This window comes from Nannobrachium achirus, assembly GCF_963921795.1.
Source record: "Nannobrachium achirus genome assembly, chromosome: 5".
Lineage (NCBI taxonomy): Eukaryota > Metazoa > Chordata > Actinopteri > Myctophiformes > Myctophidae > Nannobrachium > Nannobrachium achirus.
The window spans coordinates 14422621-14566799 of NC_137814.1; the positions used below are offsets into that span (position 1 = coordinate 14422621).

The following is a 144179-nucleotide window of genomic DNA, read 5'->3' on the forward strand; positions in this document are numbered from 1 at the left end:
GGTTGTGGAGATATGAGCAGGGCAAAAGTGTGACGGACTCACTGACTCACTCACTCACTCACTCACTCACAGACAGCCGGTGGAGGTTTTGGTAGTAAATGCGACCTACGGTCGCAATAATTGTGATGGAGGATTCAAGAGTGATTTTGAACATTGGAACATTATGAATTAAGTTTGCATTTTGCCTTGTAATCAAAACATTGCACAGGTCAGACAAAGAAATGCACCATATACGGTAAATAAACAAATAAATTACTGACTTTACGAATAACAGAAAATAGATTTGTGCCATGCTGTAAGCTTGTAGATCAGCTATTTCTGCTTTCTTTATTTGAAAATGAAAAATGTTTCAACGTTGAAACGGTTATGACGATTATGTAATAATTGCGACATGCCTACTACTGTAATAAATTGATCATTACTAAGTAACCAACCTTCTGACCTGTCGGCAGACATGTTTTGTTTGTTCGTTGCTGTCATGTGGACCGTCTCAGAGACACCTTGCATGAATATAGGAATAAGGTCAAAGAGATGAGGGGAGGGGGGAGAGGAGACGTAGAAAGAGAACAGAGTTAGATAAAGATAAGAGGAGGAGAGGGAGACAGGGGGATGAGAGAAATGGATATACACAAATGAGGCAAAGCGACAGAGAGAGAGAGAGAGAGAGAGAGAGAGAGAGAGAGAGAGAGAGAGAGAGATGAATAGAAGCCAACAGTCTAAACAGGGAGAAATAGAGCGCAGCACATCAATCATCATGATGATTATTATGGCAGTTGTCATGGCAACCACCCTCCCGCCCCCCGCCCTCCGTTGTGTCCTCCTCTCTCTCTCTCTCTCTCTCTCTCTCTCTCTCTCTCTCTCCCTCTCCCAGTGTCTCTCCATCTCAGTTCAATTCAAATGTGCTTTTAATGACATGAAATGGGGGCTACAACAACACATGGTGAAGTTAATTGTGGACTAATATTATTTTGACGATGCAGTGATACTATAACACCACGCAGGTCCCATAATTACATATTGGTAAAAACCCTGTACATTCACATTCATTGTCCCTCTCCGTCGAATGCCTGGATCAATTCTGACTGCCTGGCTTTGGCGAGCTGCTTTATCCAGCAAAAGCTGCATCGCGTTGTTGTGAGCTTGTAGATCGGCTATCTCCCCCCCCCCCCCCCCATCCCCCCCATAATAACGACGCTGGGGTAAGAATAAGAACAGAAGTGACATTTTAAGAGTTTTAAGCATATAAACCATCCTCCTCTGACTCACCTCACTGCTTTTCACCAGTCTAGCGTGGGGTGGGTCAGAGTAGATGACAAAGTACAGCATCTTGCAATGGGCCTGGTGTACAAGATATACACCACTAAGATACCCATGTACCAGACAAATTACTTCCAAAACGTCAAGGATGTCCACAATTATAACACCAGAGGCAGCGCCACAGATCATGTTCAACCCAGATTCGGCATTGTAAATACCTTTTATTTTGCTTTTTGTTCTGATGATATCTACTGCATAGTACTGTGTTCTATGATATCTGTCCATGTCATTCAATGTTATATGAGTTAAAGAGAAGGATGCAATGGAAATAAGCCTCTTCTTACCTGAGTTTCCTTTTAGTCGACCTGGTACAGTACAGTGAACTGTACTGTCATGAAACTACCTTTCCCTATGCAAACTTCTAATAAATACTTGAATCAATCGATCAATCAATCAATTAATCAATCAATCAATCAATCAATCGATCAATCAATCAATCAATCAATCAATCAATCAATCAACCAATCAATCAATCAATCAATCAATCAATCAATCAATCGATTATTGTAATAATATTGTTGTTGGTAATTATTTTGGCAACAATGCATTTCATATCATCCCATGCCAATTCAACAGCGCTAAACACAACCCATCTATCTACTGTATCTGTCCTTCATTCATTCATTCTCTCTCTCTCTCTCTCTCTCTCTCTCTCTCTCTCTCTCTCTCTCTCTCTCTCTGTCTGTCTATGTCTCTAACTCTGTCTTCTTCTTTGTGTCATCGTGCATTCTAATTGGACGTTAGTACAGAGACCATACATGCAGCAGTGATTAAACTTCCTGTGCGTAATAAACAAGGCCATGGTTTCTATGAGAGAGATAGAGAGAGAGAGAGAGAGAGAGAGAGAGAGAGAGAGAGAGAGAGAGAGAGAGAGAGAGAAGGGAAGGGGAGGGAGGTAGAGGGAGGAGTAAGGTAGAGGGAGAAAGAGTTAAAGATTAAAGTGAAAGTGAACGCCAGATGGACATACAGTCACATACTGTACAAGCAGAGAGTCAGTCAGACAGACAGACAGACAGACAGACAGACAGACAGACAGACAGACAGACAGACAGACAGACAGACAGACAGACAGACAGACAGACATTGCAGTATTGATACTTTTACTTGAGTATAAAATGTGAGTAAATTTTCCACCACTGCTATTATCCAGTCACAGTGCACCACCGGTTCTCAAAGTCGGGTCTGGGTACCAGTACCACCAGGGGTCAAAAATGGACACTTACAAGTATGTAGCTCTGAGAGCATATACAAATGGGGACCCTCACAACTCACAAGTCCATTTAGTTCCATTTGTACACTCTACGGGTTAAATTAACACTGTGGATTTTACAGTTGCAGATTGGGGGTCACAAATATACCGTAATAACCCCACTGTACATTTGAGAGCAGTTACAGATCCGTTAATGGTCCACTTGGACCCGGCGTTACGAACCGGTGCAGTGCAGTACAAGTACTGTGCTGCATGAGAATCATCACGTTAAGTAGGCATGTTTTATTCATAGCAGCCTGCCAATCACATTGTTTGATGGGGGTGGTGCATGCGGCAGCATGCATGCATGCTGCATGTGGAGACGTGGAGAGAGGGGACATGGATTCTATTAGATTTTTTTTAAAGAAAAGAAAAGTACGTGACAACAGTAGCGAAAATAGTCGATCTAAAAGCGCATAACGCATCGCAGTGCTACACTCGTGTGAGCTTGTAGATCGTCTATTTCCACAATGTCTGCCTCTTTCTTATGCAATATTTGACAATTTGGCCAATTTGGTATTATGAAAACGTGGGCGGTCGCAAAGCAGCCTGAGAATCTACCTTTAAATGTCCTTGTGGGTGAGCGTCAGTGTTTCCATGTCCATTATAATAAGCGATATTATAAGCAACTATTTATAATCTGATTGGCCGAAAGGTACAACTCCTCTGTGATTTTTAGATTTTACAGTCTATGCCTCAGCGTGAGGTCACCCCAAGTGATGCTTTCAGGTGCTCGTAGACCACATAGTGAATGCTGACGGCTGGAATTACTTTCACAAAGTTGGGGACCAGGCCCCTGTAGAGCCCTGTGGGACCCTCTGTCCGAATGATGCTCTTGAAAAGCCCTGTCATGGTAACCTGACGGCTGCTTCTGCCCACTGTAGCCTGTGCTTGCATGCGCACCATAGCCAGGGGATAGCTGGCCAGCTGACCGCAAGTACAGGACACAGTGCCACAGGTGAGCAAGCCAAACACACCAGGATTCCTGCTGTTGGCGCCATGCCGCTGCAAATAAGAATTTCTCAGCGTCTCGTACACTGCCAGGTCGATGCCTGCGTAAGGGACGATTCCCAGCATGTTGGGGACGTTGCCCTTGTAGAAAGCGCCGACGCCTTCCCTTCTGAAGATTTGCTTTGTACAGTCCAAGATAGATACCACGGTACTGGCCGGTCTTTCCAAGGGCGAGCCGGGTTTTCAGGACCTCCATGGGGTAGATGGAGCTCTGGGCAAACAATCCCGCCAGAGAGCCCGAGACAAAGCGGTCAACGATGTTCAGAGTCTTCGCGTCACCGCCAATCAGGCGTTTGATCTACTCATAAGCCATGAACTTGAGCGATGACTCGGGCGTGATTTTGGCGACATTAATCCCGTTCCCTCTCCACAAGGAACGGATCCCGCCTTCTTGGATCATTTGGGTGAATCCGCTCACGAAACACATGTTGCTGGCTGATCCGTGAACCTGCATCTGGACTTTCAGCCGGTCCATTGGGGCGGTGCAGATCCTAGACACAGCTCCGGCGCCGCCGCCTGCGACCAGATGTCTCCACAACGTCCCTTTCTCCTCAGTCTTAGTCTCATCAGGCGCCGCCAGGTTCTCACCCGCATCCACATCACAGCCTGTAGAGTGCTTCCGGTACGGGATGATCTAAGGGACCCTCTCGGCCCTGTCCTCTGTGGAGCACCTGCTCCAATCACCCCAGCGGATTGTCATCCTTCCATCGTCATCCATGCTTTTAAGGGCCTTCTCTGCGTGCTGTTCAGAAATGTGCACGTCGAGATCTCCGAGAGACCCCACCAACACCTCAGAACTGATGGGGCCTTTGTTCCTTTTATCCTGACTTTTCACAACAAGCTTCAGGTCTCTTTTATGATCTTGTAAATAGTTGACAAGATCCTCTGCGTCCAGTGGTCCATGTTGTAGGTCCTTCTCTTCCCTCTTTGAGGATTTCATTATCCGCCATTGCTGGTAGGCAGTGAGTTCCTGGGAAGGCAGGCATATGCTCAGCTTGAAAAAGGACCTCAGTCCCAATGGTAGTCCGTTGGATTCAAAATATTCGACTTTAATCGGGTCTGATTTGGGGACAGGCGCGTAAATGTATACACCCAGCATGTTGAACTCTCTGGCTGGGGGACTGTACCTACTCCTACAATATACATTACATATGGAGATGTTGTTTTGGAGCTACTTGTGGGTTGTGTGACCCCTAGGTTTCTGCCATCAATGCAAACCGTCGTTGTTAGGCTTTATGCCCACATGGGGATCCCAGACGTGCCTGGCTTTGCCCAAATCATGCCTGATGTCACAATCTTCATAGCTGACTGATCACATTGTCACACTCATGTCACTATGACTCAGTCATAGCCATATAAGGAGTTCCCAATGCAGTTACTCCCAAATATGGAGTGTGTTGTCTAACCTCTATGCATAAGGCACAAACAAATCACTCAGCTCCACAAAATGGGGCATGTTCATACGGGTATATGGGTATATATTGATGACATCAGCGATCTCCATATATGGGCAAAAGGGGCATGAAAGATACAGAGATTCGGTTGTCCAGAGCCACAGGTCCGACCGCTAAGCCCAGATATGGTCACGTACGTGCATGTGCTTACTGTATACAGCTTCAAATTCGGCATGTGGCATGCGGCATACAGCATGCGCTCAAGGGTTTGGATATCCTTTTGTCCAGAACGGCAGCTCTAACTAATATGCCCGTATATGGGCATTCACACCGATGACATCAGGGATCTCCATACATGGGCTTTAAAGGTACAAGGACTGACAAATACAGAGATCTCCATGTATGTCCATAATAGTTAGACAGACAGAAAAATACATCTCCATGTATTGTATGTATGTATGTATGGGCACAAAAGGGACACAGACAGACAGGTACAATTGGTACTGCCCCTATAGCCCCCGATACTATGACTCGTGTGCGTGCGTGCATGTGTCACTCAGTCTGCAATCAACTCCATCTCTAACTCAATAGGCCTAAACTGTATGTGTTTTTACTTGAATAAATCAACATTAATGTGACCAAACATTCCAACCAAAAACAGTACATTACTGTCCCACGGGAAGATGTAGAGAAGCCATATTACGTCTGACAGTTGAACAATCTGCATGAGCTTATCATCCTCTCGTCGGTTCATTTATCAATCATCTTATCCAGGTCAAACAAAGGCTGGGTATGTGATAATGATCAATACGTGTGGCGATAAGTCTGTGAACCAGAGGCGTAATTTCAGGAAGAAATAGGGGCTTCTAGTCCTAAAATAGCACAAATATTGATTCTACAAGCCCAAACAAACAGCGAAATATAGTTGTTCTCAACACGTCACCAAGCGATCAAGAGATCAACTATTTTCACTAGGCTATTTGTTTTGGGGCAAAAAGAGGAAATGTTTGAACAATTTGACTATAATGACATTCCCAGAATAGGGATGCCACATGGGAATTGGTTAATAAATTAATGGTTGCATAAAATAACAATCGTATCTAAATTATAAATGAAATATCAGATTGATCTGTAAAGAAAAACTATTCAGAGTTGCGGACAATATGCATAAAATAACAGAATTTGAGGTTAAATGTGAACACTAAAGGCTCATTCAAGGTGAAGAGCAGTTCACTGCGGTGTAGTTTTCTAAAGTCAGAAAACTACAACCTTACATCATTAGCCGTGGTGAAGAGCGCTTCACCGCAAACCCCGACACATCTCCCTGCTTTTACTTTCACCCCATCACCTAAAAAAGTGAGGAGCCTTCACCCTAGTATGAATGAGCCTTAAAGGAGTAGTTCACCCTCAACATGACTTTTTTCCCTGTTACACACACACACACACACCACTGAGACTTGAGTTCAATAATATTTTGTGTTTTTTGTCACATTCCTAAGACAAAAAAAAAAATGTTTACAAGAAATGTACCCCACCCCCATTGATTCCGGATGGGGATGGGGACCCAAATGCATTCGGGTCCCGATCCGGAATCAATTGGTTTAGATTTACTAAAATCACATTTTTGTCTTAGGAATGCAAAAAATATTATTGAACTCAAGTCTCTGGCATGTGTAATCAATAGAAACAAAGTCATTTGGGGGGGTGAACTACTCCTTTAAGGGGGTGGCAGTTGTCAACCCCTGATGCCCCAAATGACGCCCCAGAGTCCGCCAACATCAAATGCACCTCACGCTGCGAGGCGTTGTGAGCTTGTAGATCGCCTATTTCCGTTTTATACGTTTGACGGTTCCAGTGGTTAAATATCTGAAAACACAAATGGACATGAATCCAAAATACACAGATGATTGTGCTGTCAAAAGATGAAACTATGGAATCGATTAACAGGTTGTGGGGGTCCCTGCTTCAAATCTTTCTCAACTAAGGGGTCCTTGGACTGAAAACGTTGAAAACCCCTGAAATAGGCATACTATAATAAATGTGTGCAGTATATAGGCTACATTGCTAATTAGGAAAAAAAAGGCATGGCCAATAAGAATTAGGCACGTTTGTGGAGAGGCGTTATTAATCTCTCTCTACAATCTAAATCCTTTCTATGCCTCTTTCTCTATCTCATCAGACCTCTGTCTGTCTGTCTGTCTGTCTGTCTGTCTGTCTGTCTGTCTGTCTGTCTGTCTGTCTGTCTGTCTGTCTATTTTCTGGGTCTATGCTCTGACACAATCACACTTCAGCTCCTATCAACTCCTTTGATGCTTCACTGCATTCCTGGAATGGACACGCATTCATGCACACACACACACACACACACACACACACACACACACACACACACACACACACACACACACACACACACACACACACACACACACACACACAGACAGGCATCAAAATATAGGCCTACTTAAACTACCAAAAGTAAATGTACTCATTGTGCACAATTTCCCATTCGTCCACAAGATTCAAAACATCTTTTGAAAATACAGTAGCAGATCTTCAAGCTCACAACTTGTTATGATTTAGTTATGATTTGTAATGACAATCAAAATCTCCGAAGTACTCTGAGATGTAGTGAAGTAGAAGTAAAAAATATAAAACATTGCACATGCGCGTGCACACACACACACGCACACGCACACGCACGCACACACACACACACACACACACACACACACACACACACACACACACACACACACACACACACACACACACACACACACACACACACACACACACACACCCCGCTGGCTGGATTTGACCAAATGTAATACTAGGTATAGTACATTTCTTTTTTTCTTTTCTTTTTTTCGGTCTACGGTCTACAGTCTTCAGTATGGTGTTAATAGTGTTGTTTATATTAATTTAAAACAAATTACTTGTATTTTAAAAAGGATGCTTAACATTGGTACCAGATATGGATGACTAGAGATAATGTGCATCTATAATAATGGCCACGTGAGCATCATTTACCTTTATCATACAAGGATGAAGGTTTTTGTCTCTCCCTCTTTCCCTCTCTGTCTCTCTGTTGTCGGGGTCCTCCATATATGGGCATGTGACGTCATTCACAACATTATCCGTTGCCTAACAATGCCGATTTGCGCTTTAAGCAAGGATCTCCATAATGGGCATCTCCTATATTATACGTGTACTGTAGGAAATATAAGTGTACTGCATAACCTCCATGACTCACAGCTCACACTCAAAGCCTCTGCTCCTCTTCTGTCATAGTCTTTCTCCACCATTCGAGCATCCATCTTCTCCTCCTATCCCCTCTCCTCCTCTTAAAGTGAGGTAGCCTACTAATAACAAACTAGCATACTGTTAGTTCACTCCAAGTCGATCCACATGAATACCTACTCGCGCAATCACTACCAGAGCTCCTCCAATGAGGGCTCACCGCCACCCAGCATGAGCAAAGTTGCCATAAGGATGAAGGAGAAGAAGAGAAAGAAAGCGTATGAACTGACACTGACCCAAGAAGAACTGATGGACTCTTCAATGTTCAAGAGGTTCCTGAACAGTGTCGACAACATACTGGAGAATCTTGAGGACGTGGACTTTACCAACGCAGCTGAGGATGACGACATCCCCCGAGAACTGTTGTTGGGAAAAGACCAGCTGGGCGAGCTGGGCAGCGAGTCAGCCGAGATCAAGGCCATGGGAGTCTCCTGCAAGATCTCGCCGGACAAACTGGTGAAGCTGCTGAACGTTCTGGAGAGGAACATCCAGGATGGATCCAAACTCTCCACCTCGATGAACCCCGAACAAGATGGAGAAGACGAGGAGAGGCTGCGGAGCGATCTGGTCATGGAAAGAGTCACAAAGTCGGCCGATGCTTGTCTGACTGCGCTCAACATCATGACCTCGGCACACATGCCCAAGGCCGTGTACATAGAAGACGTTATAGAGCGTGTGCTGCAGTACACCAAGTTTCACCTGCTAAACACACTGTATCCGCAGTATGACCCTGCGTACAAGGATGACCCTCACGGAGGTGGCGTATCGAGTTCCAGGGCGAGGCGAGCCAAGCGCTCTACACACACGCAACCTGAGATTGTCACGCTATACGACAAAGTGTGTGACATTATCAGCAACCTCTCTGAGCTGCTGGACATTCAGCTGCTCACCGACAACACAGTTCTCCAGGTTTCTTCTGTGGGAATCACTCCGTTCTTTGTGGAGAACGTCAGCGAGCTTCAGTTGTGTGCCATTAGACTGGTTACGGCGGTCTTCTCGCGCTATGACAAACATCGGCAGCTGATCCTGGAGGACATCTTTGTGTCTCTCGCTAGACTGCCCACCAGCAAACGGTCCCTCAGGAGCTACAGGTTGAACGGCTCGGACCAGGATGGAGAGCCAGTGTACATCCAGATGGTGACAGCTCTGGTGCTTCAGCTTATCCAGTGTGTTGTCCACTCACCCCGTGACAAGGAAGAGTATGACGGCGAGGTGGATCAGGATGTGTTGATTTCCAATTCCTATGAGATGGCCACTTGGACCGCTCAGAACTTTCTTTCAGTCTTCCTCAAGAAATATGGGAGCAAGCAGGGAGAGGAGGACTATCGGCCGCTGTTTGAGAACTTTCTCCAAGACCTGCTGTCAGCAGTAAACAGACCGGAGATGCCTGCTGCAGAGCTGCTTCTTGGTCTTCTCTGTAGAGTGTTGGTGCACCAGTTCACAAACAAGCAGACAGAATTGGCCCTGAGGGTGGCCTCTCTAGACTACTTGGGCACGGTGGCTGCCCATTTGAGGAAGGACGCCGTCACCAACAAGATAGACCAGAGCTCAATAGACCGCATCCTGGAGGACATCCCTGGTAACGATGAGGTAAAGAAGCTTCAGAAGGCCCTACTGGACTACTTAGATGACAATGCTGAGACAGATTTTTCACTGGTGTTTGCCAGAAAGTTCTACATCGCTCAGTGGTTTCAGGATGCCACCACAGAGAGGCCCACGAGGAGCCCAAACCAGAAGGACGAGGACTCATTGGATGGACCGCACCATGCCATGGACATAGAGGCCACTGGAGAGATCATGCAGCATGCTCAGGAGCACAAGAACTTCCTCCGCAATATCATTAAGGCCACGCCAGCTCAGTTCACCTCACTAGAAATGAACTCGGACACTGTGAAATATGACGACTGCTGTCTAATCGTGCGTTATTTAGCCTCCACAAGGCCATTTGCCCAGAGCTTTGATGTTTATTTGACACAGATTCTGCGAGTCCTTGGGGAGAACGCCATTGCTGTGAGGAGTAAAGCCGTGAAGTGTCTGTCTGAGGTGGTAGCCGTGGACCCCAGCATCCTAGCGAGGTCGGACATGCAGTGCGGTGTCCACAGTCGACTGATTGACTACTCCACCAGTGTGAGAGAGGCAACTGTAGATCTTCTGGGTCGCTTTGTGCTTAGCAGACCCCAACTCACAGAGCAGTACTACCCCATGCTCATAGAAAGAATACTGGATACCGGTGTCAGTGTTAGGAAGCGCGTGATCAAGATCCTGACAGATATCTGTCTGGAGCAGCCAACCTTCAGCAAGGTCACCGAGATATGTGTGAGGATGATCCACAGGGTTAGTGACGAGCAGGGCATCAAGAAACTGGTGAACGAGACATTCCAGAAGCTGTGGTTCACTCCAACGCCTGCCAATGACAAGGAGACCATAACCAGAAAGATCCTCAATATCACAGGCGTGGTTGCAGCCTGCACAGACACTGGCTATGACTGGTTTGAGCAGCTTCTTCAGAACCTGTTGAAGTCCGAAGAGGACTCATCTTCAACATTCGCCAACAAGGCTTGTGTTCAGCTAGTTGACAGTCTGGTGGAGGACATACTCAAACACGAAGAGTCTCTTTCAGAAAACAAGGGTGTAAACTCAACAAGACTGGTGGCGTGTATATCCACCTTGTACCTGTTCAGCAAAATCAGGGCCAAGCTCATGGTCAAACATGCCATGACCATGCAACCGTACCTGACTACCAAGTGCCACACTGCCAATGATGTAATGGTTATCTGTAATGTGGCAAAAATCTTGGAGCTGGTGGTTCCTCTGATGAAGCGCCCCAGTCGGACCTTCCTGGCTGCCGTAGAAGAAGACCTTATGAAGCTCATCATCACAAGTGGCATGATGGTGGTCGAGCACTGTGTAAGCTGTCTTGGAGCTGTTGTTAACAAGGTCACTCGCAACTACAAATTTGTCTTGGCTTGCTTCAATAAGTTCTATTCAGCGCTGAACAAATTGAAGCAGCAGCATCAGCAGGATCCTAACAGCACCACATTGGAAGGCAACAAGGGCTTCTTGCTGCGATCACTCTTCACTGTGGGTGCCCTGGGACGTCACTTTGACTTTGACCTTGAGGAGTTTAGAAGCCCTGACAAAGCAGAGTTTGTAATTAAAGAGAAAGTACTGGATCTGCTGCTTTACTTCACCAAACACGAGGATGAAGAAGTCAAGACCAAAGCCATTGTTGGCTTAGGCTTCCATGTGATCATGCATCCCAGCCAGATGTTTGTGCCTGAGGTGAAGGCCCTGTACAATGATATCCTTGCAGACAGCAGCGCCTCCATCAACCTCAAGATACAGATCCTCAAAAACCTCCAAACCTACTTGCAAGCGGAGGAAACACGGATGAAGGACACCGACAGGGAATGGAAGACGCTGTCAAAGAAGGAGAATTTGAAGGAGATGGGGGACATCTCGTCAGGGATGAGCAGCTCCATTATGCAGCTCTATCTTAAGCAGGTGCTGGAGACGTTATTCCACGTGCAGCCCAGCGTACGGCACTACGCTCTCAGCGTCATCACACTCACACTCAACCAAGGCCTCATTCACCCTGTACAGTGTGTCCCCTCTCTCATCGCATCGGGAACGGACCCAGAGCCCAGCATGAGGAACAAGGCAGACCAGCAGCTAGAGGAGATTGACAAGAAGTACAAAGGATTTATCCTTATGAAAGCAGTTGATGGGATGAAGTTGTCATTCCTAGTGCAGCAGGCCATCGTCGCCTCATCTCATAACACGATCATCAGGGGGTTCAGGCAGGATGAGACTCACACGGCGCTTTGCTCACACCTGTTCAGCATGGTTGGGAGGATTCGGCAACACCGGAGGGACTTCCTCAAATCCCTGCTCAAACTGTTTGATGACAGTAAGACGACATTGAACATGCTGCTGTTCATTGCAGACAACCTGGCATATTTCCCCTACCAGAGCGAGGAGGAACCTCTCTTCATCATGCACCACATAGACATCATCCTGTCAGTGTCTGGCAGCAACCTCCTGCAAACCTTCAAAGAGTTGCTGCTGAAGGAACCGGATCGCAAGGAGAAATATTTCAAGAAAGAGTGGAAGCATGGCTCAGATGAAGAGGAGGATGAGGAGAAGATGAACTGCGACTCGGCCAGGAGTGGCGAAGAGGAGGAGGACGGCGACAACGACGAAGATGTGGCACCGCGGCCCAAGAAGGTCAGAAAACTAATTTCAGAGACCTCAGACTCTGGGTCAGAGTCAGACCTGGAGGGTTTGGATGTGGAGGACATAGACAAGGTGATGAGTCGTCTCCCAGAGAACCCCACGGCACTCTGGTACTTTGCCAACTCTGTGCAGGGCATCCTCTTGTTGCTAGTTCTCAAACAGCACCTCAAGAACCAGTATGGATTCTCTGATAGTAAAATCCAGAAGTACTCGCCCACAGAGTCTGCCCAGGCGTATGACAAGCCGGTGAACAAGAAAACTCATGTTCACTACAACCCCGAGCAGGTCGTTGACTTCATGGCCAATGACATGGCTCATGCGACACTCACAGACGAAATCAAAAGACGCATAGTCCAACAGTTCCTGGATTTCAAAGTTCTGATGGAACACCTGGACCCAGACGAGGAGGACAAGGAAGGAGAAGCATCTGCCGGTGCTAATGTCAGAAACAAGGCCATCAAAGCCCTACAGGGAAGCCCAGGGCCAATGGCAGGACCCAGCCCACGGAACCAGGCGGGAACAATGATGACGATTACAGTGATGGGAGAGGGGAAAGGAACCCTGGGTCCCTGGAATGAGAGCAAACCTGGGTCCTCACAAAGATCAAGACGATCGGGAAAGTCCTCCAGCCTGGAACCTCAGGATTGCAAGATGCATACATTATCAGGTCAGCTAAAGAGACAGGCTCGCAAGTGAGCGGTAGTGTTGCCTTAGTGTATGGCACATTAGCATGCATGGACACTTGTGCAATGAAAACAATATCAGAGAGATAATTATGTTCACTGAAAGGTCTGTGCTGCAAGTGTGATGTGCCTGTTGACATCTGAGATCATAGAATGCCATTTTAAAACACTTAAACCCTCTGGCTCTGTACTTGGTACGCTCTATTTTCCCCTCTACAGCAATTATCTGACAAAAATCTACAAGCTTGTGTTGTGTTGTGAGCTTGCTTTGTATACATCATTTATTTTCATTCTCATTCACATCCCATCATTCTGAAGGGATGTATATCGCTGGTGCTGCCTCTCATATCTTGTCTTCCTCTGTCCCTCTGCCTCTCTCAGTCATCTTGTCTGCATGTTCACAGCTCTTCATCCCTCCTCTCCCCCTCAATTGGTCTATCGATGGGGATCTGACTGTGCACAAAACCTCTGGCCTTCCTTCTTTCTTCAACAGCTTCTGTTTTCACCTCCAGTCCTGACTGTGCAGTAGGCCTGGACTTTTTTGTTCTTCTTATAGAAAATAATCAACTGAAATCAACCAAATCAATTATTAACCACTTATAAGCGCTGCATTAAACGTTGTTATTGATTGATTGATTGATTGATTGAACACGTTATTAACACATTTGGTATGCGGTACATGTAGTACAGTCAAGGTTATGCTAAAAGGATAGCAAAAGCCCCAGGGGGCTTGTTTCTATTGTGGTCCTTTGTACTTCATCAGTGATACATATACATACAATACAACATAGGCCTATGTTGGAATAAAACTCAGTAGCATAATAATGTAGGCTACATTTACAGAGAAAGGAGGGGTTGGTGTTCAATACAATGGTGACACAAAGAAATGTGAAATAGCCAATCTACAAGCTCAAAATGTGTCATATTGACACACTGAGAGCTTGTAGATATGCAATTTTTTGATTAAAAAATAAAACAATCAAACATAATCGAGGCTAAAGTTTGAAATAATCTGGATAGTGATTTCAAGTCAAATATCTTGCCTCTCCCTTTACAACTCAACATTTCTCCTCTCTTTTCTCAGTCTCTCCTCTTCTCTGTTCTTGTTGTTTCAGTGTTCTATTATGCTGAGACTGACTCAGAGTCACAGTGCCCCCTGCTGTCTGTCAAGAGGCACTTGAGCAGGAGCTCTGAGACCGTCCACTTTGAGAATAAGGTCATTAGGTTATTAGGAGTTTGCATAGGAAATGTACAGTTTCATGACGGTACAGTTCACTGGTACAAGGTCTACTAAAAGGAGATCCTAGACAAGACAGCTTATTTCCACAGGAAACCATTTAAGTAGGCTATCTCATATAATATTGAATGACAGACTAATAGAACACAGTACTATGCAGTAGATATAGTCGGTAAAAAAAGAGAAAGAACAAAACAGTAAGTCTATACAAACAGTAAGTAAAGAAGGGGCAGGGGAGGGTTATAGGGCTGGGCTATGTTTGTTCTACCAGTTGCGAACGGCTGCTGCCTGCATAGACGGACTATGAAAAAATGGGCCCCCGGGCCCCAAAATGCAAAGGGCCCCCCTTCTTACGACCGCACAGCGACAAGTCCCAAAAAAGGAGCTCCTGAAATGTATAGAATAGTTATACCGTAACTATAACACACAATATTGTGTAGAAAACATAGTAGCCATTCTTGAAAACATTTTGGATGGGTTTATTTTCCCTCTCCTCTGCCCTAAAAACAGTGGTGCCAGGTTCAAAGTTAAACTATGCTGTGTGATAACATTCTTCATCATGCTTATGTTAGCTGCTAAAGCAACTTAAAAGAAAAAAATAAGAAAATCTAACAATACTTTATATAAAATTGGGTGCTGTCTTATTTATTTTAGATATATTATTAGGCCTATCTATATTTTAATAATACATTATTCATTATACTTCTTGCAAGAGTTTGGCCCCTATACATTTGATAGGGCTTTTTATGTTTATGCAAAGAATCAGCCAGGTAAGGCTAGTGGTAACACATACTTAAAGGACCTTACAGTCAAGTGTTACAGTATATGATGCTATGGTATGAATGAGGGGGCCCATTTAGATTACTCGGGGTAGATAACATAACAGTTATGTTATCTACCCCGGTTTATCTACTACCACTACATTGTTGTAATGCGTGGACATTAGAAAATGTAATGTTGTTGTTGTTTTGAAGTCTTATAGATAAACTGAGGAGCTAAACACTTACAGTATAATATGTATCATGGTGTTTTAGGAATATCTGGGGTTATTTTTGACATGAACGAATAAAATAGTGTCTGGCAAATAGCGCAACGTTAATAACAGGAACGCGGTCACACGGTGGCTCAAGCTGAGGGGCCCCCCTAGCTCAGGGGCCCCTGGGCCTGGGCCCATTGTGCCCGTTGGGTAATCCATCCCTGGCTGCCTGTAAAGTGGTTTTTCAGGGCGATTTTAAAGAGACCGCTAATCTGGGGACCCAGATTATCCTCAGTAAAACAAACCACCGCTGGTCCCCCCCCCCAAAAAATGTCGACGAGCGTATTTTGGGGTGATTCCGGTTACCTCCGTGACCCCAGGGGCCCTCAGAATTACTAGGGTCTGCCAAATCTTTGTGTGATTTTAACTTGAACCCTAGCATCTCTTTTCTAAGGAAGGGGGGGGGGGTGGTATTAGCCAATGTACAAGCTCACACAGAACAACACCTCGAGCTGCAAGGCTATTTTTGGCAACAGAGATACTGTCGAACTGTCCTTGAGACACTACTACCGATGAGCAGGTTGGTGCCTTGCATTGCATGGTTTCCTCCACCATCGGTGTGTGAGTGTGTGAATATAGGCCTAATGCACAATCACAAGCACCTTGGATAATGCAAGGCGCTATATGAATGCACCATTTATGATCTTCTCTGTTGACACAATTTACACAAAAAATCGTGTGTGCGGTGTACGTGCGCATTACATTGAAGGTCCCGGTTTTAGGGTGGTTCGCATCCTGGTTTGGGCCGGCTGAATAAATCCTTGTTTAGGAGAAACCAGAGTTGTCTAATCAGAGAGTTCTGCCACTGCGGGGTCAGAAACAGTGCTGGTCACGTGGTTCATTGTCACTTTACACCTCATAGACTTCAATGCATTCTGTAAACTTCCGGTTTGCGGTTAGTCACTATAGAGCATCGCAATAGAAGCCCCATCCCGTCTTCACTCTGGTGTCGGGAAGCGTTTTCCCCATTCATTTCTTCCATAGACATTTCATAAAGTATTTATTTAAACGTTTTTAAGCCTCGGACAAAGCCACCTCGGCTGGTGAGGAATCATGACACTATTATTATTTTTTTTGAATGCAACGATTAATTAGAAAGCTGAAAAAAGGGCAGGGTACAAGACTGTGTACATTATTTTCAAAATTGCGGAAACTACACTCCCAAAATGCATTGCGAATGACACTTGTTTCCTGAAATCACGCTCAGTTTAGTTATCCAGGCTAGCATATGACCTGACATGTAGTGATTGTCATCTCTGTGGATGCTCTTATCGTCATCTTTAACCTCTTACAGTGCCTATCCCGAACAAGTTCGGCTTTATTTCAATCCAATACAATATTTTATTTGCTATTTTACTTACCCCGAGCTGCTTGGAGCAACGTGGGTGGTCCTTGCTCGTCCAGCGCTAGCCAACGAGAGACGCTAGATGGTCCGACGATTTATTCCATTGAAAATGGTTTAAAATAAAGTTTAGAGCCCCCCAAAAAAAACTCAATATATACTGTCGGCGGCGCGACGTATTCCAGGGTGCCTATCCCGAACTAGTTCGGGATATTTAATAAAATGAATTATTTAATCGGAGGCCTCAACAAAGCCCCGGTCTAAATTTCCATCCATGGCCGGGACTTAGACTCGGCCATCCACGGGCCGTAGTCGCGCTAACGGCCGCATCGCGCCGCCCACTCCAATAATAAATCACATCTTTAGACAGGATTTTCTCCGGATTGGGTTCCCAGACCCAAAGAAAAAGTTTTTTGCGACTGAAATAGCTTTAGATCGGGCTTCTAAATGGGTTAGCATTTTGGCTACGTGTCAGCTAGCTTCCTCCTCTCGTCACCCATAGCATTGGCTGGAGTGAAATCCCAAGGCACTTGGGACAGTGTCGACGGAAGCTAGAGCGAAGGTCTATGGAGACATTTCTGGCACTCTAGCGCCCCTTGTGGCCGGCGGCACTGTATGAGTTAACACAGTGCATCATATTTGTAAAAGAAAGACACTCGCTCACGGAGTTCTGCTGAAGTGCAATAATCTGCCGGGCAGACAGGAGGCAGTAGCTATTTTCGCGGCAAACGCAAGATATACAAAAGAAGATCTCCACCAATCACAGACGTCGATTTCACCAGATGTACAGTTTTAGCAGTATGGGTAATGCAGTTCTTCTCCGTGCGATCTTTATTAAAACATGTTTTTACCAAAACTAGAGTGATTGCATACATACTCGGGGGTTCTACAGGAGCATATAGAACCATTTTACAACCACCAGCCTAGTCGTAAGTGTACATTGAATTGCTATGACTGTGTGGCTGATAATGAAAAACACTATGGTGAAAATGAATGGGGAATTTACTTCCGACACCTCACTGCGATGCTCTCGCCAGTATAGTAAGGGAAAGTTAGCTGAGAGTTAGACCAATCTGGGAACTAAATCTAAAATCAATATCTTTCTTCACAAATGTGTTCATAAAGGTGTCTACTATCACCTCTGAACTTTCTCAATCACAACTCCCTTGGGGAACTTTGTGGGAGCCAATCAAAGTTGGGGGTATCGGGATACCTGGGCCTGGGATTAAAGGGGATACAATGAAAAGAATAATGTAATTATGGTATTTTTGGGCTGCTGAATCCATTCCAACCACTAGTTTTCAGTTTAAATGACTCCTTGGCCATAAAATAGGCTTAATTGGCTAAGGCTTAGCCAATCATGTCATTCAAGTTCACCTGTGTCCTGTTAGTCCCTTTGTTTTAAACCCTTTTGAGTGTTCCTTGTCAGATTGTATCATGTTATCCTGGGTGTCATGATGTGTGCTTACCCGCCTGATCTTGAATAGTTTTCATGAATTCAAACCCTACTCCAACCATTTTTTTTATTTGTCTCGTGGCCTATTTTATGGCCAAGGAGTAATTTTTACTGATAACTAATGGTTGGATTGGATTCAGCAGCCCCCAAATACCCTAATTACACACCTCATATGCTCATATTGGCCATTTTCCCCCCCTTTAATCCCAGGCCCTCGGGATACCCTCAACTTTGATTGGCTCCCACAAAGTTCCCCAAGGAAGTTGTGATTGAGAAAGTTCAGAGGTGATAGTAGACTGTAGACACCTTCATGAACACATTTGTGAAGAAGAATATTGATTTAGATTTAACTCTCAGCTAACTTTCCCTACTTACAAGTAGAATAGATGTGTGCGTGGAAGACCTGGCCCCATGAAGTGAACAGGAGTGACGCCACTCTCTCTACAACACTCTGGGAGGAACCAGAGTTTAGACTGGGAGGAGCCGATCACGCCACTAGTAGTGATTGGTGGGGAGCTCATACACACTCGACTCGCGCACACACGTTTTTCATGATTGGTGGGGCGCACACAGAGTCTGTCCCACCATGCTTTATTCTTCACCAATGAGTAGATTTTCACTAGGAGCAACATTGTCAAGTGGTGTAACCTGTATTGGTCAATCATATAGAGGACACTGGAATAATTAAAAAGGATAAAATATAAGCCTCTATTGCAGTGTAATCACATTAAAAACTTAAGAGAACACCTTCGTTCACTAAAAGTGGATACATTATTAAATATGTATCATTTTGACAATTTCAGGCTCTGCAAAGATTGTGCACATATTTTCCAATGGCCTCATTTTTTTATCACTAACACGATACACAATGTTGCAATGATATATTTAAATATTTATACTATTACTTGTATTATAGATGTCATTTAATAATGAGACACAACTGTTTGGTTTTATTTGCATGTCCATGAGCTACTTCCACCTGTATGTAGCACTGATGAAGGCCTGCAAATAAACATTATTGAAATACACTCCAAAAACTTCCAAACAGAGTGCAGATTGTTTATTCTCTGTATGATACCAATCATGACACAGACCATGATTAATCATGATATTGACCAACCATGATGAATAACAATTAACATTCAATATCCATTTAGTTCCACACCTTTTGAATTACTGATAGCCTAGGTGAATTGATTTCTCTCTCTCTTTTTTTTCCTTTTTTGCTACAAACTGAACAACTGAACTCAATGTGTGGCAGGTGTTTATACAAATTAAATAATTACACTGTTTTCTTTATATATGTATCTACAATTTGATTTAATTACAATTTAGACCAAAATAAATCAATCATATTGCTGCATATTTGTGTAGATTACATGATGTATTACGTTTTCATTTCATTTAATAACTTGTAGACAATGATATGTAGTAGTAGATGACCGATTAGACTCAGTTGGTCATCTTTAAAATAGATTCCATAAAATACATGCTAATCTTCATTCATGTCGTCCTCATGTGACACCATTAAAAAGCAACCACTCTAGTCACTATAAAGCAGGGGTGGGCAACTATATTTTCACACTCACTCCAGAGGGCCACAATGCATATACTGTCAAAAATAGCAAAAATAGCCGATCTACAAGCTCAAAACGCGTCGCAGTGCGACACGTTTTGAGCTTGTAGATCTGCTATTTTTGAATTGGAATGCTGAATTATTTTTAGCTATTTTTGAATTTGGGATCCTGAAAAGTAACATTTTAACAAAGTAACATTCGTCGAAGGCTTAGTCTAATGTCTGCTAAATGTGTGGTTGAAAATTGCCATTCTGGTTTGTGATCAGTCACCAGTTCGCCTGTATCTCATCATAGAGTGATACTCACATAACTTAACCTTTTGGACATCATATCACCATAAACATATAATCATTAGCAGCAATAATAAACAAAACAAGCCCCTAACACATTTCATTATGATCACTTTTGATCAGGCATAATTCATATCCAATTATTATTATTGTTATTATTATTTAATATTGTACTACTACTACTACTACTACTACTACTACTACTACTACTACTAATAATAATAATACATCATAAAGCAAATTCAACTTTTCAACATATGACTTTTTAAAATAAGAAAGGTATCGACCAGTTTTAGTCATCAATGATAATGCATGGAAGCAGGAGTATGTGAAACTGTATGCATGCATGTCATAATCAAATACAGATGCCAGTTGATTGAAAGCGTTTTGTTTAAATTTAGTCCACAAATGGACCAAGTTTTCCACAATAGCAGTCATCTGTCATTGCAAGTTGAGATCAACTCCACCATCATACTGCTGTCAACTAGAGTGTGTTTACTGGGGTCAGAAAACCTTCTATTTATAGTAAAACGGATGACAAAACAACCATATAGTGTATGGCATCAGGTCACCAGATATGTCTGCTTAGGGGATTGTGAGTATTGATGTTAATTAAACAGAGTTTAAAATATTTTAGAAGAAAAACGACAGAGGAAACACTGTGCTGAGTGTGCTCTGACTGGGGAAGGGTGGTGTTTTGAGCGTATCACTTCAAAACGAGAGTACTTTTTTAATCTCAGATGTATTCATAACAAAAAGGCACATGTGTGCTATCTGGTCAGCTCTTTGTTGCATTTCAGAATATACACCCTGGTTTGTTATATCATGTTTTAATCGAGGAGAAAACACAAGTGGCACATTAAGCCACCTAGACAAGAGGAGCTGTGTGTATGTTGTCTCTATATGGTTCTCATGTGGTGTTTAAGTCCAGCCCCTTCCATGCGTTCTGCACCAGTCTGATAGACTTTACTGTAGAGAAGATTAACAAACAACTATCTGAGAAAACAATGGCAGAAGTCGCACCAGCTCCAGCCCCGGCCAAGGCCGCCAAGAAGAAAGCAGCTCCCCGACCCAAGAAGACCGGCCCCAGCGTCGCTGAGCTGGTTGTCAAGGCCGTGTCCGCCTCCAAGGAGCGGAGTGGTGTGTCCCTGGCTGCCGTCAAGAAAGCTCTGGCTGCCGGCGGCTACGATGTGGAGAAGAACAAGGCCCGCGTCAAGATCGCCGTCAAGAGCCTGGTCGCTAAAGGCACCCTGGTCCAGCTCAAAGGCACCGGCGCGTCTGGCTCTTTCAAGATGAACAAGAAGGCAGAAGCGGTGAAGGCGAAGAAGCCTGCTGCAAAGAAGGCGGTTAAAGCAAAGAAGCCCGCTGCCGCCAAGAAACCCGCAGCGGCCAAGAAGCCCAAGAAGGCGGCAGCAAAGAAGCCCGCCGCCGTCAAGAAATCACCCAAGAAAGCCAAGAAGCCCGCCGCCAAGAAAGTAGCAGCTAAAAGCCCAAAGAAGGCCGCCAAGAGCCCCAAGAAAGTGGCGAAGAAGCCCGCAGCAGCCAAGAAAGCTCCAGCCAAGAAGGTTGCCAAACCCAAGGCAGCAAAGAAGGCAGCCCCCAAAAAGAAGTAAACCATCTGTTCCATCTCTAATATACCCACAAAAGGCTCTTTTAAGAGCCAACCACTTCATTTTATAAGAGTATTCTCACTTTTATACCAGACTACATGTGAGCACTGGAATAACCAGTTTGTTTTAATAGACATGTGTTTTAATGGTCTAATGCCACTTAAATAGCCTAATTAATGACAAGAGTAGAAATATAATGGTAACATAATTATCTATGACAAAGTTAATAGATATTATTAGCAGTCTAACGTTGTCCTACATTTCGAATACGGCTAATTTCTCTAACTTTAGCCATCAAGCTTGCAAACCTCCCCTATGACCTTAATTTATTTACTGTAAATCACTGTCGATTCGCTATTGTGCTGTCCTCCTGACTACTAGTATGTTTGTTTTCAACATGACATTGATATGGAATTGTAACCTACTACAATGTACAGTTTAAGCATTTATTTTAGCAGACGCTCTTAATCCAGAGCGATTTAGCCTACAATAAGCAGGGTTGTTACTTATAGTTCAAAATCACATACATTATTGTAAATAGTAACCCTGGTCCACCTCTACATCGTGTGCAACATAGCACATTTCTCAAATAAACCAGACATGAAGTCATACTTAATTATTGATGAATTACTATACCTTTGTTTAGGTTGTGTGATAAAACGTTTAAAGTCTGAAAGAAATGTTATGGCCCAGAGGGTGTACCTACCTACGCAATACGCATGTTAACACCAAATTTACATTGACAAGAATATTAATAGGGAGATTTCAAAAGATAAATAGCAATTACAATATGATATAGATAGAGGATTTGACTAGCAATGTTACTATATTCTTAATCAGTGTTCCCAGAAATTTCTCATATTCGCCACTAGGGGCCAGGGGGCACTATAATCTATGAACAAGGGGGAGGTGCGTCCGTGTGTGGTGGGGGATGGGAGGGCGGGTATGGCACCACCCACACTGCGAGGTCTGCCTGTCCTCCCTTACGTCCTCAGAACACACATAAAACGGCATGGCTCAGATCTCTGGAATCATTCACTTCTGCATCTTCAACTGAACTAAAGCTGAAAAATGAGTGGGCGTGGAAAAGGCGGAAAGGGACTGGGAAAAGGAGGCGCCAAGCGTCATCGCAAGGTTCTTCGTGATAACATCCAGGGAATCACCAAGCCCGCTATCCGCCGTCTGGCTCGCCGTGGCGGTGTGAAGCGCATCTCCGGTCTGATCTACGAGGAGACCCGCGGTGTCCTCAAGGTCTTCCTGGAGAACGTGATCCGTGATGCCGTCACCTACACCGAGCACGCCAAGAGAAAGACTGTGACTGCCATGGATGTTGTCTATGCTCTGAAGAGACAGGGACGCACTCTGTACGGCTTCGGAGGTTAATAACGCTGACTTGATCTACCAACAACCCAAAGGCTCTTTTAAGAGCCGCCCACACGCTTTGTAACGAGTTCATTCCCAATTTTAAGCACGACAATAACCTCCAGACTTTTCGGGTGAATATATTACTCAATTTAGATCTTAAACAATACACTCACGGTAAAGCTGTACAATGTTGTCATTCAACCGCACCACAATTCACGTAGGAACAGGCATTTTTGCAGAAATGTTAATGTGCACGTCTATTTACACATCTTCCTGAATTAAACTTTGCTTTACCTCAAACAAATTTCAAGCAGCACATGACTTGCATTGGAGTGTCGCATAAAACAATCCTTGGTCTGTATAAGACAACCTGTCTTTACTTGTGGAATAAGTATTGGATTGTGATTTGAATATGAACGTGAAATAGCCTACATATGCACTGGGATGAACTGTATTGCAACTGGGTTTAAACAAGTGCTTGTGACTGCCATTATTAGTCTATGAACATGTAGAGGCGGGAAAACACACTCAGTCAGCTCCTTATCTTACTTTGGAATACTCAGCATACAGAGTTTATATTAGCCTACATTGTCCCAACTGAAGTTAACTGGAGTGATGGCAACACGGTAAATCGATTCGGCTTTCTTTGTATTTTAAGTAATAAGGCAAGGAATAGACACACACACACACACACACACACACACACACACTCACACTCACACTCACACTCACACTCACACTCACACTCACACTCACACACACACACACACACACACACACACACACACACACACACACCCTGCTGCCAGCAGCACCCAGTTCTCTATCGTGTGTACACATTATAATATTTCATTAACTATTTATTATATTATAATATTGGGAATAATGCCATTGTCTCAATGAATAGACACATTGATATATACCTTGGTTGGTCAAGAAAGCACTATACTATAGCTTGTTTCAATTGGGGTCCTTTGTGGACATCGTTTACAAATCTAAGCAATATAATAATAATAATAATAATAAAATACTTTAACGTTACAATTTACCCTAAGTGCATGTTTAGCCGCTCAAAATATTACAGGGACAATAGAGCGCACGAGCGGGAGAAATAATACAGAAACAAAGACACCTCCCTCTTTGTGGGAGGATCAGCCAATCATCTGCTGGGAGTCACACCACCACATTGGCATTGGCTGTGTATAAATAATGGTGTGACTGCGCTCTCTAACACATTCTTCTTCACTGCTAGTCGCTGATAGAATTCCTTCAAAATGCCCGAAGTTGCGAAGCCAGCGCCCAAGAAGGGCTCCAAGAAAGCCGTCTCCAAGACCGCCGCCAAGGGCGGCAAGAAGCGCAGAAAGTCCAGGAAGGAGAGCTACGCCATCTACGTGTACAAGGTGCTGAAGCAGGTCCACCCTGACACCGGTATCTCCTCCAAGGCCATGGGCATCATGAACTCCTTTGTCAACGACATCTTCGAGCGCATCGCCGGTGAAGCCTCTCGTCTGGCTCACTACAACAAACGCCGCACCATCTCATCCAGGGAGATCCAGACCGCCGTCCGCCTGCTGCTCCCCGGTGAGCTGGCCAAGCACGCCGTGTCTGAGGGCACCAAGGCTGTCACCAAGTACACCAGCTCCAAGTAAACTGCTCTGTCTGCTCTAAACACAACGGTCCTTTTAAGGACCACCCATATTTTCCAAGAAAGGGTTCCCTAAATGCCAATCACTAGTAGCCTAATAGTAAAATATCAGCTGTGTATATTGAACTGCGAATGAAATGCACAATTGTCATTTATGAGATCAGTGTTCCATATTTTAATTCCTTTGCTTTTTTTATTTTTAAATACGTTTTAGTCATTTTTAAGCATTTACATTAAATGAGAATAGGCATGTCAATAAATTAGAATTACAATATATACGTACAGAAAATATAAGGGCATTACTTTTCTTCTTTTTAAGTCCCCCTCCCTTTTTTTTTCAACATCTAAAAAAGCACATAAAGAAAAATAGAAACGTAATATAATAATTATTAATTCCGCTGGCCTCAGTTTAGAACTGTAATCCAATTATATATCAACATGTTAGGCTCCGTACACATGACGGCCGGGCTACACCAGAAAAACCCCGCCGTAAAACGGCCCAGAGCGCCCTAATAAAACTGATGGATTAGGTCTGATTCTGAAATGCTACATGAAAGGACATTCCCATCAGTACGGTTATTAGCTCATGAGACCTAATATGCACAGCAGTGCAGATGCACGCATGGTTATTTCGTTATCAATACAAGTTACAACATAAGTAGTTAGGGCAATTAGGAGAGACTCTTTGTTGAATTAGTGGGTGGCTCTTAAAAGAGCCTTTTGGGGGTTTGTTGAGACGAATTAAGTGGATTTATTTCTTGGCGGCTTTCTCGGTCTTCTTGGGGAGCAGGACAGCCTGGATGTTGGGCAGCACACCGCCCTGAGCGATGGTCACTCCACCCAGCAGTTTGTTGAGCTCCTCGTCGTTGCGGACGGCCAGCTGGAGGTGACGGGGGATGATACGAGTCTTCTTGTTGTCACGGGCAGCGTTTCCAGCCAACTCCAGGATCTCAGCGGTCAGGTACTCGAGGACAGCCGCCAGATAAACCGGGGCGCCGGCACCGACTCTCTGGGCATAGTTGCCTTTACGCAGCAGCCTGTGGACACGACCCACGGGGAACTGGAGCCCGGCACGGGATGAACGAGTCTTGGCCTTCGCCCTGGCCTTTCCGCCTGTCTTACTTTTTTTTTTTTTTTTTACTTTTTTAAATAAACTTTATTGAAAATTGGCAGTTTACAATTATTTAAGCATTTGCATTCATACATACAATTCAAAGTCATGTAAGTACATTATAATAAACATAGACAATGTAAGGGCATTACTTTCCGTTTTAAACCCCCCCCTTTTTCAGTCTCAAGTCCAAGTCTTTAGATACACAAATATAATAGAAAATAGAAATATAATAAATAGAAGGGAAAAAACAAATTACAAGGTCAAAAGGTGCCACGGTTTCAGTACGTTTTGTTTAGAGTCAAGAGTTCTTTGTCTCTTCAGCTCAGTGATTATCTGCTTGAAGACCATCTCTCCAGAGATGGCCTCCTGCTTAATAATCGTTGCACATCGTGTATTCCACAGTTTGTTCACTGTGGTACATACAACAGACCAATAGAAGTCCTGGTCCATGGGTGAAAGATTCTCGTCAAATACACCATACATTATCGCGTTATAACTCAATTTTATGGTGAAACCAATGCGGGCCATTCTCCCCCACACATACTGCGATCTGGAACAATCAACCAGTAGGTGCTCTATAGTTTCATCTTCGTCACAATTATCAAAAGGGCATTTAACTGTTGTTACAAAACAACTCCATTTGACAACTGCCCTAACGGCTAGTCGTCTTACAGACACGAGCCACATGACGTCTCTCTTTTTTTCAGACAAGTTTTTACTCCAAATATTTTTCAGACACACCTGCTTCTGGTTGTCGTCCAGATCTCTGTAGGGGAAAACGCCACCATACATGTCATCACATATAACTCCATAGATTTTCTTGCTCGACATTTCAGTCCAATCAATATTCATATGTGCAGAATTACACAATAAATCACCATACATTATTTTAAAATAAGGAAAAGAGCTCCTTGCTCGGCCCTTCTTTTTGGTCCAGCTTAAAGCCTCGCCAATCCATACTGCATTTCTTTTAAAGCCAGAAGCTACATTTTTACAAAAGGCAATTTTTAGTTTTAATCCCAGATCAACAGCTCCAAGACCTCCAAAACGCTTATTTTTATATAAAAGGTCTCTTTTGGTCACCTCCCTGGTGGTTCCCCAAATGAAGTTGACCAATAATTTATTTAACTTTTTAAGTGTCTGGTCCTTAGGAGGAAAAATGGTTGCGAGAAATAATAACTTTGATACAATACATGATTTTATAATTATAATCTTTGTTTTAAAGCGACATGATTTATTCTCCCATTTATCTAATTCGTCTTTTATCTCTTTGTCCTTGTTATCCCAATTTTTCCCATAACTGTCACTGCTGCTGAACTTGATACCCAGGACTTTCATTGTTTCACTGTCTTTTATATTTACTGTTGGCCGTGCCTCCCTTCTCCCAAACCAGACACCTTCTGTTTTGTCCTGATTCAGCTTAGAACCCGAAACCTCTTCATAAAGTGTCAAGTGCTCATTTATAACATCTAACTCATACTGGTTTTTAATTATGATGGTCACGTCGTCAGCGTAGGCCAGGACGACCACCCTCTCACCGCTACTGGTTTTTATCCCTGAGAGTCTTTTATCATTTTTAATTCGTTTTAATAAAGGGTTAATAGCTAAAATATAGAGAGCTGCCGATAGGGGGCACCCTTGCTTCACTCCCCTCTTAATTCCAAATGCCTCTGTTAAAACACCATTTACATTGACCTGAACCGTGGACTCTGCATATAGCAACTTGATCAAATTAATGAAATCCTGATTAAAACCATATACTTTTAAAACTTCCCACATATACTCTCTAGAAATGAAATCGAAGGCCTTTTTTTGGTCTAAACTCACAATGAAGAATTCTTCCTTTACTTCTCCACCAGTGATATCTCTCAAAATACCCAGATTATCCCACATGAGTCGTCCCTTAATAGCACATGTCTGTTCTTTTTCTATAATTTTTTCCAGGTCATTATTTAATCTATTGACCACTATCTTTGCCAATATTTTATAATCCACATTCATAAGTGTAACGTGTCTCCAGTTATCTAAATTATGCGCAGGCCCCTTTTTATATATAAGCGATATGACACCATGATAAAACGAAGGATGCATTTTGCCTGTCTTGATTCCATCGTTAAGAGCAGAAGTTAGCAGGTCAACTAGCTCCTCTGTGCATGAGAGAAATAGCTCATTAGGCAGGCCGTCTGGACCTGGACTCTTGCCTTTACGTAAATGTGAGATTGCTTCCCTCACCTCATTTTTGGTAATTTCACCACCTGCAGAAATAAGGCCAACTTCACTTAAATCGACAGAATCAAGAAATGCACGCAGTCTTGGCTCATTAATAGATATTTTCTGGTACATTGTTTCACATAGTTCTCTGATGGTTTCCCTTTTAGTTTTTTCATCCTCTATCAAAAGGCCGCCGTCATTAAGAATAGAACCAACATGTTTATTTTGCAAATTATTTTTGTGCAGACTAATTAAACTATTAACATTACTTGGACCATCGGAATCCCCCATTCCTGCCTGTAGGCGGAGGCAAAAAGAGACATCATTTAATTTAGCTAATTCAGCCTCCATTTCAATTAAGAGCTCTTCATCATCCTCACTTTTATCCGCTTTCGTCTTAAGGTTTACAAACTCAGCCATTAATACATTATATTTTTCATTTCGCTCCTGGTTTAATATCTTAGATTTATATTTAAAGAAATATCTTAAGCGCTCCTTCATTACTTCCCATAACTCCACATATGAGTTAGTTAGTACATTTAGACTTTTAGTAATTGTAATCTCCCCTTTTAGTTCCGCAAGTACATCATTATTTTTCAGGCAGCTAACGTTTAGTTTCCAAAACCCCTTCTTTTCAATCTGGCCAAGTCGTAACAACACTATTACAGCGAGATGATCAGAGTTAACCAAAACACGTGTTTTGTAAGTTACAGGAAAAATATTTGCATTAATATACACCCGGTCTATCCTCGTTTTGACATTTCTGTCAAATCGAGTATATCCCACGTCAGTCGGATGCAACATCCTAAATACATCTGACACACCACATAATTCACTCATCTTTTTCAACTCAACACCTTCTCTATTACGGACCCGGGCATCAAGAATAGTATCAGATATTCTGTCGTTAGCATCAGTATAAGCGTTAAAGTCTCCACATAATATCGTATGATAACCAACTGTTAATAACTCGTATAATCTTTTAAACATTCTTACTTTCGTTGCAGCATCTGGAGGCGTGTAAACGTTTATAATTCTAAGCTTTACATTTAAATAAAAACAGTCAACTAATAAAATTCTCCCTGGAATAATTTCTCTTGTCTTTATAATCTCAGCTTTACTTTTAAAGAATATACCAACCCCATCAGCCTTATCAAGCCCTATAGATATAATAGAAGTACCTTTTTCCCATATGTTAGTTACATCATCAATATCATCCCGAGTTGTAAGACGTAATTCTTGTGTACATATAATGTCATACAATGTAGTATGGAGAATATTCATCTTAGTCTTTCTGTTCTCTGCCGACTTGATTCCTCTCAAGTTACAGGTAACTACAGAGAGTGTAGACATTATAGAACAGTGTTAGTGTTAACCGCGCTTTCATCGCTGTTTATGCTTCTTCTCAACATTGGCCAGAGGCGACGTCTGTCGCTTCTGACCGTTAACACTCACATGATGCTCAGCTCCTTCTCCTCGAGTCCCGTCTGCAGCATCGGGGAGGAGCCCCTCTCCTCCGCCCGAAACAAGGCTACTGCCTGGGGTGCTGTCGCTCGGTTCACTCGGCTCCTCGCTTGCTGAGTCATAATCTGACTCCTCGCCCTTCTCCTCATCACGTTGCTCATCATCCTCAGCTCCCTTCTCCTCCTCGACGCCAGAAGAGTCGGACCAGGGAGGCAGGATGTTTTTCACAGCATCCTCCAGCTGTCTGACAGCCTCCTCCGTCTCCTCTGCGGCAGCTGCCTCTGGACAAGAGGGTGGCGGCGACTGCTGCTGCTGTCCCACCATCTGAAAGATCGCCCCTCCGGAGCGCGCTGCGGCTGCTCTCATGTTGGCGGCTGAGAAAGAACTTCTCCCACGGCCTCTCCCTCTGCCTGGCACCAGCTGCTGGCTCACCTTCGTCTCAGCTGTCGTCCCAGCTTCACCGCGCTCCCCTCTCTCCGCCTGTCTTACCTCGCCCGCTCATTCTGAAGGTTTATTTCTAGAGTATAAGCTCGAAGAAATGTGCTGGAGGAGAGGAATACGAGACCTTTTATAGCCTACGTTCGACTTTGTAACGCACACTTACTTTTTTTGTGAATGGTGGGACAGATCTATGTGCGCCCCACCAATCATAAAAACGAGTGTGTGCGCGGGCTGAGTGTGTTTGAGCTCCCCACCAATCACTACTAGTGGCGTGATCGGCTCCTCCCAGTTAAACTCTGGTCCTCCCAAACAAGGAGGTTCCTGACCACAGACCAATCAGAGAAAGACGGCGCCTCAGAGCCGCTGAAATAAAAAGAACGAGTTTGCGCTCATTTTTATCGCAACTTAGTTGTTCAAGCAGCTGATAGAAAATGGCCCGAACCAAGCAGACCGCCCGTAAATCCACCGGAGGCAAAGCCCCCAGGAAGCAGCTCGCCACCAAGGCAGCTCGTAAGAGCGCGCCGGCAACTGGTGGAGTGAAGAAGCCTCACCGTTACCGTCCCGGTACAGTGGCTCTGAGGGAGATCCGTCGCTACCAGAAATCCACCGAGCTGCTGATCCGCAAGCTGCCCTTCCAGCGCCTGGTGAGGGAGATCGCCCAGGACTTCAAGACCGACCTGCGCTTCCAGAGCTCCGCCGTCATGGCTCTGCAGGAGTCAGCCGAGGCTTATCTGGTCGGTCTGTTTGAAGACACCAACCTGTGCGCCATCCACGCCAAGAGGGTGACCATCATGCCCAAAGACATCCAGCTGGCCCGTCGTATCCGTGGAGAACGTGCATAAACCAATTTGTCATTGTCAGAACCCCAAAACCGCTCTTTTAAGAGCCACCAAATATATTATTTGAAGAGACTATTTCCTGCAAACGGTCTTTACATATGCCAATGAAAGACTGTTATTTAAACTGAAATAACTAGGCTTATTGCAACAACTGCAATAGCAATATATTTAACATGTTAGGTCCGGAGAAATTACACGCTGATGTAACTAATATGTAATATGTTCATACTCAGTAGGCTACTTTATGTCTTTGTTTTAAGAAATGGGCCGTAGTAGCTGTTTGTATAGCGACCGTATATATGAATTAAATAGAATATTGGCTTGGCAGACACTTCATGGACAACCGTTTGATTTAGGCTACCACACAAGCCCGGGAATCTGAGAACAAAAGGCTTTGTCACAGGCAATGAGCGGTTATTTGCACTTTTCAAAAAAAGGGAAGGGTGGGGGCGGGTTGAGATTTTCTAAAGCCGTTTCCCAAACACTGGGTCGGGACCCATTTCTCGGTGACGGACCAATCTATGCGTCACAACTGGAGTAAAAATATATGAAATATGTATCATTTTACTTTTAGAAATTAAAAACAAATATGGATTTGACAAATGTTCAAACAAATAAACACATCTAAAAGACTTTACAGTAAAAGCTGATGTAATGTCTTTCTGGAAGTGTATAATTACCCTTACATGTCCACTTTCAGAGTTAAACTAACGTCTGATTTGTGTTATAGCCATATACTGACTACTCTGTGTATATGTATTTATAGATTGTGAAAATAAAATGTAATTTCACAATTATGCCACTAGAGGTCACAGCCTGCTTATGGACACATTGGCTTATATGTTAATACATTCAAATCACATATAAAGGAGACCAGAGTTGAGATATTCACTCTGTTCTCTACCTAATAGAGTTGTTGAATAAAACCAACTTTTGGGTAACTAGATGACATGATTACTATCCCTATAATCTAGTAGTTACCGAAATGTAATAATAATGTGTAATAGTGTGTGTGTGTGTGTGTGTGTGTGTGTGTGTGTGTGTGTGTGTGTGTGTGTGTGTGTGTGTGTGTGTGTGTGTGTGTGTGTGTGTGCGTCTGTGACTGTGTGTGAAGTTTATTGTAAGTGTGTGAGTGTGTGTGTGTTATTTTGCAACCATCTGTGGTCAGTCAAAGCTCCGCCCCATGCCAGACTCATCAGAGACAAAAGGGTCACCTTCAGACCAAACCCACAACTTATTACAGAGAGGGAGGACAGATCTTTCCACAGCTACAGGAGGAGATACTAACCCTGACCACTAGAACCTAGTCAACTATACTGCTGTGGACTTTAACAGGAACCAGGACTCACAGTAAAAGTCAACTTCAGGGAACATTCAAGAGGAGGGGAGTGTTACCACCTCTGACTGGCACATTTTCTGCTTGTTTGTTTCTTCATCCGGAGACAAAATGGCTTCTCACGTGTCTTTTTCAGAAGAGGATTTTTTCTGTCCTGTGTGTCATGACATCTTCAAATATCCTGTTCTCCTGTCATGTAGCCACAGCTTCTGTCAAGCCTGTCTGGATGAATGGTGGTACGAGAATGAAATAGAGGATTGTCCAGTTTGTAAGACAATATCTACAACAGAATATCCACCCTGTAACCTGGCTCTGAAGAAGCTGTGTGAGGCCTTCATTGTGGAGAAACATCAGAGACCTTCAAAACGTCAGAGAACTTCACCAGGGTCTGAGGATCTATGCAGCCTGCATGCTAAGGAACTTAAGCTCTTCTGCCTGGAATGTCAACAGCCAGTGTGTGTTTTGTGTCTTAATTCAGAAAAACATAACAACCACATATTCAGACCCATCGATGAAGCTGCACCTGACCTCAAGAAGAAAGTCCTGAAATCACTGGATCCTTTACAGATCCAACTGAGTGTTCATGGTACAGTTAGGAATGGATGGGTGAAAACAGCTGAATACATTAAGGTCCAGACCCAAAACACAGAGAGGCAAATTAAGGAACAGTTTAAGCAGCTACATCACTTTCTGCAAGAGGAAGAGGACATCAGACTCATTGCACTGAGAGAGGAAGAGCAGCAGAAGAGTCAGATGATGAAAGAGAAAATTGAGGGTCTGGACAGAGAGATATCAACCCTTTCACACACAATCAGAGCCATAGAGGGGGAGCTGAGAGCTGACCACATCTCATTCCTACAGAACTACAAGACCACAATGGAAAGAGTCCACGTCACACAGGAGTACCCAGACTACCGAGAGCTGGATCCAGGAACACTGATAGACGTGGCCAAACACCTGGGCAACCTGACCTTCAGAGTCTGGGACAAGATGAAGGACACTGTCTCCTACACCCCTGTTATTCTGGACCCGAACACTGCCCATACAAACCACTTCCTGTCTGATGATCTGACCAGTGTGAGAGGTGAACTACTGGATATCTGGAGTGGACAGAGAGAGCAGCAGCTTCCAGACAACCCAGAAAGGTTTGGGTGCAATGACTACGTCCTGGGTTACGAGGGCTTTAACTCTGGGAGTCACAGCTGGGATGTTGAGGTCGGAGACAGTAGTCGTTGGAAAATGGGTGTTTTGCCAGAGTCTTTCCCGAGGAAGGGAAACAGGGGGGGTCAATACTGGAACCTAGCGTTATGGGGTGGTTCATACTCTGCAAACTCCTCAGTCTCACCTTACACGTCATATATCTCACTGAAGCAGAAACCCCAGAGGATCAGAGTCCAGCTGGACTGGAATGAAGGAAAGCTGTCATTCTCTGACCCCGACACTAACACACACATACACACCTTCACACACACCTTCACTGAAACACTCTTTATGTTCATGTCTACTATTACAACTGGGAAGATATTACCAGGGACGATCAATGTAACTCTGGGATGATGATGATGATGATGACTGTAGAACATAGACACATGTTAGGATGCCATAGTTTTTTGTTTTGTTTTTTTCCCCCCGGGTAGTGGATGGTGTTATTGCAGGATGTTGGCATGATATATTTTATTAAAACTAGTTATTTTGTATTTGTATAAAAAAGATTTCATACATAGATAGAATTAAAAATAAATTAACTGATAACTGCATTCAGTTATATGATTCCTAAAGAAATTGTCAACTGTACATGATGAATGCTTTAATTCAAATAAATATGCTAAACATATTTTCTGTGATCTGTTTCATATTTCATGACATCAGACAGGAGATTTTATGTGATGTTAGAGGTAAACATTACAGATGTGTGGTTTGTGGTTGAGGTAAACTACACATTAAATAACACATCCAAATGGTTTTCTCTAATCCTTCCTCAAACAGCTGGACTGAGATGTACAGACCTAAACTAATAATAATAATAATACCAATACATTTTATTTGCAACACACTTTATATTTGAAACAAATCTCAAAGTACTAACTTGCCATAAAAAGTCAAGAAAAGAGTGGCACTGGATATAAAAACATGCCAAGAGACCCCCTTCCCCCCAATTGTAAAAACACACAAAGGCATTGTCAGTAAGTCCATCTTGCCTTGTTAAAAGAAGGGGTTTAATCCCCTTTTAAAAGTGTCAAATCAACGGACCGTGGTGCCCTACGGCAGTGGTTCTCAACATTTTCAGGGTGTGACCCCCCAAAATAATCATATTTGAACTGGGGAATCCCCCACCCTGCATGGTTGCAACCTGCATGACAAGCATTTGGAATTGTAGTTGTTGGGGCATTACATTTGACTCAGTTCACAGATAAATATTATGACACAAGGTGTTGTGAGCTTGTAGATCTGCTATTTTCACAATTCTTGCCTCTTTCTTAAATTATATTATTTGATCATTTGGCTAATGTTAGGCCAGTTGTTATATATAGTTTGTTTAGGTTTAGGTTTTTAAAAGGTCTTAAAAGTCCTTAAATTGTGTGGGGGGTCGTGAACCACTGCTCCAAGGTGCATTCCCTGGGGGCAGCTGAGCAGAAAGCCTGGTCCCCCATGGAGCCGAGCTTCTCTCGGGGGTTTCACACAGTGTGTCGGCATTTCCAGAACGGAGGGAGCGGGTGGAGGGCGGTGTTTTGAGGAGTTCCTGTAGATAGGAGGGACAAGGGAGTATTGCTGTGGATGCACTCATGGGTATGGAGGAAAACTCTATCTAAAATGAGAAGTAAAATTTCCAAGCTGGAAAAAAAGCTTGGAAATGTTTAAAGCTGGTTTGCATAGAGAATACATTGAATTACCAAGCAAACCATTAGCTTGGCTTTTCGTAGTCTGAATGAGGCATTACATTGCCAAAGCAAGTGTCAAAAATACAATAAAAACAGTTGAAAAGGGGGAACATAATATATACAGTTGGAGGGGGTACAGCATTGTGTCATTTTATATATATAGGCCTACAGGGTATAAAGCTTTTGGAACAAATAGCAGCATTGTTTTTCCTCAATACAATTTACATAGAATAAGAAAAAATAAAGACTCAGATGTAAAAAGCATTTAGAAGTAGCTGCTCAGTTTCATACTGTACAGCAGATAGCGTGGTTGTGTTCCCGTCTCTAGCCTTCTTTATCTGTTCACAAATCTTGCTACTGCATTGATGTATTTCTCCCAGCAAGTACGGGAGTTTTTTCTTGTTGGTCATGTCAGAGAGTCCCATTCGCACAGATTAACCAAATAACGTGAAAAAAGCAGATCAAGCTTGTAGATCAGCTACTTTCTTGTATTATTTGTGTGTGTGTGTGTGTGTGTGTGTGTGTGTGTGTGTGTGTGTGTGTGTGTGTGTGTGTGTGTGTGTGTGTGTGGGGGGGGGGTGTCTCAGTTTTGTTAGATAAGAAGGGGGAGGGAGGGGTCACACAACCAGCAGATAGTAAGACAATGAGAACTCCCTGCTGAGCCACTATCCATAGTCCGAGAATGAGCCACTTCTGTGCAAAGCTCGTCTGAATCATTCATGACAAGTAAGTGTTTTGGTGTCAACATGTCTATCAGTGGCTTCTAAATCTAATCAACATGTCTAGCTGGCTTCTTAAAGGTTGTGGGCGTCTGCTAGCCCCGTAAACCTGCCTCTTCCTGCAATTCTGATTTGCTTGCTAGTGAGCAAATAGAATGTAGCTGCAGGAGGAGGCGGTTTACGAGGCTCTGGGGAATATTGAAACATAATGTTACTACCACCTCTTTCAGCGGGAATTTACTGGAATTCTTTTTGCACCACACTTCCCGTTAACAGCAGACATACAAGCTCACGTCGTGTCACAGATGCAACCGTTGTGAGCTTGTAGATCACACTCGGCTGCGGCGCCGGAAGCTCTGTGCAACTTCTGTGCAATGCACTATGGGATGTTGGAAAGTTGTGGATAAGTTGTGATAAACACAACATTTATTCTACTGTCATACGGTTGTTGGTTTACCTATGATCCTAAATGACTATTTCTGTGCATTTGAAAAGCAGCACAGGGTAAAATATTTACCTTGTGCTGTCCTTGCTTATTTTAAATCGCTCTGGATTAAGAACGTGTGTTAATTGCCTAAATTGTAAACATGTCTTCCGCGTGGATATGGTTACTAAGACACTCGGTTTTGATTAAATTAAACCTACACACCTGATGAAAGTTTTTTCACGTGAATTGATCTGTTCAAGTGTGCAACAGTAGGCTATATAAACTACAGTATAGTGTTTTGGAGTGACATTGTGTGAAGGACTAATACAGTGCATGTCTGATTTAAAAAAGTAACATGGGGGGCCTACTGGTCCAGGCACATACCTCTTAGCATTGCCACATACGTAGGCATGGATGCCTGGCGGTGTCACCGGTTCGATTCCTGATCCGGACGACCTTTGCCACGTGTCACTCCCCATCTCTACCCCATTTCCTGTCAGCAACTGTCCTATCAATAAAGGCATAAAAGCCCAAAAACAAATCTTAAAAAAAAAAAGTAACATGGGACAGCCTATAGATAAATGAAGCAAGCCTTGACGAGCTCTGTTTTTGTAGCGTGAGTACACCCCTAGTCATGATGTACAAGTTCACCCCCTGGGCATGACAGTCGTATGTATTTTTCTTTGATGGTGAATATGTTGTTGTTGCCTTGAATAGGATGGATCTACTGGTATTTTTTTTTCTCCGTGCCCTGTAACCTGTTCTGAACTGCTGTACTGTCTTTGGCACCTGAATTTCCAACTCAGCTGTGTGTGTGTGTGTGTGTGTGTGTGTGTGTGTGTGCGTGTGTGTGTGTGTGTGTGTGTGTGTGTGTGTGTGTGTGTGCGCGCGCGTGTGTAATTTGCAACAGGTCTCCCCCGCAAGCTCGAGTTGCAACAGGCCAGGGGAGTCCACCCCCTGCCAGACTTAGCAGAGACAATAAAAGGTTCAGCTTAAGACCAACTTCACAGTGAGGGAGAACAGAACAGACATGCGCAGGACAGACAGGTCTTTCCACAGCTACAGGAGGGAATACTGACCCAGAACCTACTGCTGACTCAGCTGACAGCTGAATGGACCAGGATTCACAGAGACAAAATGGCTTCAAAGGTGTCCTTTTCTAAAGAGGATTTTTCCTGTCCTGTGTGCCATGACATCTTTAAAGATCCTGTTCTCCTGGCATGTAGCCACAGTTTCTGTAAAGCCTGTCTGCAGGAATGGCAGACAGAGAAGAAATGTCCAGTTTGTGAGAAAATATCTTCTACAGATGATCCACCCTGTAACCTGGCTCTGAAGAACCTGTGTGAGGCCTTCGTTGTGGAGCGATATCAGAGAGCTTCAAAACGTCAGAGAACTTCATCAGGGTCTGACAAACTCTGCAGTCTGCACAATGAGGAACTCAAGCACTTCTGCCTGGAATGTCAACATCCAGTGTGCGTTGTGTGTCTTCACTCAGAAAAACACACCGACCACATGTCCAGAACCATCGATGACGTTGCAATGGATCACAAGAAGGAAGTCCATAAATCACTGAACACATTCCTGAGGAAACTGGAGGCTTTCAATGTATGTAAAGCAAACTGTGACCACGCAGTAGAATACATTAAGATCCAGACCCAGAACACAGAGAAGCAAATTAAGGAACAGTTCAAGAATCTGCATCACTTTTTACGAGAGGAAGAGGAGGCCAGAATCACTACACTGAGAGAGGAAGAGCAGCAGAAGAGTAAGACGATGAAAGAGAAGATTGAGGGGCTGGACAGAGAGATATCGACCCTTTCACTCACAATCAGAGTCATAGAGGAGGAGTTGAGAGCTGAGCACATCTCACCTTCATACAACTACAAGACCACAATGGAAAGTGTCCAGTTTGCACTGCGGGACCCACAGCTGGACCCAGGTGCACTGATAGATGTGGTCAAACACCTGGCAACCTGACCTTCACAGTCTGGTGCAAGATGCAGAACATTGTCTCCTATACTCCTGTCATTCTGGACCCCAACACTGCCCATCCAAGCCACACCCTGTCAGATGATCTGACCGGTGTGACAGGTGAACTACAGCGGCTACAAGCAGGAGAGAGACTGCAGCTTCCTGACAACCCAGAAAGGTTTAAGTCATGTGACTATGTGCTGGGTTATCAGGGCTTTAACTACAGCTACAGCTGGGATGTTGAGGTCGGGGACAGTAGAGAGTGGAGAATCGGAGTGTTGACTGAGTCTTTTCAGAGGAAGGGAGACAGCGGGGGCCAATACTGGAGCATAGCATTCTATGGTGGTACACACTCAGCAGGCTCCTCACACTCACCTTACACCTCATACCTCTCACTGAAGCAGAAACCCCAGAGGATCCGATTCCAGCTGGACTGGAATGAAGGAAAGCTGTCATTCTCTGACCCCGACACTAACACACACATACACACCTACACACACACTTTCACGGACAAACTCTTTCTATTCATTTCGAGTATTGATACTGTGAAGATATTACCATGGAAGATCAATGTATCTCTGACATGCGGGTATGATGATTACGAGGAGGATTATGATGATGAGGAGGATTATGACATGTAAAGCGCAGAAACCATGGAAATAGGATATCGTTGTTTTTTAAAGCAAGGTAGTGGATTTTCATTATACCATATGCAGATTGTGTTGGGATGACACATCCCACTCAAATTGGTTTGAATTCATGTTATATTTGGGGGGAAACACACAGTGAATTACAATCATTTTCAACATTTAGATAGTTTGCTTTTTGCAGTGTCACAACACAGTGATAAGAAGAGTCTGACTTTAACAGTGCATGTGGTTTATGGGCTGGATTTTAATGACTCAAATAGTGTCTACTTCTAACCTATTTCTACCCAGTTGTCCTATAAGATTAATATCGAATCACTACCATTTTGCATGGATATCAGAAGGTTATACTGAACCATTTAATTCATGTTGACATATCGGGAAAGTCCTGTTCTGGCGAAGCCCGAACTGGCGAAGTGGGGATTTGTCTCCTACCGTAGCGATCTGGCGAATCGATTGTCCACGACACTGCAAGCGGCGCGAAGGCCAGCGGACCTTGGTCCTGCTCTTCGCCCCCGAGCGCCGCAGGCGCGAGTGGCCGCGAAGAGCGGGCCAGGGCCGCGCGGCCGGCGGAGCGCCGCGCGAGTTACGAAGCCGTGGTGAATGCAATCGTTATATTTATGCCCAGGCCGTAAGGCCTGGGCAAGCGCACGATAAACGCCCTGTCCAGAAGACGTTCGCCAGATCGCTACGGTATCGGACATTTCCCCACTTCGCCAGTTCGGGCTTCGCCTAAAAGGTACGTGCCCGACATATCCCGTCAAGGTCAGGACCACAATGGAATTGTGTTATCCTTTCAGCATTGTTGTGTAATCATCCCATTGTACTGTTTGCAAACTATTAATAAAGTATTCAATGAATCAAAAAAACTAATTCAGCAATATGATTGGTTTATTGTCTCTGCCAGGCTGAAGGTGTGGCAGAGGTCTGATTTCTGATAAATGTATACATCTGTAAAATAAACCATAAGTGATGTAATGTTTAATTAAAATAAACATGTGCCTGACATCTTTTTGTGTGGTGCATCAAGACAAATAATAAATGTGTTCCATAGTTTATGACCTCACGTAGCGATTTCAATATTTGATTTGTTAAATATGTTTGTTTTGTGGAAATAAGGTGAGGTGAATAACTCATGGATCTCTATTAAATTCAAAGAGTTTTCTCAAATCCTTGCATTTGTCTCTGGACTGAGATGAACATCATGAACCTAAAATGAAGAGTGTCTGACAGAGAGACCCATATAGCAACGGGGTGCTTAACCACATTAACCCTAGTGGCCCCATTATTTTTGGGCACATGTTCAAAGAGTTTCAGACATTTTCCACATACGGTTAGGTTTAGCAAAAATAGCCAGGCCACATTGCTGACAAGCATTGTGATGTTACTCATTGCGAGCTTGTAGGTCAGCAATTGGCTATTTGGCATATAATGACAAAGTCTATAGGTCTTAAGTGGCTAATGTAAATCACACAGCAAAACTAATATTTCTCATAATAACACTTTCATGTAAACGTACACACGCGGCACTAAGGCACATCTGTTTTTACTGAGGTAGTCCAACAAGTAATTAACAAATGAAATGCCTGGGTGGGGATGTTGGGATTCTTTCAGTGCATTTCCACAACATTTATTTTTATTTTGGGGAAGGAGGCTTTTGGTTTTGTTGTAATTTAAGCACTAATAACAGTAGTAGTAATAATAATAATAATAATAATAATAATAATAAAAAGGAAATCTAAACTGAAGTAAGTCAAAACCAACAGCAAACCAATTAAATCTGCAAACGGAATGCTAAACTGTTTATTTCACCTCACTCACTTTTAGACATTCAGCTCCACCCTGTGAAAGGGAGAGGAGACATTATTCCATTGTGCTGAACTGTAAAAGATGCTTCACACCAAAAGCAGTAGATCGTCAGACAATGAAAACTCCCTGCTGGGATACTAGATACTCATAGTCCTGGAATGTGTGATTTCTTTACAAAGCTCTGAATCATTCATGACCACCCATCTTTACATAAGTGTTTTGGTGCAAATCTATAAATCTAATCAACAATTCTAGTATCAGTGACTTCTCAGAGTGGAGGTTGGGGGGGGGGGGGGGGGTCCTCCAGCTTTTTGGGCAGTAAAGTTCTGTTTAATCATTTGTATCAAATTACTTTGTTTTTTAAAGCATATTTTCTACCTCATATTACATAGTAAAATCCTCCCATTTGTAACCCTGAGGGAGTTAAACATTGTGGCCGGCATGGAATCCACCCATAAAAGTTATTTTCAGATTGGATTTTTGAAGGCCTCATATTGGAGATATATATAATATATATATATATATATATATATATATATATATATATATATATATATATGATTGAACTCAAGTCTCCATGGCGTGAGTAATCAATAGAGAAAAAAGTCATTTTGGGGTGAACTACTCCTTTAAGGTAGAGTCAAGTGTGTGAGGACTACCAGTCAAGAATAGTACTATAATCGCTCAAGACCAAATCCATAGGGGAAAAAAACGTGTTTCCGCCGATGGATTCTCAGATTGTCTGTCAGACAGACAGTATTTGCACAATTTCTCAACTCTCAGCAAACTACATCTCAATACACACTAGTGTTATGCGTACACTAAGTTCATACTGTATACTAAGGCTTTGTGTAAATCTTATTCAACCAATTCAATTTGTGTAAAGCATACTGTATGTGTTCAGAGAGAGTGTGTGTGTGTGTGTGTGTGTGTGTGTGTGTGTGTGTGTGTGTGTGTGTGTGTGTGTGTGTATGGGGGGGGGGGGGTCATTTGCAACTGTGGTCAGTCAAAGCTCCACCCCCTGCTAGACTCATGAGTGACAATAAAAGATTCAACTTCAGACCAAATCCTCCACAACTTTCCACAAGAGGGAACGGGAATACTGTTCCAGACCAGAACACTGAACCTGCTGCACTCAAACTGCTGCAGACTGTCAGCTGTGAACACCAACTTCAGGGAACATTCTAGAGCAGGGAGTGTTACCACCACTGACTGGCTGATTTTCTGCTTTAAGCAGAATGTTTTCTTTTACAGAAGAGTACTTTTTCTGTCCTGTGGGTGAATTTTTGACCAGTGAAGTGAATGGTGCAGCAGCAGCTCTCTCCAAACGGCAACACAAGAAGCTCCTGAAACACCAGAAATGGGAGGAAGAGAGAGAACTCAGAAAACAGAAGCGTAAGGAGAGGAAGCAGCAGCGCAGGGTGGACAGACAGACCCAGGGTGAAGAGGCAGGAGCAGCAGAATCCAGGAAGAGGTTCCGCAGGCCTCTGGAGACCATCTCTCTACGCCTGGTGGTCGACTGTGGCTTCGACAGCCTCATGCCACTCAAGGACATTCGAAAGCTTCAAAAACAGATCCAGCGGTGCTACGCAGAGAACCGGCGGGCCTCACACCCAGTTCAGTTCTATCTGACCAGCGTGGGCGGACAGTTGAAACAGTACATGGACGACAACGACAAAGGCTGGGTCAACTGGAAGGACATCAGTGTGAAGACAGAGCACTACCACCAGGTCCTGTCCAAGGAGCAGGTGGTCTACCTGACCTCTGACTCCCCCAACGTGCTGACCCAGCTGGACCAATCCAAAGCCTACGTTATAGGAGGCCTGGTAGACCACAACCACCACAAGGGTATAACCTTTGAGAAGGCCAAGGAGCTGGGCATCCAACACGCACAGCTTCCACTGAGCAGCTTTGTCAAGATGAACAGTCGTAAAGTGCTGACTGTGAATCATGTGTTCGAGATCATCCTCGCCTTCCTGGAGACAGGAGACTGGCAGGAGGCCTTCTTTACCGTGCTGCCTCAGAGGAAAGGAGCCACTCCGCTGGAGCAGGACAGCCAGCCCGCCATGGACAAGGACTCTGACAGTGACTCTGACACCGAGGCAGCCACCTCAGGACAAAGACTCTGACAGTGACTCTGACACAGCGGCAGCCCCCTCAGCCCGCACAGGACAAGGACAGGTGCACTGATAGATGTGGTCAAACACCTGGGCAGCCTGACCTTCAAAGTCTTGTGCATAATGCAGAACATTGTCTCCTACACTTCCGTCATTCTGGACCCCAACACTGCCCATCCAAACCACATCCTGTCAGATGATCTGACCGGTGTGACAGGGAAACTACGGCAGCTACAAGCAGGAGAGAGACTTAAACGCAGAAAGGTTTAAGTCATATGACTATGTGCTGGGTTATGAGGGCTGTTTGTGTTATCCTTTTAGCATCGTTGTGTAATCATACCACTGTACTGTTTGCAAACTGTTAATAAAGTATTCAATCAATCAAATTCAGCAACATGATTGCTTTATTGTCTCCGCCAGGCCGAAGGTGTGGACCCATCTTTATGCGTCATTTCAATATATGAAATACCGGTATGTATCATTTTACTTTTAGAAATTAAAAACAAATATGGATTTGACAAATGTTCAAACAAACAAACACAAACTGCTACAAACTGAACTCAAATTACACAAGATATGTGTGACAGATGCATGTTTAGGCTATATTAAACTGTTTCACATATCTATAATATAATATAAATGTAACTTAGACCAAAATAAACCAATCATATTGCTGAAGTGTTGTGTAGCGTGACATATTTAGTCTAGGATTTAAATATATATAATGAGTTGGGTGTCTTTAAAATGGAGTCCATAAAATACATGCTAATATTCATTTACGTCCTCATGTGACACTACAAAGAAAGCAAAAGTTCTAAATGTTGAAAATAATTGTAAGTTACTATGTTATTACTATCTTATCCATGCCAATAAACAAGAACATGTTCCAAAGTCACAAAACATCTTCACACTATTATCAATGGTAATGAATGGAACTTGGAAGGCGCCATTGTGCCAGTGAAAGTGTATGTCATAATCACATACAGATACCACAGTTGATTGAAAATGTGAACACATTTCGTTTGCTGTAGTTTGTCACAGTAAGATATGTGTCCACAAATCCATCTAGTGTTGCACAAACTGTCATCTGTCATTTGAAGTCGGGATCAACTCCACCATCATGCTGCCGTCAACTGGGGTGTGTTTACTGGGGTCAGAAAACCTTCTATTTATAGCAAAACATATGGCAAAACAATAGTATAGTTTATGTTATTGCGTCGCCAGGTATGTATGCTAATAGGATTGTGAGTATTGTTGTTAATTTAACATAGTTTGAAATATTTTAGAAGACAAATGACAGAGGAAACACTGTGCTCTGACTGTGGAAGGGTGAGGTTTTGAGCGTATCACTTAAAAACGAGAGCGTTTTTTTCATCGCAGGTTTATTGGAAACAAAAAGGCACATGTGTGCTAACTGGCCAGCTCTTTGTTTCATTTCATAACATGCACCGTCGTTTGTTATAACTTGTTTTAATCGAGGAGAAAACACAAGTGGCACATTAAGCCACCCAGACAAGAGGAGATGTGTGTATGTTGTCTCTATATGGTTCTCATGTGGTGTTTAAGTCCAGCCCCTTCAGAGCGTTCAGCAGCACCAGTCTGACAGACCTTGCATAAGGAAGGACGAACTACTATCCGAGAAAACAATGGCAGAAGTCGCACCAGCTCCAGCTCCGGCCAAGGCCGCCAAGAAGAAAGCAGCTCCCCGACCCAAGAAGACCGGCCCCAGCGTCGCTGAGCTGGTCGTCAAAGCCGTGTCCGCCTCCAAGGAGCGGAGCGGTGTGTCCCTGGCTGCCGTCAAGAAAGCTCTGGCTGCCGGCGGCTACGATGTGGAGAAGAACAAGGCCCGCGTCAAGATCGCCGTCAAGAGCCTGGTCGCTAAAGGCACCCTGGTCCAGCTCAAAGGCACCGGCGCGTCTGGCTCTTTCAAGATGAACAAGAAGGCAGAAGCGGTGAAGGCGAAGAAGCCTGCTGCAAAGAAGGCAGTTAAAGCAAAGAAGCCCGCTGCCGCCAAGAAACCCGCAGCGGCCAAGAAGCCCAAGAAGGCGGCAGCAAAGAAGCCCGCCGCCGCTAAGAAATCACCCAAGAAAGCGAAGAAGCCCGCCGCCAAGAAAGTAGCAGCTAAAAGCCCGAAGAAGGCCGCCAAGAGCCCCAAGAAAGTGGCTAAGAAGCCCGCAGCAGTCAAGAAAGTTCCAGCCAAGAAGGTTGCCAAACCCAAGGCAGCAAAGAAGGCAGCCCCCAAAAAGAAGTAAACCGTCTTGTCAATCTTTATACCCACAAAAGGCTCTTTTAAGAGCCAAACACTTCATTTTTATAAGAGTATCCTCGTGTATTTGTTCATGATATGCGAGTTACTGTCTGGAATAATAATATGCGAGTTACTGGAATAATAACCAGTCTTATAACGAGTAGAGATAATGTCAACATACAGTTAAGACTAAGTTTATGAAACTTTATGAACATGATCACCCCATAGTTACCACGCCTCCCCTATGACGTCATTTTGTTAATCCATAAATCACTGTTTGACATAACATTGATATCGAATAGTAAGTAGCCTGCTACCATTGTTAGATCAAAATCATATACGTAATTATAAATGGTAAACCCTGGTCCACCTCTACATCATGTGCAACACATGGCAAATGTCACATTGCTCAAATAAGCGAGACAAGAAGTCAGGATTAAAACGTAATTATTTATGTAATTATTGACTATATACCTCTATTTAGGTTTTGTCGTGACAATAAAACGTTTAAACTTGAGAGTCGAAAGAAATGATATGGCCCAGAGGGTGTGCTATGCATGTATTCAGTAACACCAAATGTACATTGACTAGAATATTAATAGGGGAGTTTAAAAACAATGAACAACAATCATGATATAGAGGACTTGACGAGCAATATTACTATATGGGGTGATGTGACCGAAATGAACAAAGGGGAGGTGCGTGTGTATGGCAACGCCCACATAGTGTGCCTGTCCTCCCTTACGTCCTCAGAACACACATAAAAGGGCATGGCTTACAGCTCTGGAATCATTCACTTCTGCATCTTCAACTGATCTGAAGCTTGAAAATGAGTGGGCGTGGCAAAGCCGGTGGATGCGTTCGGGATATGGTACGGAGTACGAAAGTACAAAGTGGAGATTAAGCTTGACGCCAACGGGAAACGCATGTCTCTGCCCAGCTCCATTTCACTGGGCCCCTACAACGGGCGTATGTTTTACCCGGGCCAGGAGACCAGGTGCTTCATCTGTAACAGCACCGCGCATCAGGTCCGGGAGTGCCAACAGGTCAAATGCTGGAAGTGCGGGTGTCTAGGACACAAGGCGAAGGGTTGTGAGAACGACGCGGAATGTAGTCTCTGTGGAGAGCGGGGACACTCTTACTTCCAATGTCCAAAGTCATACAGCAACAAGGCTAAAGAGCACCGAAAGGAACAAGCAGCAGAACAGCAGAGGCGTGTTGTGGAGCTACTGCGGAGCAGCAGGCTGGCGCCGCCCTCTTACTACAACTCCATGGGGCCGCCACCAGACGGAGCCAGCACCCCACAGTCGGCTGACAGTGGGCAGCAGAGCCGTACTCAGCTTGAACCCGGCGTTCCAACACCAACTCCAACGGAGGAGCGCGGTGAAGCTGGGATGACAGCTGAGACGGTGAGGCAGATGCGTGGCGAGGTGACGGTGAACCAGCAGCCGGTGTCCAGCAGAGGGAGAGGCCGTGGGAGAGGAACCTTCTCTGCCGCCAACATGAGGGAAGCAGCAGCAGCAGCAGCGAGTTCCGCTCTGATGGGGAGACAGCAGCAGCAACAGCAGCAGTCACCGCCCCCCTCTTGCCCAGAGGCCGCGGCAGCAGAGGAGACGGAGGAGGCAGTCAGACAGCTGGAGAAGGCTGTCAAAAACATCCTGCCTCCCTGGTCCGACTCCTCTGGCGTCGAGGAGGAGAAGGGAGCAGAGGCCAGTGAACAGCGTGATGAGGAGCAGGGCGAGGAGTCGGACGCCTACGACTCAGCAAGTGAGGAGCCGAGCGAGAAGAGCGAGCGGAGCGACAGCAGCTCAAGCAGCAGTATTGATTCTAGCGGAGGAGAGGGGCTCCCCTCCACTACTGCAGAAGGGACACAAGGAGACGGAGCTCACGTGAGTGCTAACAAGAAACGTTATACGTCGCCTCTGGCGAATGAAGAAAAGAAGCATAGGAAAAAATGAAAGTTTGATTAACATTCACACCTTTTCGTCATGGCCACAATCTCAATCGTTACATGTAACGTGAGAGGAATCAAATCTCTGGAGAACAGACAGTCCAAGATGAGCATTCTCCACAGCACAAGGTATGATATTATATGTGCACAAGAACTGAGGCTGACGACAAACAGTGATATTGCTGATGTAGCTGCTATGTGGAGAAAAGGCACTTCTATTATTTCTTTAGGTTTTGATAAAGCTGACGGAGTGGGTGTATTTTTTAAGAGTAAAGCGGAAATTATAAAGAAAAGAGAAATTATACCAGGCAGAATTTTACTAGTTGACTGTTTTTATTTAAATTTAAAAATGAGAATTATAAATGTGTATACTCCACCAGATGCGGCAACTAAAGTAAGGATGTTTAAAAAGTTGTATGAGCTGTTGACTGTTGGTTACTACACTATATTATGTGGTGACTTTAATGCGTACACTGAGGAATTAGACAGAATTTCTGCTGTGCACGTGAATCCCCGGGTCCGCAATAGAGAAGGAAATGAATTGAAAAAAATGTATGAGTTCTGTGGTGTCAGGGATGTTTTTAGAGTGTTGCATCCAACAGATGTGGGCTATACTCGTTTTGACAAAAATGTCAAGACGAGAATAGACCATATTTATATAAATGAAAATATTACTCCTTTAAATTATAAAACCTGTGTGTTGGTTAAGTCGGATCATCTGGCCGTAGTTGTCGTTTTAAAACTCGGCAAAACAGAAAAGAAGGGTTTTTGGAAGTTGAATGTGAGCTGCTTAAGAAATAATGATGTATTGACAGAACTAAAAAAAGAGATGGCTATTACCAGGTCGTTACATGTGTTAACTGAATCATACATTGAGTTATGGGAGGTTTTGAAAGAACGACTTCGTTTTTTCTTTAAATTTAAGTCTAAACTTTTAAATAAGGAGCAAAACGAAAAGTACAATGCTTTAATGGCTGAGTATGTGGATCTCCGAACGAAAGTAGATAAATCGGAGGCTGATATTGAGCTCTTAAGTGAAATGGAAACTCAATTGGCTAAATTAAACGATGTGTCTTATTGCCTCCGCCTACAGGCTGGTATGGGGGACACAGATTGCTCCAGTAATATACATAGTCTAATGAATATACACAAGAAGGATTTGGAAAATAAACATGTTGGTCCAATTCTAAATGACAATGGTCAATTAATTGAGGATGAAAAAATAAAAAGGGAAACCATTAGAGAACTCTGTAAAAAAATGTATGAGAAAATTACTATTAATGAGGCAGTTTTGCATAGCTTTCTCGACTCCATCGATCTGAGCGAGGTTGGCCTTAATTCAGCAGGTGGGGAAATAACTAAAAATGAGGTGAGGGAAGCTATCTCACAGTTAAATAAGGGCAAAGCGCCAGGCCCAGATGGCCTGTCTAGTGAGATTTATCTCTCTTGTGTAGAAGATTTGGTGGACCTGCTGACCTCGGCTTTTAATGATGGTGTCAAGTTGGGCAAAATGCATGATTCTTTTTATCATGGTGTTATATCCCTGATATATAAAAAAGGGTCCGAGAATAATTTGGATAATTGGAGGCATGTCACTCTGATGAACATCGATTATAAAATACTTGCTAAGATAATTGTAAATAGACTAAATAACGATTTGGAAAAACTCATTGAAAAAGAAAAAACATGTGCCATTAAGGGTAGATTTATGTGGGATAACCTGGGGATTCTAAGAGAAATTACTAGTGGTGAAGTGAAAGAGGAATTTTATGTTATAAGTTTAGATCAAAAGAAGGCTTTTGATTACATTTCAAGGGAGTATTTGTGGGAGGTTTTAAAAGCTTATGGTTTTAAAAAGGAATTTATCAATTTGATTAAAATGCTGTATTCAAAGTCCACAGTTCAGGTAAATGTTAATGGTGTCTTGACTGAAACTTTTGAAATTAAAAGAGGAGTAAAACAGGGTTGTCCGCTATCGGCAGCTCTCTATATTCTGGCAATTAACCCTTTATTAAAAAAGATAAAAAACGATAAAAGACTAACAGGTATTAAAACTAGTGGGGGTGAGCGCTTGGTTGTCCTGGCCTATGCCGACGACGTAATTGTAATTGTTAAAAATAAGAAAGAGTTAGATATAATTAACGAGCATCTATCACATTATGAAGAGGTCTCTGGATCAAAGTTAAACCTGGATAAAACGGAGGGTGTCTGGTTTGGGAGGAGTGAGGCACGGCCGAATATTAACATAAAGGATACAGATTCTATGACGATCCTGGGTGTTAAGTTCAGTGCCAGTGATTCCTATGGGAGAAATTGGGACGAAAAAGATAAAGAAATTAAGGAGGAATTAAACAAGTGGGAAAACAAATCCTGTTGTTATAGAACTAAGATTATTATTATTAAGTCATTTATTGTTTCTAAGGTGCTTTTCTTAGCAACAATTTTTCCTCCCAAGGACCAGACTCTGAAAAAAATTAATAAAACTTTGGTTAACTTTATTTGGGGAACCACCAGAGAGGTAACAAAAAGAGACCTGCTTTATAAAAGTAAAAAGAATGGGGGGCTGGGGGCTGTGGACTTTGGGCTCAAACTAAAAATTTCATTTTGTAAAAATGTTGCATCTGGCTTTAAAAGGAAAGCTCTGTGGATTGGAGAGGTTTTAAGTTGGTCCAAAAAGAAGGGTAGGGCAAGGAGCTCAGTACCTTATTATAAGTTAATGTATGGGGATTTATTATCCAACTCTGAACACCTGAACATTGACTGGGTCGAAATGTCCAGTAAACATATTTATTCTATTATCTGTGATGATCTGTATGGTGGCATCTTCCCCTATAAAGGTCTTGATGATGTGCAGAAACAGGTGTGCTTGAAAAATATATGGAGCAAAAAACTATCTGAAAAAAAGAGGGATGTAATGTGGCTTGTCTCTGTTAGGAGGCTAGCTGTTAGAGCGGTTGTAAAATGGAGCTGCTTTGTAACAACGGTGAAATGCCCAATTGGAAATTGTAATGACGATGAGTCAATAGAGCACCTGCTTGTAGACTGCCAGAGGTCAAGATATGTTTGGGGGAAGATGGCACACATCGGTTTTAAAATCAAGGTGACTTATAACGCTGTTATGTATGGTGTTTTTGAGGAAAAAATGTCTGCTATGGATCATGACTTCTATTGGTCTGTGATTTGCACTGTAGTAAACAAGTTGTGGAACACTAGATGTGCCATGGTGATTCACCAGGAAACCATATCTGGGGAAGTTGTGTTCAAGCAGATAAGAACTGAACTGAAAAGACAAAGAACACTGGACTCAAAACAAAACATACTAAAGCCATGGCACCTTTTGGCACTTTAAAAAAAAAAAAAAAAAAAAGTTATATTTTTCTACTTTTTTGTCTTGTATTTATAGGCCTTTTGGTTTCGATGTAAAAAAAAAAAAAAAAAAAAGGGGGTTGAAAAAAAAAGAGAAGTAATGCCCTTGTGTATAATGGTGTAATTACTGTATGATTGTTTTCATATGCCTTTTTACTGCTTAAAATGAATGTATTCATATGCCTGTTTGATTGCTTGAAATGATTGTAAAACCTGCAAAATTTTCAATAAAGTTTATTTAAAAAGCAAAGGCGGAAAGGGACTCGGAAAAGGAGGCGCCAAGCGTCATCGCAAGGTTCTTCGTGATAACATCCAGGGCATCACCAAGCCCGCCATCCGCCGTCTGGCTCGCCGTGGCGGTGTGAAGCGTATCTCCGGTCTGATCTACGAGGAGACCCGCGGTGTTCTCAAGGTGTTCCTGGAGAACGTGATCCGTGATGCCGTCACCTACACAGAGCACGCCAAGAGAAAGACCGTGACTGCCATGGATGTTGTCTATGCTCTGAAGAGGCAGGGACGCACTCTGTACGGCTTCGGAGGTTAATAATGCTGACTTGATCTACCAACAAACAACCCAAAGGCTCTTTTAAGAGCCACCCACACGTTATGTAATGAGTTAATTTCTGTTTTGTGCGGAAAACTGTAGGTGATTGTATACAAGTTCATATCCAAAACATTAATATACTGTACTGCTGAATCTTCACAATGTTGAAATGCAAGTGTGCGAACAATGTTGTTTACACACCATGACGCGTGACTAAAATGTAGCCTCGCAAACAATATTTGGTTTAAGACGTAACCTGTCTAACTTGCGGAATAAGTTGTGATTTGTATATAAACGTGAAGCAGTATATTACGCTCTGCGATGAACCATAGTGGGTTTTAACGAGCGCTTGTGACTCTGCCAATATTAGTCTATGAACATGTAGAGGCGGGAAAACGCACTCAGTCAGCTCATCATTATCTTACTTTGGAATACTCAGAATACAGAGTTTACATTACAATGTCCCAACTGAATTTAACTGAAGTGATGGCAACAGTTCGGCTTTCATTGTCTTGAAGTAATAAACGGGCCAGAAATGGAGAAAAATAGCACACACACACACACACACACACACACACACACACACACACACACACACACACACACACACACACACACACACACACACACACACACTGCTTCCCGCGCACCCGGTTCTTTATGTTGGCTTTGATACCCCAGAAAGAGCGGAATGACATTTACACATTAGCCTTTAATACTTATTAACTGTTTCTTTTATTATAGACTAATATTAGGAATAATGCCATTGTCTCAATGAATAGACAGATTGATATAGTCTATACCTTTTGTTATTCAAGAAAGCACTATGGCTTGTTTCCATTGGGGACCTTTATGGACATATGGACATAGTTTACAATATTATAATAATAATACAATACTTTCATGTTAAATATATACATTTACCCTAAGTGCATATTTAGCCGCTCAAAATATTACAGGGACAATAGAGCACACGAGCGGGGAAAATAATACAGAAACAAAGACACCTCCCTCTTTGTGGGAGGATCAGCCAATCACCTGCTGGGAGTCACACCACTACATTGGCATTGGCTGTGTATAAATAATGGTGTGACTGCGCTCTCTACATTCTTCACTGCTAGTCGCTGATAGAATACCTTCAAAATGCCCGAAGTTGCGAAGCCAGCGCCCAAGAAGGGCTCCAAGAAAGCCGTCTCCAAGACCGCCGCCAAGGGCGGCAAGAAGCGCAGAAAGTCCAGGAAGGAGAGCTACGCCATCTACGTGTACAAGGTGCTGAAGCAGGTCCACCCTGACACCGGTATCTCCTCCAAGGCCATGGGCATCATGAACTCCTTTGTCAACGACATCTTCGAGCGCATCGCCGGTGAAGCCTCTCGTCTGGCTCACTACAACAAACGCCGCACCATCTCATCCAGGGAGATCCAGACCGCCGTCCGCCTGCTGCTCCCCGGTGAGCTGGCCAAGCACGCCGTGTCTGAGGGCACCAAGGCTGTCACCAAGTACACCAGCTCCAAGTAAACTGCTCTGTCTGCTCTAAACACAACGGTCCTTTTAAGGACCACCCATATTTTCCAAGAAAGGGTTCCCTAAATGCTAATCAAATGCCTAGCCGCCTGTCTTTGACAGATCAGATCTTTTAGCGGCGTACACGCTAAGGATGGTTACATGTCTGACTGGAGAGCGTACCGCTATGGACCATTACATTTATTTAGTAACTGGGGTGACAAAGTCTCCAAGTATCAAAACACTATTAATAGTAAAATATCAGCTGTGTATATTGAACTGCGAAACGTGCGGATGAAATGCACAATTGTCATTTATGAGATCAGTGTTCCATATTTTAATTCCTTTGCTTTTTTATTTTTAAAGACTTTATTGAAAATGTGCAGTTTTAGTCATTTTTAAGCATTTACATTAAATGAGAATAGGCATGTCTATACGTACAGAAAATATAAGGGCATTACTTTTCTTAAGTCCCCCTCCCCTTTTTTTCCAACATCTAGCCTTTAGGTAGAAAGTACAAAGAAAAATAGAAACATAATAAATATAATAATTATTAATTCCTTTGCCCTGGCCTCAGTTTAGAACTGTGTAGATTAAAACGTTATTACAGTTTTATTAATCCAATGCTATCAACATGTTAGGCTCCGTACACATGACGGCCGGGCTACACCAGAAAAACCCCGCCGTAAAATGGCCCAGAGCGCCCTAATAAAACTGATGGATTAGGTCGGATTCTGAAATGTTACATGAAAGGATATTCCTATCACTACGTTTATTAGCTCATGAGACCTAATATGCACAACAGTGCAGATGCATGCACAGTAGGCTACTTTATGTCCTCTGTTTGTATAGCGACAGTAGGCCTATAAATGAATGACAGAATATTGGCTTGGCTTCTTGGACAACCGTTTGATTTAGGCTACCACACAAGCCCGGGAATCTGAGAACAAAAGGCTTTGTCACAGACAATGAGCGGTTATTTGCACTTTTCAAAAAAAGGGAAGGGTGGGGGAGATTTTCTAAAGCCGTTTCCCAAACACTGGGTCGGGACCCATTTCTGGGTCACGGATCAATCTTTTTGCGTCACAAATGGAGTAAGAATGTATGAAATATGTATCATTTTACTTTTAGAAATTAAAAACAAATATGGGTTTGACAAATGCTCAAACAAACACATCTAAAACATAAAAAAAGAGAAAACAGGTTAGATGTGTCAACAATTCCTACTCTTGAGTGGAGTAGAATATATGCATGAGGCATGTCTTAGCATGTAGGCATAGAGAGAACTCACTAAATAACAATATGGACCATGACCAGACTTTACAGTAAAAGCTGATGTAATGTCTTTCTGAAAGCGTATAATGACCTTACATGTCCACTTTCAGAGTTAAACTAACTTCTGGTTTTATTGTGTTGTTGTTATGGGGCCATATACTGACTATGCTCTGTTTATTTAATGCTATGTTATAACACTGTTACTTATTTATAGGTCTACTTTGTGAAAATAAAATGTGATTTCACAATTATACCACTAGAGGTCACCGCCTGCTTATGGACACCAATTGGCTTGTATGTTAATGCATTCAAATCACATAGTAGTTCATAAAATGTGTGAATGATTCAGAGCTTGAGTATCTATCACCTTGCCGATATTTAGAAACATCTAAAACGATATCTGATTTCATCTACTGATGTGTTATCTTACCTAATGTGTCTTTTTGTCTTTTTCTCTCTTTTGTGCAGTTTCTGTTTTTATTTCTGTATTGCACAGCTGCTCTAGTAGATAAGTTGTATTATGTTGTATTGTTCTCATTGAACCTTTAATCTGTCTAATTAATGATTCCAAATCAGCCCGATGGCTTATTCCTCTCCTTGCACAGTATTTTGTTGCCTTGATATGTATTGTTCTACTTTTTTATAACAATTTGATAATTAAACTAAACTATACAATGAGGGCCATACCTGACAAGAAAATTGCACACAGGAAAGTGGCAAAGGCCAATATTGTGACACACAGTGTGTGACGTGCAGAGATCACCTATGTTTGTACATTGTTGACATAATCTATGCCCAATCGGCCAACAAAGGGAGGCCATGTTGAAAGAATCTAGATCTACAACTACATCTAAACTTAATGAGCCAATTTGTGATCAGCATAAATAATTTGAATTCACTCAGACATTCAGCTCTGTCCTGCGGGGGAGGGAGGGGAGGGTGTTGAACTCATCAAGATGCTTCACACCAAAACCAGCAGATACTAGATATTCATAGTCCTGGAATGAAGCGCTTCTGTACAAACCAAGAGTAAGCGTTTTGGTGTAAATCAAATCAGCATACCAGTGGCTTCTCAAAGTTGAGGTGAGGGTTGAGGGGATTAAAAAAATGCCTATTTTAATCATTGTAATCAAAGTTTGTGATACCCACTTGTGCACAGTACATTCATCTGTGCTAATGTGTTGCATGTAACTCTGAGAGGGTTGAATTGTGGGAGATGTGATATATTTTCCAGGCATGTTCAGATTTGTAGGACTCATGCAAGTCTTTGAGTCAATGCGTGATTCATAGCAGAGAGTACAGTACACCAATCAATATCTGTCAAACTAATTAATGTAAAACCAGCAACTGAGCTAAAAGTCTGGTACAATAGTCTGTTATTAATGGCCCTGTTTTCACTGGCAGCCGCATACAGCCTGAATCAGATCTGTGTCACATTCAGATTGGAATCTGATTGCTTCCATGTGAACCAATTTTAAACCAATCGGATTCAAATTGGATGTGGCACAGATCTGATTCAGGCTGGATTTGGCTGCCAGTATAAATGGGGCCTAATAGCCTGAAAAATGCTTGGTGAGGAACACGGAAATGGGTTGAACCTCAACAAGAAGAAATGCTCCGAGTTGGAGCCACACCTTTCCTTTGAATTGACTATCAACGTGACATGTCCCTGTCAAGCCTGCTGCACACTGGGCTAAACATGGGGACCAAGGAAAATCTTCCTAGCTATGACAGTCTGTATGCATTATTGTTACTGTAAGTTGTCATTATGTCCAAATAGTTTTGTGAGGGTTAGACAACCTGTGTTTTTCGACTTACATTATTGAATAAAAATGTGCATGTAACCTGGCTTCCTGTACTGTATATTCATGCTGGCAAACAGAAACGCACCCACACATTTAACATTAGTGTGGTTGCTGCTATATGCAACACCCTGTTGTTACTAGTCCAGTTCAATACGTCCAAACATGAAAGGTTCGTTCAAATCTTCGGGGGATTGGGAAAACTATACATTTTTGGAAACTTCAGAGTATAACAAATAACCTCTCATTATTAAGCAAAATGTATACTTCATCATACAAACAACATCAATGTTAGGAGATCTACAAGCTGGCCCGGGCTGCCGGTGTGGTGGTGGTCCGGGCACCCCAGGCTACAACGCCAGCCTGACAGCGTGTCGCGTGTTTGAATCCCGTTCCCGACGACCTTGAATAAATAAATCCTGGAATTGCACTTGTGTGCCGGTGGCTCCCAATACATTTTCCTGTATCTTCTTCTTACAGTACATGATTGTGTGTTCATATAGAGGATTAGCATTCTAAGAAAAGAAAAAAACACACATATATATATATATATATATATATATATATATATATATATATATATATGTGTATTAGTATAATATTTCAAAAGATTTTGTGTAAAAAATGTAGACGGGGTAAAATCGCAGTGAAACAGCGTTTGAACCCTTTGACAGCCTGTGCCAAATTTTAGACAGAAGTGGGTTTCCGATCAGTAGTAGTCTATTTACCATTCATTTATTACAGCCTTTTTCTTTTTTTTTCACGGGTTTGTGTACTCAAGCCGTCATTTACCCAGTATTAACAACTGACTATTCAAACATCTTAGGAGTTATATACTATGGTTTCTTTCTTTCTTTCTTTCTTTCTTTCTTTCTTTCTTTCTTTCTTTCTTTCCTTCCTGATGCCCCTTGAAAAAAAATTATCAGTGTAGGCCCTGAACTGGCACTTCATTGTGTTCTCTTCAGTGGTATGTTTCTGTCAACGGGGCTTTTAGACATCAGTGGCTGCGTTTGAGATGCTAAATTCTTATTGGTTTATTGAATACTTTATTAACAGTTTGCAGAGAGCAGCTACAGGGAAGTACAATACAAGGTCTGCTAAAATGATTTTTCCAAGGAAGTTTATGGCTTGTTTCCATTGGGGTCCTGTGTACATACAGTATACAATACAACACTAAAACATTATGTGAAATGCCGTGGCCTGTCATAGCATCTCAATGAGGCCAATTCAATTAACAATGAAGCCAATGAAATGTGGTGTAGACGCGGACGCCAAACGGTCCGATCGGTCCCGTGGTACTCGAGATTATCTGTTCTAAAACAGGCAGACAGACGGACAGATGGACAGGCGGGCGGGAAGAAAACATTATCGGCTGTCCGGCCTGGTGTGGATGTGGATAATGAGAGATGTAGACCTATCTCTCAGAAAGTTCTGTAAGACTAGGCCAAAAAAAGATGTATTGCACATTCATGCTTAAGTTGTGTTAGAGCTGTTTGAAAAGTCTTGATTTATGTCACAAATGTAGGTTTAAAAATATTTTAAATAAACATCAAGGGTGGAAAAAAAAAACATAAAGGTCAGCCGTTGGTTACTTTGGGTGGGGTTTTCTCAGCTTTTCTAAGGGAAGTGCAGCTCATGGAAGTTAAACTAACCACAGTGTCAGGGTACATACAGTCACTTTGGTCCCTTCTCGTTGTCTATTCTAATTACACAAAGGTGTAAAAACCACCCTGCTTAAGTAAAGCACACATTTCACAAATAAATCAAGCCAACATGTTTACAGCAAACGTCTATCTTTCCAACCACAAATGCTTGCAAGTGTTGATGTTACGCGTGAGCGTAAGATACCATCCCAATTTTGGTCAAGCAAAAAATAAAAAATAAAAATGTGCTCTCCTCGGAGTGCAGAAGTCAATCATCGCCGATTGGAATGGAATATGACAAATCTGATATATCTTGATCACATGCTCCCAGAGATAATGAGTATCTATTTGTGGGAGTTTTGGACAAAACTAGCAGAAAATGGTGGAAGACTTATAGTGAGAATGCACATGCACAGTTTCACGCCGATCACTCCAGCGGTGCCTGAGATTAGCTGTTCATAGACAGATGGACAAACAAATGGCTGGACAGGAGTGCTAATAACATGATCTCCCGCCATCGGCCACCCGGCCTGGCAGATGTGTGGAACATTTGTTGGAAATAGCAGATCTACAAGCGTGTGGATCAGTTATTGTGGGAAAAGATCAGACCAAGTACAGAGCCAACGGTCAAGTCAAGACTAAATATTGACGGTTTAAATTAATATGTTGGATTCATGCTAATGTAACTTTCAGACCATCAACTTTTTAAACTTTAAAAGGTTGACAGTAACATATTAATAGAAAGGGTATGTGTTAGTTATTTTGTTGTGGTTTATATAATCTTTTTATCATTTCATATTGATGACCAACTGACCACCTGACCCGAAGGCACAGCTTGTGACTGTGTCCTGCTATGTCATGTACAGTACCCACAAGTTCTCTGTCTGGTAGAAATGAGGCCTTATCTGCTGCCATGGAGCCTGTAACTAAAACAATGAGAATTGTTTTGGGTTATAAGGCTCAGCCTGGTGTCATGCAGACACTGCAGGGAAGGACATCCCTTCAGGAACCTATGAACTGTTGAAACGTCATCCATTGACTGACCAAATGACCATACATAAACTCATGTCAAAACATAATTTGTCAGAGAGAGCACGAAACATTGAACCATTATTTCTGTACTGTACCTGTCTTGAATTCTCTCTCTCCATAATAAACATTCCATTCTCACTCCTGAACTCTCCTGTCTTATTTCTTTGTGATGGATTAATGTAACTCATAGGGGAATAAGAAGGTGTTGTTGTTTACAAATAATATATTTATCAGTATGTCAAACAAGTCCGATACGAGTAGGCCTATGCAATAAAAAAATAAAAAAAATCTATTACATTGGTTCTCAAAGTGGGGTCCAGGGACCCTCAGGGTTCCTTGAGGGGGATCCATATCGACTCAATGGAACCAAATAGAGCTATTACAGGTCCATTTGGTTCCATTTGTGTAAGAGAGTTATGGGGGTCCTTTGAAATGAAAAGGTGTGTGTGTGTGTGTGTGTGTGTGTGTGTGTGTGTGTGTGTGTGTGTGTGTGTGTGTGTGCGTGCGTGCGTGCGTGCGTGCGTGCGTGCGTGCGTGCGCGTGCGAGATGTGAGATGTGTAGATGAGAGCTAATTTTTAGAATACCATTAAGAAAATAAACCACTCCCAGATGAATACGTAATGACATGCAGAGACATCAGACAGTACATTACGTGTTCAGTCTTCAGTTCAGTGAAGGTCCAGTTCAGACTACAGACTGAGTGGAACTCAGCATCATGTCAGTGTGTATGTGACCTGACAGCAGTCAGTGTATTCATACAGATATGAAGCAAATAACCCTGGTGTGCCTTCTGATCTGGAGCTCAGGTATGTCTCTGTTTTAATGATTTGTTTACGTGAAATACTCAATAAGATAGACACCATGCTTCAAGTTACATTTGTTACTTTTTCTGGATGCTTTGACTGTGTGTGGCTATACATTTCTGAGAGAAAGATGTGTGTTTCTAAAGGGGAAGAGGCAAAAAGGAGGATACAATTCACAAGCAGAATAAAAATGATTCAACATTAGTCTGTGCTTGAGGTGCTGCAAATGTACGGTTTGACAGTTTTTGTGAGAGGAAAGAAGCAACCAGGTCTATGAAAACAATCCAAAAGAAGTGACTTGGCCACGGCTATTTGAAAACCGACAACTACTTCAGTAGATCTGCAATTTAAAAAATAAATACAAAATATAGCTGCAAGCAGCGATAAAGTGTCCAAGGCATAAAAAGCAGGAAAGCAAAAAGGCATCAAGGGAAAGCAAAGAAGAATATCAAAGAAAAACTAGAAGCAGTGTTCTTCCGAACAGGACTCCGGCAGGTCAGGTAGGTTTTTTTTTGGCCTACTATAATAGGCCAAAGTGAAAAGGGTGCCACGTGTTATTGGGCCTTTCACAGCAATCGGACGCTGCATGCGGGATTTGAAGCATTTTGCTAGTATGTGGCAGGGAGTTACTCCCAATCCAACCCTTGATGCTGAGTTTCAAGCAGGGAGGCACTGGGTCCCATTTTTTAGAATCTTTGGTATGACGCAACCCAGGTTTGAACCCGGATCTCCCAGTCTTAGGGCCGACACTCAAACCACTAGGCCACTGAGCTGGTACATGATATCATTGCAATCCTTGGAAATCACAACATAGGTGTAGACATGACAGTTTGTATTATAATGCTTGTTTCAGGATTTATGATGCATTATACATTATTTAGTAATGGCGGATATTCAAATACGCATCAAGGGGGGTTGGGGGACATTTTTAGGAAGGCTCCATATCAGACATTGTTCAAGGAACCAAACTGTAAAGCCTACCAAATGTCATGGTTTTATGCTTTTATAAACCCCAGGCGAGATTCGATCCAACGACCTTCTGCATGAAAGGCATATGCCCTGACCACTACACTAGGCAGCCACAGTATCTGTTAACCATGTTTGTTTAAAAAAGAAAGTCTATGTAGAATGAGTGCCTTGATTTTATTGATTTCTTTTTTATATTTTGGAGGCTTGGGGTGAAATCAATCTGAGTAAATGTAATCAGAGTATTTCTGACATTTTCGAGTGATCATATTTTCTTTTACTCAGAACAGAAAAAAAACGGACGATAGAGAAGGGCTCATTTTAAACATGAACGTGATCTGGAGTTAGATCGTGATCTGGAGTTAGATCAGACGTGTCAACATTAAAGAGTTTGACATATGCACATGCCATGGGCATCCAGGATGTTAACATCAACTCAACCCGACGTGGAGTTTGAACTGACAACCATCCGTATACCAGGCACAGGCACTGACCACTACACTGACCACTACACTACGGCAGTCACACATAATGGACCTGCCATTTTTCTAAAAAAAGAAAAGAAAAAAGAAAAGGTTTCATGTAAATCTACAGTAGTTGTGGGGCTCATTTTAAACATGAACGTGATCTGGAGTTAGATGAGACGTGTCAACATTAAAGAGTTTGACATATGCACATGCCATGGGCATCCAGGATGTTAACATCAACTCAACCCGATGTGGGGTTTGAACTAACAACCATCCGTGTACCAGGCACAGGCACTGACCACTACACTACGGCAGTCACACATAATGAACCTGTCATTTTTCTAAAAAAAGAAAAGAAAAAAGAAAAAGTTTCATGTAAATCTACAGTAGTTGTGGGGCTCAATAAAAAGTTTCATGTAAATCTACAGTAGTTGTGGGGCTCATTTTAAACATGAACGTGATCTGGAGTTAGATCAGACGTGTCAACATTAAAGAGTTTGACATATGCACATGCCATGGGCATCCAGGATGTTAACATCAACTCAACCCGATGTGGGGTTTGAACCGACAACCATCCGTGTACCAGGCACAGGCACTGACCACTACACTACGGCAGTCACACTTAATGGACCTGTCATTTTTGAAAAAAAAGAAAAGGAAAAAAGAAAAAGTTTCATGTAATGTACTTGACGCCTTCTTTCAAAATGATATAGCGCCCCCCTTTGGCCAATTGGGGTAAGATTGGTTTCAGTGATATTTGGACTAACCCTCTACAGTAGTTCATCATGAAAATTTTACTTTGCATGTATGTTTTAGAGGCAGAAGAATAATTTGCATAAAACTTGCAATATTCATTGAATTATTAAAAAAGCATGTTTACATTTTTAAAAAATCCGATCTGACAGATCTTTAGATATTGGTCCAAAGTTCATGTAAAAAAAGTTCCGTGCACGTGACGCGAAAGTTCCGGAATAAAAGCGGGTTTAAGTGTTTTACAAACTGCTCCAAATGGCGGAAAATCTAAGGGCGGAGCTTACTTAACAAAGACACAGATGTCTTCAGCTTGAGTCAAGGCACGCGTGTAAGCAAGTTGCATGTCTTCAAACGAAACGAGGCATGACTTATGCCCCTTTAAAGTTTGAGTTTTCAAACGCTTCGTATAGCGCCCCCCTTTGGCCAATTGGAGTAAGATTGCTTTCAGTGATATTTGGACTAACCCTCGACATATTTGCCAAATGCCATGAACGTGTCACTTTGCATGTATGATTTAGAGGCAGAAGAATAATTTGCATAAAACTGCAACATTGAGTGAATTATTACAAAAATAATGTTTCGCTTTAAAAGAAATCCGGCCGCTGTGCGATGACCGCATTGGTCCAAAGTTCAAAAAAAGTTTCGCGCACGTTACGCGAAAATCCCAGGAGGAGATAGATTTTGACTGTTTTTCATATAATTCAAAATTGTGGGAGAAGTAAAGGTCAGAGGTCAAAAGTCAGAGCGTAAAAGTTGTTCGGCATGAGGAGACGCATAAGTGTATACAGGTTTCATTGCTGTACCTGAAACAGGGCATGAGCTACACCAGTTCAAAGTTGGCATTTTTCAAAGGCTTCCTACAGCGCCACCCTTTGGCCGATTGTTGCGAGCTTCGCGTTTTAGCCGTTTGGCATAGTCCTCTGCCATACTGCCGAGTTTCATAAAAAGCGACTGCACGGTCTAGCCGCTAGAGAAAAAGTGGCGGAATAATAATAATAATAGTGATGAAGTCCAATAACAATGAGTGGCCAAGGCATTGCCACTTCGTGGCCTTGGCCACTAATAATCTAAAACATGATATATTTTTTGAATATTTTTGAAACATTTTAACAACACAAATCTTGTGTTGCAACTACTAATAATTATCACAGGCAACTTGACAAAAAAAAAAAAAAAAAACAGATCTGGCGCAGTTACAGTAGGTTATCGCCTCTCCACTCTGAGTATTAAATAATTAAGTAACAAAATATATTTTAGAAGAAACATGACAACATTAAATCATCATTATGGTCCAACATTGTGGTGAAGTCATTTGAAGTTGTATTGCTCCATAATGTTTCCAAAAGGGACACACCCAACATCAGCAGTCTACATACATCTCCCTGAAGACGCGACTACTGTCCACAATGGAACTGCAGGCAGAGGTGGGAAGAGTAACCAACATGTGTACCAATGTATTTGATATATTATACGAGTTGATTATTCATAGGCTATTATTCATACGATTTATTGTTCATTGTTTATTGATAGTGTCATGTTCTATTCAGAACTGAACTTTTGTTTGTGTTTTTGCGCCCTCTAGTGGACACTGATTTATTGGGTTTTCCTATCGGTTCAGTCATTCTCAAGTGAAACTCAGACCATGCGGTCACACAGAGCACTACTTAGCTACAGTAGTCCTTAACTCTTTATGTGTATGCCTTGGAAAGTATTGTCTGTGAGTATCATAATTGCAATCATTTCAAAGGTGTATTGTGCATTTTGTAACCACATGGTTATCTTTCTTTCCCCATTACTAATGTTGGTACTGAGCTGCTAGCCTCCTGAATTGTTTGTTGCTAAGCTAGCTAGCTTCCATTGCTCCTGTGTTCTTTGTTGTGATAGTCCTGTCACATTATCACAGATTCACTGTTGTTGGTCAACATTATTAGCTTCATTCAAGCTCTAGAGAAGCATTTTGGCTTTGTGTCAATTCATATGTGTTACAGTTCATGATAATTCAGGACAGTAATTCATTATCCTATATCATTGTAACTCATGTGTGGTTTGATAATTCATAATTGCATAAGTGCAGTATCATTTAAATAGGTTAAAAACAATTAAGAGGCTTACATGCTATTTACATTATATTTACAGTGCAGTCATTTCATGTCATTTAAAAGGGTGATTTACACTGGTACATGTATGTTTGCTTGTAGCCTTTTGTTCATGCTGTTTTATTTTATTGGATGTATGCCTTATACAGTCAGCATTCTTTAATTGGTGCTTCCTTTGTTTGTCATTGTATTTTGCAGTTTTACAAATTGGTTTGATACCTGGAATGGAGAAGAGTAAAACACCTTCAAACTTTATTCTGTCTCTGACCGTCTCTTCAAACCTACTGTTAGCTGTCTGTCTATTTGCGTCTCCTCCACACACATTGAGGACAGAACAGTAAAAAGACATCTTCACAGCGGGCACGCTACATCGAAAGAAAACAGGATACTGAAGCACTGCTCTGGTCTGCATCATTCCCCCACGACCACCCTCCAGAGACAATCACCATGTCAGCTAAAGGGGAACCAGCCAAGAAACAACCACCTCCCACAGGTGATGATAAAGACAGTGTCAGTTCGGGCTCAACCACAGCCAGTGGGAGGGCAGCCAAGGCCCGTGCTAAACTTGAGGTTGCTAAAGCACGTGCTGCCTTCCTTCAGCGAGATATTGAACTGAAGATGCAAGAGGCACAAGCATCGGCTGAAATGAAAGCCAAGGAAGCTGAAATGACAATCAGAGAGGCACACATAGCTGCTCAGTTTTCAGTACTACAGAGTGAGCGAGAGATAGCAGAAGCCTTAGCAGAGACTACTGTTCTGGAGGCTGCTGCGGACGCTGAAAATGGAGAGGGCGGTAAGATGGACATGGAAGACATAACTGAAACTGTCAAACAGCGTACTCAAGCTTATGTCGAACAACACACTCGGCGCCCACCTGGTGACTCAGAACCTTCCGAGGAGCCCCCACAGCTCGAACTGTTCACGCCATCACTACTGCCTCTCATTCATCCTAATGTAGACCCCCAATCAACAAGACAAGACTCAACGCAACAACACATCAACTTCACATCTGCTCATGACAGAGCTCATCGGCAGAGCTCGTCAACGCCTGCAGTTCACCACCAGGCTACCGCAATCAAAGTCCCCCCAGATGTAAAGCCGGTTACAGGACATCTCTCCTTTACACAGCACCCTATCCCTGATCCTCATGCCAATCACTCACCCTTAGGTGTTAAGCAGCAGCCTAGAAGCTCCATACAAACCCCAAATCATCTCTCATCCGCTCAGACCCCTCTCCCTAACTCACATGCTACCCATCACAGACCTATGGACGATAGGTCTGGCCTGAGTGACATTGCCAAGTACTTGGTACGCCGTGAACTTGTGAACACAGGGCTCATCAAGTTCACCGACCGCCCAGAAAACTATTGGGCGTGGAAGTCCTCATTCATTAATGCCACAGGAGGACTGGATTTATCAGCGAGCGAGGAGCTCGATCTTTTATCCAAGTGGCTGGGGAGTGAGTCTTCTGAACATGTCACGAGAATCCGTTCTGTGCATGTAAACGACCCTGCCGCCGGGCTGGAAATGGCCTGGGATCGCCTTGAAGAGTGTTATGGTGCCCCTGAAACAATTGAGAGGGCTCTCTTTGAGAGACTGGATAAGATGCCTAAAATCAATCAAAGGGACCCACAAAAACTCAGGGAACTGGGAGACTTATTGCAGGAGCTGGATTCTGCAAAAAATAGTGGCTACCTGACTGGACTTTCATGCCTCGACAGCGCCAGGGGCATCCAACCTATCGTTGAGAAGTTACCTTTCAACCTACAGGAGAAGTGGATGACTCAAGGCTCACAGTACAAGGAGATGCGCCACGTTCAGTTTCCACCATTTGGGTATTTCACGAACTTTGTATGCAGTGAAGCACGCAGAAGAAATGACCCAAGCTTCATCCTCCCAACAGCCTCTACGAGTCAGAGTCCAAGCTGCTCCTACAGGCCCATGACAGGCTCATCAGCACCATGTAGACCAGGGAATGTCAAAGCCCAGGTCTCCAATTTCAAGGCAGAGGTCGCAACCAACCACTCTGCTATTGATCCAAACAGACTGGAGCCCATAAACAGAGAATGTCCCATACACAAGAAGCCCCATCCTCTGAAAAAGTGTCGGGGTTTCCGTCTCATGTCAGATGAAGAGCGCATCACCTACCTCAGAGAGAATGGTGTCTGTTTCAGGTGTTGCGCCTCTACCACCCACATAGCAAAAGAGTGCAAAACAGAGGTGAAATGCAGGGAATGCAACAGCGACAGACATGTCGAAGCGCTGCATCCTGGACCACCGCCTTGGAACGCAGAAGGCCCTACAGAGAACGGCGGGGAGAGTGCTGGAGAGACCGATCCGCCAACAGTCAACTCGGCATGCACCAACGTCTGTAGCGGAGGCCAGAGCTCCTGGTCCTGTTCCAAAGTTTGCCTGACAAAGGTCTATCCAACAGGTCACCCAGAAAAGGCAGAAAAGGTCTACGTTATTCTGGATGACCAGAGCAATAGGTCGATGGCCAGGTCAGAATTCTTCAATCTTTTCAAACTCACCGGATCGGACTCTCCATACACCCTCCGCACGTGTTCTGGGGTTACGGAGACATCTGGGAGAAGTGCTACAGGGTTCACAGTAGAATCCTTGGATGGAACGACAAGGGTGATGCTCCCCACACTCATCGAGTGCAATCACATGCCAGACGACCGGTCTGTCATACCAACGCCGGAGTCCGCACAGCATCACACTCACCTAAAACCCATCGCACACAAAATACCACGCCTGGATCAAGAGGCCCAGATACTCCTCCTTCTGGGACGAGACATCCTCCAAGTACATAAAGTCCGAGAGCAACGCAACGGTCCTCACAGTGCTCCCTACGCCCAACGATTAGACCTGGGATGGGTCGTTATCGGCGACGTCAGCACGGGTTCAGCTCACAGGTCAGCAGTTGTTACCTCTTTCCACACTAATGTACAAGAACACGGATGTCCATCCTTCTCAACTCCATGCTCTAATCAACTTCAAGCCAAGGAGACGTTCAGTGCTAAAGAAACAGTCATGGTCAAGACGGCTGCAACCTTCAGCTCCACAGTGGACGGACAACAGGCAGACGCCTCATCGACCAGCACAGCTTCCAGCCAGGCATGCTGCACAACAGGCTTACCTGTCAACCCGGTCAGTAGCCACGTGGAACCATCGGTCACAACAGTCTGCAACACATCTGTACCACTGACCACTCAATCAGTTACCCCTCCAATTGGGACAGCCCATGTTCAACCTCTCTGTAGCCCCTTGCCACACTCTGCACCTGTCCCTCAAAATGACACAGAGTCATTCCTTGGACTACAGCCTGCAACTCCCACACCGCTTCTCAAGAAGTCAACATCAGTCCTGTCTAGGGCAAGCTCTACGGATGATGCATCGACACAGGGAAGATCTGCTGGTGTCGTCACACAGCCTTCTGATCATCTCTTCCACCCAACAGTCCCACCAACTGCGGACAAGTACCTCCTGCAGCCCTCCAGGAAGCTTGCCGACCAGCCAGAGTGCCTGTCTGTTGTTAGGACAGCATCTCCAACTCCCCATTCATTACACGGTGCGTCACACCTTCCTTATGAGGCCAAGGACACCCCCTTTCTCATGTCACCTGCTACGATCCCGACACACAGGGTTTATGGCCCCTTGCCCCCTCCAGGAACATTTGACGGAGGAGGTTTCCACCACCAGTGGTGGGGACAGGTACACCGTCTCGCCAACGTCTACTGGAACAGACTAACACGAGAGTACCTTCCTATGCCCTTCGCCCTGGTCAAACTGCCTGTCTCAGAGACACTGTCTAATCTCCCCATTCTTTATCACAGCAATGTTTTTTTTAATTGTTTGGTTAGTGGTATTTAGATAACAAATACCAGACGGGGAGTGTCATGTTCTATTCAGAACTGAACTTTTGTTTGTGTTTTTGCGCCCTCTAGTGGACACTGATTTATTGGGTTTTCCTATCGGTTCAGTCATTCTCAAGTGAAACTCAGACCATGCGGTCACACAGAGCACTACTTAGCTACAGTAGTCCTTAACTCTTTATGTGTATGCCTTGGAAAGTATTGTCTGTGAGTATCATAATTGCAATCATTTCAAAGGTGTATTGTGCATTTTGTAACCACATGGTTATCTTTCTTTCCCCATTACTAATGTTGGTACTGAGCTGCTAGCCTCCTGAATTGTTTGTTGCTAAGCTAGCTAGCTTCCATTGCTCCTGTGTTCTTTGTTGTGATAGTCCTGTCACATTATCACAGATTCACTGTTGTTGGTCAACATTATTAGCTTCATTCAAGCTCTAGAGAAGCATTTTGGCTTTGTGTCAATTCATATGTGTTACAGTTCATGATAATTCAGGACAGTAATTCATTATCCTATATCATTGTAACTCATGTGTGGTTTGATAATTCATAATTGCATAAGTGCAGTATCATTTAAATAGGTTAAAAACAATTAAGAGGCTTACATGCTATTTACATTATATTTACAGTGCAGTCATTTCATGTCATTTAAAAGGGTGATTTACACTGGTACATGTATGTTTGCTTGTAGCCTTTTGTTCATGCTGTTTTATTTTATTGGATGTATGCCTTATACAGTCAGCATTCTTTAATTGGTGCTTCCTTTGTTTGTCATTGTATTTTGCAGTTTTACAAATTGGTTTGATACCTGGAATGGAGAAGAGTAAAACACCTTCAAACTTTATTCTGTCTCTGACCGTCTCTTCAAACCTACTGTTAGCTGTCTGTCTATTTGCGTCTCCTCCACACACATTGAGGACAGAACAGATAGGTTCCTAGATCCTAGATGACTGTTTCTATGCATTTGATGTATTGGGTTGTCCTTATATTGTAAATTGCTCTGGATTAAGAGCATCTGATAATGCCTAAATTGTACATTGTTTAAATAATCGTAACATCATTGAAATATCTGAAATACACAGAGTGTGTGTGTGTGTGTGTGTGTGTGTGTGTGTGTGTGTGTGTGTGTGTGTGTGTGTGTGTGTGTGTGTGTGTGTGTGTGTGTGTGTGTGTGTGTGTGTGTGTGTGTGTGTGTGTGTGTGTGTGTGTGTGTGTGTGTGTAGGCGTGCATACTTCAGCCTGTGGTGTTCCTGCCATCAAACCAAACTTTCCTGAATGTCCCCGTGATGGACTCGGTATCGTCAACGGTGAGGAGGCTGTACCTCACTCCTGGCCATGGCAGGTCTCCCTGCAGGTAGGCTAAATATATACAACAGCATTACGGGGGAAAAAAAGAAGAAGAAGAAAAAAAAACATTTTGGTATAGGCCTACGAGTGAATCAATGATATTTTAAATCAAAATTTCCCATGGGTCAAACAAAAGTGGTCTGATGATCTGGGGTTTGTTGTCTGTTGGTTGATCCATTCCTGTTCAGAATTTGTCTCACCTCTTTCCACAACATTTTCAATAGTGGGCTCAATAAAAGCCCGGCTCAATAGGATCGATAAGGTGCTCATTATCAATAATAATTAACCAGCTCCATCCCGAGACATATACCGTATGAGTTATACACAGGATCTCAATTTTTAAGTCTAGTGCTTACTTGATCTTATCCTTTTAGTTGACCTTGTACCAGTTGCACCGAATCTGTACCTTTTTCTATGCAAACTTCTAATAAATTGTTGAATCAATCAAAACACTACAGTAGCTACATGAATTGTTGTGTTGCTAAAGAAACCTTAATGTGATTTCAGACCTACGCGGGCGTTCATGAATGTGGTGGATCACTGATCAACAAGGACTGGGTTGTGACTGCTGCCCACTGCAAGGTCAGGTACAGTAGACAATGTCTCCCTCTGAACTGAATATGATATTCTATATATCCACATACAGTACAGTAGCATTTACAAAACTAAGACCCAAGGGCAAGGACACACGTTTCTTGTGTGTGTGTGTGCGTGCGTGCGTGCACGCGCGTACATGTGTGCTTGCGCACTTGCGCATAATCAACAATGCATACATTCAAACAATTTCAACACACTGCACTGGAGGATCATCAAAGTATGTCAAGTAAATGTCATCTTTTCAGTAAATCTTACCGTGTAAACCTGGGCGAGCACAACCTCAATAGCAACTACAACATCCAGAGCATGATGATTGGAAAGGTTGGTGGTCTGTTTGACATGATGAATATAACACTTGTGTTACATTAAGTATACCTGCTCATAATATTGTCAACATTTCGTTTTTGGAGTATTTTTATTTTTTTTAATATGCCTGGCTCCAGATTGGAACGTTTGATTGAAGCCAAGGCATTCAATCAAATAAGCAACAACAAACTAAACAAACCAACGGTCAGATCATGGCGATGACTCACCATGCAACAAGTTGCAATTTGAAAACACTTGCAACCACTTTTAACCACCTGCAACGGGGCAACCTTTCACTGCAACTTTATGTAAGGGTTTTGTTGCATTTGTTGACAACACATTTAGAGTTTGTCATAGTCTTTTGAATAAAATGTAATTTAGTTTGAGTCATATTTTAGTCAACAGAGAAGGTTTAGTTTAAGTCTATTGAATCTACCAAATATCATATGATTTTAGTCGACTAAATCTACATTTGATTTTGTCAACAACAGATATTTTGTCAGGCCTTGGTGGATGGCTGATTTTACACGGTTGCATGCTGAAATTAGCCGCAGGCGTACAGTATGTAGATAAGCTATTTTCAGAGTGCAACCAAACATAAAATGACTTGTCTTTTAGTTCTACTGGATCTCTTCTCCACTAGTCCCTCCCTAACATTTTGGTAATACATTCATTTTTAGCGTTGTTTTAGTTTTTTTGTCTTTGTCAGTGTAAAAAGGTGGTCGCCAAACATTTTTTGTCGTAGTTTTCGTCTAAGACTGTTTGTGTAGACACTGGACAGGGCTCTAGATATCTGTGTATATTTATGTTTTTATGTTAGGTAACCAATAGTTTCCCTGATAGGTTTTCACTCACCCCAACTACAATGAACAAAACCACGATGACTACGACATCGCACTGATCAAGCTGCAAAGCCCCGCCCAGATGGACAAGCACGTGTCCCCGGTGTGTGTGGTCGACACTGGTGACCACATCCCTGCTGGCACCAAGTGTGTGGTCACTGGCTGGGGCTTGGGCTCCAATTGTGAGTTTGAACAACACAAAACGCACTCTTTTGCAACCACCAGCCACATTGACTGGCCTTCAATGCAAAAAAAAAAAAGTAATGGGCACTGAAGTGGCACAGTGGAAATCTTGCCCTCCACCGCAGAGGTTGTGGGTGCGAGGTTTGTCGTGTTCGGGGAGGGAAGCCAGACGGGGAGGTTCATTAGTCACTGCACCCTGCCTATTTCTACTGAATGGGGGCGGCACCTGTCAGCATGGAGTGTTGCTCAGGGAGGAGTTGGACAAAGGCTCTTTGTTGTCCCGGTGGGGACTCCTATCTGGCAGGTGAGCCAGTAGGATACAACAGTGACAACACACAGACATGGGTGTGGGGAGGAATTCATCGGTATAACGACCAAATTTGTGGTCATTAATTTAGACGTAAGGATTACCTAATGACAAATACCCCTGGGACCAATGGGCCTATGCAGTGAGGTCAGCATGTATGAATTTGCATTTATTTGAATCATAAGTGTTGCCCCCCCCCCCCAAACACACTTCCTTCAAACCACATTACATTACACTTTCCTTTCATCATTGTGTTACTGCTATTAGGTAAAACATAAAATAAACTAAACAAAAATACAGTAGGATGCACAATCAAGTGCCAAGTAAGTGGGCTACCGAACAAACTTCTGTAATAGAGCAGGCAACTTTCAACAATATTAGAATAGGATCAATCAAATAAGCTGGGCAGTTAGAAACGACTTCTTCAGAATATAACTTTAAAAAATATGCAAATCTTCAATGTGTCTTCAAACTAAAACCTTCATTTTGGTTTATACATATGTTTTTCCAGCTTTCCAGCCTGCCAATCTGCAACAGGCCTGTCTGCCCACCATCAGCCACAGCCAGTGTGAGAGCTACTGGCCCAGGGGAGCCATCACCATGCAGATGTTCTGCGCTGGAGCTGCTGGAACCAGCACCTGCCATGTGAGTAACACTGATTTCAACCATCACACCCGTAAACTAGTAAGTATTTAACAAATAAGTATTGGTAAATGCATATTTCAAATACTTACTTGAGGTCACATATCGGTGTGGTTAGCTTAAAAAAAGAGGAAACAAGAGATTGAGACATAACATATATTAGAGGGATAGTTTGCCCCTAAATCCTTATTTCTTATCAACACACCCAATGGAGACTTGAATTATTTTATATATTCATTTAAAGATTTCGTTGCATTCCTAAATTCCTACTTATATTATCCTATTATTAAAAAAAATCAAAAAAGAAAATCACTTTTAGACCAGTTATAACACGATTTCAGACAGATGTCAGATGTCTAAGACTACGGCTCACTGGGAAGTGACTAAATCACACCTGCTTGTTGTTTCAGGGCGACTCTGGCGGTCCCCTGGTGTGTATGAAGAATGGAGCCTGGACCCTGCATGGTTTGACCTCCTGGGGTCGTCGAGGCTGCCCTACCAACAGGCCTGGTGTGTACGCAGCCGTCACCAACCTGCGCGCCTGGATGGACCGCACCATAGCTAACAACTAAAGCAGGGGTGCAGAGGGCCATGCTTTTACACACTCACTCCAGAGGGCCACGTTGCATGTACTGTCGGGCAGAAAGCTCTTACTGTATCTCCTTATTTTAACTTATTTTCATAATTAGTGCCCCACTTTGTAATTTTATGTCACGCAAAAGTTGCAAAAATAGCCGATCTGCAAGCTCAAAACACGTTGCAGTGTTACACATTTTGACCTTGTAGATTTGCTCTTTTGGCTATTTTTTAAATTAGAATCCTGAATTTCTTTTTTGGTATTTTTTAAATTGGAATCCTTAAAAGTAAAAAAGAAATAATAATAATTTCAAATGCAATTACCGGTAGTTATACTTTAGGTAAATCTTATGAACTTAAATACAAATACATTGGACATAAAAAAAAGTCTAAAATACTAGTCATACGTATTTATACAGTAATACGTTATTAATACAGACTGAAGTAATTAAAGTGTACAGCTATCAATCCGAAGTGAAGGTGGGGGCCGCTAGTCCATGTATGAACTGTAAACAGCAGTTACCATGATTGACATCTACACAATCAATGCAAATGATTTGTGATTTGTCCTTGATGTGCACAACTGTGTCTGCAGTGATACATGCTTATTGCTTATTGCTTGAATGAATAAACCCTGGAATTGCAGTTGTGTAGTGGTTCCCTATCATTTTTCTTGCTTCGGGAATCACACAGCATTGTCATCCAGAATTGGGGTGCAGGCCAAAACAGTGCATTAACTTATGCTTTACATTGTGTCAAAACTGTAAAGACAGTCCAAAGTTCCTACAGATAAAGATGGGGTGGTAAAATGACATTTCCCTTTTAAACAATTGTTTTAAATCAGTTAGGAACACATGTCAGTGACAGATTTGGGCACCTATAGTGGTAAAGATGCAAGGTAAAGATGAAAGGCAAATAGGTAAAGGAGTAAATGCTAGACTTGTTGCCCAAAACCGTTAGCGGAGGCTATGCAAAATGCACTCTTGTTATCTTTAGTAAGAGTGTGTGTGTGTGTGTGTGTGTGTGTGTGTGTGTGTGTGTGTGTGTGTGTGTGTGTGTGTGTGTGTGTGTGTGTGTGTGTGTGTGTGTGTGTGTGTGTGTGTGTGTGTGTGTGTGTGTGTGTGTGTGTGTGTGTGTGTGTGTGTGTGGACAGACATACTGTAAATTTAACACAATCAAGAACGGCACTTTCCCTTTCCCTTTGGAGACAAATCAAATAGCCTAACCATAACATAAGATTGGCATGCACACATCGGCCCCTGGCCATCAGATTCAGAACATAATAGAATCCAGTTGGCCTATGGCAGCAGTTGGCACAGCGGCCAGCTGTCAAAACACTGAACACAATAGAATACAGCAGCAGTTGGTGTAGATTGAATATTTTCAAAAGGGCACGGCGGCCCATCAGAACACAATACATAAAATGCTATTACCTTAGGTGGAAAGTCTGTGGAAAGTAACTCCACGTCCTCCTCATCCGAGTCACAGACTCATCAACACTAGTATTTGCTTTGTACAGCAGATTCATTTGTATTTTTATTTGGGGCCAGCAAAGAAATCAGATATTAGTTTTCTGAGCCATGCTGTAAACTAAACAACCTGATGACAGCTTGGCGAAGAGAATCTTCATGCCCGGCGTGTGAAATTTAAACAGGAAACAGCAGGGTCTGTTTCCTGTGCTGTTTCCTGTTGGGGGGCGCTCTCCCTGCGCCAACTAACAGATCTAATTGGGCCATCACCCTCTTCCAAATGACTGTTTCTGGAGTGTCAACGGTCAACGGTCCTAGTGCCTGCCTCCTCATGTTTCCCCCCTGTGGCCTCGCGGCCCAAATACTGGTGTGCCTGTTGCTTCCTTTACGTTTTTTGATTGAAGAATTGATTGATTGAAGAATTTATTAGAAGTTTGCAATAGAAAAAAGTACAGTTTCATGACAGTACAAATCACTGGTACAAGGTCAACTAAAAGGAGATCCTAGAAAGCCGAGGCTTATTTCCACAGGAACCACACTTTAAGTATCTCATATAACATTGAAAGACAGACGGATAGAACATAGTACTTTATCTAGGATAATATCAGTTTCAAAAGCATAACATCAAATACAAAGGCAGAAAAAATAATAATAAAAAAGGAGGGGGGGGGGGGGCATGGGGGCTTAGTCTATTTACAAGTCACGGGTAGCAGCTGTCTGAAGGTGACTTTTCATACCAATTTTGAAGGAGGCTAGGGATTTGCTCTCCTTTAGGGCTTGAGGAAGGGCGTTCCACATGTTGATGGTGTAGCAGGAGAACGAGTTAGAGCCTTGTTTAGTGTTAAATCTACGTTGATGATGATTAGTGGAGCTGCCTCTGGTGTTGTGGTCGTGAACATCCTTGACCTTTAAGAAGTAGTTTGTCAGGTACATGGGAATCTTGGAGGTGTAGTGTATCTTGTACACCAGGCCCATTGCAAGATGCTGTACTCTGTCAGCTACTTTGAGCCATCCCACGCTTTCGTGGTGATGATCGGTAAGGTGGGTCAGAGGAGGGAGACCAAGCACAACCCTAATTAGTTTGTTTTGGGCTGTTTGAAGCTTTAACTTTAAGGCGGCTGGGGCGTCGCGATACCAGACAAGGACTCCGTAATCAATGAGGGGCCCAATAACAGCTCCTCCTAGTGTCTTTCGGGATTTAGTATTGATCAGCGGGGCAACCCTTTGCAAGAAGCGAATTCGTTGGTTGACTTTATTGATTACCTTGGTGGTCATTTTTTCACTGGATAGGTTAGCCTCCAGGATGCAACCCAGGTAGCAGATGTGATTTTTTCTCTCTATCACAGTGTCACCTACTTTAATTGTGAAGTTCTCAACTAGGCTAAGTTTCTGACTAGATCCAAAGAGGATACATTCAGTTTTCCCTACCCCTGAGCTATGCCCCCCGTGGGGCGGCATAGCTCAGGGGTAGAGAAACTGGTATTAGAGCACGAAGGGTATAAATCCCGAAGGGTTCCCAGTTCGAATCCGGGCTCCCCCTGAGTTAATGTCGAAGGGTCCTTGGGCAAGACTCTGAACCCCTAATTGCCTCCGGTGACTAGGTTGGTGCCTTGCATGGCTTCCTCTGCCACCGGTGTATGAATGTGTGTGTGAATGGGTGAATGTAATGCACAATCTATGTAAAGCGCTTTGGATTAAAAGCGCTATATAAATGCACCATTTACCATTTACCATTTACTTTATTGATTACCTTGGTGGTAATTTTTTCACTGGATAGGTTAGCGTTACGTCCTTGGACAATAGCCTCTTGTGAGCTGTTTACTGCATACATGGGGACATACTGTGTACATAGGGACTAAATCAAACTAGGAGTGTTTTGCACCGTTCAAAAAGAGAATTTATTTAAGCATTCATTCAACGTGTCACATCGAGATGCAAGAGCAGCCGCCCTCCCTGTCCCCCTATACACCACCTGCATAGTACTGAAGCACAGCTATGTTGACCACAATATATACGGTAAGTAACATTTCCTGAACCTTCTGCGGTGTGTGCGTGTGCGTGCGGTAACCTAATAACCGTGTGTGTGTGTGTGTGTGTGTGTGTGTGTGTACAGTGTGTGTGTGTGTGTGTGTGTGTGTGTGTGTGTGTGTTACGTTACGTTACGCCCCAGGCTAGGGGTCCCTAGGTGTAACATAACAAAAATGGACTCCCTCCTTCCCAGTCCCCAAACAGCCAGGCCACACAGGTTTGAAATCCCCAACTTAAGGATTTATTATAGATAAAAGCCATGATTAAGTTACAAGTTACCTCAGGGTGGGATCATAAAATCCTAGATACAAAAACCTCTTAATCTAATAACAAGGGGGTCACCCACCCCTACATACAGAACTATAACACAACACAATTCTAAAAGACAATAGGCTGGTGCTTGGAGGCTGGTGAGGAGAGAGACATCAGAGTGCTGGTGGCAGCCATCTTTATAGACACCACCTGGTTCGGGAGCCAATCACCTGCAGCATTCACCTGGTAGTCAACCACTCACATTCAGACACCATTCACACTGGCTGGCAACCACTCACTCAATCAGCACCACTCACACACACCAATGAGGGAAGAAAACACTATACAGGAAAAATATACACAATAATGACCCAGGGTCATTACACCTCCCCCCTTAAAAATCAAACATTTCAAAGAAATTTTGATTCCCAACTCCCAAGAATATAGCATCATAACACCTCCCCCCTTAAGATCAAACATTTTAAAATATGTTTTGCTTTCACAAAATCACAAAACTCAAGGACAAGCCAAATTCCCTCTTTTCTCAGGTTGATTTAGATCCACAAAAACCTCCCCCCTTAAAATCAAACATTTCTCCCCTAAGAAATTTTGATATTCACCAAAACTCAGAACCCACAATTTCAGATTCATATAACTCAGAAAATTCACAATTTCAGATTCACCGGCGGACTCAGAGAACTCAATTCTAGATTCACAAGACTCAAAAGAACTCAATTTCAGATTCACAAGACTCAAAAGAACAGGACTCAAAAGAACTCAATTTCAGATTCACAGACCTCACAAAACGTAACTCTGATTCAAATAACTCAAGACTCAATTCCACACAGTTATTTCTTTCCTAACTCACTCAGCAAACCCCCTCACTCCTAGCGTCTCCACAGAGACCTCTTCCTCTGTCTCCACTGAGACCCTTCCTCCTAATGTCTAATGACCTCACTCAGCCGACCCCCTCACTCCTAGCATCTCCACTGAGACCTCACTCCACTTCCTGAACTGTATGAAAATCACAAAAATCATTATCACTGAAGAAACACTCAAAAACTACTAAAGTACACACTTAATCTGAATTGAAAACGTACATAAACACAATAGACAGTTTAACAAATCCATACATTTCTGGTTGACAAAATATTCTTAATACTTATTCACACACACTTAGTCCAAATTCAAGAATTGTTTTTTTTTTTTTTTTGCAGGGTGGCACTAGTGAAGCCATCATAGGGACAGTGTTCTTGTTCTCTAGGGCCCCTGCAGTTACTGGGGACCAGGGTGGCCTTACAGCCTTGAGGTTTGTACCCCATTACATCTCACCTCTTACTCCCCACTTTTCACCTCCATTACTGAAGTCAGAAACCCAGTTATAGACTAATATGGCAGGCTCTATGGGAGCAAAAATGAGGCAGAGCACTTGCATCATGGCAGGACTGAGCTGGAACCCAGCTTCCCCACATCCCCCTGCAGTGACCATGGCCCACAAACACACACTTCCACCCCAGCTTCTCCACCCCCCTTAAATTCAATGCTTATTCAAGATTCAGTTTACCAATCACAACAATTTCACTAGAATATAACTATACAACTGTCAACCAGAAATAATGGACTTACCAAACTTACCAAAACAAAGTTTTAGACGAGCCCCCATGTTACGTTAAGTTACGCCCCAGGCTAGGGGTCCCTAGGTGTAACGTAACAAAAATGGACTCCCTCCTTCCCAGTCCCCAAACAGCCAGGCCACACAGGTTTGAAATCCCCAACTTAAGGATTTATTATAGATAAAAGCCATGATTAAGTTTCAAGTTACCTCAGGGTGGGATCATAAAATCCTAGATACAAAAACCTCTTAATCTAATAACAAGGGGGTCACCCACCCCTACATACAGAACTATAACACAACACAATTCTAAAAGACAATAGGCTGGTGCTTGGAGGCTGGTGAGGAGAGAGACATCAGAGTGCTGGTGGCAGCCATCTTTATAGACACCACCTGGTTCGGGAGCCAATCACCTGCAGCATTCACCTGGTAGTCAACCACTCACATTCAGACACCATTCACACTGGCTGGCAACCACTCACTCAATCAGCACCACTCACACACACCAATGAGGGAAGAAAACACTATACAGGAAAAATATACACAATAATGACCCAGGGTCATTACAGTGTGTGTGTGTGTGTGGCGGTGTGCATGTGTGTGTGTGTATGCACGCGCGGTAACCTAATAACTAGCCTACTATAAGCGCACACTTCTTAATATTATGTTCTTGTGTTTCCTATCTGTTCACAGGCCCCAGCAGCCACTTCTAGAGCCAGCAGATATTGTAGTAGGCCTACTTTCAAACTTAACCTTGCTTCACCAGACTTTCCACCTCAGAAGAAAGCCTGGTATTTGTTCTAAAACTAGCCGTGTGCACGATCAGGTTTAGAAAATAGTAATAAAAACAGTGGTTCTGTTGGTTGTTTCCGGTTAGTGTTGCCCACATAATGTGAATCACTACAAATACTACGAATGTTATTTAAGTAAGATTAAGTAGGTTTTACTTTTGTCATCCTACTCACCTTAGTTATTCCGTCCCATGTAGAGAAGTGACCATATTAGAAGTGATAAATGGTGCAGTTATATACTCCTTTATCCTCTGCGCTTTACAGAGATTGTACATTCACACAGACATTCATATACACCGATGGCGGAGGAAACCATGCAAGGCACCAACCTGCTCACCGGGAGCAACTAGGGGTTCAGTCTTGCTCAAGGACTCTTCAACACTAACTCTGGGGGAGCCCGGGATGGAACTGGGAACTCTTCTGGAAAGATCTGTGTTCTAAGACAGCAACTCTACCCCTGAGCCACTGAAGTGGGATGAACCTTCGACCACAGTCTGGAAGAGGCAGATTCAGGTTGCTGAAGTAGGGAGTGACTGGTGACAAAAGTAACAGGGGTCAAATGTAACACACTCAATAACTCTAATCAAAAACAAGCTAGAGGAATGAGACTTCTTCTGCCCATGCTTAGCAGGGTACTCTCTTAGATGTAGTTTAGGTGTAGATCCTGATATTTTCAACATGGACTCCTTTGTTGGCCATTACCATATCACTAAATCTAATCAACATGTCTATCAGTGGCTTCTCAAAGTGGAGGTGGGAGTTGAAGGGGTCTACAATGTTTATTTTATTGGCCTAATTGTAATCCAAAAGTATCTCGACCAACCCACAATACACATTATTATTACTACATGTTGGTAACTAGATTATAGGAATAATCACGTCATCTAGTTACCCAAACGGTGTTTTTATTCAACAACCTTACAAGACATCATTTGGGAGAGAATGTCTCTCAACTCTGGTCTAGGCTGATATGATTAAAAGCTTTTTTCCTTTACAAACTAGTGTTTTCCATAAGCAGGCTGTGACCTCTAGTGGTATAATAGTGAAATTACATTTCATTTTCACAATCTGAAAATAGGTCTAAATAAGTAACAGTATTATAATATAATTAAATAAACAGAGTATAATCAGCATATGGCACCATAACATACTCAAAGTCCTCACGTATGTTATATATAGTGAGTTCTCTCTATGCCTACATGCTAAGACATGCCTGATGCATACATTTTACTCCACTCAGAGTAGGAATTGATGACACATCTAACCTGTTTCTTTAGAACGTCTGAACCTGCCCACGCCCAGGGCCGGATCTAGGCATAGGCAAGGGGGGGCAATGCCCCCCTAAATGCCCTGTCTGCCCCACCAAACATGATGGCATGCAAAAACCTAAAAATTCAAAAATATTAAACTATTTGCAATGTTATGCTACGACTAGGTAGATGGATAGATAAACTGATAAGATGTTCGAGAGAGAGAGATAGATAGGTGTAAGACCTGCTGTTTGTATTGTGTGTTATAGATATAAGTGTGCCAAAATGCTTAGTTTTCTGTGCATTTCGGGTGTTTTCGCACATGGGCTTCGCGGCATGGGCTGGGGGTCACCCCCCTATCATTTCTTCCTGCCCCACCTAGTGCTAAAGGCTAGATCCGGCCCTGGCCACGCCCATCCTTTTTCTTTTTTTTTAACTGCAAATAACTGCCCACTGCCTGTGACAAAGCCTTTTTTGTCCTCAGATTGTGTTGGTTGGTAGCCTAATTCAAACGGTCGTCCATGAAGTGTCTGCCAAGCCAATCTTCTATTGTATTAATTTACATATCCGTTCATTCAACAGCTACTGGCATACCGGTAGATATTTACTAGATAGAACAAATAGGATATAGGCTATCAAGTACTTTAATATTAGTATGAGTGCTTGACATTAAGGATATGTGCAGACACTTAACATGAATACAATTCTATTGGGTGTTGTTGCGAATGGCATATTTTAGTTTATATCAAACAATTATTGAATTACTTTAGTGCCTACCAGGCCTCGGAATTTTGACATTTTAGGGGCAAGGCCACTTGGCCTTTGGTGTTGTCCATTTTTGAGGACACAAACGCCACATGCCAGGGCAGGAAGGCCATGAAATAAAACAAGATGTTAGTCCATTGAAATAATTTGTTGAATTTAAGGGTTAGGGATGATAACCTAATCTGCAGTGAAATAGATAAATTATTGCGACCGTAGGTCGCATTTACTACCAAAACCTCCACGGGCTGTCTGTGCGTCAGTCAGTCAGTCAGTCAGTCAGTGAGTCAGTCACACTTTTGCCCTGCTCATATCTCCACAACCGTTGCCCCCATCCATGCCAAATTTTGCACACACACTCCTTGACTGCCAAACTACAACCTCCAAGGACCCCCGGAGCCCCAGGGACCCCCAGGTCCCTGGGGGACCCCCAGATGTAAAAAATGACCAAATGTGCAAAAATGACCAAATGACCACCCCAACGGGGCTGCTCACGGGGAATTCCCGGGGACCACCGACTCCTGGTGCTCCAGAACGGATGCAAAAGTGGTGGCGCCCCCAGTGGAGGACCCCCTGCCACTGCAGCGCACATAAAATGCCGTAACTCGGGCTAGGAGCGTCCGGGAGAGCCGGGGCCGGTACCTATTCGTCCGCCAAGGCAACGCGGAGACCCCACCCCTCATTTCTCACATGGCCCTATTCTAGCGCCACCTTCAGGCCGATTTTTAAAACACATTTTTGGACACTGCTCCTACAGTTTTTGCCCTAAAATCACGAATATCACTACACAGCATGTCTACACTCATGTCATCAACATGGATCAGGAAGATTTGGGAAAAACAAATTTTTGCCCTATTTGTGGAGATAAGCCACCTACGGTCGCTTATCTCCCGATTAGGGAGTCTTACTGGTGGTATTTACAATCTAATCCATGCTCAGCCCTGCACCCATCAAAGTCACTGGATTGGTTTAAAGATGGGACTCACATAGACAAGAAAGACACACAGGAGAAAGTGGTAGAGTCAGCTGGGGCATTAAAAGAGCCGTTTTGGGGTTCTGACAATGACAAATTGGTTTAAGCACGTTCTCCACGGATGCGACGGGCCAGCTGGATGTCTTTGGGCATGATGGTCACCCTCTTGGCGTGGATGGCGCACAGGTTGGTGTCTTCAAACAGACCGACCAGATATTATGGGGAGTATAGCCCTGCTTCATCATACAAGACTGTTGCACAAAACTGATGACAATAGCAGATCTACAAGCACACAGCGCCTTGCATTGCGAGGTGTTGTGTGCTTGTAGATCAGCTATTTTCACTATTTGGAATATTTTTAAAGTGATAAATACAAACGGTTTTGGACATGGTTTTCACCCGACAACAATGATTTGATAGTAATCTTTTGTACACAACGGCACAGGTCTTGCATGGCCTTCTGGATCAATGGGACACATGACCTGACATGACCTGTCCTGAAGGGGAATGCACACAACAACCTATCTGAAAATTAAACTTTAACATGTTCAATTGTAGAGCCACGTGAGAAACCTCAAATAATGTGGAAAATTTTTTCAATAATTCTACTATATTCAGAAATGTATACGTACATGTGTGCCTATGATCATTCACTATTCATGCAGGTCAGTCTTACACACACATGGCAGAACAGTTAATAAGAGTCAGCAGCAGTGGTCTACGTTGTGTGTAAAGAAGCAACACTTTCTAACGGTTCTCACCTAGACTTCTCTTTTTGAGTGTTGCTTGTGTTCTTAGTCTGCGTAACAAACAAAATGTCTACCGGAATGCTTTTCTGTTGCACACTTTAGAAAATATAGCTGATTGTGTCAACACACAATTCACACGACCACACACTCAAGTGGCGGAACATCTTTAGCAAAGCAACACAACAGAAAAAAACTACACAACAATGTGCGCATACACAAGGTTTAACAATATTCATCAACACCCGTCCACACTTCCACACAGGGGAAGGTACAAGGACACAAACAATGCAGGTGCAGTGTTTGGTTACATTCACAAAATCATAGCACATGTCTCCATGATACAACAAGAATGCCACTCAGTATTCCATAAGCATCAGCAAGCATCTGCCATAGCAGAGACATCACAACACTTTGCCAGCCCTTCTGCTTTGCCTCTGGACATCCCAAGCTATCAAAATGCTCCAACAACCAGTTGGTGGGCATGTCCCATGCAGGCTGGACCACCACTAAAATCTGCACCTACAACATTTCACTGCACCTACATACATTAGAACGCACAGACGCATCGAGCAGTAGGAGAGCCCATGCACCAGGAGGACATATACACTCAAAGATGGATGCACAACGGTGGATTCTAAACCTCAACCTCTGCGGTGGTGGGGCAGCCATTTCACCACTGTGCTAACCGAGTTGCTACACCCACCCTTCATGTGATCAGCCTGCGATGTTTGTCTTCTATCACATCAGTCGACGTTTATGACATTATTGGACAACATTTCGGCCCGATCAGAGCAACAGTGGCTTTTAACTGGTACCGAACACAGTGGTGTTGACTGCATGGGTTCTGTTTCCCAAACAGTTGTGTCTGGAGCCATTTGTGGGTCGTGGACACGTTTTATGGGTGCCTTTATTGTACATTTTCAAAACACATTCCCAAAAAAGCAACCGTTTTCATGGATTAAAAAACGAATTTCTGTTTCAGTAATTACATGGAGACATCAAATCAAAATAAAATACATTTCATAAATTATAAAACATATCCACAGATCTACAAGCTCACTGCGGGTACTGTATATTGTACAGGCATTTGGGAAGAAGGAGAGTCTGTACGGCTCCTTATACATTTTCGGGGGGAGAGTGAGCCTTTGGTTTAAGGTGCTCACCCTGTCCTGCAGGTCACCATAGAGTGGATGGGAGGGGTTGACCAGGATGGCCTTTATGCCACCTCCCCAGCACACTGCCTGAAGCAGAATGCTGATGGCTACAACTGACTGGCAGGGCAGGGTAGGGCTTCCCGAACATCAACAAGGCCACGGAGATGATGGTAATCTTCTGTAATGTGTGAAGAAGCAACACGTTCTAGTGGTTCGCGCCTTTACTTCCCTATTTAGTTTTTTTTGTGTTCTTGATCTGCTTCCCTGATGCAATTATACATACATTTATTTATTTTATTATTATTTGTGATTGCTTGAAAACAGGTGTTTTTTATCTTATTTTTTCAAAACACTTCATACAATTCACACAACCACAAGTGTGTGTGTGTGTGTGTGTGTGTGTGTGTGTGTGTGTGTGTGTGTGTGTGTGTGTGTGTGTGTGTGTGTGTGTGTGTGTGTGCGCACACGCACACGCATACACACACGTACGCATGTGTGCGCATGCGTACGTGTATGTGATGAGTTGATGTCAGCTTCTAGCTTCCAGACCATCATTGCGACTGAAGGTCGCAGTATACCATGATATATGTTGCAGCTTGTCTGTCCTTTAGTCCTTCATTCAGTACAGGAAGTGATGTCACGTGACATCACCTCATCAAAGAACAAATGGATACCCTGGGTATCCATACTGTGTCAGTCAGTCAGTCAGTCAGTACACATTTGACAGTCAATGGGTTGGTTCCCTTGTCACTGTGACATCACAGGTGACATCACCTATATGTAAAAGTCCATATTATGGGTATCCCTTTTATGCCCATATATGAAGATCCCTGATGTCATTTATAAATATATATCAATGGCCAGATGGCAAAGGCATGGCCCATATATGTGTGGCTGGTTCAGATAGGGATCTCCATGTATGGGCATACGATATATTGTAGCCTATGTATATGGACAGTAAGACTCCCTTATCTCCACAAATAGGGCAAAAATGTGTTTTTCCAAAATCTTCCTGATCCATGTTGATGAGTGTAGACATACTGTGTAGTGATTTTCGTGATTTTAGGGCAAAATCTGTAGGAGCAGTGTCCAAAAATGTGTTTGGACACATATTATCTATCTATAAATGCGAGAAGTCTCTGCTTGTGTGTTTGTAATCCGCGTATCTCGAGAACCGTTCGTCCCACCGGCTTCAGATTCGGCACGCGCGTTCCCCGCCGCGGCACGGAGTGCAGTGCCGGGCCTCGACCCGACCCGACGCGCGGTTTTCCCTAACCGGCGCGAAACGTTCGGAATCTCCTTATGCGGAAATCGGCGCAAAATCGGCGCAAGCGCTGACTCATTGTGACATCACTGCAGTGCCGGGCGCAAGCGCTGAGTCATTGTGACATCACTGCAGGCAGATACAGGGTCCTAGCCTCGACCCGACAGACTGAGATCTCCATATATGGGCATATGGGCAGATACAGAGATCTCCATATATGGGCAATACAGATAGAGTATATGGGCATAAAAGGGACACAGACAGATACAGAGATCTCCATATAATGGGGTTTGCATTAAAGGGTGGGGCATTCATTCCCTATTTACATCGTTCCCGAGTTGGCCAGGTGGCAAACTCCATATATGGGCATAAATGGGCACAGGCAAACAGATGGTCAAACCAGGTCCTACAGAGATCTCCATATATGGGCAGAAAATGGACGTAGACAGACATATCTCTCCATATATGGGCATAAATGGACACACGCAAACAGATGGTCAAAACGGATCCTATGACAACAGGTATAATGGGGTTTGCATTAAAGGGCGGGGCATTCATTCCCTATTTACATTGTTCCCGAGTTGGCCAGGTCGCCGACTAGACGCTCTGCCGCCCGAAGGGCGGCCGAGCTTCTAGTTATCAATAATAAAGGATAAAATAACATAAAAGGTCCATATATGGAGATTCCCTATCAAACCCAGGCCCTAACTTGCCAAGGCCCTGCTTAGCTTTACTATTTAACATACGTTTTATGCCCATATGGAGATCCCTGTCCCAACATCATCAATTAAGGACATGGGAATGCCCATATTTGGTAATGTCCATATACAGTATGGGCATGTTCTGACATACATTTTTTGACTATCATGCAGGGGTCCCCATATATGGGTAACTGGTCCGATATACATCACAAGCCAGATGGCCAAGAATTTATGTCTCCCCGAGGTGTCTTACTAGTTAAATAAATAAACCACTCCCTGGTGAATACGTAATCAGAGCTGATATGTCAAAACTACAGAGATACAAGACTAGTAAGAGGCCTCAGGGAGACAAGCGACCTCGCCCTAAAGGGTGAGGTCGCGCCACAGTGATGTGGACATCAGCGACGTTGGTGTAGCGGTTAGTGCATATGCCCTTCATGTGGAAGTTGAGTGGTTCAAACCCTGCCTAAGCCGACGTCAGCAAGGGGGAGAAGACGACAGCCACCTCATGGCCTCCCCTAAGTAACAAGAAATCTTGTGAAATAAAATGTCGTCAACCAATCATCAAGGACGATGATACACGAAAGAAGAAGAAGGGATGTGGACACATCAGGGATCTCCATATATGGGCATGAAAGGGATTTGTTCCCCTGGCATCACAGGGATCTCTCTAACAGGGCATCATTAATATTGATGACATCAGGGAACTACATATATGGGCATAGAAGGGATTGTGTTAGTGTGACATGACAGTGAAGCCAGAGCGTGATGTCAGAGCGGCAAATAGTAGTAGTAGTATTGAGTATGTTGCTTGTGTTTGACATGGCGGTGAGATAGGCCTACTTGTAGCACTGACTAGCATTGCATTATGGACACTTTTGTTTGGGCACTATTGTAGTTGTGCTTGAATTGCTTTTTTTGTTCAAGCTGGCTGTTTCAAGTTGAGCATTGACAGTTTTCTTTGATATACCTTGCTCTTTTTTATTCTTTTCATACTTCTCTGTAACTTTGCAAATATCCTTATAGGACTACTGCTGTGCTGCCTCTGGGCGACTGATTTTCCCCCTTGGAATAATACAGGTATCCAGTAGTGTGATATGGATTTTTGAAGTGTGGGTACGCTAAATTCATGATGTCACGTGAACGTCACATGCTCGCGCACATGCACGCGCATGTGTGTGCGCTGCTTGCTAGTTGCTAGTTGAAACACTGTATTCAATTGTAGGAGTACTAGAGGTTCGCGGGCCTACGGCCCGCTCACATCTAGAGTCCACGCCCGCTTCTTTACTAAAAAAAAGTAAAAAAAAAAATAGTTCCGCCACAATAGTTCCCCCCCCGAAAATTTTGTTTTTATTTATTATTATTTTTTTATTACTTTTTTTTAAACTTTTTTGTTTTTTTTTCCTTTTTAAAAAAAAAAATATTTTCTTTTTTTTGTTGAAAAAAACAGTTTTTTAGTAAAGAAGCGGGCGTGGACTCTAGATGTGAGCGATCCGAAGGGCCGCGAACCTCTAGTAATGAATAATTGAGGACTGCTGTGCTGCCTTTCTCCATGCCGTTGTAAAGTTTCACTTTCGGTTTAGAGCCACAGGGACCGTAAGCCTCTCTCTCTCTCTCTCTCTCTCTCTCTCTCTCTCTCTCTCTCTCTCTCTCTCTCTCTCTCTCTCTCTCTCTCTCTCTCTCTCTCTCTCTCTCTCTCTCTCGCGTTGTAAAGTTTCACTTTTTGTTTAGACCCACGGACTGTAAAGCCTCTCTCTCTCTCTCTCTCTCTCTCTCTCTCTCTCTCTCTCTCTCTCTCTCTCTCTGTGTTGACTTTTGTGTGGCGCTGGTGTGACGTGAGGGTGCGTGAGGACGTCGGCACGTTTGCCACGTGATCTTCCTAGCCAATTGGAGTGCTGCATTTGGTCGTGTCTGAGTCACTGACACACTGACAAAAACCACTGGCTGCAGTTCTTAAATGTAGGTATAGATTGTTATGCAAAGTTTATACAGTGTAACTGAGGACGTAGGTGAGGCCTGCTTGCCCGTATTATTATATGCAAATAAGCCAGGTAGGGGGAATGAAGCGTGGACACATCTTGACGGCGTGCATGCACGCGCATGCATGTGGGGGGCGCGTGCATGTGGGGGGGGGGCTGGGGGGCGCGTGCGTGCAGCTTGAAAATAATGGGGACGTCGTACCTCTGCGCTCCTACGGCATCTCACCCCTGCAGGTATCTATCTAAACCTATACATTTGTATTCATAAATAAAATAAAATTAATTAAAAACAATATATCCATTAAAATAAATAAATAAAGTGTTAGTAGTAGTGAAAATTCGTCACTAGTTCGGGACCAGGCAAACTTCTAATTTCTCTTTTGAGTCTCGAGTTCTATATAAGTAATCCCTGCACACCCACTGTGTGTCCAGAAAAAAGCCTAGACACCATCGTCCAGTTTGCTGATAACACAGCATTGGTGGTTACATTTTTAATTATGACTTAATTATCACAGGGCACGTCTTCCCGAACATCGACAAGACCACAGAGCTGATCGTAATCTTCTGTAATGTGTGAAGAAGCACAACACGTTCTGGTGGTTCACATCTTGACTTCCCTTTGTGTGTGTTCTTACTCTGCTTGCTACTGTGTATCAGCATATCTATAATGATGACATTATACCTTTTTTCATTTATTGTCTCCACCAGCCGAAGGCTGAGGGAGAGTATGTTTTCCCCTCCGTCCGTCCGTCCGTCCGTCCGTCCGTGCGTCCGTCCGTGCGTGCGTCCTCGCAGTTTGTGAACAGCTAATCTCAGTCACCGTTGGCCCGATCGCTGCCAAACTGAGCACACACACTCCCTGGATGCCAATCTAGAACCTCTGCCCCACATTTTTCAAATCAGCCTCATGGTGGCGCTATAACAGGCCGATTTGTGTGGCCTGGTTGTTACCAGCTAATCTCCGGCGCCGTTGGCCCGATCGCTGCCAAACTGAGCACACACACTCCCTGGATGCTAATTCAGAACCTCTGCCCCACATTTTTAAAATCAGCCTCATGGTGGCACTATAACAGGCCGATTTGTGTGGCCTGGTGGAGACCTGTGCTCGGAAGAGCACTGCTTCTAGTTGAATTATGATTTTTATGGCTTGAGTACATTTATTTATTTCTAAACACTATGCACAGTTCACACTACCACACAATCAGAACACATCAGATCTCAAGCAGATTTATTTTTAAATATTGATAATGACATATTGTAGATTGATACATTGTAAAGAAAAGCAGTCACATTTAGAAATGTAGACATTGTTGTTCTCAATAACCTGTGTGTGTGTGTGTGTGTGTGTGTGTGTGTGTGTGTGTGTGTGTGTGTGTGTGTGTGTGTGTGTGTGTGTGTGTGCGTGTGTGTGTGTGTGTGTGTCAGTGTGTGTGTGTGTGTGTGTGTGTGTGTGCGTGCATGCGTGCATGCATGCGTGCGTATATGTGCGTGGTTGAAAATAAACCACTCCCTGATGAATACATAATGAGAGCTGTCAGAACTACAGAGATATAAGGCTCTAAGTGTTGTTCAGTGTTGGTCCAGTTCAGACTACAGACCACAGATATGAGAATCATATCAGTGTGTCTGTGTTGACAGCTACAGGCATTATGAACAAAATAACCCTTGTGCTCCTTCTGCTGTGGACCTCAGGTAAAGTATGACTCTGTTTTAACTGTAGGCCTATCCTTGTTGGGCACCATTACATTTACAATTGGGGCATGTATGTTCTTACCTTGCTCATTGTAAGACACTGTACTTAAAGGAGTAGTTCACAAAACAAAACAAAAAATACATGTTTTCTATAAATGACATACCCCATGCAGCCTTGAATTCACTGTTTTATTGTTATATATTTTTTAAATTAATTATTATACATTTTCTACACCTTGACCAGCGAAGTCAACTGTTTTAGTCAGGAATGTGACTAAAACAAACTATCTATGAAGGCTTCATTGGGTAATTGATACGAAAATAAGTATTCTTTGGAGTAAACTATATATACACTCCTTAAATCTTCAACATATTTCAAATACAAATATGGACTAGGACATACAGTATGAAAGCTTTTCATCGCTCCAATTATTATTATAATTTTTTTTTAATACAATTCCACCCCAGGGCTTTGTATTTTTATAATTTGGTCATATTTTCTTGCAATGTGAGGGTGATATAATTAGTAATAATAAAAATAATAGATACCATAATTAGCCTATGTTTGAGGTCCATTCATTGTAGTTTACAGGTTGGTTATCATCCTGACTGTAATGAGTGTTAACAATACCGTTTGACTTTTCAAACAGTGGGAAGATATATTCTTGCTCTTGACTCACATATTTTGTCAAATTTGTTGTAAAGAATTTAGCCTCGGGATTGACAAAGTGTAAGCTTCACAACATCCAATGTCAGCGTTTGGTCCAAAACATGTCATTTTAGGTTTTGACCAATTTAGTACTAGCTTTAACTGGCACTCTCGCATCTTTTCAAAAGGCACAACTCAGGCATCAACAGTCCACCAGGCACAGCATTCCCCTGAAGATGTAATTACTGTCCACAATGGTACCACGGGCATATGTGAGTACAGCAGCAAACTGTATAGGCTACTCAAGTGTTTCATCTTTTACATGATTTTGATGTAGTTGTTGTTTTATCATTTCAGATCTAAACATATAAAATTATTTAAAAAAAATAGTTAGTTTCCTATATAAAATAACAAAATATATAGCTATTTATTCATGTATTCAAATACGGCCTAAACAATATCACCTTGAATAAGACGATAATTAATGAAATCTTTACAAAATAACACAATTGGGGTAAAAGAGTAAAAGTACAACATGTCCATCACAACTACACTTGATTGAGAGTGAAAAGACTCAGGCTAAAGCATATTATGCACAGGTCCGCATCAATATGCCGACGGGCCGTTATGCCGACACTAAAACAAATTTTAGTTACCCCGATTATTTTTTAAATACCGGTACATACATGTGTTGGCACATGTTGGGCAGAATGGGCACATACATATTTTATTTGAAGTTTGGCACCATGCATTTTAAATTGATTTTGCATGAAGAATAAAGCATTCTAAATATACGCAAGATTTGCACCATGGTTGGAGGTGGCGTATTTTCCGACATATTTCCCACATTAATCCCCAACAAAAGAAAACATTGCTGAATCTGACCCCTAACTTGGGAATTGTCCTAAATGCCGCTAACATCAAAAGATGGGCGTAATTTGGCCGTAAAGTGCTTGTTGAATCGGGCCCAAAATGAGATTTTGGAATGTAAAAAGCATTCTAAGAGGCTGAGGACACAGGCAATAAGGCACAATGAAGCAGCAGTGTTTTGAGAGTCGAATTAGGTAGAAATGTCAATTTGACCAAACAAGTGACATAGGCAATTATGCGATGTGTGTGCATCCCATGTGCACATAATGTTTTTCAGCTTGTGGTTTTCCTGCCATCAAACCAAAAGTCCCTGGATGTCTCCGTGGTGGACTCGGTATCATCAACGGTGAGGAGGCTAAACCTCACTCCTGGCCCTGGCAGGTCTCCATGCAGGTACATTATTATACAGTATACATTTTGTGAGTATTGTGTGTGTGCGTGCGTGCATGACCTGCATTCATGTGTGCATTGGGTGCGTGCAAATAGGTGGATGAATGTAAACTTTGTGAAGCTACAGTATATGTTGTGCCATTTCATAAATTACAGAGAATCTAAGTTCGATAACTCCTACTGTTTCTAATGAAACTTTAATGTGATTTCAGACCTACGGGGGCCATCATTTCTGTGGTGGATCACTGATCAGCAAGGACTGGGTTGTGACTGCTGCCCACTGCGAGGTCAGGTACAGTAGACAAGGTCTCCCTCTGAACTGAATATTACATTCTATCCATATATTATGCACATAGAATAGAGTAGCATTTCCAAAATTAAGACCTGAGGCAAGGAAAATACACACGCACACCGCACACACACACACACACACACACACACACACACACACACACACACACACACACACACACACACACACACACACACACACACACACACACACACACACACACACACTCTGAGACCTGAGGCAAGAAAAATGCACAGGCACACACATGCCTGCAGTATAAGTATAATCAATAATAGATACATTCATACAATTTCAACATGCTAGAAGAACAAAATAAGAACAACATGGATGGATAGGCCTACAAAACCCCATGAAACCTAGGTGTTTTCTTTACAGACATGCTCCAGTCCTTGTGAGGGTCTTAACAGTATTTTCAGTAAATCTCTCACCATCTTTTCAGCAAATCTAACCGTGTAATCCTGGGCCAGCACAACCTCAAGCACAAAGATAACATCCAGAATATGAGAATTGGAAAGGTTGGTGATCTGTTTTATATGGCATATAATAAGTGTATACACACATTTCTTTTGTCACATTTGTTATCATGGTCCTCTCCATTACTTGCTCATAATCTTTCAATTGTTTTATTCTTGAACATTTGAACCATGTTCATTTAATCAACAAGCAAACAACACATTAAACAAATGTAATTTAATTTACGCGATAGGTCATCAATCACCCCAACTACAACCCCCAAACCTTTGACAATGACATCGCACTGATCAAGCTGGAAAGCCCTGCCCAGATGAACAGGCATGTGTCCCCTGTGTGTTTGTCTGAGACTTGGGACAACATCGTTGCTGGCACCAAGTGTGTGGCCACTGGCTGGGGCAGGACCCGCTACAAACGTGAGTGCATGACAAAAGACACTCTTTCCATCCAGCATCCACAACACAGTGAGAGGACTAGTTCACCAGCTAATAGGCCGGATATAGGCTCCGGACACAGACAGACACCCTCTTTTAGACAGCTTCAACTAGATCAGGCACATAAAGTGACTCCTGGCGGCAGTGGCGTGCACAGACATTTTGAGGAGGGGGTGCTCATGTAAAAAAAAGGCACTTTGTGCGGTGTGTGGAACCACCGACCGCATTAGTAGTGTGGGATTTATTACATGCACATCGTGTCTGATGCAGATGTTTAATACTATTCAACAGGTTGTTTCTGCTAATTTAACAATTCAATACAACATAAATAGTGTACTAGGTTTCTATTCTTATGTAGGCTACCTTTACTCAAGTTTGAAATACCACCTTGAACTGTGCATGTTTTTATCGCCATAAGAAGCAGAATTACAAAGTGCACTTTCAAAAGGGGCACTTGCTTGTCCAGAGGGCAAAAGGGCAGGTGCTCTAGCACCACCTAGAGTCTATCTGTGCACGTCCCTGCCTGGTGGCAGATGCCCAGCCACCACTTAAACTGCCTTTTTTCATTTTATTTTTATTTTTTTAACACTGGGAAATAAAGTTGTCAAGAATTTGACAAGCTGACACGGGCCTGACAGCTGTGTGATTTTCCTCTTTCATTTTATTTTACAATACAATCTTTTCATAGCATAAATACCACAATAAAGCTATGATTGAGTAAAAAGAAAAATGTAATTCCAAGTCATAGTCATAGGTGTCTATCAGATCAAAGGTCAAACTTAACCTTTGTGTCTTCTTCCAGCTCCTCGGAGTCCTGACAATCTCCATCAAGTGTGTCTGCCCGCCACCAGCTACAGGATGTGCAAGAGAGAGTATAGGGGCAAAATCACCAGCAATATGTTCTGTGCTGGAGTTGGTGGAGCTGACACCTGCAATGTGAGTAACAAAGTGAAAAAGGCTTCCGGCGCCAACGTCACTTGTGAATATCAGGGGTCCTTGACACGAGTAAAGCGACCGCGTGTTTCCCGGTGAACCTGTGCGCAACGGCGGGGGCCGATGGGCGAGGAGGGTCGCGAGCTTATGAGAAACAACTAAAATAAGACCTTAAAACCTGGCGAAAAAAGTTGCGTGCATTATCACAAGCTGACTTTAAATTAAATCATTCAATGGAAAACATTAAATTAACTTCTGAAAAGCCTACCGGGCCCTAAATCCTGGCGAAAACAGTTGCGTGCATTAGCGCAAGATTAGATGAGGATAAAGGAAATCGTTAAATGGAAAACATTAAATTAACTTCTGAAAAGCTTCTAAGCCTACACTACCCTACTTGTAAAACTAGTGGAATCGTGATCTTGCCTCACGTGAATAATTGTGGTTGTAAACAATAACACATCAATATAAATCCTTAGTCTAGTAGTGGGAAGAAGAGGTTATCATCATGGCCGCAAATAACTTTTAAATATCTTGCAATTGGTGACGAGTCTCTTACAAAATCGGCAAGAGTTCCTCTCAATACATAAAACGATATAACCTCTCCACCATCGGCAATAGTCAGTGGTGTGTGTTCCCCACACTCCCGCACCCCCACCGTTGCGCTCGGGTTCACCGGGAAATACGCGGTCGCGTCCTTGACAAGTGTTTGTGGCCTGGAAATTAGCTTTGCAGAGTGGACACAGTGTCAGCTGCACGCTGGCTGAGGAGTGTTGGTCAAGTAAGTGGTTAACAACATACAATAATTGCTTGTTGTTTCAGGGCGACTCTGGTGGTCCCCTGGTGTATAAGAAGAATGGAGCCTGGACCCTGGATGGTATTACTTCCTGGGGTGCTGCAGGCTGCAACACCTACTACAAGCCTGGTGTTTACACCTCCATCCCCCACGTGCGCCCCTGGATGGAGCGGACCATGGCTAATAACTAAACTGTAACAGTCAGTTGACAACACAATCAATAAGGCATAGCAGAGGCCAAATCGGCAATACATTTTTTCCCATGAGATTTACACAAATATTCATAAAACCTTTGATTCTGTGGAAAAAATAAATGAAATAAAAGATGTATTACATTTAATAAACACCCTTTAGCTTTTTTTGTTTAGTTTTTTCTCACAGAATCAAAGTTTGCTTATTGTCATGATTCACCAGGATCCTGGATGGCTTCTAGCCTTAACATAGTTTATACATATTTGTGTAAATCTCTCAGGTAAAAATGAATGACAAATGTTTTAGTGGCACTAGAAAACCATGCCACTGCTATGCCCAATGATACAGCCTAATGCAAATGTCTGGGTGTACGTGTCCTTGATGTGCTACTCATTTACACTGATAAATGCTTATATTGCTTTTTGCTTGAATAAATACATATTTGAATTGCATTCAAAAAGAATCATGTGTTCATCATAGAGAGGATTAGCCCCATCTGTGAGCTTCCCTTTTAATGTTTCTCTGGGACTCACACAGCACATGTTTCATGTTCAAGCAATAACAATCATCTTTCCATAGATGTCTATAGTCAGGGGGGGTCCCTGCTAGGACTGTATAGGGCAAAGCGTGTCATCCTGTCACTCGCCAAGGTACAAGGCAGAACATGTGCAGTCAAAGCAATGACTGGCCAATCACAGTGCGTCCTCGCCGGACATGCTTGCAGAGACTCTTGGGTAATGAAGTCAAAGACATTGTCTACCAATGACTACCATGTTATTTGTGTCCAAAAAGGCCATTGATACCCCAAACTGCATAGCATTTCTAAAATGTTTATGAAGTAGTGACAATTGCAGATCTATAAGGTCATTGCTATTTGCACTAGTCCAGGCAAACGTCTAATTTATCTTTTGGGTCTCAAGCTCTAAAGCAGGGTTCCCCAATTAGTTTTCCCCAAGGTCCGAATCATGTCTAGGGTGCCAAGCCGAGGGCCACAACATTGCAGGGGACGACGATGGCGTTCCCGCTACTCCAGCGACAGTTCAGATATCGTCGTTGTCGGGTGAAAATCTTGTATGTCCAAAACCGTTCGTTATGGATTTATCATTTTAAAAATGATTTAAACTAGTGAAAACAGCCGATCTACAAGCACACAACGCCTCGCACCGCGAGTAGTTGTGTGCTTGTAGATCTGCTGTTTTCACTACTTTTCTGAGACGGCCTTGAATGATGAAGCAGGGCTTTACTTTGCGAAAGAACGTACAAATTTGGAGATACAAGGTTTCCACCCGACAACGACGATATATTAGTGTTGTTGCTGCTCTTATACCACCATTATCACTGGGGTTGGTGGGGGCCTGACAGTATTGGGCCGCCTATTGGGGAACCCTGCTCTAAAGTATAGGCTAATCCCTGCACACCCACTACTGTGTGTCCAGAAACAGCTCGGACACTATGGTCCAGTTGATGATGCTGATGATGACACAGCATCAACATTCTAATGATGTCATCACAGGGCAGGTCTTCCCGAACATCGACAAGTCCACAGAGCTGATATTAATCGTCTGTAATGTGTGAAGAAGCAACGCGTTCTAGTAGTTCACTCCTCAACTTCCCGTGTGCGTGTGTGTTTGTGTGTGTGTGTGTGTGTGTGTGTGTGTGTGTGTGTGTGTGTGTGTGTGTGTGTGTGTGTGTGTGTGTGTGTGTGTGTGTGTGTGTGTGTGTGTGCGTGCGCGCGTGCACACATGTGGCGGGACTCGGGAGCACACACTCATGTAGCAGAACACATCAGATCTGAAGCTGATTTTTAGATTGATAATAATGTCATAGATTGATACAGTACAGTATATTAGAAAAGCAGTCAAATTTAGAAATGTTGACAGTTTTGTTCTCAATAACCTTTATCATGTGCGTGCGTGCATACCGGTACGTGTGTGTATTTGTGCGTGCGTGCATGTGTGTATTTGTACATGCGTGTGTATGTGATACAATATGATATTACAAACATAAAACACTCCCTGATGAATACATAATGAGAGCTGTCAGAACTACAGAGATATAAGGCTCTAAGTGTTGTTCAGTGTAGGTCCAGTTCAGACTAGACCACAGATCTGAGCATCACTGAAACTTTAACATGCTCAATTGTAGAGCCATGTGAGAAATATCAAATAACGTGAAAAAAGTGATTTAAATAATTCTACTATTCAGACGTGTATATATAAATTCTATGACCATTCACTATGCATGCAGTTCAGTCTTCCACACACAAGACGGAACAGTTAATTAGAGTCAGCAGTGGTGTACGTTGTGTGAAAAGAAGCAACACTTTCTAACGGTTCTCACCTAGACTTCTCTTTTTTAGTGTTGGTTGTGATGTTCTTGGTCTGCGTAAAAAACAAATGTCTACTGCAATGCTTTTCTGTTGCACAATTTAGAAAATATAGCTGATTGTGTCAAAACACAATTCAGATGACCACACACTCAAGTGGCGGAACATCTTTAGCGAAGCAAAAAAAGAATTTATAATAATACACAACAATGTACACACACACACACACACACACACACACACACACACACACACACACACACACACACACACACACACACACACACACACACACACACACACACAGTTTAACAATATTCATCAACACCCGTCCACACTTCCACACGGGAAGGTACAAGGACACAAACAATGCAGGTGCAGTGTTTGGTTACATTCACAAACTCATAGCACATGTCTCCATGATACAACAAGAATGTCACTCAGTATTCCATAAGCATCAGCAAGCATCTCTGCCATAGGAGATCACAATACTTTGCCAGCCCTTCTGCTTCGCCTATGGACATCCCAAGCTGTCGAAATATATACTGTATATAATATAATATATAATCAGCCTGCACAATGTCTGTCTTCTATCAGTCAACGATGATTATGACTTTATGACTCCAAATCTGGACAACATTTCGGCCTGATCAGAGCAACAGTGGCTTGTATAGGCTCTAACAGAGTCCAGGGTGAAGAGCTATCCACTTCACCGCGGTGTAGTTTTCTAGCTATCACCTAAAAATGTATAACAAAGCCTAGGTGATAGCTAGAAAACTACAACGCGGTGAAGTGGATAGCTCTTCACTCTGGACTGTGATTGAGGCTTAACTGGTACTGAACCTTGTGGTGTGTGACTGGGATCTGTAGGCTACTGTTTCCTAAACAGTGGGTCGTGGACACATTTTTATGCAAGGTTTTCCGCAGTCTGATTGTAGTTGTCTGAAGAAAGAGAGTCTGTTGTCTGTACCCCTCCGTATACATTTTTGGGGTTGACCAGGAGTTTAGTTTGTTCCTAAACCTCCTCTCTGACTGTGACTGACTGCAGCCCTTCCATTCGGAGGCCAACTACTGAGCTGCATGCAGGCCTTCTTTATGGTTTGTTGAGCTTGTTCAGCTCCCAGGCCTTGATGCCACCTCCCCAGCATACTACTGCATAAAGCAGGGTATGGCTTCCTGAAAATCGACAAGGCCACCGAGATGATGGTAATCTTCTGTAATGTGTGTGTGAAGAAGCAACACGTTCTAGTGGTTCGCACCTTGCCTTCCCTTTTTAGTTTTCGTTGTGTTCTTGATCTGCTTGTTACCTGATGCAATTATACATTTATGTATTTATTTATTTTATATATATTTTATATTGCTTGAAAACTGGAGTTTTGTTTAAACACTTCACACAATACACACGAGTAGCAGAACACCTCAGATCTCGGTTATATTGATATACAGTAGTGTGTGTGTGTGTGTGTGTGTGTGCGTGCGTGCGTGCGTGCGTGCGTGCGTGCGTGCGTGCGTGCGTGCGTGCGTGCGTACATGTATGTGATGTGTTGATGTCAGCTTCTAGCTTCCAGACCATCATTAAATAACTAAACCACTCCCTGGTGAATACGTAATGAGTAGAGCTGACATGTCAAAAACTACAGAGATATAAGACAGAGTGTGTTGTTCAGTGAAGGTCCGGTTCAGACTAACTGGATCTGAGTATCATATCACTATCTGTACTATTGACAGCTATACAGATATGAACAAAATAACCTTTGTGCTCCTTCTGCTCTGGACCTCAGGTAAAGTACGACTCTGTTTTAAAGATCCTTGCGATGTGAAATACATTGCAATTACAATGAATGTAGGCATGTATGTTTGTTTTTTTTACTTGCAAAGGGATAGTTCAGCCAAAGCATTACCTTTTATCAAATGCTCACCCAAGTCTAGACTTGAATTCATGGATGCATTCATGAATTCATCTTAAGCCAATGGTATGACGATCAGCAGTGGTTCCCTATGGAGGCACAAATATTCTGCTTTGTTCCCTATGGAGACACAACAATTCTGCTTTGTTCCCTATGGAGACACAGAATAGTCTCCAGAAAAATTACTGGCTTAGTAATAATACAAATCATACATAATTACCATTTGTGTTTGAGTTTCATTTGTTGTAGTTTACAGTTCGGTTGGATGCTGCAGGCTGGGATGAGCGTTAACATTACCTTAGATACGGTGGAAAGGATTCTTGCTCTTGACTCCTAGATATGTCAAATTTGATGTAAATAATTTAGCCTCAGGAGTGACAGAGAGTAACAACATCAAACGGCATGTTAAACCCATTCCCTGCGAACTTAAAATATGGATGTGCGCTAAAACTGCCGGGAAATAGCTATATTTTATTAACATGATAGGGTATAATTTCATTGTTTACAAAGGTATGATGATAAACCACCACCAAAAAGACCACTAGAGCGCGCCATCGTAACACTAAAACCTTCAGAATAAACCATATTTAAAGGATGGTTAGGTGACGTCGCTCCATTGATTCACAATGGGAGATCAGCGGCGCGCCATATATGCTCAATCCTGTTCAATTCGTGCTTGATCGTCTAATACCACCATCGGTCTGGGCAACGGATCGTATACAGACGCCACGCACAAAATCTCCGAATAAAAATCCGACCTAGTGAAGCTGCGTAATGGACGATGGTTTGCATTGAGCTAAACGGCTAGACGCTAGTGTAAACAGACGAGGCCTGGTTTTAGCGGTGACGTCATCATCGTATCCTTTTTTTTTTCACGGTCTCGTTATAACCAGCTGAAGGTAAGGGAACCCATTTGTTCCGTCAAAATACCCCTGCTTAATAAATCGACTTTTATATAAAAGTCGCTCGGCACCGCCGCCGCTAGTGAGAATGTCGTTTTAAAAGTCGACCAGCAGGCAAGAAGTTAAGTTGTATTGCCAAGGTTTAAATGGTACTCTTCATTTTTTCAACAGGCGCAACTGTCGACCTGCATTCTGACAATGTGATTGCCCACAATGATACCACAGGCAGACGTGAGTATAGCAGCCACACACTACTCAACTGATTGATCATATATATTGTGGTGGAATTCAGATCAATCAATAATCATGAGAAAATGAGGAGACAAGACAATTATATTAGGTGGTGGTGTGGTCAAGTTTATATAACATGATATCATGGACAGAAGTACAATTAACACTCTGGGCAGTGGTAAAGAGTTCTGCCAAGAATAATGGTCAAACACTAGAGTTATTCTGTGGCTTCAAGGCCTCTGGAACGAGCTGTACCATAACAAGATAGGCTTTACCAAAACAATAGTACTGAGGCCTACTAAAGACCTCTCGACTATCAAGTATTAGTTTCATCATACAGACCTATATTAATATAATCAATGAATACATGATCATAACGTCACACATAATCAATCATGATAACTCTAATCTACTGCAATATGATTTGATGATTTAAGGCAGTCGTTCTCAAACCTTTTAGCTCGAGACGCAAAAGAGAGATTAGAGGTAAACTAACAAGCTCACAACGCGTTGCTTAGTGTCGCGCTGTGAGCTTGTAGATGGGCTGTTTTCACTACTTCTTAAACATTTGTTTTATAATTCAAGGAATTTCTTAGATTTTTTTTTCTTTTTTTTAATTTTCATTTATTGATGAAATACCATTTTTTTATGAAAATCATAGATTTTTGGGGAATGTTTTTTTTTCTTTTTTTTTTTAAACCTTTTGGAATAAAAATATAATTAACTAGAAGCAGTGCTCTTCCGAGCACAGGTCTCCACCAGGCCACACAAATTCGGCCTGTTATAGCGCCACCATGAGGCTGATTTAAAAAATGTGGGGCAGAGGTTCTGAATTAGCATCCAGGGAGTGTGTGTGCTCAGTTTGGCAGCGATCGGGCCAACGGCGCCGGAGATTAGCTGGTAACAACCAGGCCACACAAATCGGCCTGTTATAGCGCCACCATGAGGCTGATTTAAAAAATGTGGGGCAGTGGTTCTAGATTGGCATCCAGGGAGTGTGTGTGCTCAGTTTGGCAGCGATCGGGCCAACGGTGACTGAGATTAGCTGCTCACAAACTGCGAGGACGCACGCACGGACGGACGGACGGACGCACGGACGGACGGACGCACGGACGGACGGACGGACGGACGGAGGGGAAAACATACTCTCCCTCAGCCTTCGGCTGGTGGAGACAAAAACATATATATGTAAGAACCAAAAATTAAGGGACCCATAAAAATGTGACCATGACCAGCAGTGTTCCAGTCAAGTGGGAACCAATGATTTAAGGTTTAATGTTCTTCAATGCTTTCTTCTTTGTTTTAATCTCTGTGTTGAACCGCATGCTGCAACATCCTCGCCACACTGGCAGCAGCAGTTGGGCGCTGTGCACAAAAGCACAACGCAAGTCCTTCAGGCTGTGGTGTCCCAGCCATCCGTCCAGTCAACCCCTGCTATGGATTAGGTATCATCAAAGGTGGGACGGCTAAACCTCACTCCTGGCCCTGGCAGGTCGCCCTGGAGGTAGGCCTACATACCATAATATAGGCTACATAATAGTCTCTCACTCTCTCTCTCTCTCTCTCTCTCTCTCTCTCTCTCTGCTATTATCCACGATGTCTTACTTTTATATTTGCCAATTATGCAATGGACAGTGCATTCATATCCATGTATATTTGTGTTAATTTTAATGATTAAAAAAAAATTAAAAAAAGAACAATGGAAGTGTGCGTGCCTGCGTGTGCATGCGTGTGCTTGCATGAGCATGTGTATTGTGTACGTGCACACTTCCATGGGGTTGAAAATGTGGATGAAAGTTAAGGAACGGAAAGCTATGTTGTACCATTTGGCTGAATTACTGAGACACAGTATACTAAGATTCCAGTGTTTCCCTTTAACTCTGACAGTGTACAAATGGATCCAAATGAACCCGCGTTCATTTGGTTCCATTTGTACACTGTCAGAGTTACAGACTTGCATGGGTCAATTTAGACCCCCCCAAAGCAACCCACAGAGTCCCTAGAATCCACTTTGAGAACCACTGAGAGATAGATCCTGCTGTTGCTAATGAAACTTTATCTGAATCCAGAGTCACTGTGGCTCTTCGTTCTGTGGTGGATCACTGATCAACAAGGACTGGGTTGTGACTGGGGCCCACTGCAAAGTCAGGTACAGTAGCCAATGTCTCTCTCTGAACTGAATATTATATATTATCTACACCATACATGGGCAACTGGCGGCCCGGGGGCCACATGCGGCCCCCACCTTCACTTAATGCGGCCCTCAGGTTAATACTGGAATACTGATATATTATTGATTTCAGCTATTACAATTCAGTCAATTTTAGTAGCTTAATGACTGTATAGTAGTATTACAATGTATTTATTTTATGTCCAATGTATTTGTATTTAGGTTCATAAAGTTAACATGAGTATATAACTAAATGCATTTGAAATTAGATAAAACATTTACATTTCAGGATTCCAATTAAAAAACAACAAAAAATAACTCAGGATTCCAATTCAAAAGAAGCAAAAATAGCCGATCTACAAGCTCAAAACGCATCGCAACGCGATAGTGGCCCTCGCCATCATCAAAGTTGCCCACCCCTGATCTACACAGTAGCATGTCTAAAACTGACTTTTAAGTGCAAGAAACACAGTAAATCTTACCATCTTTTCAGTAAATGTCACCGTGTAATCCTGGGCCAGCACAACCTCAAGAACAACATCAGCATCCAGAATATTAGAATTGGAAAGGTAAGTGATCTGTTTTATATGGCATATAATGTGTATAAACAACATTATTTGTTATCAGGGTCCTCTCCATTCTTTTCCAGATCTGAACATTTAATCAACAAGAAAGAAACACATTAAACAAATATCTCTGTTAACAGCTAAGATAAATATGTAATTTCCCTGATAGGTCATCAATCACCCCAACTACAACTCCCAAACTCATGACTATGACATCGCACTGATCAAGCTGGCAAGCCCTGCCAAGATGAACAGGCATGTGTCCCCCGTGTGTGTGGCTGAGGCCTGTGACAACATCTGTGCTGGCACCAAGTGTGTGGCCACTGGCTGGGGCAGGACCCGCTACAACCGTGAGGGCATGACAAATCAGACTCTTTTCCTCCATCAACGATGACTGGACATTTTTTCCAGCTAATAGGCCAGAGATTAGCTACGGACAAACACTCAGACAGACACCCTCTATAAAACGGCTTAGATTCTTTTCCCCCAGAAAAGGTTACTCCTGGCGGTAGATACATTTAAACTGCAATTGCTGATTGCTGCCAAAGTTAAGTACAGGCAAATAAAATAGTTGACAGCTGACACAGACCTGGGGGCTGTGTGATTTTAAACATAACACCACAATCAAACTGATCTGAATCAAAATATTTGACTGGGGCAATTATGTAATACAAGTGACAACACACATCATGGCCGATCTACAGTAGATCAAGAATACTGTACGGTATATTTCTCCTTTACCAGCCACATTGTGGATGATTTTCTCTAACTACTGTACTAATCAAGGATATAGCATCTACCAACCTTTCATGACACCGTATAGTTTCACCATCATCACTGCATTTCCGGCTGGTGTTAAATTGGGACCCTGAGTGCTGTCACAGACTGCATTCGAAATAGCCTACATTTCATTCCGTATAGGTTAATGGTTAAACCGTGAACTAGTTTGGTTAAAGCCTGGGTTCCCGAGGCTAGGTTACAGGTTATGAATACTATTCAATTTTTATTTTTACATTGAAATGTCAGTCAGTCAATTAAAGTAATATTTTTCTATTGATTACTCATGCCATTGAGACTTGAGTTATTATATTTATATTATTATTTATTAATAATGTTGTCATTGTCACATTCCTAAGACAAAAAAAAATGTTATAGTAAATTTAACCCCATTGATTCCAGATGGGGACCCAAATGCATATCACTGTAATCAAATTTGTGTTTTAGGAATGTAACAAAAAACTAAAACAATATTATTGAACTCAAGTCTCCATGCCGTGATTAATCAATAGGGGAAAAAAGCCACTTTCAGGGCCATACAAAAAAATTAAAAAATAAATAATAATAATACTATCCACAACTTTCCAACATCCCATCTTGCATTGCGCATAATGTGCAGGCAGCCTCCGGCGCCGCAGCCGAGAGTGATCTACAAGCTCACAACGGTTGCATCTGCGACGCGACGTGAGCTTGTATGTCTGCTGTTAACCGGGAGTGTCCCGCAAATACTGCTACAGTAAATTCTCACGGAAACAGTGGATATAGGTATCAGCTCAAAGGTCAAACTTAACCTTTGAAACGTGTCTTCCAGCTCCTCGGAGTCCTAACAATCTCCATCAAGTGTGTCTGCCCACCTTCAGCCACACGACATGTCAGAGCAAGTACAATGGAGAAATCACAGACAGGATGTTCTGCGCTGGAGCTGCTGGAGCTGACACCTGCAAGGTGAGTAAGACAATAAAATAAAATAAAATCTATATATTTTTTTGTTATAATTGAACTCAAGTCTCCATGGTGTGAGTGATCAGCTTCGCAAGGCTGGGGAAGTGTGGTCACGTGGTTAAAAGCATAACTGCGTGTTGTTTCAGGGTGACGGTGGTGGCCCCCTGTTGTATGAGATGAATGGAGTCTGGATCCTGTTTGGTATTACTTCCTGGGGTAAGCCAGTCTGCGACTCCTACTCCAGGCCTGGTGTTCATCCCCCAAGTGCGCGCCTGGATGGACCGGACCATGGCTTATAACTAAACTGTAAACAGCTGTTAGTTTGGCATCAGCACAATGAATAAATACACCAAATGCCTGGGTGTGCGTGTCATTGATGTGCAACTTGTTTCCAGTGATAAATGCTTGTTGCTTTTTGCTTGAATGAATAAATCTTGGAATTGCGATTGTGTAGTTGATTAAGTAAAGACAGTCGAAAGTTCCTACAGATAAAATAGTAATACATTTCAATGATATTTCACTAATAGGCCACCAGGTGGCCTATTAGAATAATGTTAACTTCATAGACACATACAAAACTGAAAAAGTACAAAACTATGGCAGCACCTCTTTAAGGATTTGGGGTCTGTTTCACACTTGGTTGGTTTGATTGGGAAACAATTTACCCATTGATCCGCAGACAAATTTGTATTTCATAAATAAAATAAAACATTTTATCCATTAAAATAAAGACATAAAACAGTTTAAGAAGTAGTAAAAATGGCAGATCTACAAGCTCACAACACGTGTTGTGAGCTTGTAGATCTGCTATTTTCCCTAGTTTGTGTCCAGGCAAATGTCTAATTTCCCTTCTGGGTCTAGAGCAAAATATAATCCCGCACACCCACTACTGTGTGTCCAGAAAAAGCTCAAACACGATCGACCAGTTTGCTGATGACACAGCAGTGGTGGTTCAACATTCTAATGATCAGGACAGGAAGGGCAGGACTTCCCAAACATCGACAAGACCACAGAGCTGATCTTAATCTTCTGTAATGTGTGAAGAAGCAAAACGCTCTATGGTTCACACCTTGACTTCCCTTTTTAGTTTTGTTTGTGTTCTTACTCTGCTTGCTATATCAGTATGTCAAGCTCAAAATACATTATTATTTTTGATAGCTTGAGCACAATTTTGGAAAAAAAGGTTGATTATTTTGTGTGTGTGTGTGTGTGTGTGTGTGTGTGTGTGTGTGTGTGTGTGTGTGCGTATGCGTGCGTGCGTGCGTTGATATGATATGATATTAAGAAAATAAACCACTCCCTGATGAATACATAATGAGAGCTGTCAGAACTACAGAGATATAAGGCTCTAAGTGTTGTTCAGTGTAGCTGTAGCTCCAGTTCAGACTACAGACCGCAGATCTGAGCATCGTTGACAGCTACAGACATCATATCAGTGTGTCTGTATTAACAGCTACAGACATCATATCAGTGTGTCTGTACTGACGGCTACAGACAGATATGAGTCAAATAACCTTTGTGCTCCTTCTGCTCTGGACCTCAGGTAAAGTATGACTCTGTTTTTACTGTATCCTTGTCAGGCGACATACCATTTACAATTTAGGCATTTATGTGGTTATTGCTTATTGTAAGATACTTAGCCTACTTACAATAAGCATGCATGTACAGGTACTTAAATGAGTAGTTAAAAAAATGTCACACATCCAAAATGAGTCATTTTAGGTTTTGACCAGTGTAGTACTAGTTTTAACTGGTACTCTCCATCTTTTCACCAGGCACATCTCTGGCATCAACAGTCCACCTGCATTCCCCTGAAGATGTGATTACTGTCCACAATGGTACCACAGGCAGATGTGAGTACAGCAGCAAAGTTGCAAACACTGTAGGCTACTCAAGTGTTTGATAATTGATATGATGTTGATGTTGTAATTTTATCATTTCAGATCTAAAATATAACATTGTCCTATAGAAAATAACAATTCATGTGTTCAAATACGGCCTAAACAATATCACCTTGAATAAGACAATACACAATAATTACCGGTAATTAAATCTTAACAGAATAACAAGATTAGGGGGTGAAAGAGTAAAAGTACAACATTATCATCACAACTACACTTGATTGAGAGTGTAAAGACCTGCTATTTTCACTAATTTTGCATGACTCTTTTATGACAAAGGCTTAAGTGGTGTTAATGCTCTTTACAAGTTTAATTTGTTTACCAAATGTGTGTTCAATCAGGCTAAAGCATATTATAGGGTTCACCACACACTATGCATTAGGTTGAATCGATTTCAAAGAGCTGTAATCTGTTCTTTGCCCTAACACTCTGTAAGTAACGTAACCAATATCAGTCAAAGGTTTTCAGAAAAGAAGAAATGAAAATGTGTGTTCAATCAGACTAAAGCATATTAGCCTATAGGGTTCACCACACATTATACATTAGGTTGAATCGATTTTCAAAGAGCTGTAATCTTAGTTTTTTGCCCTAACAGTCTGTATGTAACGTAGCCAATATCAAAGGCTTTCAGAAAAGAAGAAATTAAAAACCAGTGTCTGACAAAACTAACTATCTGTCATTTGGTTGACTTATTAGGCAATCATGAGAAAACAAATAATAGATTTATAATTTTGGATAGTTTATCTACCTTACTTTAGTTTATTAGCGTATTTCTGTCTAACTCTATACTCTGCTGCTGATTCACCCTTAATTATTGCCAATGTCCTCAGAATGCTTGTTAGATTCAACAATACTTTGCCTAAGTCAAAAGGTTGACTTAAAGGAGCTATAGTCAACTTTTTCTTGAAAAACGGATGCTAAAATAAAAATAATGTTTCGAAAATATTTTATAAAAAAATAAGCTTCATAGGCCTATATGTGTTTCTATTCAAAAATGACCACAAAAAGTGTAAAATAATGATAAAATAATCATTTTGGCCATTGTCGAGCTGACACTGTGTTTACATCATAGTCTAACACTATCAAAGAAAGAATGTAAACAAAGTGTCAGCCTGACAAAAAAGTTGACTATAGCTCCTTTAAAATGACTGAGGAAGAAAGTGGTTTTCGAATGTAAGAAGCATTCTAGAGGCTGAGGACATAGGCAATAAGGCACAATGAAGCAGCAGCGTTTGGAGAGAAGAATTAGGTAGAAATGTCAATTTGAACAAAAAATGATGCTATGTGTGTCCATTTGCGCATTATGTTCTTCAGCCTGTGGTGTTCCTGCCATCAAACCAAACGTTCCTCGATGTCCCAGTGATGGACTCGGTATCATCAAGGGTGAGGAGGCTGTACCTCACTCCTGGCCCTGGCAGATCTCCCTGCAAGTACGTACCGTACTACATATTTTGTGTGTATTTGTATGTATTTGTGTGTGTGTGTGTGTGTGTGTGTGTGTGTGTGTGCGTGCATGCATGACCGTGCATTCATGTGCGAATAGGTGAATGAATGTTAAGGTGGGGAAACTATATGTTGTGCCCTTTCAAAATAGCTGATGAATTACTGAGAAACTATATACATCCTACTGTTGCTAATCCCAACCTTAATGTGAATTCAGTACAGCTCCGGCTCCCCAAAATGTGGTGGATCACTGATCAACCAGGACTGGGTTGTGACTGCTGCCCACTGCAAGATCAGGTAGGTCTAGTAGACAAGTCTCTCTCTGAACCAAGTATTATATTCCATCCATATAGAGTATTATTTACAAAACTGAGACCTGAAGCAAGAAAAATGCACGCAGACACACACACACACACACACACACGCACACGCACACGCACACGCACACACACACACACACACACACACACACACACACACACACACACAAAATGAGAACAACATGGATACAAAACCCCAAGCAACCTCCTACAACTCAACCAATTGGTGTTTTATTTTATTTATTAATTGTGTGTGTGGGGGAGACAGACAATGCTGCAGTCCATATGAGGCTCATAACAGTATTCTCAGGAAATCTCTCACCATCAGTAAATCTAACCGCCTAATCCTGGGCCAGCACAACCTCAAGAACAACAACAACATCCAGAATATGAGAATTGGAAAGGTTGGTGATCTGTTTTATATGGCATATAATGTGTAGACACAACGTTATTTTGTCACATTTGTTCTTCATGCATTACTTGCTTGTAATTTTACTTGCTTTGTACTTTTGAACATTTTGTTAACCGTGCTCCTGGTTCCAGATCGGAGCATTTAATCAACTACACATTAAACTAATTCAAGTTCCCTGATAGGTCTTCAATCACCCCAACTACAACCCCCAAACTCATGACTATGACATCGCACTGATCAAGCTGCAACGCCCTGCCCAGCTGGACAAGAATGTGTCCCCTGTGTGTGTGGCTGAGACTCGTGACAACTCTGACTTCTATGCTGGCACCAAGTGTGTGGCCACTGGCTGGGGCCTGACCCAATACGAACGTGAGTGCATAACAAAACACACTCAACACAGTGACTGGACTATTTTACCAGCTGATAGACCCGGGCCGCTCTCCATTCAGACATGCTGCCATTCAGACATTGACTTCTAATTGTCTGAATGGTGACACTTCCATAGAGGTTAGGGTTAAGGTTAGGTACAGGGTTAGGGTCTGAATGGGGGATGTCTGAATGGCAGCATGCAGACACCCTCGTTTAGACGGCTGCAACTAGATCAGGCATATAAAGTGACTCTTGGCGCAGATGCCCAGCCACCACTTTGAACTGACCGATTTGTTTGCTTAAGTTGAACACTGGGAAATAAAGCACCTTGACTTGTCAGGAAGTTGACAAGCTGACACGGACCTGACAGTGGTTTGATTTTCATCTTTCAGTTTAATTTACAAAACAATCTTTTCATAGCATAACGCCACAATGAAACTATGATCTGAATCAAAGTATTTCAGGCAATTATACGCACAACAACATACAGTACAACATGGCAGATCTAGTAGTACCAGCCATTGAGGAGGATCTACAGACCCTGAGTGCAGTCACAGACAGAATTCCTCCATTCTAAATAGTAGCCTACTTTTATTCTTCAGGCCAATGGTTAAATAATTAACAAGTTTGGTTAAATGTTATAGGCCTATGTATATAATTCAAATGTTAATCCTTGTGCATTTGTTATTGTCCAATGACCCATCTAATATTTCCCCCCTATATGCATTTTTATGATGGAATGTATAACATATCTAGCCTCTTTCAGGGCTACACAGTAAAATAAACTGTAATTTTAGGTCAAGTATAGGTGTCTATCAGCTCAAAGGTCAAACTTAACCTTTGTGTCTTATTCCAGCTCCTCGGAGTCCTGACAATCTCCAGCAAGTGTGTCTGTCCACCACCAGCTACAGGATGTGCCAGAGCAAGTACTGGGGTAAAATAACCAACAGGATGTTCTGCGCTGGAGCTGGTGGAGCTGACACCTGCCAGGTGAGTGACAAAGTAAAAAAAAAAAAGGCTTGCAGTGTAAATATCGGGGGTCCTTGACATGTGTTTGTGGCTGGGTAATGAGTTTGGCAGAGCGGACACAGTGTCAGCTGCACGCTGGCTGTACGGGGAGTGTTGGTCACGTGGTTAACAACATACAGCAATTGCTTGTTGTTTCAGGGCGACTCTGGTGGGCCCCTGGTGTGTATGAAGAATGGAGCCTGGACCCTGTTTGGTATTACTTCCTGGGGTGCTGCAGGCTGCGACAGCAACTACAAGCCTGGTGTCTACACCCGCATCCCCAACGTGCGCGCCTGGATGGACCGGACCATGGCTAACAACTAAACTGTAAACAGCTGTCAGTTGGCATCAACACAATAAATAGGGCATGGGTTTCTGCTGCTACTGAAAAAATCTGCCATTCTTTTTTTAGATTTTTGCTTATGGTCATAATTCACCAGGATCCTGGATGATCCTGGCTTATAGGCTCAAATTAATTGATTCGAAATCTCTACGGTAAAAATGGATGATTGGATGACAGATGTTTTAGTGGCACTAGAAAACCACCCCCACTGCTGTGCCCGGCCTGCAGCCAATACAAATGCCTGGGTGTATGATATGTGTCCTTGATGTGCAACTTGTTTACAGTGATAAATGCTTATTGCTTTTTGCTTGAATAAATACATATTTGAATTGCAATCGCTTAGTTGATTTTATGTGGCCAACATAAGACCACAATGTCAGGGTACATAGAGTCACTTTGGTCTCCTCGCTTTGGCTCTTCCTAGTACAGAGAAGTGTCAAAACCACACTGCTCAAGTAAAGCGCCTTTCACACATACATCATGCCAACATGTTTACAGCAAAAAGCTAACTTTCCAATCACAAAATGTAGGTATTTAGAATGGCACTCTACAGTAAGCAAGGTATACACAAGTTAATGCATATGCATCAAATGCATATAATTTGGGATCATATGTAAACCAGAACCAATCATCATATCAGTCGAAACAGTATATTATCCAAAAATAAATAATATGTACATTGAAACTATACAATGCATGTAGATAAAACATGGGAGATCCGGGTACTCAAACTTAAAAAGAGTAAAAGGCCTTTATTTTCCCAGCATGTGTTGATGTTAATGACAGGTATAGCCTATTCAGAGAGATCTAAGTCACAAGGATATGAGGGCTGCAAATGTTTACGAAAATCTTTCAGATTTGAACATATAAGTGTATGGCACCATTCAAGAACGGAAAAAAGAGAGAAAAGTGCACTTTTCAGAACTTTTTCAATTCTCCACCAGACCGGGTTTGCTACATCCTGACTCTAGACAATGGGCATATTTTGTCCTTGCCTTATCCCTAAACTTCTTTGCCTTTCTTTTTTTTTTTGCTATTTTGAAAAGCATTTTGGTCTATTTGAAGTATTTAGAAATGTTTTTCAAAATAGTAAAACAAAAGAGAAAGAAGTTTATAGTGATAAAGGGTAGGTATGGACGAAAATATAGCTGAATGTATCCCTCCCTATTTGTGTGGATTTTGGACAAAATCTGTAGAAGTTGAAGCAATTGTCAATTGTTAATTCCGTTTTATAGGTTATATATTATATAACTATAATATAAATTATATAGATTTTTGTCAATTCAATTCTGTATTTCAAACAGTATCAGTACTACTGTAATTCTCTGTACTATCAACACTAGTTTACGCCTGGTCACAGTCCTATAATTACCGGTATATATAGTTGCGGTTCGTGGACTTTCTAAAGATGAGTAGCGCACAGAGCCTCTTCGTGACAAATACATGGCCCTCTGGACAAAAATACAATTATTGTGCTTCCTCTTTTCATCTCCCTAACGTGCTGCGCCTGCATTTGAGGCAAATTAACAAGTTCAGACAAAGATATCAGCAAGTCCTACAGAACAGTGAAACCACAAAAGCACTTTCGGTTGAAAGGACTTGTCCATTCGCAAGTTACATTTTTTTTTTTTTTCAAAGCAGTTTACAATCGCACACAAGCCTAAACTGAAAGTTGCTGGCCAAAATCAAACAATCGCACACAAGCCTAAACTAAAAGTTGCTGGCCAAAATCAAACAACACAACAATAAATGCTTTCAATTATGCTTACTATATTTTTTGTTAAAATTCCATTTTTGCCACAGACATATAAAATGATAAGACAATAATATACCAGAAACACATAAAGAGATAGCCCTGAGTGACCATAAAAGGTTTGTAACACTCTCAGATAAATGAGAACCAGTACAAGTGGACTCATAATGTAGCCTCGTAAACCTGCCTCTTCCTGAAATTCTGATTCGATTGAGTGAGCTAATAGAATAGTAAATCAGTAAATCATAGTAAATCAGTGTCATATGTTCTGAAGCAAACCTGGAAACCTACTTCATCATACAAAAGTGTCGCACAAAAGTAGTGCATATAGCAGATCTACAAGCACACAACGCCTCCGCGAGGCATTTTGTGCTTGTAGATTGTCTATTTTCACTATTAATGTTTAATTAAAGCAGAATTACTGCATGCCCTATCTTGTGCATGCCTTTTAAAATGAAAAATACAAAATGAATGATTTTGGACACACAAGTTTTCCACCCGACAACACTGCCCTATAGTGAACCTTTCAAAGTAGTGGATCTGATAGGTATTATGCACTGGCGTACATGCGCTGGCCACAGGAATAGCAGCGGATCGTAGATTATAGTATGCCCTCAAAACAAAAGAACACACCACTGATGTCTACTGTGCATAGTACTAATGAACAGTGCATACTGTATACCAGCTGCTAGCTCGTACACCTTACTATATATTTGTATTATGATTATTTTATCCTGCCCCCACCTCCTCTTTTCTTTTCTATCTTTCTGAAAACAAACAAAACATGCACATGGTTTCCAGTGATTATCAAGTATTATAATACTTGACCATATTAGTCATTGTAAAATGCTGTATAGTGTGTTATGATTTCTTTTTTTTTCTTTTCTTTTTTTTAATAGGCTTATATAAGGCATTATGAGTAGGCCTATATTACCAGAGTACAATGCATTATAATTCTGCTTATAGCAAGTAGTGTTCATTATGGTAAATAGAAAAAGCACAGCAGGAAATACAATAAAAGTGTATTAACTAGTCTTACAGTCAATAAAACTTTATTTACAAAGCACATTTTATATACGTAGCCTGTAGTTGACCAAACCGCTGTACAGTTAAAAGCAACACAATTACATCAAAAAAGAAAGCAAAAAAAAAAAAAAAAACACCTACAGTAGTGACAATGGAAGAGAGCAGGGTGTCTGTGTGTGTGTGTGTGTGTGTGTGTGTGTGTGTGTGTGTGTGTGTGTGTGTGTGTGTGTGTGTGTGTGTGTGTGTGTGTGTGCGCGCGCGCGTGCGTGCGTGCGTGCGTGCGTGCGTGCGTGCGTGCGTGCGTGTGTGTGTGTGTGTGACATTAAGAAAATAAACCCCTCCCTGATGAATAAATAATGAGAAGGGCTGACATGTATATAAGCAGACATATTAGATATAGGCGCTGTTCAGTGAGTGTCAGGTTTAGATTGAAGTGTCATTGGTTTCATTTGTCCTGCATGGCAGCTAAAGATATGAATCAAATAACCCTGGTGTTCATTCTGCTCTTTAGCTCAGGTATGTTCTCTGTTTTAATGATATTCATTGGTTGACGTGTAAAACAGATAGCTGAAGAACCATGCTTCAATTTAAACGTGTTATTTAACAATTTCTGGATGCTTTAACTGTGTGGCTTAACACTTTTAGAGAAGAAGACTCTAAAACAATGTGGGTTTGCATAGGGTAAAAGGGGCATATAACATTCACGAGTAGAACCTAAAAATATTCAACATTAGTCTGTGTGAGGTTTATTTGCACCTCCTATTCTGTTGGCTTATATTGCCAGCCAAAACAGGGTTTTTATAAACCAATTACAACAGAGATGTCAGTGCTTCATTTGTGGCTTGCTTGGTAATACATCTATCTATTAAAGTATCTATTTCATAATCTGGCTATTCAGTTGAAAAGGATCAATTCCTACGTCCTTGCATTGCATTTAATCCTCATCGCCTCCTCGCTCGGAGTATTAAGTAATAATAGGCTAATTAAGCAATTATGGAGATTTTGAAGAAATTCAGTCCTTTGAAGTTGTATTGATCCATGTTTTCAACAGGCACACACCCAGCATCAGCAGTCTACATACATTCCCCTGAAGAAGTGACTGCAGTCCACAATGGAACCACAGGCAGAGGTGGGTAGAGTAACTAACACTTATACTCAAGTATTTGATGATTCATACGAGTTGATGATGTATATTACTGATACAATTTATTGTTTAAATAATCACAACACAGTGTCTGCAATATAACATTATACATGCTTGCTTAATAGAAATGAAAGAAGATGTAAAACTAAAATAATAGGCCCTTGCAAATTCAAACATGACCTGAGAACCATATCACCCTAATCAATTAAATCCAGGAAGACATCTGTGTAATTTTAGCTAGGGATGCGGTATCGGTACTCGCGGTATCGGTACTCGCGCCGATACAACCCTATTTTGCTCGCCCGATACTTCTGACGGCAGCGGCCGATACCGAACAGGGGCGTCACAAGGGGGAGAAAAGTGGGACTGGGTTACTGGGGCTCAAGGTGAAAGCCAGGGCCTTAATTATTTTATACTTTTGCTATTGAAAAATAGCAGATATGCAAGCTCACAGTGTCGCACTGCAAGCTTGCAGATCTGCTATTTTTTAAATACCCCATGAAGAACATTCATGGGGGGCCAGCAGTGAATCCAGAATTTGGTGCGACACCCTTGGCAATGGGGCTGTTAAGTATGACATCATTTTGTAGGCAGAGGAGAATTTCTTTATAATAAAAGGTTGCTATAACATGTAAAATAAGCAAATTAAGAATTACCAAGGGTGATTTGCGGAGCCTGACTGTCATACTGGTAATTGTGGTCACGATGACCCACAGCGGGTGCACGCTGAACGGAGTGAACGCTGGCATTCATCGGCAGCAGGCTGTCTGTCTGTCTTTCTGCTGCTTCAACATGAGTAGGCCTACATTGAGTGATTTAGCAGCATCATTCATCATTCATTAATCTTAAAACTTGCTACGATGCAAAGTTTGTCTGAGTGCTTTGCCTTTGATGGAGAAATCAAATCCAAAAAAGGCGACTGGATGTGAATCACTCACTCATTACCTCGGCAGCTCGGCTCGAGCCTGTTGCATCAGTGTGATCCGCTCATCTGAAGAATAATCCATTTTGAGGTGAGATTTTGAGAACATGGAGAAAGTAGTCTCAGTCATAAGTTGGCTGCGAATGCCATAAATAATGGTTTAAAGTAGGCCTAACAGTGATGAGAGATGAGCGAGATGAGAGAGGTCGCTTAACGAGAGGAGTCCTGTCAGTCCAGCTGCGCTGTGGTGCGCTGCTCTGGGGAGTTAATTGGTGACCTATAGTTTTAGACTACGTCTTTCACTGGTGATGTAATCAATTATTTTGGAGCAGATTCCAATAGTATAAACATTATTAAAAGGCTTTCATATACTCTTGATATCTTTTTCAAATGAGGTTTAGCCTAATAGATTGAAATGTGCTAGATTTAGGCTATTTTCTGCTTGTTAATGTCAATAAATAAATTCATCAATTAATTTTCAGTTATCCGAATAGGTTTCAAAATTGTCGTGTACATGTCAGTGAAATTAGTCGCTAGGAACATCCCTAATTTTAAGATTTGTGAGGATGACAACACATTGTTTTGTATTATTAATTGTACTCGTATCGGTACTCGGTATCGGCGAGTACTCACAATGAAGTACTTGTACTCGTACTCGGTCAGCAAAAAAGTGGTATCGGGACATCCCTAATTTTAGCTATATGTAGCGACATAAGATTTTATTATTATTATTATTATTTTATTTTTTAATTTTCTTTGGAAAAATGATTTAGAAAAATGTGTTTCTACAAGCTCACAGTGTGTCACTTCATGCCACACTGCAAGCTTGTACACCTTTTTTTCTTTTTACATTAATGGGAAAAAAAATACAAAATACATACAAATACATTTCACTTCACGCGACATTGTTATATGATAAAAGTATAAAACATAAAATGTTTCTGTAATACTATAATTTGTTACGAAATATATGTGTGTATGCCATCATACTTCACCACAAACTGCTGTGTTATACCTTGTGTTTGTGTGCATGTGTGCATGCATCTTCAGCCTGTGGTGTTCCTGCCATCAAACCAGTGGTCAGTGGATGTCCCAGTGATGGACTAGGTATCGTCAACGGGGAGGAGGCTGTACCTCACTCCTGGCCCTGGCAGGTCTCCCTGCAGGTAAATTATACAACATTTACAACACCACTCTCTCTCTGTCATCATCCTCATCAATCTACAATATTACTTTTATTTGTCTCAATAACAGCATGGTCAGAGAATTAATTCCGTGCATATACAAGCATAATGTATATGCATGCATATACGTATGTGCATGAAAATCTGTCAGTGTGTGCATGAATGAGGGGCATGTGCGCAAGATAAGGCCCATGGTGTTTGAAGACTAATGAAATGTCCATGGCCTGTTGCTAATGAAAACAATGTGAAATCAGGACTATAGTGGCTTTCATTTCTGTGGTGGATCGCTGATCAACAAGGACTGGGTTGTGACTGCTGCCCACTACAGTAGCACTAACTAACTAAATAAGAGTGTGTGTGGGTGTGTGTGTGTGTGCGTGCGTGCGTGCGTGCGTGCGTGGGTGGGTGGTTCAGCGACTCACCTTTATTTTATAAATCATTCTCCATTTTCAGTCAATCTCACCGTCTAATCCTCGGCCTGCACAACCGCAAAAAGACAAACAATGTCAAGAACATGAGGATTGGAAAGGTGGGTGCTCTGTTTCACAAGATCAGATCAGTATTGTATTGTTTCATGAGATCTGATAGTTAGGGACACATGATTACTTTGTTACTTATTTCTTATCAGGGTGCTCTCCATTAACCTGCTCATCATTTCTGACATTTTGACATTTTGAATGTCATGGCTGAAGCCAGGCATGCAATCAACAAGCAGCAGCAACAACTAACTTTGTGCACATCTCTCCTAACAGCTAAGATGACTGCATGTGTAATTTGTTCTTGATAGGTCTTCAATCACCCCGACTACAGCCGTACAACTCTCGACTATGACATCGCACTGATCAAGCTGCAACGCCCTGCCCAGATGAACAAGCACGTGTCCCCCGTGTGTGTGGCTGAGACTAGTGACATCTTCTATTCTGACGCAAAGTGTGTGGTCTCTGGCTGGGGATGGACCCACTTCGAATGTGAGGGAATAACACAGGAAACATACTTTCCTTCCATCCACTTCAATGACTTAGCAGAGACCTTTTACATTTAGCATCGGCCTGAGGCAGAGTCTACAAATATGCCTTCTAAACAGTTTTCTGAAAGAAATATATGTTGCTTTATAAATAGCTAAAATGACACAGATGCTTTCCCAGTTTTAATGGCATAGAGTAGCTTAATTGTAGCCTACAAGTGGCAATCACAGTAAGTTACTCCAGAGTAAACAGATTCACTTTCAAATGTTAGTCAGTTTGAAACTTTCAAAAGTTAATCAGTTTGAAAATATAGCAGAGCTTCAAAATGGTTTAATGAAAAATAACAAAGTGAGAGCTACACCAAATAGTCATTATCACTTTTGCCTAATAAACAAATGTATTTTCTTCTCAAAAAGGATCAAGACTATTACTATTTAATAACAATGTGTCATTCCCAGTGACACATAAGAGCTCAAAGCTCAAACCTAACCATTGAATTGTGTATATTTCTTCTCAGCTCGTGATGTACCTCTCAAGCTCCAGCAGGTTTGTCTGCCTCTCATCGGCTACGATCAGTGCAAGGAGATCTGGGGCAGTTTCCTCACCAGACGGATGTTCTGTGCTGGAGCTGCTGGATCTGTAACCTGCCACGTGAGTGACATGACTCTCTCCCTAACCGCAACCGTAACCGTAACCTTAAACCTAACCCTAACCCTAATGTCTTTGGCTTGGCCAAGGGTCTTCAACGTTTTCAGGCCAAGGACCCCTTAGTTGAGAGAGAGAGAGAGATGAAGCAGGGACCCCCACAATCTGTTCATAGATTCCATATAGTTTCATTGTTTGACAGCACAATCATCAGTGCATTTTGTCAATTTGTGTGTTCAGATTTTTAACCACTTGAACCGTCAATAGTTAACCAGTAACACTCCCTAATCGGTCTCCACAAATAGGGCAAAAATGTGTTTTGCCAAAATCTTCCTGATCCATGTTGATGACATGAGTGTAGACATACTGTGTAGTGATTTTCGTGATTTTAGGGCAAAATCTGTTGGAGCAGTGTCCAAAAATGTGTTTTGCAAGAATCGGCCTCATGGTGGCGCTAGAAGAGGGCCATGTGAGAAATGAGGGGTGGGGTCTCCGCGCCGGCAAGGCGGACGAATAGGTACCGGGCCCGGCTGTCCCGGTCGCTCCTAGCCGGAGTTACGGCATTTTATGTGAGCTGCAGTGTAGGGGGTCCTCCACTGGGGGCGCCACCACTTTTGCATCCGTTCTGGAGCAGCAGGAGTGGGTGGTCCCCAGGAATTCCCCGTGAGCAGCCCCGTGGGGGTGGTCATTTGGTCAGTTTAGCACATTTGGTCATTTTTTACATCTGGGGGTCCCCCAGGGACCTGGGGGTCCCTGGAGCTCCGGGGGTCCTTGGAGGTTGTAGTTTGGCAGGTAAGGAAGGTGTGTGCAAAATTTGGCATGGATCGGGGCAACGGTTGCGGAGATATGAGCAGGGCAAGAGTGTGACGTGTGAGGTGTGACAGACAGACAGACTGACTGACTGACTGACTGACGGACTTACACTTTGTGCAGGGTTTGATAGTAAATGCGACCTACGGTCGCAATAAACTTGACCTTTGACTCTGTACTTAGTCTGCCCTTTTTCCCCTCTACACCAAAGCTCTTTGCCAAAAATAGCCGATCTGCAAGCTCACAACGCCTTGCAGCACGAGGCGTTGTGAGCTTGTAGATCGACTATTAAAGTTCTCAGAATATGGACACTAGAGTTCAAGTGGTTAATATAAAAAAGGAGAGAAAAAAACTTTCTATCACTTCAACGGACCCCCTGTTGAAGACCCATGGGCTAGGCTATAGGATCTGCTGGCTAAACAGAATTTTGCAATTTAGTTTAGTGCAATTTAGTGTCTTGCTCAAGGGCACTTCGATAGTAACTCTGGGGAAGCCCGTGATCCAGAGACGTGCTGGCCATTGGGAAAAGCGGGACAACTCCCGAACGGTGCCTTGCGGTGCGAGGCGTTGTGTGCTTGTAGATATGCTGTTTTCACTAGTTTAAATCATTTTTAAAATGATAAATACAAAACAAACGGTTTTGGACATACAAGGTTTCCACCCGACAACGACAAAATATAACTCATGTAATTGGCCCACTGGCTTGTCACTTGTCATGATCTGAAATGTTGTATTTGTATGACTATTGTCACTTTATTGTACGCTAAATGATTGTAAACCCTGCAAAACTTCAATAAAGTTTATTTAAAAATGCAAATCTTTGAGTAGCAGCAGCGCTATAGAGAGAGATCTCTCTCTATAGCGCTGCAATGAGGGCCTCTCCAACTCTTTTTCCCAGGCTGAATCAGGGGCCCAGCACGTCCCTGTGATCGAACTGGGAAACTGCCAGTTTCCAAATGGCCGCTCTACCTCCTGAGCCACTGCCACATTTGATTTCCTTTTATGAAGGGAATTAAACGTTTTATCACTTGATTACATTCATAACAGCCTTTTCTTTTTAATTCTGAAACGTATATAGAGTAAATTAATAACAAATTCTCTTCCGGCGTCAGCTCTGGTCATTATCGACATGAAACAGATTACAACACAACTGCATGTTGTTTCAGGGTGACTCTGGTGGTCCCCTGGTGTGTAAGAAGAATGGAGCCTGGACCCTGGTTGGTGTGACCTCCTGGGTCAGACAAGGCTGCATCACCACTGCACCTGCTGGGTTCGCCCGCGTCACTGCGCTGCGTGCCTGGATGGACAAGACCATGAATGATAACTAAACTTTAAACTGCTGTTACTCTAGCTGTCGTCGTCATCAGTGATTCTGTTTCTCTAGCTGTCATCTTCATAAGTGATTCTGTTACTCTAGCTGTCATCTTCATCAGTGATTCTCAACATTTTATGACCCTTGGACCACTAGCGTGATTTAAAACAATCCTAAAGTCTGCGACAATGAAATCAAGACGCTATTTCCAAATCTCTCTGAATCAGGGTATTTTTTCCAATCCCTTGGCCGATTCCCTTAAAATGCACTTAGGAAATGTTATAGGCCTACATAATATTTTTTAAATACTTTTACTTTTTAAGTTTAAGTTAAAATACTTAAAGGAGTAGTTCACCACTTTTCAACCTGTCTTCATATAATAGGTCCTCACTAATGTTCATGATAAAATATCAAAAAAAAAAATCTACTCAGTCCAAGTCTCCTAGGAGAGCTGTGGGAAGTTCAACATCCATCGTCTTGTGACATCATCATTTTCCCCCCCAAAAAAAGAAAATATTATCAATATTTTTGAAAAAGAATATTTAGATTTTTATTATCGCGAGAACAATGGCTTCCACACAACTACTGCCTCTTAATCTGAAGGTTTGCTTGGTGCCTCGGTGCCACGCCGTTTCCTCCATAGGCCGCCGCTATTATTTTGAAGGGCCGGAAGGGGGTTGTTTTTGTTTTTTTGGATTATCACTTGACGGCAACGATTATGTCATCTAGTCACATGACAGTGTGAGCCCAGAAGAGAACATGGCTGCGCCCAGCTTTTGTGTACAAGTATGGAGAGTGGAGACCATCCTTTGTATAAGAATGTCCCTTTTGGAGAAAATGAAGTCTCTTTATGGGCCTCTCAATGGATTTACTATGGAGGACGTTAACTTCGCGTGCACGCCCGACGTGCGTTGTAAACAAATCGCGGACATTACCGATGCGGGCGGGACCGGAGCGACGTACAGTAAGTAATAATATCTTTACTGTATATACAGTAAGATTGACAGTCCTCGCCGTCAACGGCGCCATGGTATTAACCCTTTCACTGACGGTGAGCGTCGTCAAGGGCAGCAGAACAGTTAAAATTTCAACCTTTCAGGAATAGAAAGCCTGCAGTTTCTATAAGCTGGATTGGCAATCGATGATGTCACAAGACGATGGGTTTCTGACCTGCCCACAGCCCTCCTCTGAGAAAAAAAAAGAAAAGCTATTTTTGAGTGAAGACCAATTATATGAACATAGGTTGAAAAGTGGTGGAGTGCCCCTTTAAGTTTAAAACACATTTTAAACATTTAAAAACTTTTAAAACAAGTTATGCCATTGGTGCGTGGACGACTAGTTGAGAAACAGTGATCTATACAATCATAGCAAATGCCTTGTGTACAGTATGTGTCCTTGAGGTACATATTGTTTGCAGTGATAAATGCATATTTCGTATTGCTTGAATAAATCTTTGTATTGCAGTTGGTTATCAGTGTCTCAATCGTAGATATAGTACATGTGAGAAATGTAGATTTTCTGATTATGTATTCATAGGGTGGATCAGTCCATTAGTGAACTTCCACTTCGCTGAAGCTTCAGGACGGTGGGAGCTCTCAGATGAGGCTAAAGGGCACTTCACTGTCTCCCACCGCCTAACTCTTCGTCGGATAGGTCCGGTTCAACTACACTGTAAAATAATTCGCTGTAAATTTACAGTAAATTACTGGCTAATAATTGCATTACTTTCACAGTAATTTTCACAGTAAATATTGCGCAGTAAATTACTGTAATTTCACAGCTGTGAAATGTTAGTAATTTACTGTGATTTAGCAGTATGTATTGCAGTTATTTACTGTGATATTACAGTAGTTGCCTGTATTTTTACACTATTACTGTGAATGTAAGGCAGCTCAGTAGGCAGTAATTTACTGTAAATTTACAGTAAATTGTATCTAATACAGTAAAATATTGTAAATTTGAATTTATAGGCCCATTCCCAATGGGCCAGATAACAGATACAAAAAAAGCTCTTTCTCCAGATATTTTTCCATTCAAAGTGGATGGTAGATACAGATAAAAAATATCTGCCACAGATATTTCTTTTATCTGTGACAGATATTGTTTTATCTGTATCTAACTATCTATCATCCACTTTGAATGGAAAAATATCTGAAGAAAGAGATTTTTTTATCTGTTATCTGGCTCAGTGGGAATGGGCCTTAACTGTGATTTTACCATACATACACAAACATGCTAAAAGAAAAAAAGAAAGGAAAAACAACTTCATTCATTTAAACTTTTTATTGTACAATTCCAATACAAAGTGCAACATTTCAAATGGACAAAGAAGAACCACACATGAAGCCTTTACTCAGTAGAAGTGTTAAGTCTACAAACACTCCTGGAGTTTGGTCTGGTGTCTGGAGGCCAGTTTGAAAACTGGTTGTCATAGACTTTAGTTATTTAGGAGGCTGCAACACTGTTTTCCTGTGAAACTCCAGGAGTGATTTTGTGGACTAAAAAAAACTTCACCTGACTTTGTATCAGCATGGAGGTGAGTAGATACAACATTTTCACTTTTGAGTGAACTGTTCCTTTAACTGCAAAATAACTCATCTACTCACCCTCATGCCAGCTGGAACAGAGGTGAAATGTGTCCATATAACACAAATGGAGGTTGCCTTCACAACTTGGGGAGAAATCTGGCAACCCTCCTGTGTGTTATATGAACACACTTCAGCAGGCACGAAGTATGTGAAGTACACCTCAACTTTGCACTCAGTCACATAAGTCCTGAAGGTATAAAGCAACACAGTAGTGGTAAGAACAAAGCAAACTAATGATTACAGTATGCACCTTGCTAACATGCAGGCCGAGACAGAAGAGGCGAGCATTGCTGAATGAAGTGACAGGGCATCAGCAAAGAATATTGGCAATTTTACATATCCAGATAAGAATAATGGCTGGTGGAGTTGGACAAACAAGAGTAGGGCATCTGAAACACGTATGAGTGTGTCTCATATTCGAGTCCTGAATACCATCGACCATTCAAAGTCCACAAGTTTTCTCAAATGCGTATGAGTGTGTCTCATATTGGAGTCCTGAATACCATCGACCATTCAAAGTCCACAAGTTGTCTCAAAAGTGTGCTCACGTGTGGGTTGATACGCCACGCTTCTTCGATTTGGAGCCTCTCTCAGGGTTAATGCCCATGAAGCACCTGTAAACAATAAGACAAGACAACAACTTTTACTTTCACATAAACATATATTGCATCGTTTATACAAGGCACATGCAGCAGTTCCCCTTTCCCTTAAGTAAACCCTACACCGGGTTCCCAAACTTTTTTGTCTCAGGGTACCCCATAAATATCTTTTTAATCCGAAGCACCCCTACACAGTGATGTTACTAGGTTTTCAATGTAATGGGTCCCGGGACCCACAGGTGGTCATTCAAATGGGTCCCAGAAAAGTTTTATGAGTCCTCAATACAATGTTTTCGAGCGCTGTGAGCTTGTAGATCGGCTATTTTCAAAATGTTTGCCTATTTCTTATATTTATTTTACAATTTGGTTAATGTTTGAACTTAGAACTACTAAAACTACTAAAACATGTGCCCCTAATGAATTCGGGCGCGCAAAATGGCGTCGGACGTCGGTGGAATCAAAACATTGACGTTTCTATCGCCTGTTTAAGACTTTCTACGTGGATTTTATTTGTGTTAACGTAGGGTAAAGTAGGATGCTTTCACCCATGACCAATGGTGATGTCTGTGGAATTTTAAAATGTTTTTCTTTTACCGCGACCCGGTAAATTATTTTAACATGGACTCCAATGGAGGCGCATCCCCGGGACCCCAGGGCCATGACATGAATGAGTCCCTGGGCGACTTGAATGAGTTTTTGATGCGGGATGCGCACGTAATGACATCACTGCCTACATTATAATTTTCACTCCCAGCACCTTATATTTATAGCATATCATCGTTGTCGGGTGGAAACCTTTTATGTCCAAAACCGTTAGTTTTGTATTTATCATCCATAAAATGTACTAAACTAGTGAAAAGTGATTAGGTTGAGAGGAAAACGTTGAGATAATAGCCATTTTGGTTAGAACTGACTGAAAATAACTGTACTTCAAGTTTAAATGATACTAAATATTTGTCCAAATAAATACATTTCAAATATTATCAAATGATCTCGCGGCACCCTGTCACCCACTTTGAAAACCCCTGCCCTACACCACAGAAAGAAAGTAGTACTGAGAGTAAGTAACATTCAAGTATCAATGTTGCAAGCAATCCAGTACAATGCTTCAGTACAATTTCAGTGTTACAATACCTCCAATCCAGAGTACACACACCATCCTCAGGAGCAGATTGAAGTTGTAGTAGATCGCGAAAACCACAGCTATCCAATAATGATCCCATCGTGTTGTCCCATCACACTTGCTCTTCAATGGACAGCATCCAGGCCATAGACTTCATTAAATAACCTGAAAAGAGATACCCATTATGTGATATTGTAGAGGTGAAATGCTAATTGAACAAGAGTAGAATTTCAATGATCAGCAACATCACAAACTGTGACACAACTCACTTTATTTTGATCTACCTTGGACAATCAAGCAGGGGGTGCTTGGTAATTTCTCCGTCATCTGCACATCAGTGGCTGTGGCACACAGCTGTAAAATAAATAAGACAAGACAACAACCACCTCAATGATTGACCATGCCCAAGAGATCTCAAGCTGACACCAAACTCTCTCCAGGACCTCTAAAACCTTATCTAGAACCTCAATCAATCTGTCAATCACATTAGATCTACTTTGTATTATTCTATGCCAAATTCTATTAGCAATGTTAAATTCAGTATAACATACACACGCGCGCGCGCACGCACGCACGCACGCACGCACGCACGCACGCACGCACGCACGCACGCACGCACGCACGCACGCACACACACACACACACACACACACACACACACACACACACACACACACACACACACACACACACACACACAATGTATTTATGCCCACAGAGTGGCTTATCACTCTGTGGCATGTACTGTTTGGTACAGTTTAAAATAAATGAAATCTTTCCAAAATGTTCAGTTTATTTTACTTTAATATTATTTGATGAAGATAATATAAAAAATAAAATCTCTATTCAGACACATTCCAGTATTTTTCTGACTTACATTATTTTCTAGGTATGCTTACATTATGATATTAAGGGGAAAAAAATCACCCTATGTCACCCTAATGACCATAATGTCTCACATGTGGAGGAAAGGGGAGGGGCGACTGGGCGAGGAGATTCCATCAAAGTCAAAACAAAGTTTTAATGTAGGCAATTAAATATATACATTTAATCCATGCATAAAGATTTAAGGACATTATACTTATGACGGGATTTTTGACGGAAATTAAGCTCCTACTGCAGTAGACACCACAGGTAGGCTAATGATCAATCATTAATCTGATGGTGTCACCCGTCGAATATAGACCATCTCTACAGCAGTGGTTCTCAAAACTTGTGGTTCCACAAACCCCAATTTAACACTTATCAGCCAGTGGACGTCCATTTGAAAAGATATACGCCAGGGACCCCCATAAGAGAAGATTTTGAAGGCTCTGTAGTGATTCCATTTTAATTTCAAGGACCCCCAGGACATATGTAATGGTATTTCTATCTCTGAGATGATATATGTTAATTTAACTCTCAGAATGTACAAATGGAACAAAATGGACCTGTTATAATTTAGCCAGGGACCCCCTGGAACTCCCTGAAGGACTCCTGCGGGGTCCCGTACCCCACTTTGAAAACCAATGATCTACAGGCTCCCATGTGTCGTGACGCTTGGCTTGTGGATCGGTTGCTTTTACAACAGCAACTTTTAGCCACACTGGAGCATAAAACCTCCCCCGGTGCAAATATTATCATTGATATAGTTGAGAAGAACCAAATGGACCCGGCGTAAGGATACGTACAACTGACACAAGGATTGTCTGTGGTTCTCAAAGTAGTGTCCGGTCATTATCGCGTCCGAGTGATGGAGTTCCAGATGGTCCACAGCTAAATGATAGATATAGGAACCAAATGGACCCGTGTGGGTCTGTAACTCGTGCGTCGCGGGGAGTTCTTCCACGCGCGTCGGCCGTATTGAACCGGGCAGGGAACGTTCTCTACCGCGGTCCGCTAGCTAGTAAGCAGCCGACATGATATAAATAAGCCCCGCTGACGTGCAGCCTATCGGCGGCAGAAACCACACAAGCACACTGGTGAAACGGCTTGGCGTATACACCGAGCGGAGCGACGCGCGCCAATATGAGCTTGTATATCTGCTTTAGTTGAAGTGGTTTGTAAGGGAAATACACATTTAACTCGACAGTTTAAATGTGTGTTTCCCTCACACACCGCTTTAACTAATAGCAGATATACAAGCTCATAGTGGCGCGCGTCGCTCGGTGCCGGTTCACCGGTGTGCTTGGGTGTCTTCTGCCGCTCGACAGGCGCACGTCAGCAGGGAAGCAGTGCTACTTCAGAGCCTGCAGCACACATACATTGCTGGAGCAAGACTGAACCACACGCGAAAGCACAACTAGTTGTCATTAAGGTGGAGGGGGTAAAAAAGGAGCGTGACTTACCTTATCAGAGCAATGTTATGAACTTCACATGACTTCTGAAAGTTCCTTTGAATTGAAATTGACTTCATAATTTCATAATTCCATCTTCACCATCAGTTCACTGCTTTCCCTCTCACAATGGATATAAATTTGAAATGTAATCCCACAATGCAGCACAGTACAAGTAATTTGTTGTGATATCACAGTAACATTCTGAACACAATATTTTATTGTGAGATATATTGTAAAGTGTTGTGTAATCCTGATAACAATTTAGAGTACAGTCATTTGTTGTGTTATCACAGATGATGGTGTGATTACACAGTAATATTCAGAATACAGTATTATATTGTGAAATAATAATGTAAAGTATTGTGAGATCCTGGTAATATTTAACAGTGTACAAAATGACGTCACTCGCAACTTCTGAAAATCATCACCTCGAATTTGAGTTCGGAAAGCAGATATTGTGACGCTCCGACAAAACGTGTGTGGTCAGAGAGAGTATGGACCCTTATGATTGGATATGCAATATATGATAGTGAGGTGGAGTAAGGAAAACATAAATATAGATTTCAGTTTGTGGCTATTTGTTTTGCATAGGCACTTCATAGAAATGCATTCAAATGTGAAGGACCAGTAAAACCAGTCAATATGTGATCAAATCCCACAATGCATATATTTCCTAAGCGGAACCAACGTTCAAGAAAGGCATTACGGTACATTTAAAATGCTGAATGTTTAAGGCCAGAAGTGGTTCTGTTCTGCTACAGGCAGTGTGTGCTACCACCTTACATACTGTACAGTGTACAGACTAAAGTATTCAATACTATATTATTATCGTTTCATTTTCCACACTGGTGAGGAATTCCACTGCCTATGTTGCTGCCAGTTATATTATATGTGCGACGAACAATAATGTAGAGTTAGAGTAGCTAATATGCAATATTCCCATGTACACATTTCCTGTCTGTCTGCCTATTTCTCACCAAGCTTCCTCTTAACAGCTTCAGTATGGCATGTGGTTCCTGTATCGGCTGGTGGTCTAAAAACCACAGGTTTCTAAATAACTGAAAGTCTGTGTGTGTGTGCGTGTGTGCATGCATGCGTGTGAGAGAGAGAGAGACATTATATGATCAAATCTCACTCAAATGTTTTTGGAAAAGTTGGCAGCCCTCATATCATTGTGACTCACATCTCTCTACATTCAGTAACATCAACACATGCTTTTGTGGTTGGAGGAAAGTTAGCTGTTCGTGTTGAACATGATGTACATGTGAAAGGCGGTAGCTTTACTTGAGCAGGGTGGTTTTAACACCTTTGTGTATCTAGAATAGACAAAGCAAAGGGACCAAATTGACTACATGTACCCTGACATTGTGGTCAGCTTCGGTTCCAGAAGCTGCTCACAATCCAAACCAATGATTTACACGAAATGTCAGTGACCTGAATCGACCCATTGCAGGTTTGCACAGTTTAGAGACGAAGCTGCAAGTGTTTCAAGTTACAAGTAGTTGCGTTCAGAATCACTGGTGTGGACTGAGCTTTACTTTGAAAAGCTGATAAAAACAGTTGTGATGACGGCGAGACGGTGAGAGACACGCAGCAAAGGCGTTCGGGAACGGGACCCAAACCCGTTACGCTGCCAGGCACCAGAACCCACGTGGCACGCGCCTGGACCGGTAGGCCAGCGGGCACCCCCGGGGGGTGGTCAACTTTGATGAAGCAGAGGGACATGCACTATATTTACCACGTTGCATATACTGACGGGCAGAAACCACTTACTGTATCACTGTATTTGAACTTATTTTAGTAATTAATGCCCCACTTTCTTTCCTTCTATGCCACACAAAAGTAAAAAAAATAAATAAAAAAAATAAAAAAATGTGTTCTCAAAATGTGCTGCAGTCCGACGGGTTTTGAGCTTGTAGATAAATAAGATGAATAATAAATAAATATTCCGATTTAACCTGTCCAGTGGTGTAAAGTAACTAAATACATTTACTTGATACTGTATAAGTACACTTTTGAGTTATTTGTACTTTTACTCCACTACATGTATTTGAGAACTTTAGTTACTAGTTACTTTGTAGATATACATGATTATATTTTAAGACCTATACATTAATCCACTTAAGCCCAATTTTATACCTAGTCTATTTGAAAATAGCCGGTCTAACAGGCTCACAACGCGTCGCAGTGCGACATGTTGTGAACTTGTAGATCTGCTATTTTCAAACATTTTGCACTTTTACTTTTGGTACTTTAAGTACTTATTGATTTATACTTTTACTCAAGTCAGTTTTGAATTTCGTACTTACTTGTATTTCTATATTGCCATTCATGCCATCACTGTTTCCCATTGGCAGACATACAAACATGATGACGACGGAAGACAACTCTTCACGGTGTTTTGCATGTAAATCCAGTCCACATTTTCAGTATAACCCCTTGTTTGCTCTCAAAATCATAGCTCAAAATGGCCCCCAAACGATTGACACTTCATTTCACCCAATTGGAGCTTCTAGTCCTGCCCATCCCCCCAATAGCAACCAATGGTCTGTGTTCAGAGGCGGTGCATGGCCATGTTTCCTGTGCCATAGATTCAGCCAGTGGCAACAGGTTGTTCTGATGACTGGCACATCTTATAGCCAATAAAATTCTCAGAAAAATGATGCCTAATTTGTTTTGGCTGAAGTGAACTACAATACCCAAAAATGCCTGCGTAACAACACTACTGGATGTGCGTAAATACGCAGAAGCGCGCCGCATGTCAGACCAAGAGTGTTAGGGGTGTCAGTAAAATAAATACATAAAATAATAATAATAATTAAAGCTGCAAGCAGCAATGACCGGGCCCTCGCAGCTCTACCCACGTCACAAGGCCAGCAGCCAATCAGAAACCAAACAGGAAGTCAGCCATTTCGACTAATTAGTGGCGTTTTGGCGCATTTTTGGCCGTTATCACGGGTCGCACTTTAACGATAGTTTTTTGAGAAAAAATAGTTTTGTGAGAAAAAAAAAGTTTTTTGAGAAAAAAAAAGTTTTTGAGAAAAAAAAGTTTTTTGAGAAAAAAAAGTTTTTGAGAAAAAAAAGTTTTTTGAGAAAAAAAAAGTTTGAGAAAAAAAAAATTTGAGAAAAAAAATTTTTTGAGAAAAAAAATTTTTTGAGAAAAAAAAAATTGAGAAAAAAAAATGAGAAAAAAAATTTTAGAAAAAAAAAATTTGAGAAAAAAAAAATTTGAGAAAAAAAAATTTTGAGAAAAAAAAATTTGAGAAAAAAAAAATTTTTGAGAAAAAAAAAATTTTTGAGAAAAAAATTTTTTTTGAGAAAAAAAAAATTATGACACCAGCCGCGAGTCTGTACGACAAACGGTTCATGAGTTATAGAGGCACTTCCTGTTTGGTGAAGGGCACTTCCTGTTTGGCGAAGGAAGCGTCAATTAAGGTTAAGGACTCTTAATCAAGTCATATGATACCACCCACAACTCTGTACGATAAACGGTTGATGAGTAACAGCCAAAAAAAGGAACAATCAAGTAAGGACCAATCAGAAGAGGGGGCACTTCCTGTTTGGTGAAGGAAGTTTGACCCTTCGCCACGGGCACGCCGTTTTACGAAAACTCACGATTCGCACAACTTTTCATCGTTAAGGTGTCTTGAGTATGCCGAGCGAACTTGAAGTTGATCCGATTAACCCCCTAGGAGGAGTTCGTTAAAGTGCGACACGTGAAAACGGCCAAAAATACACCAAAACGCCACTAATTAGTCAAAATGGCTGACTTCCTGTTTGGTTTCAGACGTGGCGCAGAGAGACTTTTTTGTGAGTCCGGACACGATACAGATGTGTACCGATTTTCGTACTTGTGGGTGAAACCATATGGTGGGGCTTGAGGCACAAAGTTTTGTAGGGGGCGCTATTGAGCCATTAGGCCACGCCCCCTTTTGATTTTTTTTAAATACGAAAATTTTCGCCACTTGTGATGTGTGTGCAAAGTTGCGCAACTTTTGGAATACGTTTTGCGGCTCAAAAACGCGATTTATTCGGGGGAATAATAAGAAGAATTAAAGCTGCAAGCAGCAATGACCGGGCCCTCGGAGATCTACCCACGTCACAAGGGGTAGCAGCCAATTAGCATTAGAATTTAAGAATCAGCATTAGCATTTGTTAGCATTAGCATTAGCATGTTAGCATTAGCATTTGTTAGCATTAGCATGTGTTAGCATTAGCATTAGAATGTGTTAGCTTAGCATGTGTTAGCATTAGCATTAGCATGTTAGCATTAGCATGTTAGCATTAGCATGTTAGCATTAGCATGTTAGCATTAGCATGTTAGCATTAGCATTTGTTAGCATTAGCATGTTAGCATTAGCATTTGTTAGCATTAACATGTGTTAGCATTAGCATGTTAGCATTAGCATTTGTTAGCATTAGCATGTGTTAGCATTAGCATTTGTTAGCATTAGCATTAAATTAAAAAAAAATTGAGAAAAACAAATTTGAAGAAAAAAAGAAAAAAAAATTGAGAATTTTTTTTTTTGAGAAAACAAATTTGAGAAAAAAAATTTGAGAAAAAAAATTTTTTGAGAAAAAAAAAATGAGAAAAAAAATTTTTGAGAAAAAAAAATTGAGAAAAAAAAATTTTTGAGAAAAAAAAATTTTTTGAGAAAAAAAAAATTTGAGAAAAAAAAAATTTTGAGAAAAAAAAATTTGAGAAAAAAAAAATTTGAGAAAAAAAAAATTTGAGAAAAAAAAATGTTGAGAAAAAAAAATGATGACACCAGCCGCGAGTCTGTACGACAAACGGTTCATGAGTTATAGAGGCACTTCCTGTTTGGTGAAGGGCACTTCCTGTTTGGCGAAGGAAGCGTCAATTAAGGTTAAGGACTCTTAATCAAGTCATATGATACCAGCCACAACTCTGTACGATAAACGGTTGATGAGTAACAGCCAAGAAAAGGAACAATCAAGTATGGACCAATCAGAAGAGGGGGCACTTCCTGTTTGGTGAAGGAAGTTTGACCCTTCGCCACGGGCACGCCGTTTTACGAAAACTCACGATTCGCACAACTTTTCATCGTTAAGGTGTCTTGAGTATGCCGAGCGAACTTGAAGTTGATCCGATTGACCCCCTAGGAGGAGTTCGTTAAAGTGCGACACGTGAAAACGGCCAAAAATACACCAAAACGCCACTAATTAGTCAAAATGGCTGACTTCCTGTTTGGTTTCGGACGTGGCGCCGAGAGACTTTGTTGTGAGTCCGGACACGATAGAGATGTGTACCGATTTTCGTACGTGTAGGTGAAACCGTGTGGTGGGGCTTGAGGCACGAAGTTTTGTAGGGGGCGCTGTTGCGCCATTAGGCCACGCCCCCTTTTATTTTTTTTTAAATACGTACATTTTCGCCACTTGTGATGTGTGTGCAAAGTTGCGCAACTTTTTGAGTACGTTTTGCGCCTCAAAAACGCGATTTACTTTCGGGAAAATAATAATAATAATAATAATCTTTGCAAATACAATAGGGTCCTCACACACTGTGTGTGCTCGGGCCCTAATTAAAGCTGCAAGCAGCAATGGACGGGCCCTCGGAGCTCTTCCCACGTCACAAGGCCAGCAGCCAATCAGAAACCAAACAGGAAGTCAGCCATTTCGACTAATTAGTGGCGTTTTGGCGCATTTTTGGCCGCTATCACGGGTCGCACTTTAACGATAGTTTAACGTTTTTCTCAAAAAAAATTTTGAGAAAAAAAAATTTGAGAAAAATTTTTTTTGAGAAAAAAATGTTTTGAGAAAAAAAAATTGAGAAAAAAAAATTTGAGAAAAAAAAAATTTGAGAAAAAAAATTTGAGAAAAAAAATTTGAGAAAAAAAAAAATTTGAGAAAAAAAAATTGAGGGAAAAAAAAATTAAGAAAAAAAAAATTGAGAAAAAAAAAATTTGAGAAAAAAAAATTTGAGAAAAAAAAATTTGAGAAAAAAAAATTTGAAAAAAAAAAATTTGAGAAAAAAAAAATTTTGAGAAAAAAAATTGATAAAAAAAATGTTGAGAAAAAAAAATGTTATGACACCAGCCGCGAGTCTGTACGACAAACGGTTCATGAGTTATAGAGGCACTTCCTGTTTGGTGAAGGGCACTTCCTGTTTGGCGGAGGAAGCGTCAATTAAGGTTAAGGACTCTTAATCAAGTCATATGATACCAGCCACAACTCTGTACGATAAACGGTTGATGAGTAACAGCCAAAAAAAGGAACAATGAAGTATGGACCAATCAGAAGAGGGGGCACTTCCTGTTTGGTGAAGGAAGTTTGACGCTACGCCACGGGCACGCCGTTTTACGAAAACTCACGATTCGCACAACTTTTCATCGTTAAGGTGTCTTGAGTATGCCGAGCGAACTTGAAGTTGATCCGATTAACCCCCTAGGAGGAGTTCGTTAAAGTGCGACACATGAAAACGTCCAAAAATACACCAAAACGCCACTAATTAGTCAAAATGGCTGACTTCCTGTTTGGTTTCGGACGTGGCGCCGAGAGACTTTTTTGTGAGTCCGGACACAATACAGATGTGTACCGATTTTTGTACTTGTGGGTGAAACCGTCTAGTGGGGCTGTTGCGTTGAAATTTTGTAGGGGGCGCTGTTGCGCAATTAGGCCCCGCCCACTTTTTTTTTTTTTTAAATACGTAATTTTTCGCCACTTGTGATGTGCTTGCAAAGTTGCGCAACTTTTGGAGTACGTTTTGCGCCTCAAAAACGCGATTCTTTAGGGGGAAGAATAATAATAATAATTAAAGCTGCAAGCAGCAATGGACGGGCCCTCGGAGCTCTTCCCACGTCATAAGGCCAGCAGCCAATCAGAAACCAAACAGGAAGTCAGCCATTTCGACTAATTAGTGGCGTTTTGGCGCATTTTTGGCCGCTATCACGGGTCGCACTTTAACGATAGTTTAACGTTTTTCTCAAAAAAAAATTTGAGAAAAAAAAATTTGAGAAAAAAAAATGTTGAGAAAAAAAATTTGAGAAAAAAAAAATTTGAGAAAAAAAAATTTGAGAAAAAAAAATGTTGAGAAAAAAAAATTTGAGAAAAAAAAAATTTGAGAAAAAAAATTTGAGAAAAAAAAAAATTTGAGAAAAAAAAAAATTTGAGAAAAAAAAATTTTGAGGAAAAAAAAAATTAAGAAAAAAAAAATTGAGAAAAAAAAAATTTGAGAAAAAAAAATTTGAGAAAAAAAAATTTGAGAAAAAAAAATTTGAGAAAAAAAAAATTTGAGAAAAAAAAAATTTTGAGAAAAAAAATTGAGAAAAAAATGTTGAGAAAAAAAAAATGTTATGACACCAGCCGCGAGTCTGTACGACAAACGGTTCATGAGTTATAGAGGCACTTCCTGTTTGGTGAAGGGCACTTCCTGTTTGGCGGAGGAAGCGTCAATTAAGGTTAAGGACTCTTAATCAAGTCATATGATACCAGCCACAACTCTGTACGATAAACGGTTGATGAGTAACAGCCAAAAAAAGGAACAATGAAGTATGGACCAATCAGAAGAGGGGGCACTTCCTGTTTGGTGAAGGAAGTTTGACGCTACGCCACGGGCACGCCGTTTTACGAAAACTCACGATTCGCACAACTTTTCATCGTTAAGGTGTCTTGAGTATGCCGAGCGAACTTGAAGTTGATCCGATTAACCCCCTAGGAGGAGTTCGTTAAAGTGCGACACATGAAAACGTCCAAAAATACACCAAAACGCCACTAATTAGTCAAAATGGCTGACTTCCTGTTTGGTTTCGGACGTGGCGCCGAGAGACTTTTTTGTGAGTCCGGACACAATACAGATGTGTACCGATTTTTGTACTTGTGGGTGAAACCGTCTAGTGGGGCTGTTGCGTTGAAATTTTGTAGGGGGCGCTGTTGCGCAATTAGGCCCCGCCCACTTTTTTTTTTTTTTAAATACGTAATTTTTCGCCACTTGTGATGTGCTTGCAAAGTTGCGCAACTTTTGGAGTACGTTTTGCGCCTCAAAAACGCGATTCTTTAGGGGGAAGAATAATAATAATAATTAAAGCTGCAAGCAGCAATGACCGGGCCCTCGGAGCTCTACCCACGTCACAAGGGGTAGCAGCCAATTAGCATTAGAATTTAAGAATCAGCATTAGGATTTGTTAGCATTAGCATGTGTTAGCCATTAGTATTAGCATTTGTTAGCATTAGCATGTGTTAGCATTAGCATTAGCATGTTAGCATTAGCATGTTTTAGCATTAGCATGTGTTAGCATTAGCATTAGCATGTGTTAGCGTTAGCATTAGCATTTCTTAGCATTAAAATGTGTTAGCAGTAGCATGTTAGTATTAGAATGTGCTAACATTAGCGTTTAGCATGTTAGCATTAGCATTTGTTAGCATTAGCATTTGTTAGCATTAGCATGTGTTAGCATTAGCATTAGCATGTTAGCATTAGCATTTGTTAGCATTAGCATTAGCATGTTAGCATTAGCATTTGTTAGCATTAGCATTAGCATGTTAGCATTAGCATGTTAGCATTAGCATGTTAGCATTAGCATGTTAGCATTAGCATTAGCATGTTAGCATTAGCATTAGCATGTTAGCATTAGCATGTTAGCATTAGCATGTGTTAGCATTAGCATGTTAGCATTAGCGTTTGTTAGCATTAGCATTAGCATGTTAGCATTAGCATTTGTTAGCATTAGCATTTGTTAGCATTAGCATGTTAGCATTAGCATGTTAGCATTAGCATGTTAGCATTAGCATGTGTTAGCATTAGCATTAGCATTTGTTAGCATTAGCATTAGCATTTGTTAGCATTAGCATTAGCATGTGTTAGCATTAGCATTTGTTAGCATTAGCATTAGCATGTTAGCATTAGCATTTGTTAGCATTAGCATGTTAGCATTAGCATGTTAGCATTAGCATGTTAGCATTAGCATGTGTTAACATTAGCATTAGCATGTTAGCAAATTTTTGAGAAAAAAAACATTTGTGAAAAAAAATGTGAGAAAAAAAAATTTGAGAAAAAAAATTGAGAAAAAAAAATTTGAGAAAAAAAAAATTTGAGAAAAAAAAAATTTGAGAAAAAAAAAAATGTTATGACACCAGCCGCGAGTCTGTACGACAAACGGTTCATGAGTTATAGAGGCACTTCCTGTTTGGTGAAGGGCACTTCCTGTTTGGCGAAGGAAGCGTCAATTAAGGTTAAGGACTCTTAATCAAGTCATATGATACCAGCCACAACTCTGTACGATAAACGGTTGATGAGTAACAGCCAAAAAAAGGAACAATCAAGTATGGACCAATCAGAAGAGGGGGCACTTCCTGTTTGGTGAAGGAAGTTTGACCCTTCGCCACGGGCACGCCGTTTTACGAAAACTCACGATTCGCACAACTTTTCATCGTTAAGGTGTCTTGAGTATGCAGAGCGAACTTGAAGTTGATCCGATTAACCCCCTAGGAGGAGTTCGTTAAAGTGCGACACGTGAAAACGTCCAAAAATACACCAAAACGCCACTAATTAGTCAAAATGGCTGACTTCCTGTTTGGTTTCGGACGTGGCGCCGAGAGACTTTTTTGTGAGTCCGGACACGATACAGATGTGTACCGATTTTCGTACGTGTAGGTGAAACCGTATGGTGGGGCTTGAGGCACGAAGTTTTGTAGGGGGCGCTGTTGCGCCATTAGGCCACGCCCCCTTTTATTTTTTTTTAAATACGTAAATTTTCGCCACTTGTGATGTGTGTGCAAAGTTGCGCAACTTTTTGAGTACGTTTTGCGCCTCAAAAACGCGATTTACTTTCGGGAAAATAATAATAATAATAATCTTTGCAAATACAATAGGGTCCTCTCACACTGTGTGTGCTCGGGCCCTAATAATCTTTGCAATTACAATAGGGTCCTCACACTGTGTGTGCTCGGGCCCTAATTAAAGCTGCAAGCAGCAATGACCGGGCCCTCGGAGATCTACCCACGTCACAAGGGGTAGCAGCCAATTAGCATTAGAATTTAAGAATCAGCATTAGCATTTGTAAGCATTAGCATGTGTTAGCATTAGCATTAGCATGTGTTAGCATTAGCATTTGTTAGCATTAGCATATGTTAGCATTAGCATTAGCATGTGTTAGCATTAGCATTAGCACATGCTAAAAAAAAAATTGAGAAAAAAAGAATTTGAGAAAAAAAAAATTTGAGAAAAAAAGTTTTGAGAAAAAAAAATTTGAGAAAAAAAAAATTTGAGAAAAATTTGAGAAAAAAAAATTTGAGAAAAAAAAAATTTGAGAAAAAAAAATTTGAGAAAAAAAAATTTGAGAAAAAAAAAATTTAGAAAAAAAACTCTGTACGATAAACGGTTGATGAGTAACAGCCAAAAAAAGGAACAATTAAGTATGGACCAATCAGAAGAGGGGGCACTTCCTGTTTGGTGAAGGAAGTTTGACACTTCGCCACGGGCACGCCGTTTTACGAAAACTCACGATTCGCACAACTTTTCATCGTTAAGGTGTCTTGAGTATGCCGAGCGAACTTGAAGTTGATCCGATTAACCCCCTAGGAGGAGTTCGTTAAAGTGCGACACGTGAAAACGGCCAAAAATACACCAAAACGCCACTAATTAGTCAAAATGGCTGACTTCCTGTTTGGTTTCGGACGTGGCGCCGAGAGACTTTTTTGTGAGTCCGGACACGATACAAATGTGTACCGATTTTCGTACGTGTAGGTGAAACCGTATGGTGGGGCTTGAGGCACGAAGTTTTGTAGGGGGCGCTGTTGCGCCATTAGGCCACGCCCCCTTTTATTTTTTTTGAATTAGGTAATTTTTCGCCACTTGTGATGTGCTTGCAAAGTTGCGCAACTTTTGGAGTACGTTTTGCGCCTCAAAAATGCGATTCTTTATCGGGAAGAATAATAATAATAATCTTTGCAATTACAATAGGGTCCTCACACACTGTGTGTGCTCGGGCCCTAATTAAAGCTGCAAGCAGCAATGACCGGGCCCTCGCAGCTCTACCCACGTCACAAGGCCAGCAGCCAATCAGAAACCAAACAGGAAGTCAGCCATTTCGACTAATTAGTGGCGTTTTGGCGCATTTTTGGCCGTTATCACGGGTCGCACTTTAACGATAGTTTAAAGTTTTTCTCAAAAAAAAATTGAGAAAAAAAAGTTTGAGAAAAAAAAAATGTTTGAGAAAAAAAAATTTGAGAAAAAAAAATTTTTGAGAAAAAAAAAATTTTGAGGAAAAAAAAATTGAGAAAAAAAAATTTTTGAGAAAAAAAAAATTGAGAAAAAAAATTTTTGAGGAAAAAAAAATTTGAGAAAAAAAAAAAAAAAAATTTGAGAAAAAAAAATTTGAGAAAAAAAATTTTTTGAGAAAAAAAAATTTGAGAAAAAAAAAATTTTGAGAAAAAAAATTTTTTGAGAAAAAAAAATTATGACACCAGCCGCGAGTCTGTACGACAAACGGTTCATGAGTTATAGAGGCACTTCCTGTTTGGTGAAGGGCACTTCCTGTTTGGCGAAGGAAGCGTCAATTAAGGTTAAGGACTCTTAATCAAGTCATATGATATCACCCACAACTCTGTACGATAAACGGTTGATGAGTAACAGCCAAAAAAAGGAACAATCAAGTAAGGACCAATCAGAAGAGGGGGCACTTCCTGTTTGGTGAAGGAAGTTTGACCCTTCGCCACGGGCACGCCGTCTTACGAAAACTCACGATTCGCACAACTTTTCATCGTTAAGGTGTCTTGAGTATGCCGAGCGAACTTGAAGTTGATCCGATTAACCCCCTAGGAGGAGTTCGTTAAAGTGCGACACGTGAAAACGTCCAAAAATACACCAAAACGCCACTAATTAGTCAAAATGGCTGACTTCCTGTTTGGTTTCGGACGTGGCGCCGAGAGACTTTTTTGTGAGTCCGGACACGATACAGATGTGTACCGATTTTCGTACGTGTAGGTGAAACCGTATGGTGGGGCTTGAGGCACGAAGTTTTGTAGGGGGCGCTGTTGCACCATTAGGCCACGCCCCCTTTTATTTTTTTTTAAATACGTAATTTTTCGCCACTTGTAATGTGCTTGCAAAGTTGCGCAACTTTTGGAGTACGTTTGGCGCCTCAAAAACGCGATTTACTTTCGGGAAAATAATAATAATAATAATAATCTTTGCAAATACAATAGGGTCCTCACACTGTGTGTGCTCGGGCCCTAATAATAATCTTTGCAATTACAATAGGGTCCTCACACTGTGTGTGCTCGGGCCCTAATTAAAGCTGCAAGCAGCGATGACCGGGCCCTCGCAGCTCTACCCACATCACAAGGGGCAGCAGCCAATCAGAAGAGGGGGAGGGGCTAGTTAAACCAATTAAGCTGAAGGACTCTTAATCAAGTCATATGACACCAGCCACGAGTGTTTACGACAAACGGTTCATGATTTATAGAGGCACTTCCTGTTTGGCGAAGGGCACTTCCTGTTTGCAAAGGAAGTGCCAAATATGGTTAAGGACTCTTTAGTCTCGCGTGGCCAGACTGTTGCCTCCGCGATTTGGTCAAATGCTCCCGGCATACAGTCTGGCAAACCGGGGAAGAAACGATGAGTGCGAGATAAAGCGGATGTGACGCAACCGCTCCCTTAGTGCAGTAGCAATAACATGTCCTACTGGAAGCGTTATGTCTCCTTTCAACATTTCTGGGGGCTTTATTTTGTCTTTCTCTGGTGTTATTGGTGTCACCTTCATGATGTTTTCAAACGTTTCATAAACTATACACTCATAACAATAATAGGCAGCTCGAATGACTTTGTCTGAGCTATTGTGTTTCTGTTATGTTTCCAATGGGACTACAGTTCAGTGCAGCAGTGGCTACTTCCGATACTCGCCGTTCGGGAGCTGCTCTTCCAGACTCTATATAGCATTCGGAGATTGTGGAATAGTTGTCTGGCTACGCGAGACTAAGGACTCTTAATCAAGTCTTATGACACCAGCCACGAGTCTGTACGACAAACGGTTCATGATTTATAGAGGCACTTCCTGTTTGGCGAAGGGCACTTCCTGTTTGGCGAAGGAAGTTTGATGCTTCGCCACGGGCACGCCGTTTTATGAAAACTCACGATTCGCACAACTTTTCATCGTTAAGGTGTCTTGAGTATGCTGAGCGAACTTGAAGTTGATCCGATTAACCCCCTAGGAGGAGTTCGTTAAAGTGCGACCTGTGAAAACGGCCAAAAGTGCGCCAAAACGCCACTAATTAGTCAAAATGGCTGACTTCCTGTTTGGTTTCGGACATGGCGCCAAGAGACTTTTTTGTGAGTCCTGACATGATACAGATGTGTACCGATTTTCGTACATGTAGGTGAAACCATATGGTGGGGCTTGAGGCACGAAGTTTTGTAGGGGGCGCTATTGAGCCATTAGGCCACGCCCCCTTTTGATTTTTTTTAAATACGAAAATTTTCGCCACTTGTGATGTGTGTGCAAAGTTGCGCAACTTTTGGAGTACGTTTTGCGGCTCAAAAACGCGATTTATTAGGGGGAATAAGAATAAGAATAATCTTTACAATTACAATAGGGTCCTCTCACACTGTGTGTGCTCGGGCCCTAATTAAAGCTGCAAGCAGCAATGACCGGGCCCTCGGAGATCTACCCACGTCACAAGGGGTAGCAGCTTATTAGCATTAGAATTTAAGAATCAGCATTAGCATTTGTTAGCATTAGCATGTGTTAGCATTAGCATGTGTTAGCATTAGCATTTGTTAGCATTAGCATTAGCATGTGTTAGCATTAGCATTAGCATGTGTTAGCATTAGCATGTTAGCATTAGCACTTGTTAGCATTAGCATTTGTTGTGCGAATCGTGTTGTGCGAGAAAAAAAAAAATTTTTGAGAAAAAAAAAATTTGAGAAAAAAAAATAAAGAAAAAAAATTGAGAAAAAAAATTGAGAAAAAAAAATTTGAGAAAAAAAATTTTTGAGAAAAAAAAATTTGAGAAAAAAAATTTTGAGAAAAAAAAATTTTGAGAAAAAAAAAATTTGAGAAAAAAAAATTTAAGAAAAAAAAATTTTGAGAAAAAAAAATTTGGGAAAAAAAAATTTGAGAAAAAAAAATTTTGAGAAAAAAAAAATTGAGAAAAAAAAAATTGAGAAAAAATTTTTGAGAAAAAAGAATTTTGAGAAAAAAAAATTTTTGAGAAAAAAATTTTTTTTGAGAAAAAAAAATGTCATAAGATACCAGCCACAACTCTGTACGATAAACGGTTGATGATTAACAGCCAAAAAAAGGAACAATTAAGTATGGACCAATCAGAAGAGGGGGCACTTCCTGTTTGGCGAAGAAAGTTTGACGCTTCGCCACGGGCACGCCGTTTTACGAAAACTCACGATTCGCACAATTTTTCATCGTTAAGGTGTCTTGAGTATGCCGAGCGAACTTGAAGTTGATCCGATTAACCCCCTAGGAGGAGTTCGTTAAAGTGCGACCTGTGAAAACGGCCAAAAATACACCAAAACGCCACTAATTAGTCAAAATGGCTGACTTCCTGTTTGGTTTCGGACGTGGCGCCGAGAGACTTTTTTGTGAGTCCGGACACGATACAGATGTGTACCGATTTTCGTACGTGTAGGTGAAACCGTATGGTGGGGCTTGAGGCACGAAGTTTTGTAGGGGGCGCTGTTGCGCCATTAGGCCACGCCCCCCTTTTTTTTTTTTTAAATACGTAAATTTTCGCCACTTGTGATGTGTGTGCAAAGTTGCGCAACTTTTTGAGTACGTCTTGCGGCTCAAAAACGCGATTTACTTTCGGGAAAATAATAATAATAATTAAAGCTGCAAGCAGCAATGACCGGGCCCTCGGAGATCTACCCACGTCACAAGGGGTAGCAGCCAATTAGCATTCGAATTTAAGAATCAGCATTAGCATTTGTTAGCATTAGCATGTGTTAGCATTAGCATTTGTTAACATTAGCATAAGCATTTTTTTACATTTGTTATTATTAGCATGTGTTAGCATTTGTTAGCATTAGCATGTGTTAGCATTAGCATTAGCATTTGTTAGCATTAGCATGTGTTAGCATTAGCATTAGCATGTGTTAGCTTTAGCATTAGCATTAGCATGTGTTAGCATTAGCATGTTAGCATTAGCATTTGTTAGCATTAGCATGTGTTAGCATTAGCATTTGTTAACATTAGCATGTGTTAGCATTAGCATTGGCATTTGTTAGCATTAACATTAGCATGTGTTAGCATTAGCATTAGCATGTGTTAGTATTAGCATGTTAGCATTAGCATTTGTTAGCATTAGCATGTGTTAGCATTAGCATTTGTTAGCATTAGCATGTGTTAACATTAGCATTAGCATGTTAGCATTAGCATTTGTTAGCATTAGCATTTGTTAGCATTAGCATGTTAGCATTAGCATTTGTTAGCATTAACATGTGTTAGCATTAGCATGTTAGCATTAGCATTTGTTAGCATTATTATGTGTTAGCATTAGCATTTGTTAGCATTAGCATTAAATTTAAAAAAAAATTGAGAAAAAAAAATTTGAGAAAAAAAAAATTGAAGAAAAAAAAAATTTGAGAAAAAAAAATTGAGAAAAAAAAATTGAGAAAAAAAAAATTTGAGAAAAAAAAAATTGAGAAAAAAATAATTTGAGAAAAAAAAATGTTTGAGAAAAAAAAAATTTTGAGAAAAAAAAAATTTGAGAAAAAAATTTTGAGAAAAAAAATTTTGAGAAAAAAAAAATTTGAGAAAAAAAAATTTGAGAAAAAAAAAATTGAGAAAAAAAAATTTGAGAAAAAAAAATGTTATGACACCAGCCGCGAGTCTGTACGACAAACGGTTCATGAGTTATAGAGGCACTTCCTGTTTGGTGAAGGGCACTTCCTGTTTGGCGAAGGAAGCGTCAATTAAGGTTAAGGACTCTTAATCAAGTCATATGATACCAGCCACAACTCTGTACGATAAACGGTTGATGAGTAACAGCCAAAAAAAGGAACAATCAAGTATGGACCAATCAGAAGAGGGGGCACTTCCTGTTTGGTGAAGGAAGCTTGACCCTTCGCCACGGGCACGCCGTTTTACGAAAACTCACGATTCGCACAACTTTTCATCGTTAAGGTGTCTTGAGTATGCCGAGCGAACTTGAAGTTGATCCGATTAACCCCCTAGGAGGAGTTCGTTAAAGTGCGACACGTGAAAACGGCCAAAAATACACCAAAACGCCACTAATTAGTCAAAATGGCTGACTTCCTGTTTGGTTTCGGACGTGGCGCCGAGAGACTTTTTTGTGAGTCCGGACACGATACAGATGTGTACCGATTTTCGTACGTGTAGGTGAAACCGTATGGTGGGGCTTGAGGCACAAATTTTTGTAGGGGGCGCTGTTGCGCCATTAGGCCACGCCCCCTTTTTTTTTTTTTTTTATACGTACATTTTCGCCACTTGTGATGTGTGTGCAAAGTTGCGCAACTTTTTGAGTACGTTTTGCGCCTCAAAAACGCGATTTACTTTCGGGAAAATAATAATAATAATCTTTGCAAATACAATAGGGTCCTCACACACTGTGTGTTCGGGCCCTAATTAAAGCTGCAAGCAGCAATGACCGGGCCCTCGGAGATCTACCCACGTCACAAGGGGTAGCAGCTTATTAGCATTAGAATTTAAGAATCAGCATTAGCATTTGTTAGCATTAGCATGTGTTAGCATAAGCATTAGCATTTGTTAGCATTAGCATGTGTTAGCATTAGCATTTGTTAGCATTAGCATGTGTTAGCATTAGCATTTGTTAGCATTAGCATGTGTTATCATTAGCATTAGCATGTGTTAGCATTAGCATGTTAGCATTAGCACTTGTTAGCATTAGCATTTGTTGTGCGAATCGTGTTGTGCGAGAAAAAAAAAATTTTTTGAGAAAAAAAATGTTTTTGAGAAAAAAAAAATAAAGAAAAAAAATTGAGAAAAAAAAATTTGAGAAAAAAAAAATTTGAGAAAAAAAAATTTGAGAAAAAAAAAATTGAGAAAAAAAATTTTTTGAGAAAAAAAAAATGAGAAAAAAAATTGAGAAAAAAAAATTTTGAGAAAAAAAAATTTGAGAAAAAAAAATTGAGAAAAAAAAAATTTGAGAAAAAAAAATTGAGAAAAAAAAATTTGAGAAAAAAATTGAGAAAAAAGAAAATTTTGATAAAAAAAATTTTTTGAGAAAAAAAAATTTCATAGGATACCAGCCACAACTCTGTACGATAAACGGTTGATGATTAACAGCCAAAAAAAGGAACAATTAAGTATGGACCAATCAGAAGAGGGGGCACTTCCTGTTTGGCGAAGAAAGTTTGACGCTTCGCCACGGGCACGCCGTTTTACGAAAACTCACGATTCGCACAACTTTTCATCGTTAAGGTGTCTTGAGTATGCCGAGCGAACTTGAAGTTGATCCGATTAACCCCCTAGGAGGAGTTCGTTAAAGTGCGACCTGTGAAAACGGCCAAAAATACACCAAAACGCCACTAATTAGTCAAAATGGCTGACTTCCTGTTTGGTTTCGGACGTGGCGCCGAGAGACTTTTTTGTGAGTCCGGACACGATACAGATGTGTACCGATTTTCGTACGTGTAGGTGAAACCGTATGGTGGGGCTTGAGGCACGAAGTTTTGTAGGGGGCGCTGTTGCGCCATTAGGCCACGCCCCCTTTTATTTTTTTTTAAATACGTAAATTTTCGCAACATGTGATGTGTGTGCAAAGTTGCGCAACTTTTTGAGTACGTCTTGCGGCTCAAAAACGCGATTTACTTTCGGGAAAATAATAATAATAATCTTTGCAAATACAATAGGGTCCTCACACTGTGTGTGCTCGGGCCCTAATAATCTTTACGATTACAATAGGGTCCTCACACACTGTGTGTGGCTCGGGCCCTAATAATCTTTGCAAATACAATAGGGTCCTCACACTGTGTGTGCTCGGGCCCTAATAATCTTTACGATTACAATAGGGTCCTCACACACTGTGTGCTCGGGCCCTAATAAATTAATAAAAATAATAAAAATTAAAAATTAAAAAAATCCAGTCTATTACCCCTTTTTTTACCTTTTTATATGATATATGCAAATCTCTCCAAATGAAAACGCATAGACTTACACTTAGTAAAACATGTGTAAAATATTCATATTCTGTAGTTTTATCATGCCCTTTGAAATTGGGCTAGGTAAGGCTTCAAAATGTGGCCACATTGTGTTTTTCAGCTCCTATATGATTGCGACCGTAGGTCGCATTTACTATCAAACCTTGCACAAAATGTAAGTCCGTCAGTCTGTCTGTCACACCTCACACGTCACACTCTTGCCCTGCTCATATCTCCGCAACCGTTGCCCCGATCCATGCCAAATTTTGCACACACCTTCCTTACCTGCCAAACTACAACCTCCAAGGACCCCCGGAGCTCCAGGGACCCCCAGGTCCCTGGGGGACCCCCAGATGTAAAAAATGACCAAATGTGCTAAACTGACCAAATGACCACCCCCACGGGGCTGCTCACGGGGCATTCCCGGGGACCACCCACTCCTGGTGCTCCAGAACGGATGCAAAAGTGGTGGCGCCCCCAGTGGAGGACCCCCTACACTGCAGCTCACATA

The 144179-nt window shown here is 42.0% G+C and overlaps 15 protein-coding genes and 1 pseudogene across 17 annotated transcripts; 14 read left to right on the forward strand and 2 right to left on the reverse strand.

Moving 5' to 3' along the window:
- Positions 1–3262: 3262 nt before the first annotated feature.
- On the reverse strand, positions 3263–4676 carry LOC308285676 (calcium-binding mitochondrial carrier protein SCaMC-2-A-like; annotated as a pseudogene). The gene has a single exon. The product of its transcript is annotated as a calcium-binding mitochondrial carrier protein SCaMC-2-A-like (transcript).
- Positions 4677–8382: 3706 nt separating this feature from the next.
- LOC308284830 (nipped-B-like protein A) lies at positions 8383–13088 on the forward strand (the record flags this gene model as incomplete). The annotated part of the gene is given in 2 exon segments (XM_080725557.1): positions 8383–13032; positions 13035–13088. Coding segments are annotated over 2 exon segments (4704 nt in total).
- Positions 13089–21138: 8050 nt separating this feature from the next.
- Positions 21139–21744, forward strand: LOC308286243 (histone H1-like; the record flags this gene model as incomplete). The annotated part of the gene is made up of 1 exon (XM_080727218.1): positions 21139–21744. The coding sequence occupies one exon, from the start codon at positions 21139–21141 to the stop codon at positions 21742–21744; it is 606 nt and encodes a 201-aa protein (XP_080583344.1).
- A 1068-nt stretch (positions 21745–22812) lies between these two features.
- Positions 22813–23124, forward strand: LOC308286248 (histone H4; the record flags this gene model as incomplete). Its single annotated transcript, XM_080727223.1, has 1 exon — positions 22813–23124. The coding sequence occupies one exon, from the start codon at positions 22813–22815 to the stop codon at positions 23122–23124; it is 312 nt and encodes a 103-aa protein (XP_080583349.1).
- A 1256-nt stretch (positions 23125–24380) lies between these two features.
- On the forward strand, positions 24381–24755 carry LOC308286246 (histone H2B-like; the record flags this gene model as incomplete). Its single annotated transcript, XM_080727221.1, has 1 exon — positions 24381–24755. One exon carries the CDS (start codon positions 24381–24383, stop codon positions 24753–24755), a length of 375 nt encoding a protein of 124 aa, XP_080583347.1.
- A 747-nt stretch (positions 24756–25502) lies between these two features.
- LOC308284831 (histone H2A-like) lies at positions 25503–26696 on the reverse strand (the record flags this gene model as incomplete). Its single annotated transcript, XM_080725558.1, has 2 exons — positions 25503–25868; positions 26607–26696. 2 exons carry the CDS (start codon positions 26694–26696, stop codon positions 25503–25505), a joined length of 456 nt encoding a protein of 151 aa, XP_080581684.1.
- A 3716-nt stretch (positions 26697–30412) lies between these two features.
- LOC308286244 (histone H3.2) lies at positions 30413–30823 on the forward strand (the record flags this gene model as incomplete). The annotated part of the gene is made up of 1 exon (XM_080727219.1): positions 30413–30823. One exon carries the CDS (start codon positions 30413–30415, stop codon positions 30821–30823), a length of 411 nt encoding a protein of 136 aa, XP_080583345.1.
- A 1444-nt stretch (positions 30824–32267) lies between these two features.
- Positions 32268–33713, forward strand: LOC308284833 (E3 ubiquitin-protein ligase TRIM35-like; the record flags this gene model as incomplete). Its single annotated transcript, XM_080725560.1, has 1 exon — positions 32268–33713. One exon carries the CDS (start codon positions 32268–32270, stop codon positions 33711–33713), a length of 1446 nt encoding a protein of 481 aa, XP_080581686.1.
- A 4465-nt stretch (positions 33714–38178) lies between these two features.
- On the forward strand, positions 38179–42737 carry LOC308284834 (tRNA methyltransferase 10 homolog A-like; the record flags this gene model as incomplete). Its single annotated transcript, XM_080725561.1, has 2 exons — positions 38179–38497; positions 41920–42737. The coding sequence occupies 2 exons, from the start codon at positions 38179–38181 to the stop codon at positions 42735–42737; spliced, it is 1137 nt and encodes a 378-aa protein (XP_080581687.1).
- A 1634-nt stretch (positions 42738–44371) lies between these two features.
- LOC308286241 (histone H1-like) lies at positions 44372–44977 on the forward strand (the record flags this gene model as incomplete). The annotated part of the gene is made up of 1 exon (XM_080727216.1): positions 44372–44977. The coding sequence occupies one exon, from the start codon at positions 44372–44374 to the stop codon at positions 44975–44977; it is 606 nt and encodes a 201-aa protein (XP_080583342.1).
- A 1984-nt stretch (positions 44978–46961) lies between these two features.
- Positions 46962–50834, forward strand: LOC308284835 (histone H4-like; the record flags this gene model as incomplete). Its single annotated transcript, XM_080725562.1, has 2 exons — positions 46962–47053; positions 50537–50834. The coding sequence occupies 2 exons, from the start codon at positions 46962–46964 to the stop codon at positions 50832–50834; spliced, it is 390 nt and encodes a 129-aa protein (XP_080581688.1).
- Positions 50835–51977: 1143 nt separating this feature from the next.
- LOC308286247 (histone H2B-like) lies at positions 51978–52352 on the forward strand (the record flags this gene model as incomplete). The annotated part of the gene is made up of 1 exon (XM_080727222.1): positions 51978–52352. One exon carries the CDS (start codon positions 51978–51980, stop codon positions 52350–52352), a length of 375 nt encoding a protein of 124 aa, XP_080583348.1.
- A 36131-nt stretch (positions 52353–88483) lies between these two features.
- Positions 88484–91931, forward strand: LOC308284836 (chymotrypsin B-like; the record flags this gene model as incomplete). Its single annotated transcript, XM_080725563.1, has 6 exons — positions 88484–88526; positions 90323–90438; positions 90648–90727; positions 91188–91263; positions 91455–91635; positions 91924–91931. The coding sequence occupies 6 exons, from the start codon at positions 88484–88486 to the stop codon at positions 91929–91931; spliced, it is 504 nt and encodes a 167-aa protein (XP_080581689.1).
- A 6988-nt stretch (positions 91932–98919) lies between these two features.
- LOC308284837 (chymotrypsin B-like) lies at positions 98920–103691 on the forward strand (the record flags this gene model as incomplete). Its single annotated transcript, XM_080725564.1, has 6 exons — positions 98920–98937; positions 101007–101086; positions 101601–101676; positions 101843–102023; positions 103262–103395; positions 103539–103691. The coding sequence occupies 6 exons, from the start codon at positions 98920–98922 to the stop codon at positions 103689–103691; spliced, it is 642 nt and encodes a 213-aa protein (XP_080581690.1).
- A 1131-nt stretch (positions 103692–104822) lies between these two features.
- LOC308285503 (chymotrypsin B-like) lies at positions 104823–109217 on the forward strand. 2 transcript variants are annotated; one of them, XM_080726272.1, is made up of 8 exons: positions 104823–104935; positions 105168–105245; positions 106608–106723; positions 106954–107033; positions 107367–107460; positions 107651–107837; positions 108694–108827; positions 109005–109217. In XM_080726272.1, exons 1-8 carry the CDS (start codon positions 104893–104895, stop codon positions 109167–109169), a joined length of 897 nt encoding a protein of 298 aa, XP_080582398.1. In that variant the 5' UTR covers positions 104823–104892; the 3' UTR covers positions 109170–109217. The 2 variants fall into 2 exon arrangements, with proteins under 2 accessions (XP_080582398.1, XP_080582399.1); XM_080726273.1 differs by having other exon boundaries at positions 107385–107460.
- A 4599-nt stretch (positions 109218–113816) lies between these two features.
- LOC308284838 (chymotrypsin A-like) lies at positions 113817–118965 on the forward strand (the record flags this gene model as incomplete). The annotated part of the gene is made up of 6 exons (XM_080725565.1): positions 113817–113880; positions 115084–115199; positions 115472–115534; positions 116005–116185; positions 116700–116833; positions 118804–118965. 6 exons carry the CDS (start codon positions 113817–113819, stop codon positions 118963–118965), a joined length of 720 nt encoding a protein of 239 aa, XP_080581691.1.
- Positions 118966–144179: the final 25214 nt, after the last annotated feature.

Bases quoted from the DNA above. Each gene is read 5' to 3' on its own strand.
- LOC308285503 (XM_080726272.1), top strand. From the start codon at position 104,893: ATGAGTCAAATAACCTTTGTGCTCCTTCTGCTCTGGACCTCAG. The intron at 107,034-107,366 runs GTAGGTCTAGTA...CAGTATTCTCAG, and splicing joins GCTGCCCACTGCAAGATCAG to GAAATCTCTCACCATCAGTA. The intron at 107,838-108,693 runs GTGAGTGCATAA...GTCTTATTCCAG, and splicing joins GGGCCTGACCCAATACGAAC to CTCCTCGGAGTCCTGACAAT.